A 121,896-nucleotide genomic window follows, 5' to 3' on the forward strand; every position below is an offset into this window, starting at 1 on the left:
CAACCTTCTCCAACTCTTACCCTATTGGTCAACTTGCCCTTACATGCAATGCCCCATGTTTCAATAATCAATTCTTCCAAAGTTGGTATTCTCATTTTCTCCCAATTGTAATAGATAGTCTCACTGTTTTATCCTCACAACAACCCTGTGAGGTAGGTTAGGCTGGGAGATGGTGATTGGCCGAAGGTGACCTTCACTGAGTGGCCTTCATAGATGAGTATGGTTTTTAATCTGGATCTCTCTCTCTCTCTCTCTAGTCTGAGTCCAACGCACTAGCTTGGCTACGTGATTTAAACAACAAAAAAAACCTTCTGACTATGTGTCTGTAAATTCAAGATGGCTATCAACTGATAAAATCAAGCATTATAAAGACTGAAAATAATCTGTAAGCACAAACCATAAATAACACAACTGTGAAATGCTCGGACCTTGATTAGCCTTCCATGTAGTGCTTTCACTGTGTTTCAAATCTACACAGGTATGCTGAACAGGGATTCTGCCAACAATAATAAAGAACACTGGGGCCACAGGAGAAAAGACCCTGCTCTGTTCTATAGCTCCTGCACAGGGAGAATTTACAACAGGGAGGTTCTCCCTAATTCTTGAGCTTAAGCATTGGCTAAGTTACCATTATACCTATTTTACAGATGGGCTATAGCGAAGCCATATCTACTCTATATGTGCTGATACATATCCTGGCCATGTTTCTGCTCTACTGATATACATGTCTAACAGTCATTGCATCACTCCAGGGAACTGCAGTTCTCCAAGGGTAGTTCTCAGCTGAAATTACACCATAAATATGTGTGCTATAGATATATATGGAGGGAGGGAAGATTGCTGAAGGTGGCATAGTGAATCCAATGCAGAAGTGGCACCTGCTGCATTTTGCCTCCCATCACATTGTACCACCTAGGGGCTTGTGTGGGCCCTACTTTTTCTTCCCACCAGTACCTTCTCTGCCACGCTCTGCCTCTGCTTGGCACAGCTGCTGTTGCCACTAGGTTGCCCTGGCACATCTCGCTTGCACTGCTTGCTGGGGCTTGCTGGCCCTGTTGCTCATCCACCTTGACATTCCGGTTCCCCCACGCCCTTGCCTCATGGGGGCACGCAACCACCTGTTCTGCTTGGCTCCGTTCACCTTGAAGGAGAGGAAAGCCCAGAAGCCAACAAAGGAGGCTGAGGCAGGGACAGGAGCTGCCTGAACCTGCTCTTGGTTGGGAGATGCCGTGGAACGGCCAGAGAAACAGTAACAGGGGGAGGAGAGCTGGCAAATGGAAGGGATTATCCAGCTCAAGCACATCTTTTCCCTTTGTCAGAGCAGAAAGGATCCCAAAGATGAGAAAGTGAGCTTTGTCAACAGTGGTGCCCCACAAAGTGGAGCTTCCTCACTGAGATGTTTGCTGTGCGCACTCCATTATGACCATTAAGAAACCCTTAAAGAGGTTTTTTTTAGTCTGCGAGGCTTTCTGAAAACTATGGTTGCTATTGCTGCTGCTAAGTGTTTGTGAATTTGAGTTCTCTTGTCTGAACCGTGTTCTGTGAATGGCTTTGGGAGCTCTGATGGCTAGGTAGTACTCAATAAATCTGACTCCGAAATACAGTACCAGTAAGATCATATTTGTGTGGGGCGAGCTGTTAGGGCAAACCGGCACATAATGCTCTAGAAAGTGATGACTCTCCAACCCATGTGGCTCTAAATTCCCCTGACAGTGGTTAATTTATGCAGGGAGTTGCAGGGGGGTGCGATGTCTAAAGCATACCTCAAACTCCTACCCTGTGAACTGGAAACCTTAACCCATAAATTCCTGATAAGGGTGGGGGAATGACCCTTAAAAGCTTATACCACCTAGAATGGGAGGGAAGGTGAATCAGGGTCAGCAGCTGTAAGCTCTTAAGGTCTCCGACCTCTTCAAACATAAGAGTTCAGAGGGGAATTAATTTAGGACCAGGGGGAAAGACCCTAATGCCACCCGCCTCCTCCAAGATACTGTAGGTTATTAGAGGTTCAGTCAGGCACACTTGACTTTGCTTTTGTTTGTTTTCCTTTTAAACTGAGGCTCTTACCTTTTTTTTTTTACTGCCTACCATGAGACGGTGAGCATCCTCAGTCTCCATAAGGATTCTTTAGAGTTTTTCTTTTCTTTTATTTAAATTATTCCACACCTGCATGTACTTGGGGAAACTCACAAGTAGGCTTCTTAGGTGCAGAACTACCAAGCAGCTAGGGGACCAGCACCACTGGGCACCTGGCAAGGCCTACTATACATTAAGATAATTTTGGTGACCTACACTCTGGGGGTATTTTGACCATCCAATCTGAAGAACCAGGCACTTCCATAAAGTTCACTATTGAATGTAGTGAGAATTATAATGGTGAGATGATGACGTCAACCAGGGATGGGGAACGCCTAGCCATCTGGACATTGTTGGACGCCAACTCCCATCAGGCCCAGCTACCCTGGGCAATGGGCGGGGAATGCTGGGAGCTGTAGTCCAAATATATCTGGATGGCCACAGATACAGATTAGCAGAATCATTCTTAAGTTGAACAGTGTGTGAGTTAAAATCAGTTCTTTTTTTCTGGAAGAAGGTGGGGGAACTCAACATGAAGTTTGTTTATTGCAGCCCCAGTTGCAGTGCCAGGCCGTGGCTAAATGGAAGGTGTGATTAATAAATCAAGCAGACAATAATCTGGATTCGAAATGGCCACAACTTTATTGATTACAGATATAGGTGGATTTTTTGGCTCAGGCATTGGGTGTATAGCTGTTCCAACTGCCCCCTCCTGACAAAAAGAATTTAATTATTTAATTTTTAAAAGGTAAGGGAACTCAGTTCCCGTGCATTACTGCTCAAAAAACCCTGCTTAAGATGACTCGTATGTTTGCAAGTATTCTTGTGGGGAGGTGTGCCTCTCTGTAAGCTACAGGATACAGCAGTCGGGTGCTATCCTGTGATGTGTAGGTTTTGCACTCCTTGCAGCATTCCTCCCAGGTTAACCTCTATACGAATGTATGTGAGTGCTAAAATTCTTCCCTATGGCTATTGACCATAGCCAATTTAGCTGCATAAACCCGCCATGGATGCTGATTCTTGGTCATGCTTGCTGGAGTGTGACAGAACGCTGGAAAAGGGGCCTTGGATGGCAGGATGGATGGACAGGCAGGCAGATGGATAAGTTCTTTGCCCAAGACTATATATGCTCTCAAGCAACCTTCCTCAACCTGGTGGCTTCCAAATGCCAATAGGGATTGGAGCCAGCACAGCCAATGGTCAGGGAAGATGGATGTTGTGTTGTTGTAAGCTGTGGATGGCACCAGGTTGCAGAAGGGTCTTTTGAAACAGTAGTTTCCACACTGTGGCACTGCTAGGACATGCTACTGCAGTAAAAGATGTCTTAGTATGACACTCAGGTGTGCATTGCACCCTGACTCTAGTTGTATCCTGTGGGTAAGACTGAGGAAGGTGCCATTCATGGTGCTTTTCAGACTACCTAAGGTTTATCATGAATTTCAAAACTGGGCGTGTGCACCCTGTTCTCTTTACAGGTATGGGCAAGTTGTAAAAACATGTCCTTTGTTAACATGTTCAAAAATCAGGAAGGATTTTAGGGGTGGATAAGTACATTTCCCCATCCCCTGTCTGTGTGTGTTTCTGTCTGTCTGTAGTTTTGGTGTGATTCAGATTTTAGGTTTCCTTTTTTTTAATGGATGCCATTTGGAAAATATTTAGCCTTACAGAAGCAAAAAGGGAAAAGCATCTCATGGTGTTGCTGACATTGCAAACAGTAATGGTCTTTTATTGTATTAATGAACACTGTGATCACGTTACACTGAGGCCACACATGCAACCCACCCAGAAGTTCTCTTGGGACAGCTACTTTGGAATACATAGGAGCTATGTGTTGCACAACCGTGCAGTAAATAATTTCAGCAAAGGTTGTGCAAGGATAACTTGCAGGAGGATTGCAGCACTGTATATTTTTAGGTATATATATCTAAAAGGTTTTAAGGGAAAGGCTAAAATTGCAACTTGTAAATGTGCTGAACAAGTGTGTGTGTGAACACATGCATTATACGATTGGAGGTGGTTTTCCTGGCTGAGTGTACATTTCATGGCATTTCTGGTGCATTGGCCCAACCAGGGTGTGTTTTTCATCAACATTATTAGTTTTCATCTTATTAATTCTTAATCTTGGTTGATTATCTTGGTTGATTCTCGGATTGCACCACACTGACGGAGGGTGTTGCTTCACAGTTGCGATGCCTGCAACCTAGACAGGGCCACCCCAGGTCTCCGTGAGTGAAAGTGTCTGGTGTAGGTTCAATGGGCTGTCCATAATGAATGCCCAATTCCTTGTGCAGAACAGACCTCCTGGTATCTGCAAGAGGCCCTCTCTTGCAGAGTACAGTGTTTGATTTGGTATATAATGAACAAGATGGTATTTTTAAATTATTATTTTTAGGTATCTTTGTCCCAAGCTATATAGGGCTATACCCTAGAAGCAGCACCTTGAACAGCTCAGTAGCTAATTTGATGGTGTGTGCTCATGATGGCACTGGGGCAGTTATATGTGATCCTGCTTCCAATAATGTTTGTGCCTCCAGAAGTTCCTGGGCAGACATACTGCTTTGTTTCCGGTCAGTGTGTGTGTCTTGTAACTTCCTGCTGAAATCCTCAAACTTTTTATATACCACAAAAGTGCCCAGCCCAAGATTGGTGGAGGTTTTTGTTGTTGTTGTTTTTTGCAGGTGTGTTCTGCAACATGGCATTGACACAGCAATAGTACATTAGTGGTGGATTTATACTGGACTGACTCCACATCATACGGCCTTATTAGTTGGTCCACGATGCTATCCCCAATCTTACCACATTATTGCCACCGGGGTGTGTGTGTGTGTGGAACTCTTGCATTACAGCACGACAAGCACCCCAGAACACAATCATGAGTGCAAATAATAATGATCGCATAATAAAAAGGACATGGGGGGGCACACATTCCTGTTCATTTTGGGGCCCACTTTTGTTGCTTTCCAGGATGCATTCCAGACATTTGGCTGCCCTCAGTCTGCCATCTTAGAATACTGTACTTCTTATCACCATTAGGCATGCCCTATCTCTCTTTAAATCACAATGCATTCATGGTTTTCCCCACATCCTGTTGCAGGCAGTTCCTCAGGTTCATCTGGCTGGTTATTTTGCTGCCACCCCTTTTAATTGAGTGCACTTTTATATTGCAAGGAAGGAAGGACCTACTCCTCAGAGATCACCAGCTTCTAATGTTTGATTTCTCCCAATCCCCACACCTCTTCTTTTCCTTTCTTTTTCTTTGGGAACCTAACCCGTGTGAGCAGCATAATGCAAAGAAATAGCTCCAGGCTTCTCAGACTGGTCCATGGTGATGTCTGTGGCCATTTAAGTATTGCTTCATAACAAAGGCAAACAGTAGAGAACTCACTGTACCCTTGGCTGTTGTTTGTCTGCTAGTGGCTCATGACCCACAACCAGGTCACGACCTCAGGACCATTTTTCTGAGCTTAGTGCAAAATTTGTACTCTCCTAACCCCTGAGGCCCTGGCTCTGTGTAAGCAACTGCTCTTGCTACGAGCTTTTGGAAGGAAAATGCAGTAAAAAGGAACTCAGAAAGCTGATTTATACAGTACTGAGTTGGACCTACTGGTTCACCTAGTTCAGTATTTTCCACACTGGCTGGCAGCAATTCCGAAGTAATTGAATTCAGTAGTGCTTCCTCATAGGTAAGAAGGGTTAGGAATGCAGCATTATTCACATATTTGTTAAATGTGTTAAAACCAATTTAACAAATTTGATGTGCAGATTCCTCTGTGGCTCCTGCTATATGAGGGCACAAACACTTTCCAGAAGGGAACATGTTCTAATTAAAAGGTTTTAATAGAATAATGATAAGCAGGGCTTTATCAAGGCTGCCCTAAGTAGGGCAGATAAAAATGTCAGGTATTATGCCTCCAATTGAAATACTAGTTTGAACATCTTAAGATGTATCTATGTCACTGAACAGTCCCCCCCCCCACAAATAGCATTTATTCATCATGCCCCTGAGTAGTCAGGTATGTTGAAAACAGGCACAGAAAATATCCAGTTAAAAATCAAACTATATTAGATAAAACAGTATCAGTAACAGTATGGGACGCGGGTGGCGCTGTGGGTTAAACCACAGAGCCTAGGGTTTGCCGAACAGAAGGTTGGTGGTTCGAATCCCCGTGACAGGGTGAGCCCCCGTTGCTCGGTCCCTGATCCTGCCAACCTAGCAGTTCGAAAGCACGTTAAAGTGCAAGTAGATAAATAGGTACCGCTCCAGTGGGAAGGTAAACGGCGTTTCCGTGCACTGCTCTGGTTTGCTAGAAGTGGCTTAGTCATGCTGGCCATATGACCCAGAAGTTGTACGCCGGCTCCCTCAGCCAATAAAGCGAGATGAGTGCCGCAACCCCAGAGTCGGTCACGACTGGACCTAATGGTCAGGGGTCCCTTTACCTTTACCTGACAGTATTAGCAATAAAAACAACAAAGAGTCTTGTGGCACCTTTAATACATTTATTAAGGCATAAACTCTCATAAACACTTTAATGCATGTGAAAATACTCTTTCTTGCCTTTTGCTGCCACAGAGTCACAGCAACCCTTCTGGAAGCTGTTATTCAGCCATGGCGGTGGGGCGCAGGGGACAGGACCGACCCATCCCTAGGAAGCAGCAGGTGAATTGGGTATGGATGCCAAAGGCACAGATCTCTTGCCAGTTTCATTTGTGAAGGTAACCTCACAGGTGTAAAGGAAAATAAATACTCATACTACACACACGCAAACATACCTTTTTTGCAATTTAAATTTGAATATATCTTGGTGAAAGCCTTTAGACTTTGATGAGTATCTCCTCTCCAAAAAAGCCCCACTCCACTGTGCCTTTCTGAAGTGGTGCCCCTCCTTTGGTGGTGGTCCCACAGTTGTGGACTGTTCTGCCTTGCAAAGCCCTCCGTGCAACACCATCCTAAGCTTTAGAAGACTGCTGAAAACATAGGCCTTCCATCAGGCTTTGAGGGATAATTACGCAACTTTCGTGCTCTGTTCACTGGTGTTTGTGCATGTACGTGTATAACCATCGTATTTATTCCATTTAAGAGGAAGCTGTTGGGAGCTGCCATCCAGGGTTTTGGAGCGCAGTGTCATCAGTATGTGGATGAAATTCAGATTTTTTACTCTGTTCCCTCTGCATCAGGAAAGCCTGCCTGTGTTTCCAGTGACGGATTGAGGCAGACTCCTGTTAAGACGATGGTGCTGTGGTGAGGCCTTTCTCATGCTCAGGAATTTAGAGAGACAACCTGTTCTGGATGGGGTTGCACTTCCCCTGAAGGAGCAGGTGTGTAGCTCAGGAGTGATCTAAAGCTCACCTGAGGCCCAGGTGGCTTCACTGGAGTCCTATGATGAGCTCTGGCTGGTTCATCAGCTATGGCCATTCGTGGACTGGGATAGCTTAGCTATGGTAGTCCATGCTCTAGTAACTGTAATATATTTTATATGGGGCTTCCCTTGAAGACTGTACGGAAGCTGCAGCTGATGCAGAATGGGTCTGTTAAGCAGAGCAGCAGGATGAAGCATGTCAGCAATCCTGAAAACACTGCACTGGTTGCCTGTGAGCTCCGGGCCCAATTCATGGTTCTGGTCCTGTTGTACAAAGGCCTGAGCAGCTCAGGGCCCCAGTACTTAAAGGAACACCTCCATCTAATATCTACTGGCCTGTGTTTTGAGATCTGGGGGATGGTGCTGATCGAGTATGGCCCGTGGGGCAGCAACTCATGGTGGGCTTTTCCCCATGGCATGGCCTCTTTCATGGCACTCCCTCCCCAGGAGTGCATCCATCCCCAACACTGATGGCCTTCAGGTGCCAATTGAAGAAGACATATCTGTTTGCTTGGGCTTTTGAAGCATGAATATTGATTGGCATTTCAGCAGCTGGTGTTCTTTTTTTTTTGCATACGTTTTGGTTTTAGAGGTGCGTTTTTCTATGTTGTAATTATTGTACAGTTTGCATTTCCTCCATTGTTCACTGCCCTCGGCTCCCACAGGGAGAAGGGCAGTCTAGAACTGAAATAACATACAATAAATAAATAATATCCTACCTTTTGGTCCCGCAGGGTCCTTACATTATTTCCAAAATAATATGCAGTTAAAATTGTAACATTCAAATCGGGGGTGGAAAAAACCTTCCATAAAGCAACCTGCAATTATTACCAATTAAAACCTTAAAAAAAGACACCAGAACCACTTTAACAGATTAGAACAGAATTCAACAGCATTGTTGTTATTTTATATGTGGAGCTTATTATTAATGTGGTTTTCTTTTTGCTTTGTGACAATATGACTTAACTTGTACTGCATGCTAAGCATTTGAAAGCAAATTACGTACTTTAGATGTATTCCACCCCAAAAACCCATACAAGATAACATCTATTAACAAACAAACTCAGGAGTCCAGTGTTGACATTTGGTGGGAGCACCAGTCCATGCTAAGCATTTTTTAAAGGAAAGGAGGGCTCCTTGTTGAGTCCACCTGTTTAGATATTATCCAGTGGCAGATCACACATTTTGTGCACACATTATCTCTGGTTCAGTTCTCAGCATCTTTCACTAAAAGGATTGCTGCTGGCAGCAGGGCTGTACAAGATCTGCACATGGTGCCTGACACCATGGAGAGATGATGTCAGTGCCAGAGAGTAGACAACACTGGGCTAGAATAGATAGACCAATGAGAAAGGGCACGTAGCTCAGTGCTAGAGCATCTGCTTTGCATGCAAAAGGTTCAATCCCCAGCATCTCCAGGGTAGAGCTACTGCCTGAAACCTTGGAGAGCCACTGCCAGCCAGTGTAGGCAGCAGAGAGCTAGGTGGACCAGTGGTGGGATTGCATGGCACCTTCCCGTATTCCTTCCTATAAGGCAGCTGAGCTTCATATGTGTATTCATTTGTGTATTGATGAATTTATATCTTGCCCTTCCTCCCTGAAGGGTGCCCTTTCTCTTACGTATTCAGAAAGGAGCCCTATAAATATAGACATAAATAAATTGAATAGGGTGTGTGTCTGTGTCCCGCAGGGGATGCCAGCTGTAGTAACATTCAGATGAGTATATACCCAAGTAGGAAAAAGGCGGACATTCAGGGTCACACACACTGTTGAATAAAGGTGATTTAGTACTCTTTAAAAAAGAAGAAGAAACCACTGCTGTGAAATTATTTAGTGTAACCAATATTTATCCACCAGGGCAAAGAAAAGAGTTTGAATGTATCAGAAATAACCAAGAGACTTGTGAGCCCTTAAAGCAGGCATAGGCAAACTCCGGCCCTCCAGATGTTTGGGACTACAATTCCCATCATCCGTGACCACTGGTCCTGTTAGCTAGGGATGATGGGAATTGTAGTCCCAAACATCTAGAGGACCAGAGTTTGCCTATGCCTGCCTTAAAGACTACATACATTTCTTGTGCCATGAGCCATTATGGTCGGCAAGGAGTGCCTGAAGTTTTCTTGAAGATATAAGATTTCCCTCTCCCACCCTTTAAAAAGCATCCCGGAATTCAAAAGTTTATACTTTGTTGGTGTCTGTGCGTGCAGTTTCCACTTGAACCCATTAAACACACACTCTAAGTAATATGAAATTGAGTGTGCAATAGAATAAAAATCTTTAACAATTCAGCCGGCGTCAACGACCCAAAATGAATCATCTGACTTTCACTCCAAGCAAGCTGAGGGCAATGTTTTGCATCAAGATGCAAATAAAGCCCCGATTAATCTTGCAACATTGCCCAACCAGCCTGATTTCTCACCATCACGCTTGTTGTTTTTAGTTGGGTTCCCCCACCCCCCAGTTATAGTCCAAGATTAAGGTGTGGATTTTTCGCTTCCTTGCCCCCGCGTAACAAGTGCAGGCAAAATTAGCGGGTGGGCGAGGAACCGGTGCAAAGGCGGGGGAGGGGCCGGAGGAGGCGGGGCGGGGCTGGGCTTGCTCCCCTCCGGAGGAGAGGCGGCGAGGGAAAGAGACTGGCTGGCTGCTGCTTTGCGAGAGAAGCCTGCCGACTGGCGACTCCGCCTGCTTCTTTCCAGGCCAGGAGGCACGAAGAAGGAGGAGGGGGGTTCCTGCAGGAGGGGGCGGGGGCGGTCAAGCAGAGAGCCTCCCCCATGCAAACTCCCCGCCAGGCAGGCAGGCTTCAGCCCCCGCTCCTGCTGCCAGTAGCTGCCTCCCCCGCTGTCATGAGCATCCATAAAGGAGGATCCCGCTTGCAGCGGCAGCAGCAGCCTGGCGAATAGGGCGCGCGCGCGCAGGGCGCACGGAGTGGCAAAGGCGAAGGAGACGAGGCAGAGGCTGCGGGCTGGCGGAGGAACAGGAGAGATTCAGATTGCAAGCAAGCCGGGACGCTTCGTCGGCTTCGGGAAAGCCCTGCGGCTCGCTTTGCTGGGCGCAGAGGTGGAGAGGGAAGAATCTCTCCCCCCCCCCCGCTCCAAAGGGGATTTACGCTCGCCACGTTTCTGGCGCAGCCGAAGAGAAGACGGCAATCCACCTGTCTGCCTCTCACCGCCTACCACTTCAGGAGGGCGTCAGGACGCGAAGCCACCGGAGGCGCCTCTGGTCACTCCCCCTGCAGGGAGAGTCGAGCAGGACCCCGCACACCCCGCCCCCTAAAGCCTTTCCACGCTCGGTAAGGTTGGCCAGAGCAGCGCCCACGCTCCCCACCCCCCAACGCCGGGCACGCTTCCCTTCTCCAAAGAGGCAGCTCCCTGCCACCTTCTTGGCCAGATCTTCGCCCGCCTCCAACATCTGGCATAGCCATGACTCTCTGATCGCACGTCTCTCCACCACCGCCGCAGGCACGCAGAGTGCGCCGCCCCTGATCCCCAATTTTGGCCTAAGCTGAAAAGGGCACATTGGATCACCCCTCGTCCTGGGGCCCAGCTGAGCCCCTGGGTGCCCCCACTGCCGTCGGCGGGATGAAGCCTTTGGAGAAATTTCTGAAGAAGCAGGGGTCTCACTTGGCTGCCCGGGCTGGCCCCGGGGCTGGTGGGCAGCTGCCTCGCAGGCAAAGCGTCTCCAAGATCCTGCTGCCCGGATTCCTCAAGGAGCCCCCCGAGGAGCCCCCCGAAGGAGGCACGGACACTGCTGGCGATGGGCGATGGCTGGAGCTGCGGCCCCCCGATTCCTCTCTGCGCTCCCCAACGTCCTTCTCCTCCGAGGAGCTGTCCCCAGGCGGTGGCGGAGGAGGCGAAACCCAGCTCAGCCCAGAGTCTGTACCCACCTGCTGCTGGGCACCGCTGGCAGAACCCGAGAGCCCCGATCGACTGCTGGGGAGGCTTCTGGAGAGGCTGGGAGGCGACCCGACAGCCCCCCATGGGCATGGCTGCGGTGCAGGTAGGGGACGAGTCTGGGACCCTGGAATGAGAGTGGGAGGTGCCAAGCTAAGGAAAGGAAAATTCACAGCTCTAATATCAGGGGCTGATAGTGCCAAAGGGAAAGGCAGCATCAGTAGCTGACATTTTTGCACAGAATACAGGTCGATGTAGGGACTGGCAAGGGTAGGGTCAGATGGACATGCCTTTACTTGGGCCCTGGAAGTTGGAACCAATTTATCTGGCCTGCATAGCTCAGTTGGTTAGAGCATGGTGCTGATAACGCCAAGGTTGTAGGTTCGATCCCTGTATTGGGACTGCTGCATATTCCTACATTACAGGGGGTTGGACTAGATGATCCTCAGGGTCCCTTCCAACTCTAAAATTCTATGATATTGTGAATCAGTCCCAGAACATGTGGCATAATACTGAAGTGTGTCTCTGAGCATGTGCAAAGTGCCCTTTCCTCAGTAACTGAATCCTGTCTCCCTCCCGCTTCTCCAGAATCCAAACTAAGCACCAAGCTTCCAGGTGCGAACATGTTACCCTGTGTTTGAGAGGGTCTGCAGGGCCTCATTTTTGGGGAACAGAATCAGGTAGCAGGATATGGTCTCGGAATGATCAGACTCTCTCACCTTTCCATCATAATCAGCTGGTATCATCTCCTTTTGGGATCTTTGATCTGGAGAAATAGGCCCAGCATGGAGGAAGAATTTTTATGGGGGGGGCAGTGAAGGAGCGGGGAGGGCAGTAACAAAGTTAATGGGAGGGGGCTTCCCTCTCCTTCAGCCTGGTGATTGCACCTGTCTAAGGGATGATGGCAAACATAGGAAGAGCAGACAGAGTGCTGAGTGCACTCTCTGCTGGCAGGAATGCTGCAGATGGAGCATTTGCGTTGGGGCAGAGGTGGAGAGCCTGTGGCCCTCAACATGTTGATGGACTACAACTCCCATCATCCCTGACCATGGACTGTGCCAGCTGGGGCTGATGGGAGGAGGAGTTCAACATTCCCTAAAGGGCTCCAGATCCCTGGTGTAAGGGGTACTTGTGACTGGGGTTATGATGTTGAAGGGTTGCCTGTTCCTGGGGTTGCCTAGAGGAGTTCAGTGGAGACATGTGGCAAGAGCAAACTTGGGGGGGGGGGCTTAAAGGTGAAAGTGGATGCAAAAGAGCTTCTGCCACAAGGTGAAGTTTCCAGTGAAAGTTATAACAACAACAACAACTTTATTATTTATACCCTGTCCATCTGGCTGGGTTTCCCCAGCCACTTTGGATGGCTCACAGCTAGTTTTATGGTAGGAGTTTTGGGGAGAAGGTCTGGGGTCAAAGAGAAAAGACATCTAGGAATGGGTAAAGAAGGTGGGTGGCTTCTCCAGAGCTTAGTACTGGAGCTAGTGGGGTTTTAAGAGGCTGAGCTCGCAGCTAGAAAGTGCCAGGTCTGTTCGATCCTGGAATCATTGACTCACATCAAGCAACTCTTAGCTTCAGCCCCCACTTCTATGGGAATAGGGACAATAATCTCTGGTCTCCTTTGCTGTGTTGTTGTAAAGTTAGTGAATGAGGATACAGTATGTAGGGTTTTGAACCCTTTGGCAAAAAGTGCTATATAACTTCTAAATATTTTGTAATGATTAATTTCTCTGTAATTAAGTTTTTGTGTTTTTTTTAAAGTACAAAATGTATTACAGTACAGTGATTATTCTCACATCTGTCCTGCCTCGTGAGAGAGGTTGACTTTTACTGCAGGCTTGTAAATAACTGCTTGACAAGTCACCTGTGGTGAGTAAGAAACAATTCTAAGTGATCAGAAAAGAATGTGTTTGTAGAGATGAGAGAGAGAAGCCTCCCCCCCCCTTTCAGACCACTGAATGACTAATAATAGAACTAATTTGAAATGTGGACTTGTAATCTTTGTGATCTTGAGTTGCAAGGCTGTTTTATCCTTGTTTTGCACATGAAGAAACAAGGTTGAGAGGAGTCGTCAATTTCTGAGCAGGCATTTGAACTCAGGCTTGTTCACACTTGCATGCACATCACCACTGGCAGCTGAACGTGTGAACTGGCTCCATTGCAAAGCATTGCGTTTGAGGTGATGCAAAGTAATAGCCAAGTTCTTTCCATTGCATTAGATCCATGATGGTTCATCCACACATGGACTGTAGTCATTGCTGGATGCTGCAGCCCTCAGGTGATGAATATGGGAGAGATAGATTTGAAGTGGCATTGGGACATTGGCACAGTTTGCACATAATGCTAAGGCAAACCATGTGAACTGTGAACAAGCAAGCATGTGGGTACTCAGAGAAAAATCATGGCCACTTTGCTTCTTCCTCAGCCTTATTTCTGCTGCACTATGCAGAGCTAAGCCGTGGTTTGGTTTAGCATTAAGTCTGAACATGGGTTCATGGTTAGTCTTCCCAGACTGGTGGAACGCTATGCTAAACCATGGCTTAAGTCTAGGTAGCATGGCAGCAGTCAGATTGAAGGAGGAGTAAAGCCGCCACATTTTTTACTTTGGGCGCCCATACATTTGTTTGTTCACGTCAAGCCATAGCCAGATACACACCACAAATTTTGATGAGGATGCATTAAAAAAGAAATAGCTATTTGTGTGTGTAGGGCTTATCTTCAGTGTTTGGGAAATAAAACCTAGAATTATATTCACTGATGTGAAACTCTGGTGATGAAAATTAAAGAGAAATAGTTTTAAAAAATTGATGTGTTCTGTTCAAAGCTCTTTTTATATATATATAAAAAGGGGCTGTACATGAGCCATGCATTAAAATGCTACCATCTTCCTTACTTGTCTGTAAGGTAACAAAAAGTTAAGTATTGTCAGTACATGTTTGTGTGTGTGTGTGTGTGTTGTGTAACAATTTTGACATTCAGCTGCAGAGTAAGCATTCTTGGTATCCAGCCATTATTTGTGTTTGCTACTTGTGGTCCCTTTGCCCCCAAAGTCTCTGGCACATGCACAGGACTTGGGAGATGGGAGGCCTCAAACTCCCACTTCATGCTTTTAGCATACTTAGCTTAAAGGCCCTTAGAAGTGTCTCCAAGGCAGTAGGAAATAAGGACTGCCTTTGGTAAACAGAAGCAGTTGGACTATAGCACACTACACCAGCTCCCTAATGAAAGTATCCTCCAGGATACTGGGAACAATTCTCCTTTTTTTGTTGAGGAGAGCCGGACTTTCTACTCACTGTTTTTTAAAAATTAGGAGTGTATTAATTTTAGCAGTGAGATAATTTTTCTGGCTGGATTTTTCATGCCTAGTTACTTAAGCTCAGAACAATTGTTGAAGGTAAGAAAATAATAAATATACAAATTCTTTCTGGACATGTGCAAAGTGTGTTTGGGTTGTGTGATTGACTATACATCTGAGACTAGAAGGAAGAGCTTCCAGGTCAGAAGGCACAAAATTTCCAGGCAAGGGTGGAAATGTAAAAAGGTAAAAGTATACAGTGGTACCTTGGTTCTCAAACTTAATCCGTTCCGGAAGTCCGTTCTAAAACAGCAATTTAACATGAATTTTACTATCTAACGAGACCATTGATCCATAAAATGAAAGCAATAATCAATGTACTGTGCTATAAAATAAATAAGACAGTATTGTAGATGATACAAAAAAATAAAATTCTTACCTGCACTGATGATAGTCATTGTTTGGATGGGGGCTTTTATCCATTTCTGCAGTCACACAATCAATCAATCAATCAATCAATCAATCAATTAATCAATCAATCAGTAGCTGAACTGGGTTCCACACAGTCATAAAAACAAATTAACCAAAAAAGCCTCAAAAACAAAAATGCAAAATAAATAACAAAAACAAAAGAGCCAAACTTAATCCATTCTGGAAGTCCGTTTGACTTCCAAAATGTTCAAAAACCAAAGCGCAGCTTCTGATAGGTGCAGGCGCCCCAGAAACAATAGCCGACAGCCGCATTGGATGTTCAGCTTACTTCCGGGTTTTCGGCGTTTGAGAACCAAGGTGTTTGAGTACCAAGGCATTTGATAACCAAGGTACCACTGTATTGGGAAATGATCTATAATGAATTGGAAAAAAAAATGCTTAAAATTACTTTCCCCCCCCAACGAGTCATTTTTATTGGGAATAACATAGACAGAAATTGCTAGGTGTCAGAAAAGGTTATTTATGTATGCAACCACTGCGGCCTGTGTTTTGTTAGCCCCAAAATTGAAAGTGAGCAAGGTCCCAACTAAAGAGGACTGGCAACTTAAGTTGACAGAATCTGCAGAACTTGCAGATTTAACACATAGAATAAGAGAGCAAGAAGAACATATATTAGAAGAAGAGTGGAAAACATTTATTGAATACATGGAAAATTACTGTATACAGCTGAAAACACTGGCAGCGTTAAGATAAATTCAGTGGCGTAAATAATATTTGATTGATGTAAAAGTGGAAAACTGATTTGAATGGTTATAGTAAAATGTGCAGGAATGTATGACATGTAAAATGAAGCATGGAAGGATAAGAAGGGAAGTCATTCGATATTTTAAAGTTTGTAAAAATATTTATTTTGAAAGGTACAATTGAAAACTTAATAAAAAATATTATATATAAAAAACAATAATTCCAGACAAGCTTGAGATTGGCCTCTGGGTGGTGAATATTTCAAATCTTAAGCGCAAATTTGCAGTAGGCAGCGATTTAAATGGACCGTTGGGGCAGAGGAAATCAAAGTTGCCTGGAGTGGGTGGCTACATGCATACTTCCTTCAGTTACTATTTGGGCACAATAAAAGATCAGGTGGGCACAAACTGTATCAAGCCAGATGACTTGGAGTGGACTTTGGTTTCAAGTCTTGTGTCGTATGTAACACAGATATCATAGGCCCCAAGTCCCTGAACCTCTCTGTTAATCTTTAACACCACTCCAATGCTAAGGTTAGCTAGTATGAGAAGGAAAAGGCAGAAACGGCCTATGCTCTGTCTGGGAAAGGATGCTCATTAAACAGAGGCCCCTTTCAGGTGTTCATTTTCTACCTGTTGGTGGATTATTATTTTTTAGGTTGCAGCAGCGCTTGGCTTATGTCCCTTCCCAGTGCTCATCGGAGAGCTTTGGAAGATGTATATTATTTCTTTCTTGACCTATGTGGTATTTTAAGCAGAGGACTGCAGGAATCTTGATGGTACAAAGGTTAAAACAAAAAGGACACACTCAGGAAGTGAAAGTGAGAGCTGTATTGTGTACTTCAGACTCCTCCTACATATGGAATAAAATGCTGCTGCAGACTTTGATCGTATTACATTATCTTCTGGGTGGAGTTAGGCACATCAGGTGGAGTGGAACGATATTGAAATAGTTTCCTATTCCCAACTTGTATCAGAGATGTGGGCAATTTCAGGAGAGCTTTTACATGGGGAGTTTCCTTGTGAGGTTACTAGAGAGAAGTTGAATGCTAGAGCAAGGGAGCGCCACTATATCCTACCCAACCACCTGCAAAAATCCAGGCTTCTGCTTTCTGCTGTGACTATGTAGACCAGCACCCAAATGCATTCTTTCTAGCCCTGTGCCAATTAAAAAAAAAAAGGGGGGGGGAGAAGGAACACTGTTCTCAGCTCATACACTCTTTTCGCTTTCTGGTGGCCACCAGTCTATTAAAGATGCATTGCTTCATGGCACATTGATGCTAGCTAAGCAAAAGTTACCTCAGTTTAAGGACGGGAGTGCTGTGGCGGATTTGTACTGCAAACCCACCCAGCCACCACGCAGTTCCACAGTACCCAGTGACTCAGCTGAATGTGTGAAGAGCATCCCTCAAAAAGTATTTCATTTCAGTTTGTCTTGAAAATTCTCTCTCTGGCTGTTAATCCATGCTGGCTCCTTCACACATGCCTGTCTTGATGCTGCCATTGACAAATTCAAAATGTGTATGTCTGTGAAATATACACCTTAGCAGGTGACAATGACCTTCCCCCTTTCTGGCCTTCTTTTGCTTATTCTCGCTCCTTTCTGCCACTTGCCTCGTTCCTCTTCCACCCAGACCTCGGATTGTCCTGTGAGTTAAAACCTCTACTCTGGCTTCCAACACCAGTAATGGTGCATTTTATTGCTCAGGTTGATCCAGCAACTGCCCTGAGCTGTAGACGCAGCTCTGCCTTAGACACTGCTCTCTCCTGGGTCGTTCGCAGCCCCAGCCTGACCTTGACATGACACATTCACAGCTTGAGAGAGTGGGCAGGCAGCATTGGTTTTTAAAGCAGTGTCAGTTCCCCTCAAATTCAAACAGCAGCCCCTAAGCTAGCAATAAAAGTGTGTGTGTGTGTGTGTGTGTGTGTGTGTGTGTTTTGCTGGCTGCGTTCCACCTCCTGCCTTGGTGGAGACAGGTAGAAATTAAAGAGGACTGAAGCTTGGGAGCTGAGAGGACTCTTTGGTTTACTATGCATATATCCACCTCCTTCCAAAACTAACACATGGATGCCCCTCGATTGTGCGTGTATGTAAAGCCAGGGATTAGAGTTCCACAAAAAGAGGCAGAATTATTTGAAGATGTCTCTCTGAGCATTCAAGGGATAGAGCTTGTTTTTAAAACATTTGCTCAGCCACAATGAGAGCTAGAAACTTGCTTTTAAAAATACTGTAGCAATAATTACAACAAAATCTGAGATTCTGCAATACTGTGTGATGGAAAGGAGGGTGGGAAGACAGCTTTTTTTTGCCTTGTGGGGAGGCTGTTAATTAACTAGAGCATTGATCTTCAGGGCTGAATACTGTGGAAAACAGCGCAAACCCTCCACCCTAGCCCAGGGCTCTCAAATTGTGGTAATTGTGGGTATAAAAAGCAACTTTATACATTGACTCAGACCAGTGGGTTGTCTAGCTCTTCAGTGGAACTGCTGGTAGCCTATCCAAAACCCAGTTTTGCAAGCCAATGGGCAGAATTTCTTTCCCAGTCCTAACCAGGGCCCTTTAACTAGAACTGCTGGGAGATGAAAATAGACCTCCAGTAAAGCAAACTTGGCTCCCATGAATAGCTGGATGAAAGGAATTAAGGGTTCCATGCTCAGTTTTAAAGCATTTGCAAGGCAGAGTACAAAATGCATAAATTCACCCTAAAATGGTAAACTCCTAAGGACAGGAGTCTGTACTGTTTGATATTCCTGCAAATCAGCAAGTTCTGACCAAAAAAGTTCAGCACATGTTCAGAGAAAAAATGGCGTGGTGAATAAGGGAGAAATGGATACACCCGGCAACAGTGATCATAATTGCAATGGGGGGGGGGAGCAGAATTTCTCTGAGCCTGTGCAGAGTTCTTTTCCAGTCTTTGCTGGCTAACCACAGTCTGCTCCTCCTATACATTTGGGATTAGGAAGAAGTGGGGGCTTCCAGGTCATGGTGGGTGGCTTTCAGAGAGGATTGTGCCCCAGAAGCGCTCCTTTCAGAAGCCTAGTTGCATCCTCCCCCCCCCGCCACCACAGAGATTCTCCCCTTTCTTCCCTTCCTCCCCCACCCATTGCTGTGGGCACCCCTTCTCCTCCTCTGGCAGAGGGTGTGGAGTGCAACCCAGAACTCTTGGCTCCAAGACCTCTTGTTGTTAATTTATTAGTCTCCAGTTGTCCCTGCTCCCAGCTTCCCACTCCAACCACTGGAGACACAACCTCCTTTTATGTTGTTCCCCCTTAGGATATAATTATATGCCCTTTCTCTCTCCCTCTCAAAAAGAAAGGCAAGGCCTGTAGGCTTCTGAGGGCTGGCTGAAATGTTTGCACAGGCCTGCCGCGCCTGGGAAAAGAAAGAAAAAAACACGAGGCTTGCTTTTTCCTTCCTTTATTGTTGCGCATCCTTGCTAATTGCAGGACCACCCCAGCCGCAGAGCATGGCTCCCCATTGTGCCAAGGATTTCCTTAATCCTCTCCTCACTGCACTGCCTCCGCCGCTGCCATCACTTGTCCAAGATTCCCTCCCCGCAAAGCAGCCCAGAATCGCTTTGATCTGAGCTTGACATCCAGGCCTGTGCCTCTCTGCTGGAGCCAGGAGGATTTCCCATGCCTCACCACTTCTTTCCCTCCCGGTGGCTCACAACCCACATCACCGGTGAAAGAAGGGTGGCAGTTTTGCCCATTTGAGCCAGAGAAGGCAAGCGACAATCTTTTTGCTGGATCAGGCCAGGGATGCATCTGGTCCAACTGCACCCTGGTCAGCTAATGTCCTTGGGATGCTCAGAAGCAGGGCATGATGGAGATAGTTGATTTACCCCCCTCCCCATGGTCTGATAGGAGACAATTGGCCTTGGGGCATCCATTCCTCACCACTTTCCTTCTAAGACTGCCCTGGCTTCCTGCCCTCTCTCGCTGTCTCCCTCTCCCTCTGTGGCATAAGCATCCATTTCTCATTCCCCAAGCTCTCCCCTCTCCGCGTCTTGCATGTACCTCTTCCTTCATCAGCATCAGAAACCACCTAGCCTTGCCTGTTAAGCCTGCCCAAGTGACTTGGTCCTAAAAATCTAGATTAGTTTGCCTGTCCAAACATGCCTGTCTGTCTGTGGACAAAAGCCCAGCTTTGGTAAAGTTTTTGGAGGCAATTCTCCGTTGTTAGGGGTCTCCCGGCAGGATGACTGTTAACATGCCTGCCATACAGTATTCCCCTTCCAGCTCTCCTACGAACTCATAATCCACCTCCTCTCTTTGCCCCCCCTTCCCCCCAGTCTATCTGTTCATTATACCCAGGATAGCCTTTCCATTAATTGACCTGTTTCCTTCTCTTCCTTTGGAGGTCTTTCCTTGAGATCCTTTTCTCCAGCAGAAGCTTTGCTGAACCACTTTATCCGCATCTTACCTACACAGTCACTTGACTCTCCCTGATCTCATGCTTGCTGCTTATTTGACCGTCAGTGACTGCTCCTCTCCCTACCCTGCAATCAGGCTCGCATATAGGCTGTGCACACATTAATGGTTTAAACTGCAGTGAGGTCGTTTCTTCCCTGTAGTTTTTCAAGTCACATTTGCATGTTGCTGTGCACACCAGAGAGGGGGCAGGGAATGTCTTCACCCCATGTGCGTTATTTGTTTGGTTTCCCCACGCCTGCAACCTCCACCCCCTGCGCTCTTATTCATGAAGTGGTCACCCGGGCATGAACTGTCATCTGCACACAAGCAGTGACTGTCTCAGATGTACACACCTCAGTTTAACAGCAAAGCGAACGTGGCTTGCATTTTCAAATCAGGCGGAAGCTGGTTTGAGGGGGAAATGCACCAAGCGGCAGTATTTCTCAAGAAACTACATGATAGGTATGGATTGTTGCTAATGTCATGGGTACATGGCTTCAAGCACCAGCAGTGGGAGCGCAGTGGAGTATAAGAGTAAATTGTAACGTGCACACAGCCATAGATTGCAAGCCCTTTGGCACTCTGTTGGGGCTATGCAACTATTCAGGAGTAACAAAAAGGGGGGTGTGCGTGTGATTGCTCTCTGACTGTTATCCAGTCTGTGGATGGGGGAGAAATTAATTCAGTTTGCGTTTTAATGCGAAACTACCCGATTCACAGCTCTCAAACCAATGCACAAACTGAAATTTGCACCTCCCTGAATTTTGTGATGCAGTTGTCCAGCCACCGCCAACACACACCCCTCCAGCAAAATGTATTTAAAAAAACAAGGATATATTGGGGGGAAATGTGCACAAAAATGTATCTGTTAATGAAAAAATGTGCAAAATGCAGAAAGGTGTATATTAGTTGAAGGACATACAGAAATGCATACAAATTTTCATGCAGACTTAAAAAAAAATATGTTTGCAACCTGAGGCAGAAATGGGCCAAGCTGAATTTAAAACTGGTAAAATGCAGAAATGCAAGAGAAACTGAAACTGACAGGTTCACCTATCCCTAATCCAGCCACTGCTGTCTGTCTTCATCTTTTCCTACTCCTTCTTGGACCCTGCCTAATGCTCAGCATTCGTCTCTAGGCTTCTGTGCCCTGGAGGCAGCTGGCAGCATGCTGTTCCTTGCAGTGAAGGGGGTGACTCTGTGACACTTATTCTTGCCTGCTAATCCCTCCCCTGTAGAGCAGTCTCGAGAGCTTGTTGGCTTGCTCTCCAATCTCTGAGTAGTTTCTCTGCCAGAGTTGGCTGGCCATTTCGGTGTCCTTTTGCTTATTAATCACACTGGGCTGGCATTGCTGAGCTAAGAAAGCCAATATCCAGGGCTGTCACCCCTTTCTATGATTTGCTGTCAGGCTTGCAGTTGCACTTGGCGAATCACTGTCCCAACCTCACGTCGCTCCTCCTGCTTCATCTGACCGGCCATCCTTCTTGCCTGGGATTTTACACATAAACCATCCCAGACCATCAGATTCTGCTGACCTGGAACCCTGAATTCTGTCACGGGGATAAATAGTTCCGAAATGCAGTAAAACATGGGGAAAACTCACCGCTGGATTGCACTGCTTTGTACAGCCCATGTGACACAGTAGCTAAGAGACTGAGCTGTAAGTTAGGAATACAGTGGTACCTCAGGTTAAGAACTTAATTCGTTCTGGAGGTCTGTTCTTAACCTGAAGCACCACTTTAGCTAATGGGGCCTCCTGCTGCCACTGTGCTGCCAGCGTGCGTTTTTTGCTCTCATCCTGAAGCAAAGTTCTTAACCCGAGGTAATATTTCTGGGTTAGCGGAGACTGCAACCTGAAGCGTATGTAACCTGAATCGTATGTAACCCGAGGTACCACTGTACCTTCCTTCTCTTGGCAGTTCACTTTCTTAGGCTCATCTCACCTATCTGCTGTCTAAGGATAACAATACTGGCCTGCTCTACGGGGCTGACCACTTTAAAGCACTTTTAAAAATGCTAAGTGTTATTAACAGTACTCCTTTGTCATATTGTGCCCATTTGCACAGACCGTTCCAGCAACAGGTTGTATGGTGGTATCTCTTGTTTTGCTCTGGTGGTTAAAATTTAAAGCTCCCAGCTGTGTCACAGGCTGAAGCCCAAAGGACCTCTGGACTTAGTCCAGTGTTTCCCAACCACTGTTCCGCGGCACACTAGTGTGCCGCGAGATGTTGCCTGGTGTGCCGCGGGAAAAATTAAAAAATTCGAAAGATAGCTTCATATCCGGAGAGGCGGCCTTCAGGCGAGTTTTAATTTTAATTTTCCTTCTCCCACTTAATGCCCCACGCTCGCCCGAGCAGCTTGCAGTCCTCGGTAACCACGGCGACCCGAGGGAGGGGAGGGAACAGGGAAGTCGAGGGTGGTGGCGAGCCGCTATGACGTCAGTGGGCCGCGCCGCCTCGCCCTGGCACGGTGTGAGAGCCCCGGCTAGTGGCGCGAGCTTCGGAATAAGTGGGATCCGCGTGCGCGAGACCGAGATCGCGGGTAAGGAGCTCAGCCCTGGGCAGGAGGAAGCGGGGCCGCGCGTGCGGGCCACATCCCCACAGAGAGCGAGCCTCCCCCGGCCCACCACTCCGGGCAGGTCCACTCGCATGAGGGGGCGGCGATGGCGACGGCCGTCAGCTTGCCTGCAATGCCATCCCTCGAGCAGGCGAGGAGCCCGGAGGCTACCAGATGCGAGTCCTCTTTCCCACCCTGCTCGGGAGTCCAGAGCACTTGGTCGCATTCAGGATCTAGAGTGGGGAAGCGGGGCTTGTGTCTGGGCTGGACACATTGGGCTGCCTGTGCCGCTCGACCTGCGGGGAGAAATCAGGGTGGGAGTCACGACCGTGAGGCAGGGCTGCCAAGTGTGGCAGAAGAGGACACGGCTGTCGTACCTGTCCTTAGGTAGGAGCTTCTTCCGTGTCGACCTGCTGCCCTAAAGTCTTGGCTTTTTTCTTGGCTTTTTGGCGGTTGGCACAGAAGGAAGGCAAGGGGGAGGGGGAAAAATTGAAACTTACACTTTCGTGCGTCCCTCCCGGCGTGACGCTGCGCGCTGACATCACGGGTCTGTAATGGTGGTGTGCCTCGAGATTTTTTTCATGAAACAAGTGTGCCTTTGCCCAAAAAAGGTTGGGAAACACTGACTTAGTCGCCAGTGGGGCCCGATCTATAAAACATTTGGGCTACAGATTGCAGGAGCATTTACACTAACATTCCCAGAATTATTTTGGGTGGGTGGTGGGAATTGTGCTTGAATGTATTTAGCTAGAGTCACCCAGTGAGCCCCAAGACTAAATGGGGATTTGAAATTGGTTGTCTCTTCTTCTCATCCAGTATTTAACAACCATACCACATTGGTTCTCGTGTTCAGAGCCCAGATTCCTCTAACTAACATATACTGGAGGCAGACACAGACAATGGCTTGCTCCCACCATGCTGTCATGCTTGTGAAGGTCCTCAGATGATTTGGGTATGCATTGATTGCTAGACATAGATGGCTCTTTCAGTCTGATTTACGGAATCAGATCAAATCACATGTCCTTGGGCGCAATATGAAAATAAAATGAAGACGCTGGGCGAACCTTTCGGGCGATAATTTCCTCCATCATTTCACAGATGGAAATCAGGACAAGTCTGCTTGCGTCATTCCTGACTCTCACACCGTGGCTCACTGTGTGAGTCTGCAGTCCTCATTCCTCACACTCCCCCTCACCTCACTTGCTTTGTTAATTTACAATAGCCTGTCCTGTGCTGATTTTAATGCAAAAATTATCCAGTATGCAGCCAGGAGCGTGGGGCAAACAGTGCCAGGTGCGTGACGAAGTGGCGCTTGCCCTGCGCATAGTCCCCCGTCCTCTCCCCCAAGGCCGGGAAGGGAAAAAGCAAGGAAGGGAGCGGCTTATATTTGGTTATTGTCTTTTTCTCTCCCCCCCATGACTTTTTAATGTGCGGCTTATATTTGGGCCAATACAGTAGTGGGAAAGTGACAACTGGTAACCACTAGAAAGATCCCATCTGGGTATGTTCATACAGGGGAAAGTGCATGTCCATTTGAGAGCACTGGCTGCCTCTTTCCGAAAGCGTATACCTAACACTAGGTGAGTTATTCCCAAACACTGTGCTGCAAGATAACAGTGACTGTATCATGAAAAGGCAAGAAAAATGAAAGGTTTGATCTCCATCTCTCTCTCTCTCTCTCTCTCTCTCTCTCTCTCTCTCTCTCTCTCTCTGTGTGTGTGTGTGTGTATGTCTCACCCTCACCCACACCTGCTGCTGTATCACTGCATGATTTGCTGCTCTGGTCTCAATTATTTCCAACCATCCTCTGCTGTAAGTTGTTAATATTCTGCCCCATCTCTGCATCATGTATGGGGCCGGCTCTGCTGTTGGCCGGATTGAGGCAACTTGTTTTGAGTGTCATGAAAGGACAGCAATGTACTTTACCAATAATAATGTCTTATTATTTTGTTTTTACTGCCAATGAGAGGGAGAGGCCCTTGTGGAATTTTCTGCCTCAGTTTCCAAAATAACTCGGCTGGCCTTCAGTATTATGTACCCTAACATGGAGGTGGGGACACAAACAGCATTTGCTCTCCCCTCCCCACCCTCAAACAGCAGGATTCTTGGGACTGTCAGGTATGGTCAGATCATTCAACCAATTCACACAGAAGACTTTTCTAAGGGCTGGTTGTTCTTACTACTTTCTCACCACCTGAAAGTAAGGGTACAGTAGAGAAGAGTGCCTCCAATTATAATTCAGAAATGAATTAAGCCTTAGTTTTCAGTTTGGGAGATGATACACTTGGCTATCTGCGAGTCTGACTTCTTCCTTCCCAGCAACTAGTAAGAATGAGCAAATGTGACAATATCGGTTTCTCCTAGTTTTTAATTTTTTCAAGTCAAGTTCAGTTCTCCACATTTCCACATCACTATGCAATATTTTTTAAGTCCTCATGAAATTTCATTAGCAGTGTGAATTTCTCCTGACATACTAATTTTTGTATGCAATTTGGCCTTACATGCACGTTTTTTTGCAAAGCAGTTTTCCCAATGCAATCCATTTCTCTATGCTATTTTCACTAATGCGTGCATCGTTGTGCATGCTACCTTTCTGGAGAAACACCCTGCAAAATTTGGAGAAGCAAGATTTTCAAAGAACCGCTGTGTTTTGGTTTGTGTATAGTTTTGGAAAGAGCAAACCGGGTGGATTTGCCTTTAAACGCAAAAACTGAATCAAATTCCTCTCCCAGCAACAAGTCAGTTTGGCTGCTACATTGGTGCTTAGCTGGAGCTGACTAGGCTGAAGTGGGCATCAGCGATGGGGCATTCCCTTCTCTGTTGCTAATCTGCACCCTGACCAGTTTGGCCTGGATTCTTGCCTCGCTCAGGCTTTTATCATCCTTTCTGGGATACTGTCTGGTGCAGTGGAGGCAGGGATCTCTTTCCCAGCATCACTCTCCATGGACTGTTTCTCCCTTTCCAATTAATTAAGGCTTAGCTCAGTAGCAGGCAGTGAGCCAGCTTGGCAAGCCCACTGTATTGCAGAGTTTGTGATCAGCTCTGCTGAATGAATGGTGTTTAGCCATGGCCAGCGCTTGCCTGAGACCTTCTGCCCTTCCTGGGGAAGATGCTAGACCCCTCTCCGCACTGGTGAGCTAAACTGAAAACACCTTTTAGTGGTGTGATGACTATTTCTCCAGCCAAAAGGCCCTTGTGTGCACTGTAGCAGTGGGGTGCTGGTTCACAATATCTCCTTTTTATTAAACTGCGGTAACTATGCATTGCCCCCAACCCCATGAAGAATCTCTATCCTTATGATCACTTACAGAATCAACTCTTTAGAAGATGTCCTCAAGCTCTCTTGGCAGGAGTTAATTAGCGGCAGCATGGGTGACATAATTGCCATAATTCGTTTTTGTAGTGTTTCTCAGCCTACTGAAAGTGTTATTTAATATATTCTATTTCTTAACGTGTGTGTATGTGCACGCGTGTGTGTGTGTGTGTGTGTGCATGTAACCTCTGACAACCTCTGCTGCAGAAGGAATATTAATAGCAGAAATCTAAATTATTAAGAATACCTTATATTATCTCCTGAGTTGCACACCAGGTGATTGCCACACACACAGTATAAACACATGTCAATGGCAAGTTCAGAAAGCAATTATATTGTGGCCAGGTGGACATAGACTTCTGTGTGCGCTGACAATGTGCATAGCTGCAGTGCTTGCAAAATCTTCCCTGAGCTAACTGGGTGCTGCATTTGATGCGCCCAATATTGGGTGTGTGTGTGCACGACATCATGCACATTGCGTGTGTGCATGATGACTGTTGCATCGGCTGACCAGGCTTCCTCCCTATACAACATTCACACGCCAGACTGTGCTGGTTGGCCTGGGACAACATCCCACCAGGCCTCCTCTGCCCCCTTCAAGATTGTGGTAGGTGGGTTAGCCCCATCCCAGTGGACATGGGGGAGTTGTAGAGGCCTCAGCCCCATAGAGTTGGTATGCCTGCTTCTAAATACCAGTTGCTAGAAATCACAAAAGGGCAGAGTACTCGCCTGCTTGATTCCTGCTTGTGGGCATCCCATAGCCATCTGGTGGGCCTCTGGCCTGATCCAGCAGGCCCTTATGTTCTCATGACTTTTCCCCACTGGTAATATAAAGATCATCTGAAAAATAAAGATCATCTGAAAAAAAAGGAAACGCACACCCGCTAGAACAGTACAATATTTTTCACTAATAGAAAACCTAGCAGTTCAAAAGCATGTCAAAGTGCAAGTAGATAAATAGCTACTGCTCCGGCGGGAAGGTAAACGGCGTTTCCATGCACTGCTCTGGTTCGCCAGAAGCGGCTTAGTCATGCTGGCCACATAACCCAGAAGCTGTACGCTGGCTCCCTTGGCCAATAAAGTGAGATGAGTGCCGCAACCCCAGAGTCAGCCACGACTGGACCTAATGGTCAGGGGGTCCCTTTACCTTTACTTATTGAAGAAGGGACATGGGTGGCTCTGTGGGTTAAACCACAGAGCCTAGGGCTTGCCGATCAGAAGGTTGGCGGTTCTAACCCCCGCAACGGGGTGAGCTTCTGTTGCTCGGTCCCTGCTCCTGTCAACCTAGCAATTTGAAAGCACGAAGTACGTGTAGATAAATAGGTACTGCTCTGGCGGGAAGGTAAATGGTGTTTCCGTGCACTGCTCTGGTTCGCTAGAAGCGGCTTAGTCATGCTGGCCACGTGACCCAGAAGCTGTACGCCGGCTCCCTCGGCCAATAAAGCGAGATGAGCGCTGCAACCCCAGAGTCGTCCGCAACTGGACCTAATGGTCAGGGGTACCTTTACCTTTACCTTTACTTGTTGAAGAGGAGCTGTCAGTTAAATTCTGGATGTCTGGACATTTTGAAGAGCCCCAAACGGGGCCAAAAGGTGAGTCAACTCCGTAGATAGATAGACCACAGTATGGCAGGGAAAATCCGTGGGGATTTTGTGTTATGATTTTCCCGCCATTTACACGGATCACAATATTTGGACGATAAAATTTGGGGCGATATCCTAGTGTACAGTTCTTTCCTGACATGGGTGAATCCTTGGGGAACAGAAGCACTCATGTGCATGAAGGGTGGTGAAATGCCCAGCGACGCCTGCTGCTATGTCATGCCTGGTTTGAGTGAAATTTAGTGTGACGTGGCAGTAGATAGATATATAAAAAGGCACAGTTCCATAATGCAACCGGTACCGCAGTGTAAATGCAGCGTTAGAAACTGTGACAGATTAGAAGCAGGCATGCTAGCACAATAACCTCCTAGTCTGAATACATCCTTACTTAGCACAGTGATTAATCCAGGCCACCCTGAGGCATTCTGCTCCTGATATAGAAGCTTGTGTACGTTTTAACGGTTTATTTAGGGGGTGTCAGCCTCGGATTAGAACCCTGTCGCTAGCAAAGGCACAGCACAAAGGTGGCTAATTAACTTCCTCTTCTTCTTCCTCTCCCTCTCCCTCTCTCCTAGTCAGACAGTTTTGATTGTCTGGGAGCCTAGCTCTGAAGATCCCGCTGTCTTTTGATGTCTGGCTGATGCAAGGGATTAACATGCTGGCCTCCTTTCTCTGTCTCTTCCCTGCCCCCAATATACTGAAGTGAATCCAATAGGATTTTCTTGCTCACGAGGGCTATGCTAAATTTGCCAGAAAGCAATAAGTTCACACTACTCCCTTTCCCCTTGTGTGTGTGTGTGTGGTGCTGTGCAGAGGAGGTAGAGATACGGTCAAATTAAAACACATGCTTAGCCCAAGCAGTAGCCACAATCAGGTGGTGTTGGGAGAAAGATGCACAAGAGCAAACATCCCAGGTGTCTCTGACTGGAACCTCTTCTTTCTATTTACGTAATTTCTTTAAGCAACCCATAGTTTAATAGTAGGGAATATGTTTTGCATATAACTTGACACCGCATGTACACACACACACACACACACACACACAAAATCTCCAGTAGGAGAGCTGAGAAACATCTCGGGGGACAACACAGAAGGGATAGAAAGGTTATGCACTGGTGTCTATTCCTCTTCTCTTCCCTGGGAATATATAGGGCAGTGGTGGGGAAACATTTTCAGCTTGAGGGCTGCGTTCCCTCATGGGTAACCCTCCACATGTGGCCTTGGCCAGAGGCAGAAAATGGGTGGAGCAACAGATGCAACTCTTACCTGTGTATTCTAGCAGCCAGGCACAAGCCAGAGGTGTCTGCACACCTACACCAGTCTCTCCATTGAGACAAGAAAGAGATAATATCATAGTGTGAAGTCACATTCCAGCCAAGCAGAAGCACTTAAGGGTGCAAAGCTGTGCCAGTGAGAAGGTGTGTCCTGAGGATCGGATAGAGAGGCTTAGAGTCTGCATTTGGTCCCCGGGCCTGAGGTTCTCCACCTCTGGTGTAGAGAAACAAAAAGCATACCCTCCAACATTTCTCCAATGAAAACTAGGACGCCTTACTTCATCGTCATCATAATTTTATTACTTATACCCCGCCCATCTGATTGGGTTGCCCCAGCCACTCTGGGCAGCTTCCAACATATATAAAAACATAATAAAACATAAAGCATTACAAAAGTCTTCCCTATACAGGGCTACCTTCAGATGTCTTCTAAACGTTGTACAGTGGTACCTCGGGTTACATACGCTTCAGGTTACAGACTCCGCTAATCCTGAAAGAGTGCTTCAGGTTAAGAACTTTGCTTCAGGGTGAGAACAGAAATCGTGCTCCGGCGACGTGGCAGCAGCAGGAGGCACCATTAGCTAAAGTGGTGCTTCAGGTTAAGAACAGTTTCAGGTTAAGAACGGACCTCCGGAATGAATTAAGTACTTAACCCGAGGTACCACTGTATAGTCACTTATCTCCTTGGCTTGTCCATCGCATAACACCATACCCTTCAACATTTCTCTGATGAAAATAGGGACGTCCTAAGGAAAAGAGGGACATTCCGGGATAAAATCAGAAACAAGGATGGCTTCTATAAATCCGGGACTGTCCCTGGAAAATAGGTACACTTTGGGGGGGGGGGCATGCAAAAGGTGTGATGTTACCTAAACCTCATCTAGGCTTTAGGAACTTTGTTCTCTGAGGGAACATTCTCTCCAGCCCCTGGTAAAACTATGTTTTTGGTTTTTTACCCTAAAAAGGACCTCGTTTGAATGTCTGTTACCTCCTACACTCCATCTTCAGTCTCTTAGGAGACGCAAACATGGATGGTTTGAACACAAGCAAAAAAAAACCTACCTTCCCACTTTCAGCTTCATCATGCATCTAGCTGGATTAAGAATTCTGGAGAGCTCACAAGCTTGCATACGGTTTTCTAACGTTTTGGTTATATGGACAGTGAGAGAAGACTCAGGACGGTTTCTGATAGAGGGGAGAGAAACAGACTGAGGAAAACATGAGGAATCAGACTCTTTTCAGGCTCAAGGGTTAGATGCTTTGGTTCTGATTAGCATCTTGCTGATACATTAGCCAAGCTGTAAGAGAATAGCTTTCAAAATTAGTGGAGCAAATGTTCTGGGAAGAAGCTGAACAATTGTTAAGAGAACTCTGCTGCTTAATTGTTATCAGATCTTTCCCCCTCAGGCATTTTAAAGAGGAGGCAGCTTAGGAGGCCTTATTAATTTTCTGTTTTACAACAAAAATCAGTTGGTTATAGGTGGAGGTGAGGGGTAGTTATTTTATTGGTGGAGGAGCTTTGATTTTTAGTCTCCTTGTGGGGCGGATATGTAGACTTAATATTAACAAAAGAATTTTAGGAATGGATGGTTAGGGAGGTCTTATGGTCTTTGGCGGATTGATCTGCAGACTTGTTCCTTGTCAAAGGTCCCTGGTTCACTTATTCCCTGGCATCTCTGGGCAGGGTTGGGAGAGACCAATGTCCGAAACCCTAGGAAGCCACTGCAAGGCAGTGTGGACATTACTAATCTTCATCAACACCTGGAGCCAAAAGGTTCCCCACACTTGCCCTAAAAGTTGCGCTCTTTGATACCCTCACGTGAAATACACAGGAGCTGATTCTGGTTTGTTCCACGCTGCCTTACATAGACACAATTTTGCCACGTGTTCAGAGACAACCTGTTCCAGGTGTGAGACGGGACATTAGGAATAGTTTCTAGGTCTGGGTCACACCACAGCGCACCACTTTTCCGATGGCGTGAAGAAAGAGCTAACAGGAAAGCGGGAAGAGATTCCATTTCCCTCCTCCGTATTTAAGATGAAGGTTTTGCAACGCGGCCTACCCTGAAAGCCTTCTCTGTCCCCAGTGCTGGGATACAGGAGGCGGGTCCTTTGTAACCAGTTGGATTGGGCCTCGTTATAAACTCCTTGTGACCATGCTTATCTGCCTACGTGCCCTATCCCTTTACACCACTGAAAAGGAAGGGTGGACTGAATTCCTTGTCAGTTCTGTCGCCTTGCACTCTCAGGGCGGGACAGCAGTATAATCCCTCTCTTTTCTTCCTTCCTTGTCTTTTCTCAGACCTGCTGCTAGACGACATCGTCCTCACCCACTCGCTGTTCCTGCCCACAGAGCAGTTCCTGCACCAGCTGCACCAGCAATATCCTTTCTGCGTGATGTTTTGGAACGTCCCATAATGGTCGAAGGGTTGGGGGAAGAAGTGGGGGTGGGGGAGGAATGCATGCCATTCTGACACATTTTCCTGCGGGAGAAACTCTGTTTGGGTCACCTCATATTTCTCGTTCTTGTTGCATAGAACCCTGTGGCTTCTGCAGTTCCACAGGTTTTATTTATTAGTTTTCTTATTTAAGAAAGGTTCATACCTTGCATTTCACTGCGTGGCTCAAAGCAGCTTGCAGAAGAAGAAACAAAACATGCACAGATTTTTACATCAAAAAATAGAAAACATTAGAGCAATGTTATATAGCGCAAAGGCCTTCTGAAATGAAACCATCTGCAATGTAACAATGATGGTGCCTGCCAGTTTTCTAATGGGAGGGAGTGGAAAGAATGTGCTAGTGCAGAAATTTGGCTTTGGAGAACAAATTTAACCTCTTGAGAGTGTGAATTCTTATTGTTGTTGTGCAAAGTCACCCTTTTGGGTCCAAGCAGCATGCTATAGCAAGACGTGGGGGGGGAACCACTAATCCACGTATTTTCCAGTGTGTTCTTGGTAATATGTAGTGGAAAGAAAATATAGGATGTCACAGCATCTGTTCACTTCCTGCTTCGCTTTATTGGCTGCTGCTTGAAGGAAGCAAGGAAATAATAGCACAACGACATTACGTGGGGAGACGTGCGTTGATGATGCCCACAAGTCCCCATTTCACTTGCGCTTTGGGTCTTACCCTAAGCAGTCTTAACAGTATTGCTTTGAGGATAACATTAGATGATACAGTCCTAGTTTATTTACCCATGTATGTGTCCTTGAACCTTTTGGAGTTTTGATGGTCATGGTGATGAGAACCATACACCTAATAATAACCTTATGAAGAAATCTTGTCAATCCCACATCATTTGCCAGGCAGATTAAATCTCAGCCTCTAGTGTGTTGCATTTTGGGGTCTGCTGATCAATCTTCCGCATGTTTACTCAGAACTAAGTTCCTCTTCCTTAGGGTGTATAGGATTGCAGCCTTAATCTCTCTCCTTTAGCCTCATCTGTCAACTTCTCTTGACACACAGGGCTCTCGAGAGAATAAGATAACATTACACAGCTCTGAAAAAATAAACAACCTGGGTGGACTTTGTTAATTTCAGCCAACAGGTAGCAATTAAGCTGCTCCTCCCTGTTAACAGCTCCCACCACCATCACAAATTCTGGTATTGATAGACTGAAGGGGGTGTGGGTGTGGGTGTGCGGAATGTGACCTCCTCTGGTTCTGTGAGTTTCTAGTGATGACATACACACAAACATATAACACTGCATTAAAAAATCAGCCCTGTTTTTCGCATTTCCTTAGGAGCGAATTGTACATGACATTTTGTCTACTCTTATCAGCCATCTCAGTTACCCCTATTTGTTTGTTTTCCATCTCATCTATGCAACCACAAAATCTCAAAACTTGCTTTCTTTTCCCCCCTCGTGGAGACAGTTGAACTTAAATAAACTGGGATTTTCAGGCTACGTAGCTTGCAGGGACAGCCATTGTTGCTTTCATTTGCATTTCTCTCTCTTTCTTCCAAAGAGCTCAGATAGTTTACATGGCGCTAGTTCCCATTTTTGTCTTTCCTCACAACAACCCTCTGAGGTAGGTTAGGCTAATGGAAAGTGACTGGGTCCAGGGTCAGGTGGTGAACTGGATGTCTTGGGTGGGGATCTGAACGCAGGTCTCCTGGTTCACGTTTGAAATGTGAACCACCACACCACTGACATAAATCGAGATTCTCCATATTCTGAATTCTGCACCAAAAGATACCAAAGTCCACAGCCGCCTGGATGGCTGAGGGATATGCAAACTATATCCATTAATGGAGAATGGGGTTGTTGGCCTGTTAGTGATCTTTGCAGTTTCTGTGATCTGTACTTGCCATCTTGCTATCTGGACCCAGAATCAACCCACCCCATTCCAAACCTCATCACTTCGGCTGTTTTCCTTTCTTCCAACCACTCCCTTCTGTGGCCGCAGCCCCGATATTTTCCCTTGACTTCCATGTGGTCACCTTCATGACAGTGTCGACAATCCCATCACCGCCATGTTGGAAGGAAGGCGAAGCCATGCACCGAAAGCGAGCAGTTTTGGTTATTTTGCTTCAGTTCCTCGAGACGTACAAGGGGATCTTGCAGGAGGAGGAGAAAGCAGGCAAAGTTATCAAGGTACACCATGACACCCCTAACCCTACTCTCATTACAATGAGAAACTTTTTAAGAAAAGAAGAATAGCAACAGATTGCAAAGTATTAGTCCAGCCGCAGTCCCCCGCCCCAATGTCCTTTTGCCTTACTTGGTGGCAAATAGCCGTAGATCCAGGGGGGCCAAAATAGAAGGTACCCCTTCCTTTTATATCAGAGCATGATGGATCAGGCCACTTTTTCTTTTCTCCTAGGACCTGTATCTGCTCATTATGAAGGACTCCTCCCTCTATCACAAACTGGAAGATGAAATTTTGAAGCTTCATCAGCTTGTGGAGACAGTTGAACTCAAGTAAGGGGAGAGGGGGAGTTGGAATATGGAATGCAGAATTTCTCCTGCATGGGGAAACCTCTCAGGCTGCTTTTCCTACGTGCATTATGTTGCCGGTACTGCATTCACAAGAACGGGTTTCATGTAACCTCCTCCACATCTAGGCAAAACAATTGTTGTGGAGGTTCGCCTGCACAAACTTTGCCGCTTTCCATGTTCCTCTGTCACCGCATCTTCCTGGGCAGACCACTGTTTTTCATTTGTGCATTTGCTGGGCAAAGTTTCAACAAGATAGCTCAGGTTAAATAAGCCCCAGGACTCCAGGAATTCAAACTTCTGTGTCAGTAGTCGTTCTCCTCATGCAGTCACAATCCCTCTCCATATGGAGGAGCTACATGCATACAGTGGCACCCAAGTAGAACGTTTGAACATGGTGTTTGGTGGTGTGCAGGGCCAGATCCCTCCTGTGCAGTCCTGCGACACACACACCTACACACTTTCTTTCTTTGCTTAGAGGGGATGATATGAACTTCCCCAAAGGTTGCAAACTAAGAGGTCATCTCCTTGGAACTAGAAATCAAGGAGGGCCATGCTCTTAACCACTATGCTATACCTAGTTCTGAATAGTGGAAGCTTTCATAAAGCTGAGGTCACCGCAATCCTTGTTACTTTGCAACCCAAACAACTTACGTATACTGTACATGGTACTGATGTATATAAGAACATAGAAAGCTTAGGGTTTTTCCATATTTACCTTTCGCCCTGTGCTTTCCAGGTCCAGGAGACAACTCTTGGGGTAAATGTTTAGACTCTTCTAATAGTGGCCAGCTGTCTAATGGTGGGTTGTTACAAGCAGCAGCCTACTCTCACAACAATCTCCCTGGCCAAACTGCCTCTGAAATCCCTAAATCATGATTGGGGAACCTGTGGCCCTTCAGATGTTGTGGGACTCCCAACTCCTATCAGCCTTAGCTAGCATGGCCCAGTGGTTGGGGATGATGGGAGTCAAGCCACATCTGCAGGACCCCTGGCTCCCTGCCTCTGCCCTGAATGCTCCTTAGAAACTGCATTCAGAAATTCAGACTCCTTAACCCCTCACAGAATGGCATGGATGCCCTGCTCCTCTGAAAATTTCCCACATTGTTGCCCATGTTGCTTGCCCCTTTTCTAGCTTCTAAATCTTGCCTTATTGGCTGCAGGGTGACTGAAGAAAGCCATCCCCCCAGCAAGCAAGTCAAACCTCTTTTCAGGCATTTCCGGCGCATAGATTCCTGCCTCCAGACACGGGTCGCTTTCCGTGGCTCAGATGAAAGTGAGTATTAAAGGAGATGAGGGCGTTGGTGACGGTCGTGTTGGGGTTCCCGCTTGGATTGTCTTTAAAAGGGCTGATGAGTGCAGCTGCAGACATAGTTCTGCAATTCCACCCATAAATCCTCCTCATCAAATTACAACCATAGAAAGCTTTGGCAGCACACAAATAATAGAACAAAATCACTTCAAAAGCTTGAGTGAAAAGGTAAACCTTTACCTGGTGCTTAAAGCACCAGGCGGACCTCACTGCGGAGAGCCTTCCACAGACTAGGAGCCGCAGCTGGGAATGCTCCCTCTGACATCACCCTCCAAGTGTCCCTCAGAGGAAGGGGCTGGAGAAGAGCCTCTGGGAAGCCCCTCAAGGTTGTGAGGATGAGTCGACAAAGGGGATTGAATCCCACAGCGACAGTAGGCCGAATCCCTTCCTTATTGCAGGATGATTGTTATTTTTAGTTTTTCCCAGACTGAGTGTATTTGTTCAGCATGGCTGTCCTTTGCTGGCTAAGGATTCCAACCTCCAGCCTCTCGGCTCTGTTTCTTTCTAGTCTTCTGCCGTGTTTACATGCCAGACCACTCATATGTCACCATCCGCAGCCGCCTCTCGGCCTCCGTGCAGGACATCCTCGCCTCGGTGACTGAGAAGCTCCAGTACTCGGATGAGCAGCCCACCCGGGAGGAGGCTCTCATCCTGGTGGCAGTAGCGTCCTCAGGAGGTAACTCCCCCGAGAGCTGGGGTGGGGGACAAGGCAACAATGGCAGAGTGACAATTCCCAGAGCGACTTAACAACCAGTCCCTCTTCCCAGGGAACTCTGGGAATTGTAGCTCTGGGAAGGGAATACGGGTCTCCTAACAACCCTCCACATTCTTAACAACCTATAGCTTCCCAAATTTTTTAGGAGGAGCTGTGGTTGTTTAAAGCGGTATCATAATGCTTTTAAACGTATATGTGAATGTGGCTATAGTCCAATAATATCTGAAGGGGCCATGGGTTTCTGAGCCTCTGCCCTAATAGAATCCTGGCCACATTGCACTGTGATCAAGTGCCCTATTTCCATATGCCTCAAAGAAGTGATCTACATACAGAAGGGGTGTTTCGGGGTGTGGGGGAGCAAGAGTCCCTGTCCAGTTTGAACTTGAGGAAAAACCCTACCAGACCCTGAACATAAACAGGGCCTGAACATAAACAGGACCCTGAACAATATATATATATATATTTGAGATATGTTCCTGCTGTTGCTCCAGATTGTTCAGGAACTCTTTCTTTCCTTGCTTTTTGCCAGAGAAATCTGTGCTACAGCCCAATGAAGAGTGTGTTTTCACTACCCTGGGGATAAACAGCCATCTCTTTGCCTGCACTAAGGAGAGTTTCCCATCGCTGGTGAGTGAGTTCCTTTCTTCCGCTCTGCTCCTCCCTCGGCTGGCAGGGACTTTTTGTCATGCGGGCGCTGTGATACGTTTCTTGGTGTAAGCAGTAGTGTAGAGGTAAATTTTGATGTGCAGGAACTCTTCATGACAGCTGCTATAGCAGTATATTGTGTAATACCCAATTTATCAGGCTCAGCTGACAGTCATAGAGCATGTTAGGTATGCAGGTGGCTCTTTGGTCAAAACCACTGAGCCTCTTGGGCTTGCCAGTCAGAAGGTCGGTGGTTCGAATCCTCACGACGGGGTGAGCTCTGTTGCTCTGTCCCAGCTCCTGCCAACCTAGCAGTTTGAAAGCACATCAGTGCAAGTAGATAAATAGGTACCGCTTTGCGGGAAGGTGAACGGCATTTCCATGCACTCTGGTTTCTGTCACAGTGTTCCATTTAATGCCGGCTCCGTTGGCCTGAAAGTGAGATGAGCACCGCAACCCCATAGTCGCCTTTGACTGGACTTAACTGTCCAGGGGTCTTTTACCTTATGTTAGCTAGCAAAGGGTGGTGTATTGATAGTATGTTGGAATTTGGCCGAGGAGACCTGGGTTGACATCCCTGATCAGCCAGTTGGCATGACTACGTCCTATGCATAATTACCCTGAGAGTAAGCACCATTGAACTCAGGGCCGTGTACTTCTAATTGCATAGATTCGGCTTGTAGAACACATTGAGCTTTAATGAAAGGCCTTCAGCCAGCTGAAATGCAGCCTTTAGATTCTAATTAGCAGTGCAAACAACCCAGCAAAGAAGTGTTACCATTAAATTGCCAGTGTGAAGTAGGAACCCTATCAAGGAAAAGGGGGGAAAGTGTTCAATCTCTGCTTGATTATTTATCTGCACTTCCTCTGTCCTAAACCTTCACTAGTAAAACCAGAAAGCCCATGTTATCACCTCATTCACTTTCCAGAACAAGGAGGTCCCCTCAATCACCCTGGTGGGGTCTGGTAGATGACATCGTCTCTCTTGCACTGAAAAAGGTTCCCAGCCCCTGCCCCACTGTGAGCTTCTGTGCCTCTGTGGGATCAGGGAGCTGCAGTTGCCAGAAAGACTTTCCCCCTCTTGTGCTCTAAAAACACCCAGGTTTTCTTCTTGGTTCTGACACACACATTGGAATCTCTCTCCCTGCTCTCCACAAACTTGGCCTTTCCTCCAGGTCCCTCTCCCTGAGGAAATCCAGGTGTCGCCAGGTGACACGGAGATCCACCGGGTTGAAGCTGAGGACGTGGCGAATCACCTCACAGCCTTCCACTGGGAATTGTTCCGCTGTGTCCATGAGGTAACAAAAACAAATGTGCCCCCATAGCTGGTGAGCACGGAGGAAACTGGGTGAGGGAGTTGGATTGGAAGTCTGAAAATGTTCCAACTTAAGAAGGATGTGCATGGCCTTCAGAAGTGATTGGCAGCTAGGTTAGGTGCCAATATTACAGGCTGGATGCCCTAATTCAGGGGGTGAAGAGTTTGTTTCAGCGTGAGGACCACATTCCTTCATGGGCAACCTTTGAGCGGTGGGGATGGGCAGTCACATGACAATGGTGGGCAGGGCAATGGCCAAAATGGGTGGAGCAACAATTGTGAGCCTTACTTTGGTTCAGCAAAAGAGCCACGCACAAGGCAAAGGCACTTGAGGAAAGTGCAGAGCAGGGCTGGTGATGGGTGTGGCTTGGGGAAGAGTCCTAGGGGCTAGATAGAGAGGCCTTCAGCCCCTGGGTTCCCTATCTCTGCCCTAATAGGGTGGTGCCTTCACATTCAGAGCAGCCACAGATGAAGGATCAAACTGCATGGGATGTTAATCGCATGGTTTGCCCTCAAGTGCATGATTCAGGAGACAATTAGCATGTCAGAGAAAGGGATAGGTGTCTCCTTGGCAGCTAGCTTTCTTTGTGGAGGGAAATCCACCATTGCCCCATCCCAAGGAGCATTCAGTCATGGGAGCCCCTCTCCCCTCTGAAGTGGTACAGCCCAGAGACATGGTTTGATCATCTCAATGAGAACTAGGTCCTCAATTCTATTATTCTTATGTTCCCTCTGTGTAGTCTCTCCTCTGCCCCTTCTCCATCCTTGATCTATATAAAAAGGACTGAAGGATGAAGCCACTCCTTTTAACCGGATAGCTGGTGTTGTGGTTGTAAGGCAGGGACACTCAATGTGTCCCCCCGCCCAGTGGGGCTGAACTACAATTCCTGCGACCTTTGACTACTGGCAGTGCTGGCTGAAACTGATGCAAATTGTAGCCCAGTAATATATATATATATATTTTGGGGGGGTAACCACATTGGCTACGCCACTGTGTGGAGTGAGGCGTCCTTTCCCTTCACTACAGGCCAGGGGAGGGCTACAGGCACGCAGGCTATTAACTTCTGCTCTGGCATCCTTGTTTGTAGCTGGAATTCGTGGACTACGTGTTCCATGGGGAACGTGGTCGGCGGGAGACAGCCAACCTAGAGCTGCTGCTGCAGCGCTGCAGTGAAGTTCAGCACTGGGTGGCCACGGAGGTGCTCCTGTGCGAGTCGCTCGGAAAGCGGGCCCACCTGCTCAAGAAGTTCATCAAGGTGGCAGCTGTGTGAGTGCCGCATCTTAATCCTTTTCTGTCTGGGGCCAGGGTAGAGACATGCAAAGATCAAGCCTTTGGCGATTGTTTGAAGACTTTGCACAACCTGAACAGCTTCTCTGTCCAACAGAGTTCCTGCAGCTACTCCAATATCTGAGAAAACAGGGTTGCAATGGTTTTGGTGAAATTTGCTTTGTCGCCGCTTGGACATGTAAGTGGCTCTCCATGCACTGAGAGACACAATTTGAGAAGTCTCTTAAGTGGCCGCTACATAGCATGTATTAATTTGAATCCCCTCTCTGAGATTGTGTTCCTTACTTGCATGGGGTGCCAGTTTCAGTTCTGTCCAAAGTGGAGGCTGTTCTGATAGGGCAAAAGGGGCACTGTGTCATCAACCTCAGTCTGCTTTAAACCAGTCCCTGCCTTCCCTACCTTCTTCCTTAGAACCAGTCCAGTGTGTGACACTGCTTGGCCGCTTCTTCCTTAGTCCCAGTGTTGCCCTTGTAGAACTCAGCAGGGCGGAGGGTGGGGACAACGCCAGAATTAGTTGGCTCTGCCTGCCTACTGTCAGTCTGCCTACTGTCTTCCTCCTCACCAATCCCAATGGGTGCCACTGCCTGTGCAGTAATTTGGGCTAAATGTAGTTGGGTTTACCAGCTTAAATCTTTCCCCTAAGAATGGATGATCATGTTTTATTGAGCAAAAGTGCCCCACACACCAGTAGAGTAAGTTACCTTCCAAGTAGCCTTCAAATTCTGTTTGCCACCTCTTTTTCTTTCTGAGGCTCCTGTATCCTTAAGGGCTGCATGATAGGCAGAGAGCCATCACAGAGGGAATTTCCAAACACAGAGAGGCAACAGTGGGGGGAAATTCACTTGACGAATTCCTGCCTATTCCACTGCTGCTCAAAGCATTGGAGCCCTACCAAGAAAAAGGTGTCAAATCCTACTCAGAAGAATCGGAGCTATCTGAACCCACAATCATCTACCCACTGCTTCCAAGTCATCACCGTAGTTTTGTTAGTGGCAGCGGCATCGAATGACTGAGGTGGTTTTGGCAGCAGCAGTGAGTAAGCAAGCGGCCAACATTGAGAGCAGGTTGGAGTGCTCTGGGAATGCGGAGAGGCACTCCAATCTTCTCCAGTGTTTCCCAAGGGCTGCTGAAACACTGGAGAGGATCAGAGTGGTCCTTCCTGCTTTCAGGGTGTTCCCACCAGCCAGCCATGGTGGTGGCTTTTCTCAGCTTTGCTGCAGAACTTGCCACCCAACCCACCATGATTGCAGTAGTGGCGGCTTGCTCAGGGCCACTGTGTCTGTGTGGTGAGTGTGGATGTGTCTATATGGGGAGGATGTGTTATGCATGTACTTCATTTGTGGCGCATGTGTCTGTATGTGTGGTAGCCATGCCCACCACTTGGACATGGCCCTCAGAAAGTTAGGGAGCTGTCAGTGCAATCTTTGGGTTGAAAAGGTTAGCTACCCCTGCTTTGATTAGCACCTGGACGCAATAGCTTCCTTTGCCTCACTACTTCCTGCTTAGCACACTGGTGAATTGCCCCTTCATTTCCCCACAGTCAGTCCTGTTCCTCATGTGGGTGGTTTAATTCCTGAGTTTCTCTTATCTTTTGTAACAAAGCAAATGATGGCCATGAAAATATGACTGTAATTAACCTATTTATCAGCAGATATGCATAGGAACAGATTGATAAAGGGGAATTAATCAGTAATAGCTTGGCTGCACTCAAGAGAAAGCAAACTGGAAGCAGAAACTGCACAAAGGAAGCTTCTAATTAAAGCTGTAGGGTGTTTTTGCTGAACAGGATTTAACTTCTGAGTAAATGGTATAGAAATAGATTGATCTGGGGGTCTGGCTTTGTCCTGTTATATTAAGCAGCCTATTGAACCTCCATTTTTATTCTGTTTCCAGGCGATTGCAGAAAAGTAATGCCTCAGCATTACTCAAGTCCCTTGTCTGTCAAACTGCTTATAACTAGGGCTGGGCAAAATTTGTGTTTGGAATTGATAATGAAGCATAAAGTTCATTTGCATAGTTGTAATCTGAAACCTTTGAGGAAAATAAATCCATGGAGAAGGAAATGTTTTATTAAGATGTGCAATTGTTTGCAAAGAGGCTATAAGGAGCTTCCTTATTCTGAGTCAGACTACCAGAGTGCAGTGCCAGAATTCCGTGGGAGACAGGGCTGAACAAGAATTTCACTGGATGAAGATTGGGGTGGGGCTTCAGTGCCCTGCAAAATAGAGGGGAATTGCAGAATAAGTTGTGCAAATGTACTTAATTTATGTAATTTTTACATGTTGTAGAATTCAGAATTTTAATTTTTGTTTGTTTGCTCTGCACAAAGTGCACATGGCCCCAGCCATGCTAAAAGTGTACCGTACTTCCTCAGGGTAAAGGTAAAGGGACCCCTGACCATTAAGTCCAGTTGCAAACGACTCTGGGGTTGCAGCGCTCATCTCGCTTTAGTGGCCAAGGGAGCCGGCGTACAGCGTCCGGGTCATGTGGCCAGCATGACTCAGCCACTTCTGGCGAACCAGAGCAGCACACAGAAATGCCATTTACCTTCCCACCAGAGTGGTACCTATTTATCTACTTGCACTTTGATGTGCTTTCAAACTGCTAGGTTGGCAGGAGTTGGGACCGAACAACGGGAGCTCACCCCGTCGCAGGGATTCAAACCACCAACCTTCTGATCTGCAAGCCCTAGGCTCTGTGATTTAGATCACAGTGCCACCTGCATCCCAAAGTGCACCCGCACCTCCTCAGAGTGGTGCCTGTCAAAACAGAGATCTGAGCATGGTAGCATTTGGCGATTAATAAATAAATCAATCTCAAGACTCTTCTTCTAACTGTATTCCAGTGCAGGATGCTCTGTCCCAAGTGTTTTGAAAACACTTTGGCTGCACTAGCACAGAACACTAATCTATGGTTTGCTTCCCCATGACTTGTTCAACAAACCACAGATTTCACAGATAAGCTAACAAGCCATGCCTTGCTTCTCTAAAGCTTGGCTTGCTTCCCAGTTGCTTTTGCCTTGTGCCTTTGTAGTTTGGTGAGTGTATTGGGTGGGTGGGTGGAATAGCCAAACAAACCATAGTTAAGCATAGTTTGTTAGGGGTCAGGCATGCCAAACCATGGTAATGACATCATGGTTTGTAAGCCAACCACAAACCATGGCTTGTAGCCAGAAACACAAGCCATAGTTAGGCTGCTGGATTGACTTCAAACATTTGGACAAGCCATACTTCAGCTAAGCACACTGTGGCTTTTTGTTATGTATGAACCCTTATGGGTAGCCGTTTCCTAGTCACTCTTTCCCACCGAAAGGAAGGAAAGGAAGACGAAAGAGAGAGGGAGACTGAAAGAAGATGTTGGAGAAAGGGGGTGGGTTAAGAGTTTAGTATGGGGGAGAAAAGATGAGGCGGTGAAGCCAATGGTCTGCAGATGCAGGGAAGAGATAGTGCCTTTGCACAACAAAATTGCTGCTGCTTTCCCCTGCCTTCCCATCTTTGCTCTGGTCTTGTTGTGTTCAGCTGCTGCTGGGAATCCCTGTCTGCCTTTCCCCCGCATGTTCAGGCTGCCTCCTGCCTCCCTGGGCGCTAGTGGCTGGTGAAGTCACAACCTTGACACCATCACCCAGAGTGACTCTAACAGCCCACGACAGCTGTATTATAGCTTCGGCTTCCTTCTCAGCTTGCTTTCTGCATTGAGGAGTGGGGAAAGGAGGCCAGAAAGGCTGGAGGCTGGAGTGAGGAGCTGAGCAGAGCCATGTACTTGGAAGTGGGTTTGGTTAGGCTTTCTGGTCTTGAATACTATGAATCATAGGTGCTTGGATTGTAGAGAGGGCCTGTGGCCTCCTGGTTTTTATTTTTTTGCAGTGGCCCCCATTTGCTACAAGTGGTGGGAGCTATGGGTTGGGGCTTGTGGGTTTCCTTAAGGGGAACCACTCCGGCCCCTACATAATTCAGTTACTATTGATTTGCATTTGCTTTCTGTCCAGAGGATGCTAGGTGATGGATACTGAATGTAGGAGCAAAGTGGCTGCTGTTCTAGAGAGCTTACAATGGTTATCCCAGCAGAGGCTTTTGCAAGCTTGAGCTTTATCAGTGTCTGACTTCTTACCTGCCCCCTTTTCCCCCCTCCCCACAGATGTAAACAGAACCAGGACATGTTGACGTTCTATGCCGTGGTTATAGGGCTCAACAACGCACCTGTCAGCCGTTTGCGTCTCACCTGGGAGGTAAGAAGAACCAGGGAGCCTGATTTGTTCACATATGTATGTGGGGGTGGGGTGGGGGTGGCACGGCTATGTGTAATCCCGCCCAACCCCATCCAGATTCTGCAACTAAGCAGTTCCTCTTCTACAGTCAAAACCCCAAAATCTACACATTGGTTCGTTGGCTATTTAAAACAGCAGCAGCTGGTTTGGTGGGGCGGAGCTGTCCTCTTGACACGGCTGTCATTGTAGCTTACCTAGGCAGAGTTGGGGTGAGGCCGGGCCCTGGTAAGGTCAGGGCAGTACCTACTCTGTCCTGCCCCACCCCAGCGTCGTTTGCCCTCTCCCCACTGGCCGCTGCTGGGGCGGGGTGGTTGTAGCCTTATATCCTAAAAGTTCAGCCAAGAGTAGGCCCTTGTGGCAATGAACAAACGTAAAACACGTGTAATATAAAAAGCAGCTTAGAAACAATGCAGAAATGCTGGAAAACCAAAAGCACTTCTGCAGAACCAGGGAACTTGAGATGAACCAGCAAGAAAACCAAGGCTTCAGAGACTAATTGTGGATCTAATTGTGGAAGCAGCTATGCTCTTGTGTATACTTTAGAAAAAATAATTAAAAGTGAATAAATGCAACACTTTATGTTAACACCCAAAAGAAGAACAGATTCTCAGAAGCCAAGGTGGATCATAACAAGGCAACACTCACAGCTCTCAGTTTGGTATGTGTGGGTTTCGTTCAGTTTTCCAGAACCCCTTCTCTCTCTCTCTCTCTCTCTCTCTCTCTCTCTCTCTCTCTCTCTCTCTCACACACACACACACACACACACACACACACTTACTTTCTCTTTAATATCCACCCACACTCCTTCCTCCTCTCTGTATTTCCAGCCCTTTTGCAATTGCAGTCTTTCCTGTTTGCCAGGAGTTGTGGGTGCACGTACTTTTATGAAAGGGTTTCTCCCTCCTTTCCTTTCTTGTGCTCCTCCCTAAGAATTCACACATAATCTTTGCTATCAAACTGGGTCATCATCCCGGAGGAGGGAGATAAACAGGGAGCCATAAGGCTTCTGGAAGCAACAGGATCCTCCCCTGTGGGAAATGGTCCTGATCCCGGCTAAACATAGCTGGGCATTCAAGAAGCATTGCTGCCTCCAGCTGTGGAGGCAGGTCATAGCCTTCAAGGCTAGTAGCCATTGATAGTGTTATCTTCCATGAATTTGTCTAATCCTCTTTCAAAGCTATCCAAATTGGTGGCCACCGCTGCTTCTCTGAGTGAATTATATAACACAAAGTATTATATTGCCTCAAATGTGGACAAGCCCGTGGAAGTAAGATTCAGCGGCTGCTCCAATCAACTTCTGTGTATGGAATGGGGAAGGGACAATTTTCTCCTTCACCTCAGGCGGGAAAATGTGTTGAATTGGCCCCGTCACCATATTATATGCTTTCTAAGCTTGGGTGTCAAGTGAATATATTCTTGTTTGGCTAAGTCTTTAGCTGTTGCACCGCCAAAGCCAGCGCTTAAGATGGCTTGTGGGATAATATCTGTATTTACCGTACCACTTTGAGGGCGCAACCCCAGACAAATCTAAGAACATTTTAAGTCTCGTTGATTTCTGTCGGAGAGAGTTAGGCAACTGCTTTCTGATGAAAATCAGTGAGACTCAAAACAGCTTAAGCGTTCACTCGGAGGCTGATAGCTGTGACAAATGAATGTCACACGAGCTCCGTGTATAGGGGCAGAATGTTTCGGAATACTAGGTGATTCTGGAACGTCGTTTGCAGAGCTCCAAGAGGCATCAGGCTAGCAGGCTGCTGTTAGAAGCACAACACTGGACTCAGTGGGAGAGGATGGATTACCATATTTTAGCATAATAAGTTGAGGTATGAATGAGCTTATGGCTCAGGGCCGGCCCTGTCATTAGGCAGAATGAGCTGGCTGCATCTGGTGGCAACTGCTGGGGGTAGAGGGTAGGCAGGAGCAGTGAGGTGTGCCACACAGCCTGCCTTGCGCCCTGTAAAAGTGAGCCTTCTGCCCTGTGCTGGAGGACTCTGCCCCGTCACCAGTGTTGCAATATAATCCAGCTATCAGTCTGGTTGGCGTCTGCACACAGAACTGGGGCAGGATGCTATTTTCTCCCTCAGGCAAGTGCTTTTGCCTATACATGCATCCCCTTTTGCTCTCTTTCCTTTTACACGAGCCAGCAAACAAATCAATAATTTCCCCACTGATTTTAGCTTCCCGTTTTGCCCAAACTCTGTGAGCCACCCAGTGAACTTCCATTAACAGGTGAAACATAAATATTGCAAATAAACAAATAGCAGCAGCAGCAGCAGCAGCTTTGGAGTATCCTAAACCATGGCTTGAAGTAGACTTAATATCTTGGATTGTTCCAAAGCTGTTTTCAGGCTTCATTGAAATGTGAAACTGTAGTTAATGGAAGTTTGTGGTGTCTTTGCTCACTTGCAGGGAGGGGAGGGATGTGGAAAGGGGCTATATAGGCTAAAGACCCATTCATAAGGGCGCTGTCATATATTGGCATATTAAACCCAAGGTATCATCAAACGTCATCAAAACCATCCGATTCACAAAGGCGGTTCTTTGGTTTTTCTGGATTATGTTCATGTTTGCTTGTTGCTTACTTAATCGTATTTATGTATAAAAGCATTTCCGTACCTCAGTATCATAAAGTATTATCATTATATACAATGTTAAAACATATGGAACTATTCAAAACAATACAGATAATCATTAAAGTGACTGGCTAATAAGAAGAAAGAGAAGTTAGCTGCAAAGGTCTGTTGACATAAGAAAAGTCTACAAGAGATGCTTGGAAGTCAAAAGCGAGGGTGCCTGTCGCATCTCTGCTGGAAGTGTGTTCCATAACATGGGACCAGTGTCGCTAAATGCCTGGCTTCTGGCTGAGGTCTCTATAACATGGGGGACAGTGCCTCTACAGATGATTATGTTGCTTAAAAATGTATGTATGTATGTATGTATGTATGTATGTATGTATACCCTTGGATGGCTTTTTAAAGTGGAAGTACAGTATGGAAAATGTTAAAAGGTTTGGGGGAAAAATATTTCACAATAGTTCAAAACATGTTTTGGTGCTGGGGAGTCTTGGGTTTCCTTTCTCCTAAACTGAGACTGCCACACCCTTGAGGGCTGAGGGCAGTGCCTTGTGTCGGGCAAGTCGCTGCACATTGCATGTGCACATTGCATGTGCACTCCCAGACATGCTGCCCATCAGGGTTAGTTCAGCACCAACACCTAGGCTGACTCATTGCATGAGACAAATCATGTTTGGCACATTTCCCCGGGTTGGTTCATCCACTCCCCAAAATATGCAACGAGGTTACCGTGAGACAAACGGGAGACGGGTCTTCCATAAGAACCTAAGATGAGCCTTGCAGGATCAGACCAAAAGCCTATCTGGTCCTGCATCCTGCTTTCACAGTGGCCAGTGACGTGCAAATTAGCCCTCTGCTGCTAGTGTGCCTTGACTAATACTGAAGGCAGTATATAGCCACAATGACTACAGTGGGCATTGATAAGCCGTACCCTCTGTGTAAATCCATCACATACATGTCTGACTGCTCTTAATACCAGGTCTATTCATATAGCCTTGGAGGTATGCATTATAACTGTGCACCATTGAGGCCACAGACTTGTTATTTACCCCAAATCCAGATCCATGGAATGCAGGTTTTCCAGTCCCATTCTGGAACTGGCATTTTGGACATGAGCCCAGACCCAGAGTTGAAGCCCGCGCTGCAGCTAGCCCAGCTCAGGACCTTCATACGGCCTGCCGCGATGTTGCGCTCCCCTGTTAGCTCATTGGAGGAAAAGATAGTATTATCAATGTGATAAATAAATAAGACCTATCGAGTCACTGTTTTGAACTGAGTTTTTTTCATTTGCTTTTTTCCAGAAGCTTCCAGGGAAATTTAAAAACCTGTTCCGGAAATTTGAGAACCTAACGGTGAGCCCTTTTGCACTTCCTCTGTTTAGAGCTAGAGTAGAGGCCCGCACTCTATTCTCTGCTTTAACTATCTTCTGTCTAGCCTTAAGCAAACCCTTATCACTCCTCTTATGGTGCCTCCTGACTGTCACTGTTTTGAGTCATGCGTGGACCAGAACTTTAGGTTTGTGCAGTTGAAGTGGATTAAAGTTCGCTGTTCCAAAAGCCCCACAAATCCAATTTTAAAAAAATAACAACAGACTTTTGCTGTTAGGAAAGTGATGCAGAAATGCATTGAAAAGTGTGAGATGAACCAATAATTTGAGGGAGACCTATAAATATCCCACAACCAATTGAGCATGGATGCAGGATGAATGATCACTGTCATGTAACTTAGGGTTTCCATATTTCAAAAAGTGAAAATCCAGACACAAAAGTTGTGCCAAATTGAAATTTTGGGCTATTTTTATGGAAATTCACCAAAATATACACTTCCGACATGGGTTGCCACATGTCCAGATTTTCCCAGACACTGTTTCTGATGGCTGAATCCCAGCTATGTCCAGGAAATTCCAGACGGAGGGCAACCCTATTTAACTACCCTATAAACAAATCAGAAAGAATGTTGAATCAAGATTAGACATAGTCTAACCACCTTGTAAGCTTTGTGCAAGCAAATGCTAAATAAAGATGCCTAATTTAAATAATATTTAAATTTCAGGGTTGTGATAACGATCACTGAGCTATCTCTAGCATTTTTGATCCAGTTAGGAAATATACTATGTAAATACAAAGTTGTATAGCTATTCCATCCCCAACAATCAGGATATGGCATGGGTCTTTTGCCCTTCGATGATCTCAGATCTGTAGTGTGAAATACCCCTACTGCTGTCCTCTAGCAGAATATAACTTTTTTACTTCCTTAATGCAACAGTTTCCAGACTGTGCCGCAGAGAACCCTGGGGCTCTTTGGAAGCTCATTGGAACTCCTTATGGAGAAGTTTGGGGACAGTAGAGAGATTCCCTGAAAGATAGGCCCACTACTTCTGATCTCCTGCACAACATGCAGCTGTGGAAGATTTGTAGGTTTTGTTCTAGGTTACACTCTCAGTACAGATGCAACAAGAGCAGGGAACCTGTGGCTCTTCAGATGTTGTTGAACTAAAACTCCCATCAGCTTCAGCCATCATGGCCAGTGGAGAGTTGCCTAGTGTGAGTCCAGCTTCCTCATCTCTGAGGTAGGGCAGTGAGTGAAGCCCAAGAGGCCTAGCGCAACTGAAGTGAGTGTCCCCCAAACATGACCTTGCATGCTCTGCAACCATGTATTGGCTCCACATCATGCAAGTTAGTGGGAAAGGAATTCTCTGCTGGTAGGGAGATTGGAAATCACTACCTTGATAAATGAATTAGTCAAGGAGATGGGTTTTCATCGTCAGGAGGTCACAGATAAAAGAAAGATGGTGACCATTCCCTTCTCTTTCCCCCCTCAGTTTCCTTTTCTCACCTTCCTTTTTTTTTAAAGCCCTTTGTTTCTAGTCCAGACTTTCTTCATATTTTAAAAATAATATTTTAAGAAGTCCCATCTCCAGATGCACCTGCGTGCTCAGCTATCTGCACTTAACAGTGTTAACTTTTTGGTATTATGGCCCCAGCTGTACTTTGGCAGCAGTTGTTTTTCTGCATCTTCCTCCAGCCGAGAAACAACAGCGTCTTTTTCTCTCTCTTTTGCCTTGCAGGACCCCTGCAGGAATCATAAAAGCTACAGAGAAGTCCTCTCGAGAATGAAGCCCCCCATTATCCCCTTCGTGCCCCTCATCCTAAAAGGTGAGTCACACCTGCTGGAGCGGGGATTGCTGTTTTTGAACTGGGGTGTGTAGAAAGCTTTGTCTTGGCTATCCTGGTTGGGGCTTAATTTGAACTAGGGGCACCTGAAAAAATAACGTACCTCTGTAGGAAAAGCTCGCTTGCAGTGTCCTGTCACACTGAAGTGTGACCAAGAAAGAGAACCCTGAACCAGAAAGGGCGGGGCTATGCAAAATAGGGCCAGGCTCGATTCCCAATGAAAGGGGTGACCATGTCTGACTCACATTGCAGAGGTGACTGTGAGTACATGCTGTCTTTCCTCCCTATACATGAATGTTTTCTGTTCACTCCTATGGGAAAGATAGACTTGGGGTCTGTGTTTTGATGTTTTTAACCAGCCATCACTGGATGGGATCGTGAGTGTGTGCAAGTGCACACACAGTGTGTTTCAAACACTTCACCTCCCCTGTCACCTGAGTCCTTGCAGTTTATAAGCCCTCCCTACACTGTATACAGCCGCTGTCATCGTAAGAGCATGTGCAGAGTTCCCCTTTCTCTCATCATTTAATTGCCACAAACCATCCTGGGCGCCTGGGCTTGGAGGGAAGCATTTCCAGGCCATAGTTACAACCAGGCACCTTTAAAAAAAATAGAATTTAACTGTTGCCAGGCTACCACTCCTCCTCTCTCCTCTCATAAACTTTTCCTCTTCTTTTTTCCCCTTCTAACACTCAGATCTGACATTTTTGCATGAGGCTAGCAAAACCTTGGTGGACGGACTAGTCAATGTAGAGAAGCTGGTAAGAACATCCCTCCCTTCCAAGTCTTTTGCCCCTGCATGTTCTTCTGTCTTCAGTGCCGAGCACAATTACTTAAACTCCACAATGGGAATAATAACCAGAGAACTGGGAGGAATCCAAAAGCTATCTATTCCAACCTGTTGCATGAGACAAATCTGTACCCCAAAGTGGGAGGCTGTGAAGTTAAATAAAAGCAGTTATCCGTGTGATAAAGGATCGGGCAGTTTTTAAAAGCACTGCAACGATTGCAAAAAATTTGGGCGGAAATAAGCAGGAACAGGGCTGACCACCTGTTGCAGAAATGAGACGTTCATCCACAGAGACACTCCTGAGGGCAGCTGCAGATGTTTATTTTCAGATATGGGGGGGATACAGAAACTGAAGGCAATCGAAGATAGGAGGTGCTGTAAAGAATTGTCTGTCTGTCTTCCAGAGACCCTTTCATCTCCCTGGTGATAGTGTCGAATAATACTGCCAATAATACTGCCTGGGCCTCAGGCTCAGGGGTCAGATTTGAGCCCCCACCTAGCCTTTTTTACCTTACCTCTGGGGTTTTCCCTTAGCCTCCCTTCTCTCCCCCAAGGCCACACCCCTCCCTTTTCCTGCCTCATGTCCTCCTGATATGAGTCCTTGAGCTGTGATAATGTTGTTGGCTTGGCAAGACGAAGGTGTGTGTGTGTCTGCGTAGAAACCAGAAACCTCTGGCTTTTGCACAGCTGGAATGTTGCCGACTCTACAAAGCTAAGAGTTCCGTCTGTGGCTCCACCCCCTTTAGCCCTGGAGCCCCACCCACCATGACTGGCATGGTTGCCCATGGAGGAATGTGGCCTTTAGACTGGAAAGCTTTCCCCACCCTTGTTTTAATGGTAGCAGGGAGAGATGGCCTCTCCGTAGCAGAACACCTTGCCTTGCATACAGAGAGAGGTTCCAGGTTCAATACCCAGCAAATTCAGGAAGGGCTGGGAGATAACCCCACCTGAGATTCTGAAGGGCCGCTGGCAGTCAGTGCAGATGGACCAATATAAGTCATCTTCCTAGGTTCTAGTAAGTTGCATTTATATGCTACCTCCTTTAGTTCTGAGTTGGTGCCAGATTTCCTGCTGGGCTCTGGCGTATGTGTTTGGCTCCGCTTTTGCCACGCTTATAGTGCAGAGGCGCCCCTCTGTGTGACGGCATTGGAGAAGCAATGCAGAGCTGCTTGTGAAATGGAGCAATTTGCAGGCAGCCCAGGATGAATGCACCCCTCATGCACTGTGCTTGCACCAATGACATGTTGCAGAAATTTTAAAAAGAAACCCCAAATCAATCTGGAGGAGACTTTTGTGTTTTAGCTGTGTGTCCGGAGGCCTTCCTCTCCCTCCCCATCCTTCAGGGGAAACTGATGTGATTTGTAGGAGACTGTGGCCCTCCTCCTCCTCCTCCTGTTGCCCCTTTTGCCCATTCGCCTCCCCTTTCCTTCTCAAACTGCTCACCCAGAGTGGCTTTAGAGAGAGGCAGCAAAGGATCTTTGGCATGAATTTTGTCCCTGCTGCATATCTGGGGAAGAGGAGAGATGGTCTGGCAGGCTTGAGCATTGAGCTCTGCTCAGCAAATGCAGCATGACCTTGCAAGGATCTACAAGCGCTCAGGTGGTCTCTCTCACCCCACCCCCACTGCCATCTCCCTCCCGCTGCGGTGGTGGTTGTGGGGATTAACTAGCGGTTGGTTGGTCCTCTGTATGGTTTCTAGCCCAGTGGGACAGTCGGGTTGCCATGGCGATGGCTTCACAGAAGCTCCTCCAGCTCTCCTTGTCAAGAGACGAGTGTGTGTCTGTGTGTGTGTGTGCGCATATGTGAGATCAATGCTGGAGTTGGCCCAGATTTTCCTGGCCTCTAGGGAGGAGGGGATGGTGGGGGGGGAAGAGGGATGAAGCTACGTCACTGTCAGCTGAGCTCTAATTTCCTTCCCAACCCCACACTGTGCAGAACACAGAATTATTCCTGCGCTGAACATTCATATCCTCCAATTATAAAAAAGTCGTATAATTATTAATGTATTCCAAACAAGGGTATTTCTACAAAAGTGCTTATTTTACAAAATGTGACGATTTGTCTACTTCTTCTTTGAACCTGGTTTTTTGTGTGTGTGTGTGTGTGTTTTTAAATAGGAGGGGTTTCTCTGGTAGGGGGAAGAAACTGGATAGTGAATAGCAGCAAGGAATTATTTAGGAAGAAAGAGCAGAGAGGCTATGTGGGAGGATAAGGGATTAAAAAAAAGAAATAAGGGAGTCATGCAAGGCAATGGCTCTCCGTCCTTAGAGTGCTAGAGGCGCTTTGCTGATAGCTTGAGCAATGAGAACTAGAAACCTGATGTGTAAATCATAAAATTGTAGGTCCTCGGTAGTTCAAAATATGTGTTGGAGAGCTTCCAGGAATTCTTTTTGCTGGGGAATCGTTAAGAACATAATTACAATTACTTTGGCTGTGGCACCCCAGTAATTCCCCTAAGCACAGCATTCTGCCTTCAAACAACTAACTGAGCCAAACTTGTGCCTTTAGACTGTTAACAGACCATACCTACTCCCAGTTAATCCGCAGCATTTGATAGCCAGAAGTGGGGCTTTATTTAAATCTGGGTTTCACTGGAGTTTAGTTGGGAACCTGATTTTCTGTACCAACGCTCAACCTGTAAAATATGTGATGCAGAAATATAGAAGGCTGACTTTGTGTGTATGCAAACACCTTATGCTCTTTTCAGTACTGGAGGGATCACAGCCAAACCTACCCTCCTCAGTATATCTTAGCAGCTGAAACATGGAAGCATGGCCAGTTAATCCCAGCAATATATATGCGTGTGCACTGAGGAAGGCATCTCTCAGGAGAAAAACAATATTTTACCAGCCATAAATAGTCATATTTGTTGCAGGGGAAATGCAGTCCTCATTTCCCTCTCCTAACTTCTCTTACAGTTGTAATAAGTAGATATGCATCATTAATGATACTTTCCAGCAGTTTTCCTGGAGCAGACATTAGGCTGGCAGGCCTGTAACTTCCCAGATTCCTGCTCAATGTGTTTTTCAAAAGGATTGGCCAGTTTTCCAGTCCCTGTGTAGCGAGGCTGATCTTTGGGACGAGTTACATATTTCTATAAGGAGATCAGCTATGACAACATTAGCTGTCCTCCGTGAATAATGCTCTCAGCTACCGGGAGCAGAAACTTGCTGGTTGCAAAGTTCTACACAAAGCAGCCATTCGTACAGGTCAGAAGCAACGCACAACAGCACTATCTTTTTACAGCAAGCCAGGTGCTGACTCTCACCTGGCAGGAGAAGCAGCAGAGGGAGAAGAGGCCGGGATCAGGTGGGGTTTAGATGATGCCTGTTTACATAGGCATTTTTTTGATCTCTTTACCTAAGCCTCCTGCTTTAATTAATGTGTTGTTTTAATGGGATTGTTTTATTGTGTGTTTTAATTATGCACGTCTAACTGGTTTTTGTACTTCGTAAATAGCTTAGAAGCCCATTTTGGCATTAATTGGTTTTCTTTATTTGGTGGTGAGGCATCTCCACGCCCGCCTCCCTCAAGAACTCTGAGGTCACCATCCAATTCTCTTCTGCACATTGTAGAGATTGCTTGGGGTAGGTGAGTGAGTCAGTCTTTCAGCGAAGCTTGTCCACTGATCTCCCCATTGAGGAACCCCTTGACCAGCTTCTGAGGACCCCGTTGCAAGAGAGGTTTTTAAAAAACCACAAATCACTGCTTTAACCACTGGGTGTTGTAGAAAATAACGGCAACTAAGTGAATCGGCTTCAGAATTCAAAAGTAAAATGTGGTTCACGCCCCCCCCCCATTTACCGTATTTTTCGCTCTATAGGACACACTTTTTCCCCTTCAAAAATGAAGGGGAAATGTGTGTGCGTCCTATGGAGCGAAGACGCCATAGCCCGGCGACCCTCTCCCGGCTGGAGAGGTAACGCGGGGCTATGGCAGGAGCCTCTATAGCCGTGTGTCACCTCTCCAGCCGGGAGCGCGTGCACGGGGCTAAAGCAGCCCCCCGCGACCCTCTCCTGGCTGGAGAGGTGACGCGCGCCTATGGCAGGAGCCTCCATAGGCGCGCGTCACCTCTCCAGCCAGGAGCGCGTGCACGGGGCTAAAGCAGCCCCCCGCGACCCTCTCCTGGCTGGAGAGGTGACGCGCGCCTATGGCAGGAGCCTCCATAGGCGCGCGTCACCTCTCCAGCTGGGAGAGCCCGCGCAGGGCGAAAGAAGCCCCCCCGCGACCCTCTCCCAGGTGACGCACGCCTATGGCAGGAGCCTCCATAGCCGAGCGTCACCTCTCCAGCCGGGAGAGCGAGCACGGGGCTAAAGCAGCCCCCCCCCCGACCCTCTCCCGGCTGGAGAGGTGATGCACGCCTATGGCAGGAGCCTCCATAGGCACGCGTCACCTCTCCAGCCGGTAGAGCGCGCGCGGGGCTAAAGAAGCCATAGCCCCGCGACTCTCTCCCAGCTGGAGAAGTGATGTGTGACTATGGCAGCAGCCTCTCTGCTGCGCCTTTCCGCTGCTCTCTGACCTGCTTTTTGGGGCTGGTGGTGGGCTTCCCCCCGCCAGCCCCAAAGAGCAGGTCGAAAGGAACCTGAAGCCTGGAGAGCGAGAGGGGTCGGTGCGCACCGACCCCTCTCACTCTCCAGGCTTCCAAGGTTGCCGCCTGAACGCACCTTAAAGGGCACCTTGTTTTAGAGCGGGAAAACAAGAGGGGGAAAATTCTCCCACTCTCTGCGCAGTGCCTCCTGCCGCTTCACTGAAGGGGCGCTGGGCAGAGAGCGGAAGAATTTTTTTCCCTTGTTCTCCCCCCTCTAAAACAAGGTGCGTCCTATTGTCCGGTGCGTCCTATGGTGCGAAAAATATGGTAAAATGTTTTTGGTTTTCTTCACACACACTGGAGTGGGGTGGGGAACCTGTGGCCCTGCAGATGTTGTTGAACTACAACTCCCATCAGCCCCAGGTAGCATGGCCAGTAGTCATGGGTGTTGTAGTCTGGAAACACCTGGAGGGCTACATCTTCTGTACCCCTGAAGTGGTGCAATGAGTGAGGCCTAAGAGAGTGTCTTGGTTTTTCTCACCTTCCCCCACCTTTTAAAAGGTTTGAAAGGTTTCTCCCCGTCTTCCCCCACTCTTAACAACAAGTTAGGAGTGTCTTCTTTTTTTAAAAAAGTGTAAAAGTCAGACTTATTAAATTTACTCCTTGGAATCTGGTGGCAAAGGGAGCAATATGTCCAGCAGGCACAATTTCAAATAGCTGGATGGAAAATAATATCGGCATAAAAGCTTTGCCAGTGGAGAGTGTTTTTCCTAACCATTTAAATGGGGTGGTGTTAGGCTCCCTCTACTGGTACAGAACTATAAAGGCATTTTATTTAGTCTGCTGAAAAGCCTTCGTCTCTCAAGGCCCTTATGCATGTAACAATAACTGTGCAGATATCCAAGTTTTCTGGTCAGCAACTAATTTTACAACAGCTGTGCTTTGAGGAAAGCATAGTCCATCCTCAAAAGTAGACTGCCAACAGGTTCTTTTTTCCAGAACCACCTCTTTCTCCTCTCTTTGATTCTGGGTTGGCAGCAGTTCTGCTGCTACTATTCAGGGGGGCAGATCTGCTCTTCGGGCCTCTAATTGCTGACCTCTAGCACAGTATAATTTTGAGGCAGTTAACGATATTAATAATAAAGTGTGATTTATTTCATTCACTGAAATCCCTGTCCTATTCACACTGGAAACTACAGGCCAATTAATGCAAACGAATAATTGAAATTATATATCCTTCAGTATATTTTTAAAAAGCAATTTCCTTATTATATTAACTCTCCCCTGCTGAGAGTTAATCCTGTGTACTCCATGAATATTATGTTTTACATTTCATCCAGGAAAGCGAAACTCTGTGACCTGTATAAATTCTGCAAATCAGAGCAAAAGATGTGCATTTTCTTAATTTGTAGAATCTAGTCAGCTTTCCCACCTTTATTATTCTGCATAACTCTGGTTTTGCTAGCCATGCAAAGTGGCCCAGAGCTATCTATTCCCCTAAATCCCAACTTTCGTCAAGTAGAAGTTTTAATCAGCCTCCTCAGCAGGCTCTTCTTACATTTTTATAACGGACCATTCGGACACATCCATTTTTGTCACCTGTCCAACTCACATACTAGGTGTTTCTGTGGCTGTGAAATCTAGCATTTTCTCTGTGGTGTTACTGAACCGTTGGTAAATATTGATGGAAGATGTAAAGCAGTGCCAGATCATTTGTTCATTTATGACATTTATGTTTAGCTCAAGGTGGTGTGGGAACATGGTTCTTCCCCTTCAATCCTCACAACCACCCTGCGAGGTAGGTTAGTAGATTAGGCTGAGATAAAATGACTGGCCCAAGGTCACCCAGTGAACAGGGAACTGAACTCTGGTCTCCCAGCTCCTAGTCCAACGCTCTAGCCACTGCACAACACTGCTGCTCTCTGTTTTAGATCTTAGCTACAGTAACACCAAGGTTCTTGCAGAATGGGATTCCCAGCTGCAGATTTGAAGGTCTGGTGCCCTGGGACAATGAAGCATCTCTTTCTCCTCCTCTTTTATGCAGCACTCAGTAGCAGAGAAAGTTCGGACAATCAGGAAGTGCCGGAGCCGGCCCCTCTGTGAGTATCCATGCCCCCACCAAGGATGCAAAGGGAAGCCAATGCAATTACTTCATTGCTACTCTTTTTTGACAGGTGCTCAGTACCAGCAGCATGCTAAGTGCTGCAGAGCGGTGCTTGCCTGCCTTTTTGGTATGGGAACCCACAAGTCCAAATTCACTTGGTATGGTGACCCATTGTTTTATTGTCACATGAACAGGTCTCCAGCAGCTGTCAGTTTTCTGCATCATAACTGCGAGTTTGCCTGTTTCATAACCCTTACTTGAGGCATCTAAGCAAAAAAATTAATCAATGTGGAAACTGTTGAAATATGTGCAGTACTTAAAAAGTTATTCTCAGTTATGTTTATGGGAATAAGAACACCAGCCATCAGATTGCAGGATCATGCTTTGTAAGCTATAAAAATTTATTCTAAGAACATACAGTTGCACGAGCCGTATTAGATATAACCAACTATGGATATTTGTGATAGTTTTCTTCATGATAAAACCCATTTTAGCAACTGTTGTGGGGGTGGAGTGCTGAGCTTGCTTTTTGCCACTGAGTAGTTCTGTTGGTTCTCAGACATCATCCCAGATCATTAGGGACACATAGGGTAAAGGTGTTACAGTCGTACCTTGGAAGTCGAATGGAATCCGTTCCGGAAGTCCGTTTGACTTCCAAAACGTTCGGAAACCAAAGCACAGCTTCTGATTGGCTGCAGGAAGCTCCTGCAGCCAATTGGAAGCCACGGAAGCCCCATCGGACATTTGGCTTCTAAAAATTGTTTGCAAACTGGAACAGTCACTTCTGGGTTTGCAGCATTCGGGAGCCAAAACGTTCAAGAAGTAAGCTGCTCAAAAACCAAGGTACGACTGTATTTCTTATTTTTGCTAACCAAATCTCAAATCACACTTGGCTTGACTATTAACTAAGCTTGGCAGCAGATCTGTGGATAGCTCACCATAAAGTCCTCATAGAGGGAGTTGCTTTGAGTAGTTATTATTACTCAAATGGCATCAAAGGTGAGTTGTAATAGTCACTCAAAACAGCTCCCTGTAAACTGTCATTGGCTCTGCCACCAGCTGCCAGTGAGGAGTTCCCAAGTGTTAAGGTGTAAAATTTAAGCCTTTCTGATGTTCAGTTACAAGCATCAACACAGTATTGTAATAAGGCAACGAAACAAAAAATTGCACAAGGTATTCATCATACCTGTTAAAAATAAAAAACAATAATTACTTAGGGTTTACTTATGAAGCTCCCACTCACACAGGCTTTGTGACCCATTTGCGGGTCACAAGCCACAAGTTGGAAAATGCTGCTGTAGAGAACATAGAAGAAGCATGGTCTTTTCTCCAGAGAGCTTACAGTCTACATAAAACAGAGTTGCAGAATCACAGAATTGTAGAGTTGGAAGGGACCCATGAGGATCATCTAGTCCAACCCCCTGCAGTGCAGGAATCTTTTAGCCCAATTTGGGACTCGAACCCACAACCCTGAGATTAAGACTCTCATGTTCTACCAACTGAACTATCCCAGGTGCTTACAAACAGCAACAGAGATGAGGAGATTCTGGGGGTTGGCCAAGTTGTCATGAGATTTCATTCGGCATTGATGCCCATATATCACATTTTAAGTCTATCTTTGCAACTTTGAAGAAACTTGCTTTCACTTTAAATATGAGTTGTAGATTTCCTTAAGATTCTGCACCTCACACTCATTTCCATACTTCAGCAATGCTGTAGATTTGCAAAATACACACCATCCTGGGTTTGTCTGGCCAGCCATATTTGAGTGTCAAAATCCTCAGGATACGAGCGTCAAACAAATGTGCAGAAGTCCATATCTGAGGTATCTATTGTTGGGTGGTACTGTTTTATTCTTCAGGCATGGGAATCGTGTGCAAATGCTCTCACCCATCATATTCTCATTTCATCTTACAAAACTATCATGTCAGAGAGAGTCAGACATGAGTCTTTGGATCCACAGGTCTTGGGTGTGGAGGGGAATTTTACGTGGGGCACACATTCATTCCCCTGCCTTCAATATGAAACAATTCAGGACAGCAAGATCTTATCAGGTGGGGCTAATCCTGGACTCCTTAAGGAACAGATGGGGAATCTGTGGCCCTCTGTATATTGGACTGCAGCTCTTAAGGTCCCTGGCTGTTGACCATATTGTGTGAGAATGATGGGAAATTGAATGCAATAATATCTGGCGGACTATCAGTTCCCCATTCCTGCTTTAGAGTATCTGCTTATGCTAGGCATGATTGTTGTGTTTAGCTTTAGAATGGTGTCTCTTCCCAAATGACTGTCTTCTCCTTCTTCCCCCAGGCCTGGAAATGGAGTCATCTCCCCAACAGCTGCAGACAAAAGCTTACGTCCGGCAGTTCCAAGTTATTGACAATCAGAACCTGCTCTTTGAGCTCTCTCACAAGCTGGAGTCAAACAGCCAATGAGGCAGCTGCCCACAGGGCAGGTGTCACTAGCAAAGAATGTTTACTCTGCGCAATACTCGAGCACTTTTTGGATGTACAGGGGTTCCTCCTTAGGGTCTGACCCTGTTGGGAGAGGAGAGCACGGAGTCGCCAAATGGCAGGGATGGCCAAGCTTGGTCGGGGTGTCCCGTCCAAGAAATCCTGGTGACTGAGGTGCAACATCAAAACGGCACCTCGCCTTCCTACGGTTTGAGCTTGGGACACAATTCACCACAGAGTTCTCCTGCCAGGGCTGGCCCCGAGATAATCTTGATGCCAGAGATTGAAAATCTAACTAGCACCTTCCTGTCCCCTCGTCCCTCCCCCAGCAGTAAAAAAGCAAACAACTATTTAAGTAACCGAAAATTGTGCTGCTCTTTTAACCGTGCCCCCCAAATCTACTGCCTTTGCCCATTGGCAGAGCTCTCTTGGTCTCCTGTGTGAGCTTCATTTAAGGGAAGGGAGACTCCGCCAGAGCATCCCGTGAGTGGGACTTGCGCAGAAGAATCTCCCAGGGAGTATTGGGGCCCCTTATCCTCCATCTGTCAGTTTCCCTCTCCGCCACCTGGAACGGCGCTCCAAATCGGTTGCCTGAGGTGACTATCTCACTTTGCTTCACGGCAGAGTGTAGAGAAGTTTGGAGGACTGAACCCAAAATGGCCCGAGCGGATGGAACAGTGTTTTGTGGAGGAGGTCAAGACAAAGCAGGACATCTTGACTTGCTTGTGGGACAACTCACACTAGCGGCCAATGCCCTTTCTGGCAGTTTCCCTCCCCACTATAACCATAATCGAACAAGTCCTTGAAAACAAACAGTTTCTGAATCAGAAAAATAAGCTTCCGGTCTCATGAGTCGGACATAGTACAGTTGCCAGAGGCAGTGTGTGCAGAAACGTCAAGAAATGTCAGTTTGCTACCTTTCATTTCTCCTATTACACTACTCTTTATCAGTGGGCATTTTTATTTATGTATTAGAAAGGTTTGATGTGGAAACATTATTATTATTATTATTATTAAGAATAATTCACAGGAGACTCTCAAAAGTATTTTTTTGGTTCTGTTCTCACAGAACGTTGCTTTGTTTTTAAAAAGCTGGTCCAGGTAAACTGAAGTGGGAAAATGTTTTCCCCTGGTGTTCTTAAAATTCAGTTTTGATTGGCTGTGACGGATAAGACAGTATTCAACGATTTCCATTCTTTGGGATCTAAGCTACAGGAACTTAAAACACCAAAATTATAAGGCTGTCGTAGTTCCTTATTGGGGCAGAGCCAGTGCGGTACAGTGGTTAGAGTGTGGGAGGCCAGGGTTTGAATTTCCACTCAGGCTCACTCAGTGACTTTGGGTCAGTTACTGTCTCTCAGCCTAACCTTCCTCCCAGGGCTGTTTGTTGTGAGGATAAAATGGGGAGGGGAGAACCACCACCTTGAGCTCGCTACAAACTTAACTGGCCTAAAAGTCATTTCAGGCCCCCACAGTACTGCAGTTCTCTGACGGGGACTTAGGGCTAAAGATTTGCCTTAACAAAGAACCCTCGTCACTTTCACCAAACTACAATTCCCAGGATTCTTTGTGGGAAGCCATGACAGTTTTAATCGTAGTCTAGATATACAGAGTTTCTGGTTTTGGCTGCTGTCCAAATGTTTTTTACATCTCTTTGTGTTGAATAAATTTATTTTTAGGTAGGTTATTTTTGGGGAGGGGTGTTGGCAAGAAACCAATTGTCTCTTCCTCTTGAACTGGGCTCTAGATATAGGTCACTCTTGAGTCCTGGGATGTGTCCTTCAGCAACTTCGAAGAGCCTTGGAGGGGCAGGGAGATTTCCATCTCAGGATCGGATAGTGGGGTTTCCCCTCTCTATATTATCACAGGGACATTCACAATAACACTTAACTATATTGTCCCTTGTTATTCACACAGTTTTGATGGTTACACAGTGATAAAACAATTTTTGTTCTCACTTCTCCAAAGTGCCTTTAAAGGATGCAATGTGTTGATTTCAATCTATCTTCACGTTAATCTGGAATAAACTATTGAGATTGATACAAGACTGGGGAAGATTTCCATAAACTTTTATGGAAACAGCATGTTGGAAGAGGGATGATCTTTTTCTGTACTTCCCCTCCAATTGTGTGAACAAAAAGTTGATTTGAAGTGTACTGTACGAATAAGGTCAAGTGACCTCAAAGAAAGACTTCAGTTCTCAAAAGTGTTGAATTTAATCCATGCTGGTAATTGTGAGATCAGAACCAGAGATACTATTTATTTTGGATTATTTAATCTGGGACAACTGGATAGAATTTAGTGGACCCTCCCAATAGGTTTTAACCAACTTTCTGTGACACAGATTGCCAAACACACATATAGCCCAGCCCTTCCCCCACAGAGAATTTGTAATCCACCCTACAGTTAATTATGAGGGTCAGCAGTGGGTTGCAGTGGGATAGTCCTGCTATCTTGCAAAAGTACTGAACCTCCTAGCATCTTTCAAGAAACACAGGTGAATTATTTATCTTCGTTATACTTGGAGCAAAGCAACTAAAAAGTTGCTTTGAACTTAGGGAACCCCTGTGATGCCAAGTAAAAACTCTGGGTCTTGCCCTATAACTTCTGCATGGAAGAATCATATCTCAGGGCTACGTCCCAAAAGCTGTGTGTTCCCCCTGGAATTTGTTTCCAGTGCCATGATCTAATCCTGGAAATGTGAAGTAATAATAAGAATGCCTCTGAGCCAGTCCAGAGTGCATTGTCCACACTACTGAATAACCACAGCCCATTCCCACACATTTCTTGATTAGGGGGCAGGGATTTCAGGTCAAGAGAGAAAGGTGCCTGCTTCTCTTTTTAGAAATGAACTGCTTTCCCTACCATGTTTCTAACAGCTTTAATATTATTCAAAAATTGATATCAAAGCGCAGGTGTTGTAAAGAATTTCTCTCGTTTTTTTTAAAAAATGGCTTTTCTCTTTGCTGACCTCCTCCCTTTCTCTTTGATAAGGGTTGTTTTTATTTGTGTGTCTTTGGGGGGGGGGTTGCCTCTTTTGCAGGGGTGAGGAACCTGTGGCAATCCGGATGTTTCTGAGCTTCATCTCCTATATATCATTGTTGCTGGCCATGTTGGCTGGGGCTGATGGGGTTCCAGCAACATCAGGAAAACACCAGGTTCCCCATACCTGATCTAGTGGCTTTCTGTTCAGGGACTTTTCGTTTCAGGGTCTCTCGCTTTTGTCTATATTTCTTTTTCTCTCTCCCGGTGAGAGTTTCAGGTCCTTATGCGAGGATGTGTATATATTTATATATATTTTTAACAAGACACTCTTGAATTGTACATTTATTTTTTAAAGAAGAGCCTTGTATCATTGGGCAATTGTACAGTGAATTTTCTACTGTTGGAATGAGGGGATCGCTTGCCTACACATATAACCCTACAAGCTTCCGCGAGGTGGAATGTAAGATGTATTGTGTTGTTCTGGGGAAGCTTAGGGGTTTTTTGGGGGAGGTCTGGCTGTTGTTGATATTATTATTATTAATAATTATTGTTGTTATTGTTTTGGTACTGCAGCACTTGGGTAAGAAGCCAATGGTGGAAATAAATAATTGTGAAAAATAAAATCAGTGGTCGGCTTTTATACAGATTATTAGGTAAAATTCTTTTATACAGTGCCATCAATGTATGTGGCTCTGCACACAAGGCATACAATCTAAAAAAACAGATACAATAAAAATGAGTAGTTTAAAATGCAAAATTCAGTGGAATGCAGTGAGCTGGCAGCAATATTGTGACTTCTTCATATGAAATGTGAGTGAACGATGGCAATTTCAGACAGGTAAACTTCTAACGTGGAAGCAACCCGTGTTGATAATAGAGCATCTTTCGTATAAATAAATCTGTCTGAATTTGAGAGTGAAACTAGCTTCTGGTTTTAACCCAGAAAAGGAACTATACCTAGGTATCACCGCTGTGCTTCTAAGAGCACAAAGCCCCTCAGTGTGAGAACAACCCCAGCACAACAGGAAATCCTCCTGCTTGCAACTATGGGCTTTTAACCAAGGCCTCTGTCCTCCAGCATTTCACAGATGCAAACGGGGCATGCTAGCAACACTCCTATTCTCATACCAAGACCAGTCTGCTGCATTCATTCATTCAACAGCCCGTCTTTCATTGTTTCAGTAATCATGATGATGCTTATTCTACAATCTGTTATCAACAGATTGCATAGACAAATGCATAGAATTGTGGAGTTGGTAGGGGGCTTGAGGGTCATTTAGTCCAGCCCCCAGCAATGCAGGAATCTTTTGCCCAACCCACAAGCCTTGAGATCAAGAGTTTCATGTTCCGCCGACTGAGCCAGCCCAGCTGCTACTAAGTGGGGAAAAAAGAGGCTTCATTCAGCAGATATGCACTGGAGGGCGGCAAAACACACACACACATCCCATATGCAGTCGAAATTTACTGTAATTTACAGGCTACAGATGAAGACTTCAGAAAGTCTCTGGGCACAAAGTAATGGGCAGTATAACACCCGCTGTATTATACAAAATATAAGGCACCTTTTAGGGGCTGCATAGCCGCTTTTCGGGGACGTTATCGGGCGATCTTTGAGATCCCTATGATTTCATAATTCTTGTTGTACATCGGCGTGGCTACTTCGATGTGGTGAGATGCTTCTAATTTACACAACGCCTCCGGACTACATTGCAGGGTTGTCGTGAGCCACCTTCCCTGCCTAATCCTGCAAGGGCTTTCAACCTGCAAAGTGGAAAACAATCCAGAATTGCCGCAAAGCCCCGTCCAACATCCATCCCCCTACAGTTTAAAACGGTGGGCTGCGTCGTGCATTGCACAGCTCTTGCAAACTCACAAGTTATCAGCCTAAACCTGCCGCTATCCTCCTTTGCTGGGCCTGACGAGATATTGGGGTGGGGGAGAGAAATCCCCTTCACGGGCGCTGGAATTACGAGTCTGAAAGTTGCGAGTCTTGTGGTTTCGTGTTTCCAGTGTCCTTCCCAACATGGCCGAGCTCGGCACCGATTCTGCTCAGGCCTCTTGGACCTTCTTAATATGGCGACCCACGCACCCACCCAGCCTCACTTCCTCCCACCTACTCCAAACGGGAAAAGGCGGAGCCACGTTGCGCGTGCGCGTTGGCCCCGGGGAGTGCTCTTCGACGCCATTTTGCGTGGCCGCCGGGCGGGCACACGGCTGTTTCCGGGTTGCAGGCCCCGGAGCAGAGAGAGAAAGAGAGAGAGAAGACCAGAGAGGCAGAAGAGCTTGTGGGTAAGCGAAGAGGGCTGCGAAATCCACAACGAGGGGCGGCTGGTTGGGTGTGGGATACGTGGCCTCCTTGAGAACCCCTTGGCTGAGTGGTTGGGTGGGTGGGCGGGCTGCGCTTTGACATTTGACCCGTGTTCCTGCGGAGGTCACGGGGCTGGGGAGTGGGCGAGCCGGGGCGGGGTGGAGAGAGAGGGCTCGGCGGTGAGGGGCCAAAGGGATGGCGGGAGGAGGGAGCACAGCAGGAGGGACTGGGAACAGGGGGGAGAAGAGGGGTGGGCCCCATTGGCCTGTTGTTGAAGGGGGTGGGCGATTTGGTAGGAGCCCCTGGGCGCTGGGGGAGGTGAGGGGGAAGAAGAGGGGTTTCTGGGGTGAGCAAAGGTGAGAGGATACTTTGATTCGTTGACCAGGAGAAATTTAGTATAAAGAAAGGGGCCTGGAAAGAGGAGGAGGAGAGATTGGAAAATTGTATTTAGATTTTATTTTCCCCTAGTGTCGCCGCTTGTTTAGGTACTGGGGTTATTTCAAGCCAGCGGTTGGGAAAGAGGAGTTGGGGGGGGGGAGAGACCCTTGGTGTGTGTACAGGCTGGGGATATTGGGAGGGTTACGCCTGCGAGAATTTATGGGGAGAGGTGGGTCAAGAGCATTGCGGGGCTTGGTTAGCCCGGTTTGAAATACTGTAGTTGGTATTGAGCAGGTGCTTTCCGGGGAAGGGGTGTGTTGCAGCGCCAGAGGTTTTTGTCTGCGGGTGGTTGAGGATTTAGACATAAGCTGAACAGGTGAAGCTGATAAACATGTGGTGGCTTATGTATCTGGGTGATACATTGAGGGTGAATAAAATGGGAGCAGGTGACAAACTGTCAGGAGGGAGGGAGGTTTACATAAGCTGCTGTGAATTTTGTGAGGGCTATATACATTATATACTTCGCTGCTGAAATGGTGGCATGGTGAAGTATCTGTGGAAGGGGGCTAGGTTATTTATAGGGTGAGTGAGGGTGTGGCATTGAGGAAACTGCCCTTTTTCTTCCTTATTCTTCTAAGTTGCTGGAAGTTGAGGGTCAGACACAACAAGAACAAGTGGCGAGGATATGGGTTTCTTTGGGGTGTCACCCATAATATTTTGTTCTTAAGCTCCAAATGAGGTACTCAAAACTTAGATGTGCACAAAGATTGAGGGAGTTTTAGTACGTCCTCTGAATATGAGCTGAATGCGCTTGGGATCTGACATGCTTACAGGTAAACTGCATCTGCTTAATTCCCAAAGTCCTCTATTCCTTTTTGCTCTCTTCCAAACCAGGGCCTCTTCCGGATTATATGTTGTCTTTCCCTTTGCTGTAAATGGCCTTTTGGGCATATGCTGGGTGTGGTCACCTTTTCGTTCCTCCTTCAGAGGTATGTGTTGTCAGTCAGTGAATAACTTTAGTTCAAGGAACTGTGCACTCACCTTTCTGCAGGTGGAGTTGCCTTCCTCAGTCGCTTTTCTTAGAATGTTATCAGCGCTTGTCTAACTGTAGTATTTGTTCACTAAATGTGTGGTTCTCAAAACTCTCAACATACTTGGAAGTGGAGAGTGCAGAAATACCTGCAAGTTAGGTGGGGTGGGATTATGTATTAAGACAGCGTGCTGGCATACAGCTTTCTTTCTGAACAGTTGTTTGCATATACCTTTTCCCCATAGAGCTTTCTCTTTCCATTAGATTCCTCCTTCATTGCAGTCTTTGCTCATGTTCTGCTTCGGTTCTATGATGGCCTGCTGGAGTAAAATGATGGATTTGGACAATTTATAATTTTTCAGCTTCCCTATATTCTAAATTGGATATGGTCCTTGGCTTTGCAAAGCATTGTGCATTTTAAGACTGCAGTGTAACTTGTTCCTGCTGCGGTCAACATTGCATGGCACTCCTGGTTTGCATGTCTTGCCCTCTTAAATGTGTTGCTATTTGCATGCCTGTGATGGGTAACTGTCATTCCAAAATGTGTGGAACCTTCTTTGAAGTTTTATAAAACAAGACAGATTGCACAGTTATCTGTCAGGGATTACTTTTGGTACAGGATACCCTGTAAACATGAGAAGGCTCTACTGCAGAGATGGGGAATCCAGTGCTTTCTAGACGTTGTTGGACTCTCTAATTCCCATTAGCCCCAGTCAAATTGGTCTGTAGTTGGGGAGGATGGGAGCTGTAGTCATGAAAAGCATCAGGAAGGCTCTATGTTCCCTGTTCTGCCCACCTGGATAATCTAGTTTGGTCCCAATTCTGGGTTTGATTCTAGTACCCGCCTGACAGAGTATTGCTGTTTGTTCTTGTGCTGGCCTGACCAGTGACAGGGCCTTTTCAGACCCTGGAATGCCCTCCTTAGTGAGGTGTGTTCTCTCTCATTATTGATGTTCACGAGAAATTTAAAAAAAATTCTGTTTACCAAAGCATTTGATGACAGAAGGAAACTGTTGCTGACAACCCTGATCACTGATTTGTGAATGTTTTTAACTTTTAAAGAATGTTTTTAAACTGCTTTTAGATTTTAAAAATATGTTTTGCCATTACTGTGTCAGCTGTCCTGGGATGTAAATCCAATAAATAAAATAAATATTGGTGCCAGTTCTGGAATGATGCATGTGTTTCTTTTCTGAGCAGTAACTACAATATCTTCTTTCTACATGCTGCTTTCTCTGCCTGTAGTCTTGGCCTTTCCATTTCCCATCTTCCAAAATCTGTTGTTATATAGAGATGCTAGTCCTCCTTGTTTCTGATTATAGTAGGCGGAAGAGTGGAGCAAGAGACAGGCCTCAAGGTGATTAAACTTGATTGTGGGGTTCTGGCCAGTGTAATTGGTACAAGACTGAGAAGGGAGGCCAATTATTCCAACAGGTCTTTAGGAACTGACTGGAAAAAGGGCTCATGCTGTGATGTTTTGTTTTCTTCCTCCTCTTCTTGTTAGCTATATTTCCAAATATATCTTTTTGTAGTGTTTCAATTCTGTAAGTGTTTAATTACTTTCAATGCCCCTATTTTCTATGTTTTATCCTGTTTTATATGTAAGGCATCTGGGGAAGAGGCAGGATAATAATAAGAAGAAATACTGTGGGAAGGATCAATTGGATAGGGTCATTTCAACATTACTTCATTGATACATTACTTTATTTATGGAAAGGTAGATTGGCTCCAGTAATTTTTAAAGTAGGGGTCAATAAATTTGTGGCCTTCTATATGCTGTTCACCTTATAGTATGGCCAGCGACCAGGGATGATGGGATTTGTAGTGCAGCAACATCTGGAAGGCCACAGGTTCCCCCACCCCGGTTTTAAGGACCCCTGACTTGATTACGTTTGCCATGCCACTCACAGTCTCTGTTTCCCCTATGATAAGGTAAAGGTAAAGGACACCTGGATGGTTAAGTCCAGTCAAAGGTGACTATGGGGTTGCAGTGCTCATCTTGCTTTCAGGCTGAGGGAACCGGCATTTGTCCACAGACAGTTTTCTGGGTCATCTGGCCAGCATGACGCTTCTGGTGCAACGGAACACTGTGACAGAAACCAGAGCACACGGAAACACTGTTTACCTTCCTGCCACAGCAGTACCTGTTTATCTACTTGCACTGTTGTGCTTTCAAACTGCTAGGTAGGTTGGCAAAAGCTGGGACAGAGCAATGGGAGCTCACTCTGTTGTGTGGATTCGAACTGCCAACCTTCTGATCAGCAAGCCCAAGAGGCTCAGTGGTTTAGACCACAGCGCCATCCGTGTCCCCTGTATAAGTCTGCTTCCCCTATATGCAATATGGGAATATTGATGATGTTTTTGGAGATAGCTAAATTATATAGGCATATAATACATAAAAATGTGCTTCCTGGAGAAAAAGTTTATTAAATACCATTTTGGCTGGTATTGGATGATATTCAGTGCTCGTGCTACTCAGAGTAGACCCATTGAAGTTAATGTATGTGACTGGTTCATTAATTTTAACGGGGCTAATCTCACCCAGAACTTAGTTGAATACAACTCATTTTATCCATTCAATATGTTGCTAATTGGATTTATAAAATAGTTCATTTTTAGAAGAAGAAAAAATCTGTGGAAAAATATAGCTGTTTCCGTGGAATTATCCACCCCAAAGTAGTGCATTAAATAAGCTTGGGTTGTTTGCTGTATTAAGTGTGCATACAGCAGAATTGTAACTTATGAATGCCTGAGGGATGTTAGCTTTGCATGAGGTACCTGTAAAATATTACACCAATCTACCTCTTCAAATTGTACAGCTTGCTGTACACCTTCCCCCTTGTAATGGCTCGGGGCGGATAACGGTACTTGACACGAAATCAGGTGAAACCAACAAAACAATATTCTCACTAAACCAGTGGCTTTCATATTATGTTCTGGGGAGCCCTGGGTTTCCTTGGAAGCTTATAGCAGAGATTCCTCAAAGAGTAAATCAAGACTAGCAGACAGGCTTCCCCGAAAGGCAGCTTACCAACCACTGCTGATTGTCCGTCCCTTAATACACATCTGCAGGTGAGTGTTGGGTGTGTTCCAGGCGCTCTCCTACAATGAAGTCCGACAAGCCTGGGAAGTGCTTTCGTGGACTGAGGATCTGCCTTGATCATCTTCCAATCCTCTGCAATGTGCAAGGTTTCTTGGGGGAATGGTGGGAGACAGGGCAGTGTGGAAGTGATTTACAGAGAGGTAGAAAGCTTGCTAACTACTACATTGAGCCAGAACTAGCATTGATTATACCAACAAAAAACTAGCCCTCAAATAAGACTCCTGTAGTACTTTCCATCTCTTACTACATAATGTTTCATGCGCTAGAGCCTACATCATTGGATACAGAAGAGGCTTTCTGCATTGTGGATAATAGTCATTTATGTAAAGGTATGCATAGGGAACAGTCGGCTTACAGTATAAGGTGATTTCTAGGTGGCTTTCTTTTAAAATAGCTGTGGTGCCTAGAAAATAATATGTTGCTCTTAGGTAAAGCTCAAGTAAACGGTGGAGCTGGAGAAGGTGAAAATCCTGATGAAACCTCTGGAGCAGCTCCTTACCATGAATCTAAATTAGAAATAAGTCATTATTGAGGTGTATTAGGTGAGGCGGATGGTAACTTTTCAGGAAGCACTGTTGTATGTCAACCGTAACAAGTTTGCATGGTGTAGTGATGTTTGTGCTCATTTATCCACGAATGTACCAGTAACGGTAGCTGTGCATGAGGATTAAGCACAACAGTTCCGTGGTGGTATGAGCTGTTCTGTGTGGAATGATCATGATTGCCTGAAATCCATCCACATGGCCATCTAGGCATGTCATGATTCAGTATGTATGAAGGTCGTTATGGTTCTTCTTAGGAATTTCCGAATGTTACCCTCCTTTATAGCACTGATTTTCGCAACCCCTGGCCTATGAATTTTTGGTACCAGACAAAAAGTGTCAAAGGGTTTTTTGTGGAGTTGTAATCATAGTGCTGCCTCGTATTGGTAGACAAAATCCTTAAGAGCGATGGTAATTTTGGGCTCATGCCTGAGACTGAGGGCAGTCTATGTAACAGTCTAGTCTGGGATTATGTTGATGGGTTTGGATCACTGAGTAGCTGTGTGCGAGGGAAATGAATTCACAGGTTGTGATAGAGTGACTCAAGGTCACCACACACCTATGATATGTCAGGTTTAGGGTGGAAGGATGGGCCACAAAGCCATATAAGTGCTCTTCTCGAGTAAATTGTGTGGCTTGATAGGTTAATGTTATTTAGAGCATTTTGATTCCTTTGGCGCTTTCTCAAGTTTTAATCAATCTCCTTCTTGAGGAATATGAAGTGGATGTTGCATTTTCCCCTGTGTTTGAATATATAATGATGACATCAGAATAAATTGAGTAAATTGATCCACTGAAGTGTGTACATCTGGCTAGCATCCTTTATTGTAAGGATAGATTTAGTTCTTATAATAACAAGTATGAACAGCACTGACTGGTTGCATTTCTTCCCTGTTCTGTAATTGTGGGAGAAGGCGTCATTATTTGAATTATTTCAGTTTAACAACTGCTAGTGTAGTTTAATTCCTGTTCATTTCAGGGGAAAACCCACTATATACTTATCCTAGGACTTGGGAATGCTGCCAGGGACTGCATTTTTATTCTCTGATATCAAAAAGTATGTGCCTTCACACTTAAGGTTGGACACCTTCTCCGTGTGCTGGCTTTTCACAGGTGTGGAGCTTTTATGACCGAGTATTCAACCTTTTCTCCTCTCCTTACGTTCTGAAATATACAGTCTGCAAAGTGCGCTTTCTGAGATTGGGTCAACAAATGTGGCAGAATAAGGTGAACTTTTCCACTTCAGAATGCTGGTGGGGATAACATTTTTTTTAATGCTTCCCCCTGTGTGAAACAACACCCACTCCCTGGAAATAGAAAACAAGCAAATTTTTTAGCCTAGCTCTTTGCTTGCTATTCTGTTTTTATATTTTCAGGGATCTTTTCCCTTAGGAGAGCATAAAAAATGTGACACATGCCCATACACCGCACACAAGATACCTGCTGTCCATTCTACTGAATGAATAAAGGAGGGAAGCGGGAGCATGGATTTCTGTTTGAAGAACATGTCCTTGTACCTTGGAACAGTTATTTAAATGTTATCAGAGTATAAAAAGATAAGTCTGCTCTGCCCCTTTTCAGGGTCCACCATAGAGAGGAAGCGATAGCATCATCTTCTTCAGAAAACCAAATGGAGGAAGGCCTTGCTTGACTGAACACAAGCAGCCTTGTGAGGAATACATTCCTGCGTATAAAGAATGCTTAAGCAGAAATTCTGTGCACATCGTAATCCATGCAGAAGTATCTAGCACCGTTTATATTCCTGCCAAAGGTAGTGTGGGAAATGAACGTGTATAACTAATGTTTGAAAAATCTGTCCTATTCTGTAGATTCCTTGTAGATCTTGGAAAGAGTCTTAAGGTAAAATACGGAAACGGTGTGAAGGAGCAAAAATATTAGAAGTGAGCGAGCCAGCTTGTTTGCTCCGTTTTGTTGCTGCCCTAACATTTTGTGTAAAAGGAGACTAGGCAACAAATAGCACTAAAATTGGAGTGGGTGGAGGCAGCAGGTGCTACTTCCTTGAAGTGTTCCCCCTTTCCCCTCAGTATTTGGTTTAGGGTGTTCCTTGCAAGATGCTGTGGGTTTTGGCACCTGCATCCCAAAGTCCCCATTTGACCTTTCTCAGGCCATGCTTGAGAAGCCGTGTCTGTTCATGCGGCGCCTCTCCCAGCCCGTGGCAATGTTGCCAATCCAATCATCCCTTTGTGTCGCAAGCTGATTCAATTTAAGCCACGGCGGTGCCCTACTTGGCGTGTTCAGATCAATGTGAGAGCTTTCTCTTGGGCCCTGCTACCTTAGCTTGTCTCCTACAGCACTTCCATCATGGGCTGGTTTTGTCTTCCGGCTTGGAAGGCCCATATCCCACATGTTTCTAGCATTTCAGGTCTGTAGGTCAGCCTTCCAAAAAATAAAGTAAAATGGTGTGTTTTTAAGAAATGCCAGATGGCCCCCACACTTGTCCCTAGATGTTACAAGGCAGTTTCAGGTAAGGATCCAGTCAGTTACTCGCCCTGGGCAGGAGGTTAATAGGAAGACTGCTATGACCTATTCATGTCTTCTAAGTGTTTTTGTGGCTCTTATTATGCAGTTGTAAGAAATTTGCCTCAACTGTCCATTCAGATAGCATTCTTAACACTCTCCATACCACAGGCTTTGGGGGAGAAGGTCAGTGATATGTTAAAGTACTATAATGTGTGTTGATTTTGATAATTGTACTTCACCTTATTAATGCTGCTCCTTTTACTGGTTTGCATATGTACTAATTACATTACCACCACTGTTTCCTGGCCTTGTTGTAGCTGCAGTGTTCTTAAAAGAATTGTTAGCATGTGCCTGGACTACAGGATTGGTACCTGGGGAGGAGGGATGTGTACCCTGTTCAAATATTTGAGATACGGCAGGAGCAGATATGGCAGTGGGGGGCAGACAAGCCATTCCAGGGAAGGGGAGATCAGAGACATAAAAGTTGCCCGCTTTCCACTACCTCCCCCACCCCCTTGAGTTACCCTATCAACAGATGTTGCTGTTAAATCCCATCATTACAGTCGTACCTTGGAAGTTGAACGGAATCTGTTCCGGAAGTCCGTTTGACTTCCAAAAAGTTCGGAAACTAAAGCGCGGCTTCTGATTGGCTGCAGGAAGTTCCTGCAGCCAATCAGAAACCACCGAGGCCCTGTCAGACGTTCAGCTTCCAAAAGAACGTTCGCAAAGCAGAACTGTCACTTCCGGGTTTTGATCGTTTGGGAGCCAAAACGTTTGACAACTAGGCTGTTCGACTTCCAAGATACGACTGTAATATTATTATTATTATTATTATTATTATTATTATTATTATTATTATTTATTATTATGAGCAGCAGCTAATAAAGAACATAACATTTTCTAAGCAATGTACAGATGACAAAAAGATAAGACCCAGGCCAAAGCTTCTCAACGTTAAAGGAAAAAGGAACAGAAGAGAAAAAGAAAGCAATGGAGTTTATATATGGGATCAGCTTGGTCCAGGAGATGGGGGCATATGAAATCTCCAGTGGCTCCTGTTCCCTGACCAGGAGCAGAGCCCAGGGCATGCCTGCTTCTATCTAGCACTTGATCCTGGCATGAATTACCAAGGCATGGATAGACAAGCTGGACAGACTGGAGGGCTCAGGAGGGGCGTGTGATTCATAAGGATGTAGTCTTCCTCTCTAGGGTACCTGTGTTTGTACCTGGTGTGGAGCAGCAGTTTGGTAAATTCCCCTGAGGACATTCTCACCAAAGGTAGAAATACATTCCATTATGCTGACCACATTGCCAACATTTTGCAGAAGATGTTTTTACTATATGAGGTAATCTTACGGTGGTATAATGCCCCCCAATACTATTTTGAGCATAGCTCTTTCAGCCCTTACAGTATTATTGCAAATTCCCCCTGCAATCAGAGTCATTTGCGGCATCTCCTAGGTCACTTTCCCAACACTCTTTTAGGTCATGAGACACAAATGTTCTGTATCATTTAAATGTCCATCCTCTCATGTTAACAAACAACACTTGAAAGTACAAGCTGTTCAAAATCTTTTGAGAGTGAGGGCAGCTTGAGCCTTCATTTCTTGTTGTGATATAAAAGAGGTGGTTTGTTTCAACACCAGCCAATTACATCCCAGGGTTCCAAGTTTCTCCTGCAACACCCTTCCTCCAAGTGGCTCAGCGTTTCAAGTAAAATTCATTTAAATGATATAAACCTTTCCCCTACCCCAGCCATAACAATACTGAAGCCTGTTCTTATTAAAAAAGGGGGGGGGGGACATTTTCATCCTGTATTTGCATGCCCATTGAAAGAATAGCATCTATTGAAATTTCCATATTGTGCTTTTCTTCCATTTGAACCCATGCCTTTCATGTATCGCTAGTTATTAGGGATGTAGCCTGCCTTAACTCATTGGCTTCATAATACAGGTTAATTTTTGGTGTTCCCCAACCACCTGTTTTGCCTGTTGCATACAGATTAGATTTATTCACCCAAGTCTCTTTAGATCCAAATATTTCAATGGCCAAAATTTGGGCTGAAAAATTGAAAAGAGATAATAACTTAGGCAGACAAGACATATTTTTTTATGGAAGCAGTTTTTCCCAGTATGGCAAGATTAAAGGAGGTCCACCTTCTAAAATCACTTTTAATTTTTTTCTACCATCAGGGTGAAGTTGGCCAGAAATAGTTTCTTTAGGTTCTTGGTTACCCAAACTTCTGAATATTGTAAGTTTCATGACTGGTGCTTCCGTCAAAGCTATTGTCTCTTTGTGGAATACAGAGATGAGTTTCACAAATGACACAGTACAATATATTTGTAACTGTTCCATGCTAATACCTGGATTTTTTATAAGTCACTTCAAATATAGGCTGCGAGAGGGTATGCAGCTGGGATTAAAGCAAAATTTCTGTTGCCGTTGCCGTTTTGCTGCCTGGTGACTGAGGCAGAGAGAAAGGACTTGATGAGCTCATGGTAGATGTAGAATTTTGTTTGGGGACATCATGGCACATAGTTTAGTCCCTTAGTCCCCATGCAACACCAGCTCCTGAGGGGGGAAGTTCTGTCATTGAGGACTGTCAGTGGGATAGCTCTTGGCATGTCATCGATGTCCAAATGTGTTGTTTTAAGTGACATTCAGAGGATGCTCTTGGCTGATCTTGGTAAGGTATAGGAAAGGCATAATCTGCTGGCCCAGTCCCTTAGCTGAGTGCCTTTATGGGTAGTCTCACCCTGTGCTTTCAGACCACAGTTAGCATTGTTAAGAGGTGTTAGCAGTTTGGGGAATTGGGAGTGCTTGGGCGAATAGCGAGCACTAGGAAGAGGTTAAAGCAGGGGTAGGCAACCTAAGGCCCATGGGCAAACAAGCGGCCCACGGGGGTCATTTAACCAGCTCCTGAGCCGCCCCTGAACCGAGCCATCCACTCGGCAAGTCCCCACACGCTGCACTAAACTAGCGCAGCACGGGGACTCGCTTCCGCAGTGCTGGAAATTGCGTCTGTGCATGCTCAGATGCTGAAAATCGCGTCTGCACAGACGCAGATGCCAGAAATTGTGTCTGCACAGATGCAAACGCTGGAAATCGTGGCTGCGCGTGATCCGGCCTAGGCGAGGTTAACCTTCCTGACCCCTGGGTTAAAGCCTGCTCCCCATGTCTGAGAGATCACTTTTGCCATTTTGCTACTAGCTATTAAATAGCTGTTGATAGCTAAAAGAGAGAGGAGGCGTTTCACCAATACTGTACAGTTCTGCTGCGTTTATCACTCTCTCGCTGCTGCCATTCACAGAAAGTTGCATTGTGGGAGTAAACATGTTTGCTTGGTTCCGTTTAGGGCATATGAGGCACGCAAAAGGCGACCATCGTTAGGAAAGGAATTGTCAATATCGTAAATGCTGGGCAGAGAGAAAACAGCATCTTGTTTTTGCAATAATGAGGGCGATTATATCTGGCTCGCTGTGTTTCTGGGAAGTTAATGAGCCAGGGCATCTGTTATGGTTAAATCACTTCTATTCCCACAGTAGCAGTACTACAGCAAAATAAAAATAAAAAATAAAAATTCCAACACAAGTCACTAGTAAGCTTCAAAATGGTGGCATAGTATCTTGGGGGTCATCTTTGGCACCTTCAAGGCTGACCAGCACATTGTGATACAGGCATTTACGCATGTTCATTATGTGCGCAATTGCGCACATGCGCATCACACCAAACCCAGAAGTGACATGAAAATGTCACAAAAGGGGCAGAATGGAGTGTTTGTATACCTTTTCAATGGTGTTTCAAATATACACAACTTCACTCAGTGCTTTTTGTAAATTCTAAAGCCTTCCCCTCTAAATTCAGATCCTTCCCCTCCACCCCAGTAATCATGTGCACAATTTAATCCCCAAATTTTCACGAGCCAAAAGCAGAGGAGACTCAGGCAAGTTGCTCCACAGTTGCTTGATTCAGTGTTTTGCTTAGAAAAAAGTCAGTGTTCTACTACATACAGCAACTGAACCAATGGGACAAACTCCATCAGTCAATCAAGGGTTTTTCATGCTAGGCATAGCTTCGGCTATCTTTGCCAGCTTACATGTCTTGCAGCACATGCATTCCCAGAGACTGCGTGATTAATTGAGTGCTTGCTGCCTTTGGACCAGTCACTTCCCATCCTCCTCAGGTGACCATGCTTTGAAACTATCACACCGCCCCCATAACATTGTAGTCACATCATGGGCGTTGCGTCTTTGCATGCTTGTAAACCCAAGTGTGTGACTGCACACTGGGATGAGAGTCGGAACAGGAATGGAATCGGAGAGGCAGAGCTTCAGTAGATGAAACAAACTAAATTGTGTTCTCTGACTTCTTGATTGAAAGCTCCTATCTTGGGTATGTTTTATTTTCCCTCCAATTTTATTCCCTTTCAAGTAGTTGTGAAGATCTTTTAGTACTTCCATTGTACAATGCTATGAACTTTTTTTTAAAAAAAGGCATGACTGAGTGGTGGCAAATATCTAGCCTTGGCTGTACATTTCTCTGATTTGATTGCTTTCATACTGAATATGTTAGTATCTAGCATTTTTATTCCTAAATTGGAGAGCTGAGTAAATAAGGGGACCTGATATTCCAGGCAGAGAAAAGAAGCTCTGCAGGTTAGGTTAGACTGCCTGTCCTTTGGGCACCAGTAAGCTTGTAGACGTTGACCACAAGTAACGAGGCAGAGGATGCATAGATCCTGGTAGCATGAAATACTTTCAACAACAGCTGGTTGGGGCAAAGACGTCTGACAATGAATTGCCATTTGTTTAATCGGGATGCAGTTCTAATATCTAGCCTGTTCTAAACAATAAAAGGTAGAGGCGCCCGATTTGCAAACAAGTAGGGACGGGAAGAAGGAAAATAAGCAGTGGAATAGAAGCGTGTATATTCTTGTTGAGTATCGTCCAGCCAGCTTTAAGGGAGACCGACTTATAGGTCAAACAAAATATCACTGGTCCAAAGAAAAAAGGAAAAAAGGATTTACCTGACAATAGGGAGAGTGTTTCCATTTCATTAATGGTGTGAAACGTGGTGGCAGCACTTCTCCAGGTTGATATCTTCGAAGGCTGTCACTTTGCCAGAGTTTTTGGATGCTTGGCTGTGCCATCTCTTGTCAACTGCTGCTGTCTTACCAGGCAGAGCTGAGATTTCCAGTGATGACTTCTAGGCAGCCTGTCGCAGTTTAAGGAAGGTTGGCAAGTAACCACTAGACAAATTGTCTGTAGCAAGCAGGAGTCTTCCTTAGAAGACCAAGTAGGAAAACTTGAATGAAACACTTCTTCCTCCCCCTCCTTCTTTTTTTTTGGGGGGGGGACCACAAGTGACTAGCCCAGGGTGTGTGGAGGCAAACAGGCTGGCAAAACATCCAATGGGCTGGTGATTTTAATGACTTTACTTGCAAGTGCTGTTTAAGGGTAGCTTGTGAAACCGTCTTTGCAAACTTGGATTGTTTGCTGCGAGGTGCTATGTTGCATTGTGCTCCCCCCCCCCCGTGCATTTAATTGTCTGATCCTCTACAGTCCTTTGTTTGTCATTGCAGTACTTAGGGAAAGGACAGCAAAATGATTACAGTCATACCTCGGGTTGAATATGCTTCAGGTTGAGCGCTTTCGGGTTGTGCTCCGTGGCGACCCGGAAGTAACGAAACACGTTACTTCCGGGTTTCATCACTCGCGCATGTATAGGCGGTCAAAATGACGTCACGTGCATGCACAGGTGAATTGCGACCCGCGCAGACACACAGTCGTGGGTTGCATTAGCTTCAGGATACAAACAGGGCTCCAGAAAGGATCCCGTTCGCATCCTGAGGTACCACTGTATTTGAGAGGAAATGCTCCTGCCTGCCACATAGCCTCTTTCGTGAAAGTTGAAATTGGCGGTACCTAATATTTTCTGTTCCCTGGATATTTGAGGCCAGAGATAGGCAAGGTGGGTCCCTCCAGATGTGATAGTGGACTGTAGCTCCTATCAACCTCTGCCAGCGTGGCTGAGAGTTGTCGTCCAGCAACACCTGGAGGGCACCGCTTTGCTAATCTATGTTTTAGGGGAAATAGCTGATGCAAGCATCCTCTTTCACATCTCTGTATCCACGAAGGTTAGAAGCATTTCTTTAAAAACAAAGTTTTTTTCCAGGTTTGGAAACTGCAGGTGCCCTAGAGCATATCCAGAATAGATGTGTGTTCTTGCAGCTTCTGTTAATTTCACGTATGGGAAACGTTCTTGGTGGATCGTGCCTTTCGGCTGGGAAATGCCTACTTTCGCCTGCTCTTAGGGTGGTGGTGGAGATGCCTGGAGTTGCGGACTCACAAGCTTTTTTCATTCAGTATCGGACTTGCCTTTTAGCCAGTATTTTAAAAAGCTTCACACCTCCTCTGGCAGAGCTGGGGTTTGGCAAAGGTATCCGGTCTCTTAAGTACTATTATGGGTTGCCTTGCATGAGGGTTTCTGGGGAGCCAGCTTTCTTGGCAGCTCCTCTTTGGTTGGAGTTCATCAGAACTCCATTCCTCTGCTTTGCCTCGAGCTGCTGCAACTCCCTTCCTTGGACAGGCAGGTGCTGAAACCGGGTGCATTCCACTAGCATTAGACTGGCTTGTCTGTAATAGTTCTGACTGGTAATTTGATGTCATTGGGCTTGTGCTTCTGACAGGTATCAGCATTGTGTATCTAGGGTGAATCACACCACTTCTTCCTGTATCTGCTTCATCTGAAGTACTTCTGTGGTGACGTGGTGGCGGATGTTTCTGCCTGTCAGTCAGGTTATGCAGAGCCTGCTATAGCACTACCAGCTAACGCAGTGCTGTATTAAAACTGAACTCTTGTTCACTTTTCCAGGGTATAGGTTGGCCTGCACTTAGAAGTGTCAGAAGCATCCTTGCACATTCTTATTCCCAGTTATGGGATATGAACATGTCAAATTCTTTGAACCCCCCCCCCCCCGACTTCAAGTGCTTTCGATCCTGGGAATTTTCCAGGCTCACTTATTATAGTTGTGTTCACGAAATATATTCACCGGGGGGCGGTTTTCATTATGAGTCAATCTGCTCTACAAATCGAAACTAGTTTTATATCACTTAAATTGTCACGGCTTCCTTCGGAGAACTGTTGGAACGGTCGATTTGGGAGAGTGTTGAGTATGTTGTTAAGAGATCTTCAGTCTCTTCACAAGACTATAGTTGTCTGGGTGGTTCCTTGGTTGGGAACCGTGGCAGTTAAATGAGTTTCTTTCAGACCTGATTAAATTTGTGGTATACCTATGTTCAGAGTGTCACTTGTTAGGATGCTGTTTACTGTACTTTTCCGTCTATAAGATGCCCCCATGGATAAGACGCCCCATATTTTTGGGGACTCAATTTTCAGAAAATGGGGGGAGATTACACAGGGTTGTAGAGCTTTTTTGGGGGGGGGATTGCCATAAATTGCTCACCCGCATGTGTCACAGAATCCGCCTCCCGTCTGTCCCCTCGCCAGCAGAAGCTGCTGATTGCCCGCCCAGTTGCCACAGTGTCAGCCAATCAACACCACCCATTGATGCAGCAACCAATCACACACACAATAGCCACTAATAGATGCAGCAGCAACCAATCAAATGTCCACCCTATTCACTATCCATGTATAGGACGTCCCCAATTTTTTAGCATGATTTTTCAAGAAAAAAATATAGAAAAGTACGGTACCTTTGTATGAGAAAGGGTTTTAAAATAAATTAAGGAGAAAACTAGAAATCGGGGTACCATAGCTAAAATGCTGTATATCGTACAGAGGTGTGAGCACACTTGACTTCTACCTGCCACTCTTTTCCTTTATCCTTCCATTTTGTTGGCTAGTTCCATGGCTCATGCAAAAGATGATAGAGAGCATCTCAGAATGCCAGCAATGTTAAATGATCGCACAATATAAAAAGGTCCTTCCTTAATCTTATTTTGTGAACTGCCCTGAGACCTCTGGGTATAGGGCGTAGTGATGTTAAGTTCTCAAGAATATTCTCGATTAATGAGAATATTAGAGAATTTTCATTTAAAATAGGAGAACATTCATTTTAATGCATTGAAAATGATATAATTAGTTAATATGCATGTTTATTCATGGGTAAACTTGTTTAGATGGCAACCAAAAACTGTACAGATACTTTTATACAGTGGGGCAATGCATTGAATTCACATTCTTTGATTTTTTGCACCAAACTTGAAATTGAAAATTCAACATGAATGACTCACGTTAATCACTAAGCCTGCCACTAACTTACACTACTTACACTGGCAATATCACAGCTTGACTTATTATTTACTAGATTTTTAAAATGTGGGTTGTAAAACCAGTTCTTACATTAGAATTTACAGTTTGTGGAGAATATTCTCTGGAGAATTTTCTAGCAGAGAATATTCTCACCTCGCATCACTAACAGGGCAGTATATAAATTCAATTAATAATAATAATAATAATCTCTGTTGATAATCCAGTAAAAAGTGGGGTGGCTTTTTTGCGGCGGGGGTGTGTGGAATACTTGAGTTGCCATTTTTATTTTTAAACTGCATTTCACTTTTTCAGTTTAAGGCAGATAATTTTGATTTACCTGTTGTCCTCCATGTGTCTTGAATATGGTCTATATTGCACATGTGTCTCCTGGGTCTGCAGCTTCAAAGCTTGCTTGCAGTGACCTTCGTTTCCCCTCGCCTTTAAAGCATTTTAGTTCTTATCCTGGTGTGTTGTTTATTATGTGGTGGTGCTCCTGCTTCTTCTATTGTGTTTATTTTCTTAACTGCCTTGCAGTCACCTTGTATGAAATACTCTTTTTTAATCAGCTGAATAAAATACTTACCTCAATGGCATTCTCTCTTGGCAGCTGGTGAAGTGGGTATGAAACTGCAGCAATGCCCACCAGGTTCCGTCACTGCCTCCTGCTATTTCATTTGCTGTTCTTTCTCCTTTGTAACAGTTTTCTGTTTCACCCCTGTCATTGCAGGTTTATGAGTGACCAAAAGTTCTTTTTACGCTGAGTCGGCAGGGAGTGGGGCAAAGATGCCAATACCTCCTCCCCCTCCCCCTGGACCACCCCCACCCCCAACTTTCAATCAGGTAGGTGATCCTCCTGTCCCTGCTGTCCACATCCAAAGAGCCCTGCTGAGAAGCATTCACAGGGGCACCCAAGAACTACTCCTGTGCTTACCTTTCTCCACTTAACCTGGTTGCCGATCTTCTCCTTTCAGGCTAACACAGACCCTCCAAAACTGAGCAGGGATGAGCAGCGAGGGAGGGGAGCCTTGCTGCAAGACATCTGTAAAGGGGCCAAGTTGAAAAAGGTGACCCAAGTCAATGACCGGAGTGCACCCGTCATTGAGAGTAAGCATGGGGTCTGGGGCAGTTGCAATATGATATTTGCTATCTAACTGGGAAAGCTCACGGTGGCCCCCCCCCCCATTTCCAGATGGTGCTCAGCCCTTCTGTTGAGCATTCACTCTTAAAAGAATTCAGCAGCAGGTATGGGAGCAAATGGCTTAGAATCTCTATGAACAGAGGCGGCAGGTGGGGAGGGAGAGGCTGTGGCCCATAAAATTGCCCTGGGGTGAGGCTTTTGCTTACATTTGTCTGTTTGATACGCTGTGTGCTTGATCTGGCTTTGTGCCATATGAGGAGTTGGGGAAAGACAGAAGGGCCTGAAGGGGAGGACTCTTCTCCCCCGTGCACTGCAGCATGTGGCTGGGCTCACTCGCTTGAGTTACCTGGAGTCATTTGCTGGCATACGCCACGAGTCATTCTCAACCTGCCACCCCATTCCCCCACTTTACTCCTGAGCAGAACCTTGCAGGAGTAGCAGTTACTGACTGCACTGCTCGGGTCACTTCTCAGAGGGCACCTTCTGTGTTGAACTCACTCATAGCTTGTGGAACTTGGTGGTCTGGATTGAATCCCTTCGTGGAATCATAGAATTGGAAATGATGACGAGAGTCATCTAGTCCAACCCCCTGCAATGCAGGACTCTTTTGCCCCATGTGGGACTCAAACCCACAACCCTAAGATGAAGGGTCTCAGGCTCTATGGACTGAGCTGTCAGTAGCTCTCTCCCTTGATCTGTTGGGGGGAAGGCTCTGCAGTCGGTCCCTTTGTTTTGTGACTGAGGCCATCATTCCCTCTGACAGCATAAAGCATAGAAGCCTCCTTGTTTGGCAGCGTGAGTTCTTGCACAGTCCCCCTCTGTATGCCAGCGTAAGAGCCTTGCTGGATCAGACCAAAGGTCTAGCTCAGGGGTCTGCAACCTTTAAGACAAAAAGAGCCACTTGGACCCGTTTCCGAAGAAAAAAAAACTGGGAGCCACAAAACTCGTCATTATAAAAATAACTTTTTTGTCACTTTTTAAATTATTTCTTTGTTTGACCCCTCAGAATTACTCCTCCTCATAGAAATAAACGTTACATTAACAAGTTACCTTTTTGTGTGTGTGTGTTCTTCACTCCCCTTCAAAACAGTGACCAGCGTACATGCCCCCTTTCAATGCAGTGACCAGCATACATGCCCCTTACAATGTAGCAGGCGGACGGGAAGGTGACGTCGGGACGGTGCGTGACTAACGCACGCACCGCCCCATGCGACGTCACAGCCAGTACAGCGCCCGCCACAGTGGGGAGTGTTGGGGCGCACAATGCGCCTCCTCCCCTCACTAGTATCCGCCCCGGAGCCGCGGCAAAGGTGTAAAAGAGCCACATGCGGCTCCAGAGCCACGGGTTGCAGACCCCTGGTCTAGCTAAACCAACATTCCCACCATGGTCAGTCAGATGCCTCTGGGAAGCTCACAAACAGCACTCTCCTGTCTGCGTTTGTAGTTGCAAAAAAATGTTCTCTTTGTTCTCTGAAGGAAGGCAGAAAACTACCTCCTAAACTGCACAGGTCCCAGTGGTGCAAACGCTTGAAATAAAGTTTTGCAGTTAGCAGTAAAATAGAACTGCCTATGTAAAGCCCAGAAGAGAAGAACCATAGCTCAGTGTAGAGTAGAGCAGAGCGTCTCTTTAGAGCTTCTCTCGTGTATAGTAGAACCTCTACTTACAACTACCTCTACTTGGGCCCGATCCAAGTCGCGACCATGGCAAACCCAGAAGTAAATACCGGGTTTGCCGCAATTCGCGCACACACAGAAATGGCTTCCGCTGTTTGCACAGGCACAGAAGCGGCTGCTACCATCTGCACATGCACACAACGGTACCAGCGACCCGTTTCGCCTAAAAGACGGGCTGCCAGAACGAATTATGGTGGTAAGTAGAGGTTCCACTGTAATTAGAAAGCCTCAGGGTCAATCCCTGGCACCTCCAGTTAGAGCTGGGGGAAATTCCTGCCTGAAACCCTGGAGAAAAGCATAGACAGAACTGAGCAGCTTGGATCTACGTTCTGTCTCAGATTAAGGTAGTTCCCTATGTTCCTGAGGTGGTATTTAAAAAATTGTGTTTAGAAACTAAATAAATAACCCAGGGGCCTTTTTCTTCCAGAATCTAAGGGCAGTGGCGGCTACAACTCCGGCGCATCCCCTCTGCCACCAAAGGGCGGCCTCTTCCAGGGTGGTGTCCCCAAGCTTCGACCTGTGGGAGTAAAGGACAGTTCAGGTGAGGACCACAGAATGTGGACTGGACTAGACTGAATAAAAGTGGTTTAAATCATGATTTGTGAAATACCAGACATTGAACCTTGTGTTTGAGTGATCCTAGCTCTTGAAGAAGAGTGATTGCAACTTGGTTTTGAGAGCAAGTCCATGCCTTATTGAAACAATCAGGAAAATTTATGTTGGCTTGTAGTGGCACTTAATGCCTGTGGAGCTGAGACTAGTCAGGCTTAATATCAACCATAATAACCATGTCTCCTCCCCCACCTGTCTGCCTGTGTATTACTGGTGTATTACAACACTGCTTGCTTCTACGTGAACTTACTTGGACCTCTAGATCTTCTTCTGAGATCCCCCTTTGGATACTCTGGCCATCTAAGGTGAAGCTGGTGGTGGCCAAGAGAGGGTTTTTGATGGTAGGGGTGAAGCGCACCCTGTCTATGGAATGCCTTCCCCAAAGAGACATGTGTGTTTACATTACCTCTGATAAGTTTCTGTTCTGAATTTTAATATCGATCATTGTTTGACTTGATTATTTAACTTGTTGGCTGCTGTGAAAATCCCTTGGGGTTGAACACTATCATTCAGCTGCTGTATATGTCTATGTCTGTGTGTGTGTGTGTGTGTGCGCGCGCGCACACACACACACACACACATATTGTTGACCTACCCTTCATATGACTACATTAAGGCAGTTTACAACAAAATGCATTAAGTACAGTACAATATAAAATAGTATTTTAAAAATGGAAACTAATTTTTAAAAACTGACTTGATGGAGAAAAGTATAAGCAAGTGAATAGGGTCTGGGAGAGATGATAGCAAATTACCAGCAAGGAGTCCTGCCGAATCTCTGCTGGAAGAGCATTCCACAGCAAGGGACCATCAACACTTAATACCTGACTTGTTGAAGCCAGTCGGGCTTCTGAAACATGGGGGAGAAGAGAGAAGTTAAGGGGCAACAAGGAGCTTGAAAGCTGAGAATCCAGTGAGGAAAAGTTGCACTGGAAAGTAGGAGGCAGTGGGCTCAGAAGGAGCTGCACATGGACGTAGGGTTGGCCAAGGATAAAGTGCTGGAAGTGAGGACTTTCTCAGTGCTTGGAGATGAGAGGTGGTGTGCTGTTAATGCCAGGAAGGCCAAGTGGGTTGAACAGGCAAGGGAATCAGAGGACCCTTGTTCAGGAAGCTGTAGCTATAGGAAGTTAATGGACGGAATAACAGAATTTTGCACCCCTAAGTGAGTGAATTGTCCAAAGCTTTAGCTGCCTGCCAGGATTACATTGGCAATCAAGAAGTCGCCCTTTTCTTTCCCCTAATGTCCCTTCTATGTGCAGCAATTAAAATTTGACTTGAATCGTTCATCCCTTCTGCTGTGTGGGAAACATTTGTGTCCAGACATCTGAAAACCTCCCAGTCATTTAGAATATAGGCTCTGCATGAACAGTATATCACTGGCTGTGGTCTCAGTACAAGGACAAACGTTGTCAGTTTCCACTTAATTGGATGGTGGTTTTTGCCAAAAGGAGTTGCTTTATATTGGAAGGAGATGTTTCGCTTCTCTAATAAGCAACTCTGTGCTGGCTTTCCTTGGTTTCAGAAAGTCCCTCTGGGAAGCAGTGCCTCCAGGTCCCTGGGTCCAGATCAGCAGCTCCGCGGCCCCCAGTGTCTGCAACCAGCAACCGGCCGCAAGATGACGCTGACAACAGCCGGGCTTCCCCTCCGGAACTTCCGCGCATGCAGAGACCTTCCTTGCCAGATCTCTCGCGGCCAAATACCGCCAGCGGCACCGGCATGAAACACAGCTCATCGGCTCCGCCGCCTCCGCCCCCTGGACGCCGAGCCAACGCACCCCCTGCCCCTCCTCCCATGCACAGCAGCAAAGCACCTTCCTACAACCGCGAAAAGCCCTTGCCACCAACGCCAGGACAGCGGCTCCCAGGGACTCGGGATGGACCGCCGGCTCCTCCCCCTATCAAGCCGCCCCCTTCCCCAGTGAATATCCGAACGGGACCAAGCAGTCAGGGCCAGTCTCTGGCACCCCCTCCTCCACCTTACCGCCAACCCCCCGGTGTACCCAACGGCCCCGCCAGCCCCACCAACGAGTCCGCTCCCGAGCTTCCGCAGAGACACAATTCCTTGCACCGAAAGACACCAGGGCCTGTGAGGGGTATGGCTCCTCCCCCGCCCCCTTCAGCCTCCCCTTCTTTACAGAGCAGTCGGCCCCCACCTCCTGCCCGTGACCCTCCAAGCCGGGGCGCAGGTAAGAGCATCTCCTAGCCCTTGTTTGTGAAAAACTGGAAGTGGTCTTGGCGTTGACAGCCTCTTGTTAATCTCTCAAGGGAAAAAATGCCTTCTTGTCCCGTAGTCTCCAATCTTGGTGCCAGGATGTGTATGCGGTGGTTTTAAGAAGGTTAGGAATGGCCTGGCTTCATGCTCTGTAGCATAGCAACTACGAGTGAGCTGTGAATTAGGAAGTTTTTAGTTGGACCATACCTCTGCCACAAACTTGCTAGGTATCACCTGGCCAAGCCACAAATTCACAGTCTCAGATGTTCCCAAAGGCACACCCTTCTTCCATTGTCTCCCAAGGCAGGTGGATGCCAGCGGAGAGTTGTCACTCCTAAATCTGCAGGTGAAACATTTGAAGGCTTGAAAGAGCTGTGCAAAGACAAGGATAATGGTGTGGATGTGCAGTTTCCGTCGTTTTAAGTTGTGGCCAATTTTGACCGTAGGCCATGCTGGCTGCGGCTTGTGGGAGTTTTGAGTCCAACTCAGCACCCGAAGGGCCAGCTTCCCCATCCCAGGCATTGTGCACAAAGGGTACTGCCACCATAGCATGTTAGTGATGCTTGGAAGACTGGAATATAAATTCACGTTGCATGGGGAGAGTCTTTGCAACCAAGACATGTGGGATCGAATTTAGTTTTCTATGTTGTGCAGAAGGGTATGCCTTGCCCTCCTAAGGACCCCACAACTTCATAGTTATTAAAAAGCTGGTCATTAATTAGTAGACCCTCGTGCTTTTCGGAACAACAACAACAACAAAAAGCAGGTATTACATTCTTGCCCTACAAATAAGCCAACCTGTTTAGTGTGGGGTGTTTGTTACTGTGGAGCACGATCATCTGATCAGCCTATTTTGTGCTCAGATCGTGACTCCCCATGCAGCTGCAAACCCTCCAAAAAGAAGCAGAGAGGACAGTTGGTGCAGGTACGTCGCGATCAGTCACTTCAGCCTGCGCACAATGCTCGCCAAGGGCTTGGTAGCCTACAACTCGTCATGCTAAGGGTCACATAGGTGAATTAGCCTCTTCAATAAGTAAGAAAATTCCTTAACGGAGTTGGGAGGTCAGGGAAAGAAACCTGGAACCCTATATAGCAGGTGCAAGGAAAAGACAAGGCTGTCAAGGACCTGCAGAGCCAATGATGTTGATGGAAGGCCTAGGGCTGTTTCAGTTGTTTGGCTACCTAGGGAACTCTGCTTATCCCTTTCATTTTGCCTACTAAGCTAGCTCATGAAATCCTGACCTGGCAAATTTCCATTGCAGCCCCTCCACCGCCACCACCCATGATCCGAAATGGCGGTAGAGATGCACCTCCGCCTCCCCCACCCTACAGAATGCACGGGACGTCAGACCCTACGAGCCGTGGGAAACCTCCACCCCCACCCACCAGGACGCCAGTTGGACCTCCTCCCCCTCCCCCACCCATGAGAAATGGACACCGGGACTCTATTTCCACTGTCAGGTCTTTCTTAGGAGGTGAGTAGAAAGAACCTGCTGTTACCTTAAATTATAGGTGTCAGGTGCATTTAAGTTGGCTTTGAGGAAATGCGCTGGATTCAAAGGAAAACCAGCTGGCCCAGAATTACGATACTTCTGCTGGTTTGGCTGGTATCGGTGGCTATAAAAAAATGCTGTGATCGGCCAGGAAGAAGTGTGTGTGTTGGGGATGAAACTTCATTCATACAAGCTTAGGAAGCAGCTCTAAAACGAAAGACACTGGCATAGACGTGTTAGCGTGAACATGACATGAATGAGTGCCCCTGTGGGTTCCCAGAGAGGAGATTGCTGCAGTTTTGCTCCTCCTTTCATCCTGCTGATGCTGCACTGCTGTGAACTAAGCCATGGTTTCCCCTAACGCTATGTCCAAATTCGGGTTCATGGCTTTTCTTGCTCCGGACAAACTCAGTGTGTCCAGCCGCAGAACAAACATTGCCAACATCTCATGGTTGGTCTGAAGCAAAATAGACCAAATGTCGGAAGCTAAGCCAAACTGTGGCTTCACTTCTAGCAACCCTGAAAAGGAGGTGCAAAGTTCTCTGGGAACTTATCCTTCGTTGGGTTTGGCTTAGCATGTGTACAGATGGAACCGCTATCTCCCTTTTGGTGTTGACATCTTGTTAAGCATCTGATGCTTTGAATTATATATTCGCTGGATGTTTTTATTTATAGTCTGTACCAGTTTATTTTAGGTACATTTCATTTTGTACAGAATGCCCAAACAGCTACTTGGAGAAGCAGTGACACAAACTATATATATAGATAGGTATATCTATAGGAATGTTGAAATGCTGACTCATGCCCATTCTGACACTCTGCACAAAGCTCTTATTACCAGGCGACTCGTGATTTCCTGGTGGATTCTGCCCCCAGTCTGGCATCTGCATTTAATGGTGACCAAAATTTGGCACGTGGAGAGAGCGGCCCCATGTCTTACTTTCAGGATGGGGCTGCTTCAAGTTTTGCCATTTTAGCCACCATTCCAGACTCAGGGTTTTATGGATGTGAAAAGTAGGGCAGTGGGAATCCTTCAGACCAGAAATGGTTTTCAGGCCTTATTTTCCTCCTTTTCTGCAGATGACTTTGAATCTAAATACTCCTTTCATCCAGTGGAAGATTTCCCAGCACCAGAAGAATTCAAGCACTTCCAGAAGATTTATCCCAGCAAAACGAATAGAGGTGAGCACTGATTTGGCTCACATCTGCTTATTGTTCTCCCAGGTATCTGGCTGATAGTTCGTAAAGCAAACTATTTTCAGCTCCATGCTTGAAAATTTGGCAAGTTGTGATAAGCAATTTAATTCTGTGGGACTGAGAATATGGCTTGCCAGCATTACGAATGAGATGATTTTATTTAAAATCATCAACAATTCCTTCATTCTATTTCCGGGCCTTTTCAAATTATGCAAACTGTGCAGTCTTGCATAAATTTAATGCTGGTTCTGATTTAGACTTGTCCAAGTTCATTGTGCCTTTGTGAGGAAGAGGGAATGCAGGAGTTACAGGAGCAGCTGCAGAAGCAGACTGACTGGGGAGCCCCGGGGGTGGGAACGTGATGACTCACTGCTCTTCATGGCAAAGGATGTGCTGGAATGGGCTGAACAAGATGCAGAAGCTGGAAAACATGAGAACGATGTGCAAGTTTGAAGTGGCACAGTGGGTTAGCGTGTCTGGCTGTTAATCAGAAGGTTGGTGGTTTGAGCCCACCCAGGGATGGCTATGGGCAGGATTCCTTCACTGCAGGGGGTTGGACTAGATGTCCTTTGGGGTCCCTTCCAACTCTACAATTCTATGATTCAATATGATTCAGTTTTATTTTATTTTAATTTTTTTGTGTAACTCAAATCTGCATCGTGCAATGGTGGGGAACTGAATTTGGCTAGTGCGGCAAATTATTATCTTCCCCCATCCCACATGGACCAAGTTTTATAGGTAGACAGATCCACCCACCTGTAAGTCACCTGATGTCACAGTGGTGCAAGGTCATCCCTTTTTCACCCAACAGGTCTTGCATAGCACTTTACAAGGGATTTAAAAACACTTTGCTGTCAGCTGATAGCCTGGCCTTGCTGAGCACTTGGTACAGGGCTTTGCAGTCCCAGCTGAGCAGCAGTGCCTGCAAAGCCCCCTTCAGCTGAGCTAGGTTATTACGTGCCCTGCACCTGATGTCAGGTGTAGGGCAGGTGGATGTAGCTTGGCAAAAATAGTCTCCTGGGCCAAACAGGGAGGCCTGGTGGGCCTAATGAGATCTGCACCTCATTAGCCCTGGCAAAATGACTACCTAGGGATAGTGGTAGCAATGTATTGATTATTGGGAGGTTATTGATTTTGTTTTGTTTTGTATTTTGTATCTGATTTTCTATTGTGAACTATCCTTGTTCTTATTTTATGCTGTAAACTATCCTGGGATCTTTGGATGAAGGGTGGTATACTTACTACTACTACTACTACTACTACTACTACTACTACTAATATTACTATTATCTCTTTTGCTTTGTGATCAGCATCTTTGTAGATCCTAACTTCCTATGGTGATGCATCTGTGGCATTAACAATCTATTTCTTTTTCAGCTACTCGTGGGGCCCCTCCTCTGCCTCCCATCCCAAGGTGAAAAACAGCAGCTGGGCATGGTTCCACAGCACCAAAACAAATGGACCTGTGTTCTCAGATTTCCCCCTCCCTTCCCATCCCTCAGAAACCTGCATGAAAAATACATTCCTGCTGTTGATTCCCCCAACCCCCAAACTGTTTCAAGAACCCGGACAAACTTACCATTACTCACTTCCATCTATGCATTTCACACCTGGACTTAAAAGGACGTCTCTTGGCACAGCTGGGTGAGAACCCTTTTCTGCAGATCTGTGTGGGTTTCTCATTTCCCTTGCCATTCGTGTCATGGAGGGAAGAGCCACCCCAGTTCATAAACAACTACTGTTCAAGATCAAGGGTCCAGTGAATATTTTCCAGAAACGCAAGCCAAACAGGACTGTTTTGGATCTCTGGGCCAGGTTGAAGCAACTGATCTTTGCCTAGCGTAGGGCAGAGAAATGCCTGCGAAGTGGGGAATTCTGGTTTTTTTCTTTTTAAGAGGTGAGCATTAGAAGGACTGAAATAGCTATTCTGTTTTTGAATGCAGACACTACATACTAACACGTTAAAATTGTGGTTAACTTGAAGGGAGGAGGGGAGAAAATTAATATAAACAGCATCGCTTGCAGCGAATTCTAAATGGAGAAAGCTATACAAATGTAGCAGCATCCATGGTAGCACAAGTGAAATTCAGGGTGCACATTTACACTCCATCGCTGCAGCGCTCCTTGTCCTGCAGATCTGAAGCTGTCATCTTTCCCTTGAGTGTCGGCTGCTAGCATTCCAGTACAAATCCCTGTGACTCCTAATCATGCCGATTATAATCTTGTCAGTCGCTACTGCCACATGTGTGGCATTGCCATGGGCGCAAATGTCGCGGCCATGCAGGGCAGAGTGCACTTTAGGCCCCAAGTTGTAGTTGTTGTTCAGACTGTGACATTGGCTGTCTTGCCTCTTCAGAAAGATCACTTCCTACTGTTTCCACGAATGAAGTCACGGCCCCATCTTGTCTCCTCCAGCCGTGGGTAGCTTTGAGAAGGAGTTGTCCTATGTATTAATGCCCTCTGGCAGCAGGCGTGTTTTGGGGGCTTACCATTGTGCTGAGGGTTGAGTGGGTCCCGGCTGCCTGCCCACCCTGAGGCACCGGAAGGAAGTCAGATAGGGAAGCATTCAGCTCTGGTTATGAGTGGTGTCCTATTCCAAGCAGCGGCCCCCAGCCGGTGTGTGCAAATGCAAACGGTTAAACGGTAAATTGATCACTCCTAACTCGGAGTTGATCGTTGTGACGGTTAATATCCCACTCCAGCAAAGTAGCTGCTAAGGTTGGGGGTGACTAGAGAGCCCCCTTCATGCAATATATTTTGTACACAGATGATCATGTTCTCGGTGCTTCTTGCACACGAGGAGGAGGAGGAGAGTTGCCATCTGTGCACGTGAGCGTTGGGGTGCTTGTTGCTCCCCCTGTGGAAGTGTCGCCTGTGCAATCTAGGTGTCTTGGTTGTAGCACAGAAAACCTGGCCGGCCTCTCAGAGGGAGATCTCATAGTGCTTGTTTTGGGGCTTGAGGTCAGAGCAGTGGCATTCTCATTTGCCTTTTTACCAGTAAGCAAGAAATACACTCCAGTTGTAGATTGCACATGTTCTTCTTGGTGTGGCTTTGTCTCCATGCGTGTTGGCCTGCTCAGAAATCACTACTACACTGCTTCCCAGAAGTAGATGCATCCCGTTCTGCACTGAACACTATTGATCCTGAAACAGAAGCAGAATTGCTGTCATCTTCTTGGTCCCTGCACTTGTTTATACTTGATGCAGATGGTTATAACATCAGACCTAGCTAGCTGGTTGGTTGATTTTTTATTTTTTTTTGCCTTACACAGTACTTCTGTCATGTGATTGGTACCAGATTTGTTATAATTATTGTGTATATTTACTCTTGAATAACTTGCGGGTTGGGAAATACGTGTTATAATCATAAATATTGATCTATTTTGTATGTTGTAAAAAGTTTGTAATATAGGATCAAGGTAGGCTTGCTGGCCATACACTACAAAAGCTCCCTCACCTTCTACTTAATCTTTTTTTTTTTAATGATGATGGAAATTCATCCACTTTTATGTTAATGACCAGGCAGTCCCTCATGTTGAGGGCTAATGCTTGGTTGGAGGAATTCCTTTTTTCTTCTGGAGGAAAATTAAGTCTTACCCAGCATAGCTTGCTGGGAAGAGAAGTTAAATGCACTGTGCATTTTTGATGTGTGTGTTTAATTTTTATTAAAGATTATGTTCCCTATAATGTTAGCTTCCCGTAGATAAACCCTTTGTGAAGCAACTGTGAAGGGGGTTCCTAAGTTCAAAATGGCAGTGGAATTAAAACTTCTTAAATGAGGCACCTGTGTTATACTTGCACGTTCTGGGCCAAAGCACTGCTTTCTTCCTCCTTCCTTTTTCCCCATGTTAGGTCTGTTCTTATTGCCTGGGGGGGGGGCGGGATGGGTTGGGGTGGCTTTGCATTTCCTTATTGACCAGGTGTGTTTGTACAAGGGGAAACTGGCACACAGAGAGACATTTTCCTATTTCTTCCTGTCCTAAGACCTCAGACCAGGTTTATATAGCATTTTAAAAACCACAAATGTGAAACTCGCATCACCCACTACCAAGATGAAAACCTCAAATTTGCTCTCCCAACTCATTGACTCTGCCAAAAGGTATTTGAGTTTTGCTGAAGGTGGCAGACATACTTTATGCCTGGAGACTCTTAGCAGTTAGTTTTGTTTTTAGCAAAATCAAGCAATGAAGTTCCTTTCCCCTGGGCTGTACCATTTCAGGCTGCAGATGAAGGAATCACATATTTGAATACAATTCCTTCTAGAAAAAGTTTATGTATATTAAAAATCATGCTCAGCCTGGTCATCTTCTGGCATGGGTTTTTTGTTTGTTTGTTTTTGTTTTCAGATAGAGGACTGAAGCATGTGTCTTTCTGTATACATCTTGAAGAACAGTCCAGGATAAGTTTTTTTGTTTCATATATTTCCTTCTCTGAACAAAGATTCAGGAATGGTGATCAAGATACCAGTTTTTATTTCATTTCCACAGCTGTCCCTATTGATATGTGGTTTTTTCCAGGATTAGCTGCAAGAAAATGCATAGTGGCCTGATTCGCACATCATATTAAACCATAGTTAAAATAAACTGGTTTAATGTGAACATGCAGTGTGCTACTAGGCGCTGCTGAAGTTGCGGGTGGTTTGCTCCTGCACTCCTGGTGTTGCTATGGCTTACCATTATGTTAAAACCCACAACCTTGATTTATTTTACTCCAAACCACCAATGATTGGTAATCAAGGTTTGTTCCTGGCTTACCGCTTGCAGGGTAGGTTCAGACAGAACACTAAGCCATCATTTTAAACCGTAATTTTAACTATGGCTTAATATGGAAAATATGGACAAGACCAATCTTAAGAGTGTAATGCAGGTTGCAGCTTTTGGGCCTCATCTGCCTGGTTTCCTGAAACGGTTGCCTTACAGATTTGGATGCTGGGTTGATAGAACATAGCAGCACCATGCAGGAGCCTCTATGTTGTGAAGCTGTGAAAGACGCACATGCTGCCAAGAAAAACTGCACGATATTGGAGATGCAGATTCAGAGGACTGGCAGCCTACAGCTCTGAATCAGTAGTACTGTGTATGCCATTATTCCATGGAAGTGCAGGAGATGCTCACATGTCCTGGTGCAGAACTCTGTTTTCTGAGAATGGACCTGGACCATTTTTGGGGAGTCAAAAATGGTTCTAGTCCTTTGTAGCCAACAAGAGGTGCTTGAAAACGTGTGGGCAGTGCCTGGTGGAGTATTAACCAGTGGAACAGCTGGGTAAGCTTACTGGTGGTCAAGGGAAAGAGATGCCTTCATTGTTCTGTGTGGTTCATTGACACTAACGCATGGCTAGCAGCATTAGAAATAGAAAATGGGGCAGAAACAGAATCATGCAGATTAGCTAAATTTGTATAATAGGTTGTAGAATTCCACATTTCTTGGTATAGGATTTGAGTTATCTTGGCTCAGTTCTTGTGTGCGCACCCAGCCCTTCTCTTACTAGTCTTCCATTGTAACTGAAGTGTGAAACTGCATGAGTGTGCCAGGGCAGAGGCTGTTGTGGAGGGTGCAACACGCCCATTGTTGAATGGCAAGTTTTCAGAGTTTCACTCACTGTGCCTTATCCTCAGGTGGCTCCCATTAGGGGTTTGTGTGTGTGGGATATTGGTCAATCTTTCGTCTCTTGCAAGCTGATATGCACTCTGTATCCTATGTTAAGCTTTGGTTTAACAGTATCATTACTGTTAAGTGAAGAAACACTACTGAGAGCCACTTCTTGTGGTTTCAAGAACTAGAATTTTGGTCTCTTGCACTGTTACTTTGTTTCAAGTCTACCCTTTGCCTTTAAGATAAAGCTGTCCCTTCGTTTGCCCCATCACCTTTGCTTTGCTTTTGTAAAGGTTTCGAAAAGCTTCCTCTAGACTGCCTGCAAGTGAAGAATCCCAGGATTCTTGAGTCGTTTGCTGTGAGCAGAATCATGTGAGGCATCTTTCTCCGTGAGGGTTATAACATTCTTACACAATTTGCTTGTCCCATTACAAGATAAGCAACTGTGAGAACTCTTAAGATGTTCTTGATGTGGCATTTGGAGAAACCCTTGGTGTTTTTTAAAACCTTCGGTTTGGTGTTTGTTTTTTTGCCGTTAAAATGGTCAGAATGCTTTGAGAGAGTCTTAAATTCCATGAACTGTGAGCTATCATAATAAGCACAGACGGTTTGGGTATTCCCGTATGAATGGACTATGTGATCAGTTTTTATACTAAGCATCCCTCTTCCTGAATTTATTTCCTAATGGGAGCTCCAAAGAGCAATTCCTGCCAGTTTCCTCTAAGGCTTATGTGCAGAGGGCAGTAGTTTAAGATTTGAGTTAGCAGCAGCAGCAGCAACAGCTGTGTATGCCCCTGTTTCACAAAACTGCTGGCTTGTGAGAAGGGTTAGTGAATAACTGTGCTACAAGACATACCCCAAGACTTCCAGTACAGCACAGTATCCTGCCCACTCTGCAGAGCATGTTTGTTTTCGAGGCCAGCTCCTCTCCCTCCTAAATCCATATCATTCATCATACAGTAATCCTATCTTTGTTTTTAATGGGGAAATGACTAGTCTTCGTCATTTCCATAGAGATGAGGGTTTAACACATGAAGGTAGTATCTGCTGAAGCCTCTTGAGAGGCTGGTTGAAGAGAGGGTGGAGGGATTTTACTCTTGCTCCCAACCTACTATGTTTGATAGTGCCTCCTTCTCTTTTACTATTTCAATACTTTGCAAGACACTGTACCTGACCCACAGTAAGTGGTGCTGTCTTTACTAAAATTGTAACTGCGTCTGCTGATGCAGAATTGAGTCTGTGTCCATGATCTAATAAATTAATCAAATACAAACAGTGGTTTGCATAATTTGTTCTCTGCCTTCAAGATGAATATTGCTAATTGAATGTGTAGAGCATGGGTAAGCACAATGAAGCTTTATTTTTTATATTGATATCTTTCTCTGTTGTGTGGACTCAAGGCTACTTGAAATTTCACAAATATCTGACTAAAACCCTTCAGAATTTCCAGGCACTATGTTAGATATGGGTGCCTTGAAAGAAGCAAATGAAGGGTAACAAAAATACTTGCTTCCCATTCACTCCCACCTAGCCCTTTTCTCCCACAGGCCCAGGGTTCTGATTCCCACTCAGTGACCTAGTCTCTCAGGCTATCCTACCTCACAGGGTTGCTGTGAGGATAAAATAGAGAGGGATGAGAACCTCATACACCACCTTGAGCTCCCTGGAGTAAAGGCAGATATAAATAACAAAAATACACATATTTCTTACACGGTACACCTCATTCTAGTTCCATTCTCTCTCTCTCTCTCTCTCTCTCTCACACACACACACACACACACACATGAAATGTGAGACTCTGAACAGAAATACCCCAAGGCCTCAAAAGCATACCTAGGAGTTGGTGAAACCGGCCATGCTGAGGGCGTAAAAAGGATCTATCAGACTCTGGAATTTATTATGTATACGTGTGTGGCAACAACGGCTCTATCATGACTGAGATCAAACACGGGAGACACTTCCCATCCTCACACCGTGGCCCAAAGTTGTGCAAACTTTTCACCCTTCTCGACCTCCAGAAGCTTTGAGTACTTGGGTCACGTAAAATGTAGTAAATTCTAATGTGGCTATAGTGGTAATTTTGTGGGGTGGGTTGCCGATACAACTCCTTGCTAAGGGCACAAGGGATCCCAGGTATGCCTCTGCAAGACCTGGACTGCACCCTTTCTTTCTATAAAAGTTATTTAAGAGGAAAGGAGTAAGTCCAGATTGAAGCTGCGGCGCAAGATTGTTTAGGGCTCATTCACTAAGCTGTTTTCCTGACTGTTCAGTTGGTTTTAAAGGGCTACTATGAGAAGGGATTCGAAGCATCTCAGTACGGAGATGGAACCAGGGTGACGGTGGCTGTCTTAATTCCTTCTGCTCCGCTTCTTAGGTGGCCCTCAATTATGCTACTGCAATTGAAATACAAAGCAACTGTTACTCCACCTTTAGTGTATTCTAGTCAGTGCTATGCAGCACACAGAAATGTATTCCTATCTCTCATTTGAGGAAAGCCTTTCATGTGCCTCACCGGCCACACAAGAGGGCTTAGTAGTCTATCTTTAAAAGTGTATTAGTTCCTTTGTTCTTCCATAAGCCGTGGAATTCAAGAAAGTCGCAGCCACGGAAAGCCTCGGAAGTGTGCGTCTGCTTTCCCAGTTGGGGGGGGGGGAGAAACCGCATTTCCGGACTACATATTCCAGCGTGCTCCTCCCAACATCTCGCATCTATTTTGCAGCAATGCTTTCTGGGGATTGTAGTCCACTGATGGGAGGGGAGAGAGAAAAGGCGTTATCAGAAGAAGCCGCCTGAGTCTTATCTGTGGAACTTCGCGGCTTTCGAAGCCCCGCCCAGAGCGCGGGATGAACGTTCCAAAATCAAACCGGAAGTTGGGTCCCCTGTGCGCTGCTTCGCCCCTCGGAAAGAGGAAGGGAGGGGAAAAACAACACCAGGTCCTTATAGGAGGAGCCCGAGCGATACGGGAAAGAAGCCGATTGGCTGGAACGCCCAGCGCGGTTGCGGCGGGATGTAGTTGGGCAGACGGAAGGTTTCAGGTTTGGCGCGGAGAGCGGCGATTGGCTGGGCGGGTCCGGCGCGCGCGTTCCGGGGAACCAATGGGCGGACCGGGGCCAGTTGGCCACGCGCGGGCAGGCGGAGTCGCTTCATTTAGTCAAGCGGGTTGGTTGCGGGAAGAAGCTTCGCGCCCCTTGGGCTCCGCAGGTTCGGGTTGACGGTAGGTGCGCATGTTGGCGCGCGAAAGAGGCTCTGGCTGTAAGGAGGCGCTTGGAGCAGAGAGGGGGTTCGTGGGTTGCGCGGGGGGCTGAGGGGAGGCGAAGTGGTTATTGCTGCTGTTATCAATGAATTAAGAAATTTTGAAAAAAGGGAAAGGGCATGAAAAAAGGGGGGGGTTCGTCTGTGAGACGTCTCGCTGCAAAGGCTTTTTGGGCGCTTTGGCCCTAAGGACACGCTCGCCAAGGAGCAAGATCCGCTCAATGTGCTTCTGAGGGGCGTGAGACCCAACTGGCTCACTTTTCGCTTTGGGGAAGAGTCATTTAGAGCGGTAAAGTGCGAGTGGGGATATTAAAACATCTCCCCTGAATCCACTCCCATTCAAACTCAAAGCCCTCTGCCCCCCCCCCCGCCGTAATAAAAAGTTGGGAGATCTGATCACATATCTCATGGGCCACCTCGTCCTTCAGTGTGGCTTTTGGAGACTGGCCTAAAGTTACTGAAGAGGTTTTTTTTTAATGGCTGGGGGGCGGGAATTTGAAATTGCATTTCTTTTCTTCCAGTTTTAATACTGTGTGTGTGTGTGTGTGTGTGTGTATATATATATATTTCCAGCAGTCTTATCTTTGAAATCAGCAAGTGGAAACCTCCCCCCCCCCCCTATGTAATTCTGGAAGGAAGGCAGGAGAGTGTAGAGAAAAACAGGCAACTCTGGCATCAGAATTTACTGCCAGGCCCTTTTAAGGAATGGATACTAAGGGCTTTTCTTAGATAACAGGGCAACTGACTTTCGGGTTTGGTGACTGTGCGTCAGTAAACGAGGGGGATTAAGACTAAGAGAGCTGAGTGGGGGGTGCTCGTGTAATCTCACTGTATACAAATTGTACAAGTGACAATAAAGTATTTCAATAATTAATAATCATTTAAAAACATTGGCTACTGTACTTAAAACAGATAAAGCAAAATAAGTCTTAGGGTTGTTGTTTTTAATTATCACTATAAAAAGAAAAGAGAACAACAGTGATGCCACAAAATGAGCAAAATGAGGCAGGTTGGGGTGAGTATTTTTAACGCAGTATGCCTCTGCTCCTGGAACAGAGAGTGATGATCCAGCAGGAATTTGGGTTTCGAACTATTTCAGCCAACAATTTTTATGTTAGGTGGTGGGTAGGTTTATCACCTTGACAGTCGTCAATGTTTAACCTTGAGCTTACCTTCAAGGTATAGGAATGGGTGAGAGGGGCATGTTGTGAACAAAGGATGGGAAATAAAGAGCTTGTGCTGGGGTGAGCATGATTAATCATTAGGGGCAAGGACGTCTGGGGATAGTGAATAACTTGCTAAAAAGAGAGGTGTGGGTTCATAGACCTGTATGGGAGCCTAGCCCCTTAAGCCCAAATGTAAGACTTCAGCTGTTTTTGGTGAATAAGGAGGGGAAAATACTCTGTTCCAATCAGGTCTTTATTTTGTTGTTCACCTAGCGGGAGGAAAGGCATCGCTGGGGGACAGGATAGTTGTAACTGTTAGAGACTATTTGTGAAATTTAAAAGTGTGTGCACGCGCACACATGCACACTTAACTTAAATGTCTTTCATTTGCTCTCTTTGGGCTCCAGTGTCCATCATGCCTTGTACCAGATCTCAGTCTGAAAGCCAGAGCACCATCAAATTCCCAAAGCGGAAATCGATTAGGAGATGTCACAAACCTCTAGAGAATGAGGAGGCTTCAAAACTGGACACAAGGCCACTGTCAGTTTCACCCCAGAAGCAGGTCTTGCCTCTCAGCCCCCGTAAACGGCTTGGTGAGTTGCCTTTCTCTTCATCCAACAAAAATATCCTAACACGTTCTTATATAGAAAGCCTGCTCAGCCATTCTGCTTGGCACTAAACCAGCTGTATTTTAATTAACTGTTTTTGTTTTCCTATTATGTTTTACCAAAATCTATATTTGGTGTTAGCTGCCCTGAGCCCGGCCCTGGCCAGGGAGGGCGGGGTATAAACGAAAATTTATTATTATTATTATTATTATTATTATTATTATTATTAGTGAATGGGACTTTGCTAAGTGATGCCAAGATTTTCTCAGATTGAACACCAGAGTTAAGAACACAGGAAAAGCTGCCTTATATGGCAGATGAAGCTGATTGATTGTATGGGACTGGCAGAATCCGTGACCAGGGAGAAGAAGACTGGAAAAAATTCAAGGACTATTTACAAAAATATTGTAAAATTAAGGAATGTTGAATGATGTTGGATTGAAATTAAGTGGTTTCAAGCTGTAATTATGATAAAATGACTTTATTTTTGTAAGTAAAAATTTAAAGTTATAATAATTTAAGAGGTTGGAGAGAAAATAAGGTGTTTCTTTTTTCTTTGGTTTTTTTCCTTTTTTTAAGCTGTAATGCTTTGAGATAAGGATTTGCTATATAAATAATTTAAACTGGATATACAAGAAGGGGAGGTATGGGGAGGTCGGGAAAATAAGTTATGAGAAAATAAGTTGTGAAATTTATGTGTTTTTAATATTCTTATGTTTGTTTTTTCTTTTTGTTTGTAAAAAATTGGAAACTCTAATAAATATCTTTTTTTTAAAAAAAAAGGAAAAGCTGCCTTATGCAGCTTCAGGCCATGCATCTCAGTATTGTCAGCACTGACTGGTAGTGGCTGCAGGGTTTTGGACGGGTCCTACCTGGAGTTAGTGAGTGGAATTGGGACAATTTTTTTCTTGCAAAGCATCTGGTCTATTTCCCATGAAGGCTAACTCGAAAGATAAAAAGTAATTCATAGGTAGGCCTATTTGTGTACTGCTGAAGAGTCTGTGCTTGAAATAATTGCTCTGCTCAACAGTATTCCTACAGACAGGCTTATCTACAAAGATTGAAGTGGTTATTTGTGTTCTAAACCCAGCATTTGGAGTTTTTGCAGTAGCAAGTCAGAACAAGTAGGGTTGATGCAGTAAGTGTACATTGCAAAGGGCCCAGAGGGAAGGAGCAGGCAGAGCACAGCAACACTTCTCTGAATAAGGGGGCATTTGACAGGCCCTGTGCTTGTGCTTTTCCTAAATGATGCCTATGATAATAAGAGCTCTGAAACTTTAAATGAAATAACAAAAGGCATCTTAAAGACATCATGTTGTATGGCAGACATGAACTCTGGTAAAATAGAGGGCAGACAAACTTGTCTTTTATATCTGGGTTCTTGTCTGTATTTCATATTCATTTTCTTCTGCTGCTGCTTTCTTCTAAACTTGGCATGTGTTTGTGTGTTTCCCACAGGAGATGACAATCTTTGCAATGTCACCCAGTTGCTGCCTTGCTCCCCGAGTAAGCAGGGTAAAAAAGAGAATAGCTTTCCACCCACTTCTCCCAAGGGCCGGGCTTTACTCTTCAGCGAGCGTTCAACCCCCAAATCTCCAACTAAGGGCAGCAATTTGGTTCCCTCTCCCTTTCGTGGTGGTCAAGAAACCCCTAACGCTTCACCGCAGCATCGCCACCCAAGGAAAGAACTGGTGTGTACTCGTCTCTTTAAGCAAGAAGGTATGTAATAGCATTGTGTATGGTGGAAGAACTGGGTACTACATCTTCTGCGGTTGCTTGGATTTTTAAAAATGGGTTTATAAAGAATTCAGTCTCTTAAGTCCTCAGAATCCAAGGCTAGTTCACTGTTATTCCCACAAAATGAGAAAACTTAAGGCATGGCTGTGTCATGAATTCAAATTTTCAGACTTTTTCAATTGTTACATTACCCGCAGGCAAGACCTGCTGTGGTTCCATGGAAGGGGTTGGAATATTTCTCACCATTCTCAGCAACCTCATAAAATTAGAGTTCCTAGGATGCTTTGAGGGAAGCCAAGGAATAAAAACCATTGAAATTTGTGGTTTAGCTGTGATCACAGAGGGGCTTGACATACTGCCTTTCATCTTTAGTCATTTATTGCTGGTCAAAATATTGCAAGTAAGTTTTATTAGCAACGTTCATGTTAGAATGGCGTCCCTTCTTGAACATTCTTATTTGATTCTTATGTCGGCAATCTTAACAACTACAGGCAGTGTTCAAAAAAGCAAGGCAATACATCAGTAGTATTAAACAGAGCAGTACAAGACGCATTTGAATAGGCAAGGGTCTATTTAGTCTAGCAATCTGCTTTCAGCTGCTGCTAGCTTCAACGATAGAACTTTTAAAAAGAGACAGCAAAAGTAATCTTTCATTTATTGTAATAGATCTCTTCCTAACTCCAGTGGGTTTTTTGTTTTTGTTTTGGTTTTGGTTTGTTTTTTGTCTACTGTTGTCTCTGTTAGAAGAGAGTTGTACAATTACTATTTGTATAGTTTTTTGTTAGGTATATTGAGGTGTTTAATTTGTTCTAAACCTGTCTTCATTTTGTTTATACAGGCACTTGTTACCAGCAGGCAAAGAGTCTCCTACACACGGCTGTTCCGGACCAGCTGCATGCAAGGGAGAAAGAGACAGGTGTTCTTCATAGATTCCTGAGAGAGCATGTCTCTAGGGAGATCCCAGGAAGCCTTTATATCTCTGGAGCTCCAGGCACTGGGAAAACTGCCTGCCTCAACAGGGCCCTGATGGACTTAAAGGTAAAACTGCTGGATTTGAATTTGGACGCTGGTCCTCTTTCAGACTTTTGCTATGAAACATACCGTATTTTTCGCTCTATAGGACGCACCGGACCATAGGAGGGGGAGAACAGGGGAATTTTTCCCCCCTTGTTCTCCCCCTCTAAAACTAGGTGCGTTCAAGGTGCATTCACCCAAAGCCTCCGGAGCACAGCGAGAGTTCTCACTACACTCTGGAGGCTTAAGGCGGCTACCTTGGAAGCCTGGAGAGCGAGAGGAGTCAGTGCGCACTGACCCCTCTCGCTCTTCAGGCTTCAGTGAAGGCAACCCGAAGCCTCTGCGAGTGCGGCGGGAGTTCCCTCTGGGCTCTAGAGGCTTCAGGTTATTTTCAACCAGCTCTTTTGGGCTGGCGGGGGGGAAGCGCTGCTTTCCCCCACTGCCAGCCTCAAAGGTCCCTGAAGCCTTTGCAGCGCCTTTCAGGCTTCGGGGACAGCCTTTGGAGCCTCTGCAGGCACCCCGCTGCCCTGTGGAGGCTTTGCGCAGCCATCCCCAAGCTAGAACAGAACAGTTCTGGCTTCGGGGACAGCCTTTCTAGCCTCTGCAGGGCAGCGGGGTGAAGGCACCCCGCTCCCCTCAGAGGCGTTGCACAGCTAACCCCAAGCTAGAAGAGTGAGACAGAGCGCTGTTTTGGCTTTGGGCTTAGCCGCGCGGCCTGTATTTGCTCTATAGGATGCACATACATTTCCCCTTAATTTTTGGAGGGGGAAAAATGCGTCCTATAGAGCGAAAAAGACGGTAATGCCGGAAGAACCATTGCCCAGCTCTGACAAATGGCATTTAACATTATATGATACAGCTTTGGGTCTACTCTTCTTTCAGAATTCTCCCATATGCCATTAAGTGTGGGAGAACTATGTGAATTCAGAGCCCAGTGAGAACCTTTTCCTGCAATCACTCCAATGCCCATAAAATACTTTTTGCCTGTATATCTTACACTTTTAATATTCCAAAACAAGGTTAAGGAAGCTTTACTGTGTTTTGTATTTGGCCAGCAAATCATATCTCTGATTAAAGATGGGTATAGGAACCTTGGTTTTGTGCTAACTAAAGTTTGGTGTGGTATCCGAATTGACAAACCATAGGGACAACCACTGCTTTGTTTCCAAAAGTAGGAGTGAACTTAGGAAGTGCTGAAGAAGTGGGGAAATGAAAGCAGACAAACAACTCTAAAGCATAGCTTAGCTGAACATTTGGATGCTCAAACTGATAGGAGTTTTGAGCTATGGTTGACACAAACCATGCTTTGGTGTGCTGCCTGAATTGAAAATATGTTGCCCCTACAAGATATATGTGAACACATGGCTATTCTATGGATTTCAAGGACCTGCCTTTCCAGGGCGGTATGCTTATAATTTGTGCCTGATGGGGGCAGCTTGGCAGTTTTGCCTAAGAGAGTATATTTGACCATCCCTCATGCTGGATTATTGGCCCCCCAGGCACAAGAAAGTGGCCTCCCGTAATTTCCTGTCCTCCACAGTTTCCTTGCAGGTACTTCTGCTCAGTGATGGTCTGTGGAATTTCTGTCTCTTTATTGCACTACTTGTACTCTATTGCAAAGTTTGATCTACTCTCAAACACTCCTTTGTCTCCCTGCCAGGCGGAGCTCGCTGGGTGCCAGACCATAGTCCTGAACTGCATGGCTCTGAGAAGCTCCCAGGCTGTGTTCCCAGCAATGGCTGGACAACTGGGCCAGGCTGGAGCAGACAAAGCAGCCAGGGGTGACGTGATCAGAAGGCTGGTGAAACGGTTGACATCAGAAAGTGCACCCATGGTGTAAGCACAAGCCCTTTGTGGTAGGAGGGGGGCATTCTTAAAACTAGCCAGTTTTGAGCAGCTCTGTCACAGGGTAGCCATGACCTCTATTGGACAGGCATCCTCACGTCACTGTTGTGTTTTGAGTGGCAAGGCACATTTTGTGCTATAAACCTTTCATAAAAGTCTCTTAATGAGGTTTAGAGAAATATGGGTTTAGTCTGAAAGGTCTTCAACAGCTGTAATATCTAAAGCCTATTATACTGGGCACTTTCTCTTTGCTGTGCGTTTGGTGCAGTATATGTGGCTGAGCTGTAAACATTGCTGTCAGAGAGAGTTTAGCAGTGTCAATCTAAATGCCCATACTTTGATAACAGACTGGGGGCAGGGTGTGGACACTTAGTCTTTTGGATAATGGTAAATTTGATTCTGGACCTAAGAATTTGAGAGATCAATTCAGTCTTCTGCAGGGCTAGAAACATTTACTACTTTTTCTTTTTTTAAAAAGAAGCTAGTGATTATAATTTGAAATATTTTATTCTACCCTGCCTAAATAGCATAGGGTACCTGGCAGGACAGGTGCAGTTTCAGTCCTGTGCCAAGGATGCCATGGGGCTACTTGCATTTGATGGGTGTTTGGATGCTGTGACAGTGGCAGAAAGGATGTTCTTACCGTAGCACATTGCTGTGGTGGTGTTCACGTGCTCTTGTCTTTCATCTTCACAGTTTGGTTGTGTTAGACGAGATGGATCAGCTGGACAGCAAAGGGCAGGATGTGCTGTACACAATGTTTGAGTGGCCTTCCCTCCCCAACTCCCGGCTCGTTCTCATCGGTGAGTGTCGAGAGTTAATGACGCCCAATCCTATGTTTCAGGAGAGAGGAGAGCATGACTTCAGGACTGGCATTGTGGGGTGGGTGGCACAGTTGGAAATCTTCAAGCACCCACACACTGCCAGCCACAGGGCCCTCGCTCCTGCCACTGTCCCTCCCGTTCACTGCTTGTACGCCTGTCCCCTCTCTGTGGCCCAGAAGACACAAGTGTCTGGAAAGCAGGAGCAAGCCACCACCTTCCTAGTCACCTGTCTGAACCTACTAGTTGGAGGCAAGGATATTATGCAGACTGGGCCCAATTTTGCTACATGAATATGGCATGGCGAAGGCAACAAGGCCAGTGAAGGCAGAGGGAGGAGGAACAACAGGAGGCAGGGAGGAGTGTGTGGACCTGCCGAGGACATTTGGCTTTAAGGCCTCCCCAAACCAGATCAGGCACTTGTTCCAGTAGGATTGTATGCCACTGCCCACCTCACTCCCTTTGGTGGAGGAATGAGTTATTCGTAAATCGGTTCAGTGCATCCTTTGACAGAAATAGAACATCTGAAGGGAGACGGGAAAGCCACCTGGGCGAGTTCCCTGTACAAACTGCAGGACCACCCACCCACCAGCCTTCCACTGACCAGCCTATGGGATACAGACCAAAGGCTGAGCAATTGCCTGAAACCCTGGAGCTCCAGGTGGGTTAATGGAACATGCAAGTTTATCGCAGCATGCCACAAGAAAGTTGCTAATTCTTAAGCTTCTATATGAGGTCTACACTTCTCCGTCATATTCATTGGCTAGGCGTTGATGGAATATAAGGTCTTTTCGTGAACTTATTTTGTGGGTCTGTGTGGTCCCTCAAATGCAGAGTGAAGGTATGTGGAGCTGTATTTCAGACAGCAGGTGCAAGGTCAGCATTCTAGGTGAACACTTCAGGCTGTATGTGAATTCTTGTTTTTGTTATGTGGTCTATTTTAAGAATGCGGTCCCTTCATTTCTGAGGCAAGCTATATGAGTGGGAAGCTATGGGGTAAGAAGGATAGAAAGGTATAGAAGGATAGAAATTGGGTGTCTCCAAGGCCTCTAAGTATCTCTTCTCATTGGTAGGGATAGCCAATGCTCTGGACCTCACAGATCGCATCCTGCCCCGCCTGCAAGCCCGTCCCAAGTGCAGGCCACAGCTGCTAAACTTTCCCCCGTACAACAAAGACCAGCTTGCCTCCATCCTCCAGGAACGCCTTAAGCAGGTAAGATCTCAGAAGCCGAGTTCCAAAATTCCTGTCCTGTTGTTATTGTTGTAAAATTTGTATTCTGCCTTTCATCCAAAGATCCCAGGGCGGTTTGCAACAGAAAAATACAAAATGAGAATACAGAATACACCTAAATGACCTGCAGAAGGCACAATCACTTCTGCTCTGGAACCCTGCTAAATTTGTTAATATCTTAACATGCAAAATATATACCTCTCTTGTGCCTTGGCACTAGGGGTGCTTTCCAGGTTCCCTGTGTTTGAGAACCAGCCCACTTTCCCCCTCTTGCGAGAGCAGTGGCTACTTTGTAAAGTGAAGGAAGGCACAGAACGCTAGTAATCTGGGGGAAATGAGATGCTGCTATGCCATAAACAGAGTTACAGCATATAAAAGAGTGAAACAGTGGTGTGTTTTTGTTTTTTTTTTAAAGATAAAAATGGCAATTCAGTAATAAGAGGGTCCAAACCTGTGGATCAGGGAAAGCTTGGGCAAAAAGGGACAATGTATTTACAAGACATCTGAAACCAACTGATGGATGATGACCTTGAACGTGGCCTGGTAGCAGATCACCAGTCAATTAAATTCCCTCCGTTTTGGTGCAGTACATACACATCCAGGAGCTCCACGCAGCCCCCTTGGCCACAGCATGCTGACATTGTATTTACTGATAAATCAGTCCTAGCCTGTCTTGTTCCTTGCTAAGCCCTTTGCTCTCCATGTCTCTATGCCACTTCCTGGTGGCAACAAATAAGGTCGGGGGGTGGGGATTAAAGACTGTAAGTTGGACAAAACAAAGAGTTCTTGGGCTGTTACAAAGGCGCTGCCTTTACACATGCCCCCAAAACCCTTTTGGTTTGTTTTTTTTACTGAATCCAGGAAAATGTCGCGCAGCAGAGCTTCCAAGATTTCTCTTGCAGCTCCTGTTTTCTTCTCCCTGTCCCTTAGGTGTCAGGGGAGCAGGTGCTGGACCACGCCGCCATCCAGTTCTGTGCTCGGAAAGTCTCTGCTGTCTCTGGGGATGCGCGCAAAGCTCTGGACATCTGCAGGTGAAGAATATATAGCACTCTTAAAAACCCGAGCTAATTACAGCGCATGTGGGATGTGATTTAAAGCTTCATTATGCTGTTTGGTCCCCCTGCCTGGGAGGTGGAGGGAGAGAGAGAGAGAGCGGGGGAGAGCCCTCATTCCTTTGTGGTGAGAGGGGAGGGTGCTTCCTGTTCCTGACTGTGTTAATGTCTGGAAACGTTCACAGCCCATTACCTATGAAGGGTGAGAGGAATTGGTCCTCCCTGCTGCGATTATAGATTGGTTAATTACATTTGGATTGCAAAAGGCTCTCATTAACAGTTCTCAAGCAGACATCTTTATGGTGCTTAGAAGTACTTCCTTTTCCCTTGCAAGTTGGCTTTCTGCCTTCCTTGACCTTGCCCAGGCATTTGCTTGGGGGCTGCCTCTTCCTCTGTTTGACTCAACAATTTTTTGGGGGGTATAAACATGTACTTCAGCACAGGCTGATGATAGACATGACCCCTTGGCAGAAGGAAGGGCACGGCTGTTACTTTTCAGGGATGTTGGCACAGATCTTTCTCGTGTGTGTGTGTGTGAAATAGGGTTTAGCTGCTCATAGGTTTGGAAAGGAAATGAGACCGTGGTAGGAACCTCCCTGCCAGACCTCAGAGGTTGGCTCATCAGCCCATTTGGGAGGAAACAGCGGCCGTCTTTCTTGGGCCCAATGTATATGATGTCCAGTGCAGGAAACATCAAGTTTGCAACTTGAAACTTACAAGCAGTGGTTAAGAGATAGAAGAATTGGGAGTGGACTCCCAATTCTTGGATTGTAGCCCTCCTCCCCAAGTGCCAAATTCTCTTGGAAGAAAAGGGTCGGGGACCACATACCATCGTGGCCAGGACCGCGATAGGCAGCCATTACATACCACTTGCTCTTGCTGTCTCTGTCATATCAAAATGGACCTGTCAATTTTGCAAGCAGCAGTTTCCTTAGCATCTACAGCAGAGCAAACGTGTGTGTGTGTGTGTGTGAGAGAGAGAGAGAGAGAGAGAGAGAAATATACCAACCAAGGAACATAAGGGGAAGCCACTGCTTGCCTGAACCGTGCTCAGAAGATAGAATATTTCTATCTTCTGAGCACGGTTGAGGCTTTGTGGCTGCCTGTGTGTGTGCGTTTCACTTTATGGTGCTCCCCTTTTTTTCCATTTGTTGACAACTACCAACTAATCCAGAATGCGGCTGGCAGACCAGCGACTGGGAGCGGCTGCCAGGACCATATAACACCAGTCCTAAAATAAGTACATGACTCCCAGTACATTTCCAAGCACAATTCAAAGTGCTGGTGCTGACCTTTAAAGCCCTAAATGGCCTCGGTCCTGTATACCTGAGGGGAGTGTCTGTACCCCCATCGTTCTGCCCAGTCACTGAGGTCCAGCTCCCAGGGCCGTCCAGCGGTTCCCGCCCTGCAAGAAATAAAGTTACAGGGAACCAGGCTGAGGGTCTTTTCGATAGTGGCACCCTCCCTGTGGAATGTCCTCCTATCAGATGTCAAGGAGATAAACAATTATACAACTTTCTTAAGACATCTGAAGGTAGCCCTGTATCGGGAAGTTTTTAATGTCTGATGTTTCCTTACGTTTTTTATATTCTGTTGGAAGCCACCCAGAGTGGCTGGGGCAACCCAGTCAGATGGACAAGGTATAAGTTGTTGTTGTTCATTATGCTCTTCTCCCAACACCCTCCAGCTTGGCCTGTTAGAGCCCCACCTTTGCATTCTTGTAAGACGCAGATTATTCTTCCACACATTTATAATTTGGTCTGTTGGTATGTTGTTTCTATTGATGGGGTTCTCATAAAAGCTTTGTCTCTGGCAGATTTTAATTTCATTTTGACTTGGCCATAGGTCATAACTATCAACACAAAGTAGTTTGTATGTACAAACTTCCTAAAACAAATTACATTTCTTTTTTTAAAAATCAAAATAAAATTTGCCCCTGATTAATCTCGTAAAATACTGAAAACCAGTAGGAGAAATACATGAATTCATTAAAGTTGATACAAAACCTATCAAACAACAGATTCCAGGGGAGCATTTAGCCAATGTTAAGAGCCCATTGAATTTAATGGGAGCATTAAGTATATTCTCTTTCCCTAAAATAAATGAAAACTAGAAGAGTTTAATTTGCCCCCCTTCCCTTTGACGTATGGCAAAGCGGGTACACTAAAAAAAAATCAACAAAAAGATGTCCCAAAAAAGTTCAAGTTTGACCTTAAAAAAAATGTTGGGAATATGGCAACCCTAGTTAGGGTATATGTCCAAACATCTTTAGTTCTGGCTTAGTTTTGTTTTAGCTTAGTCTGATTGGAGTATTTGTCAACTTAAACAGAGATTTAGCCGTGCTCCGCACCCCCCGTGGGGTGCCCAAATTAGACAGTGGTTGGCACTGGGGCTTTGGGTTGAGAACTGCCTCCAGCATCGCTTCCACTACAACAAATAGAGCGTTAGTCTCATTAAGAGGCAAGATTGTAATGAGCTCCCATTAATGGGCCATGCATGTGCCACTCCAGGTCTCCTATGGGTGGGGTGGGGGGTTTTGCTTGCATAGTTTTCCCTCTTGTGACTTTTCAACACTGCTTTGAGAGCAGGATTGGGGTGAGAAAGACAGAACAGCCACATGGTATGATAAAATTACGGGCTGGTTAGGTACCTTATTATGACAACAGACAAAAGTCTAGAAACACAGTCCTTCTGGACTGCTGATTTTCGTTGATGGGTCAGGACCCATAACCGGTTACATCCAGGCACAGTCTCCTCCCTTCTTCTCTCTCTCAATCTTTTTGGGCGACTGCTTATGAAGATAAGCTTAATCAAACCATTTGCTCCCTACCTCCATAGCCGTAAAGGGATGGGGAAGCGGGACAAAATAAGGAAACTCAAGCGCCAGTCCTTAAAATGCTAGTTGCTTACAAATGAGCCGCCAAAATGGAAATGGGAGGAGCCTAACGGAGCTGCTGGAATGGGCCAGGGGAGGTTGGTTTGGCATATGCTGCACCTGTCATGGAACTCCAACTCCCAGAAACCCTTGCCAGCATGGCCCAGTGGTCAGGGATGATGGGTGGTATAGTGTTCAGCAACCTCTGGGGGACTACAGGTTAAGCTGCTCCTGGAAAGGACCCTGCTTTCCATGTCACCCACTGTTGCAGCCTGCTGTAATATCTGTTGCCAGATGGGAGATGATGATGACTTGCTATCATTACTCTTACTATTATTAATAATATTTAAAAGTGTTTTCCCCCCCAGTTGTACAAAATAAAGTGGGGAAAAGTGCAATATATGTATTCAATACTGTACCAACTATATTCTGTATAACCTCATTCCAAATATCAATATATTTGTCCAAACAAACCTGTGTCTTATTAGCAGTCCGTTCCTATGTTGCGAGTTACCCTGTCTTCCATCCATCGATTCAAGGGGACTAGATGAGAATTGAAGGATGGATAGCCCAATGGAACTGGTCTTTCAGTGGACAACTTAATGAGAAAATCTGGAGTAGCCCTGTGTTTGATAAAAAGCATTAGCAGGGAACTAACGCCTTTGTCTGAAATGTTACTCTTGTCCTTAGGAGGGCCATTGAAATTGTGGAGTCAGATGTGAAGAGTCAAACTGTGCTTAAACTGCTGCCTGCCTGTAAGTAGCTTTCCTCCCTGCTCTTCCCCCTGAGCAGGTCCTAGGCTGCTGTGCAGTGCTGTCATGTTTCATTAAATGCTTTCCTGACCCTAGTTGGTAGCGTTCCTTCCCAGGGACTTGTTCAGGCCTTGCTGAGGGATGTGGGGGGCAGTGGTGAAGGGAGACAGAGAGGAACGTGCAGCTGGCTGGTACGGGGAAAATGTTCTCCCTTCCAGCAGTCAGCCCTGCAGAGGGAGGCGAACACCTGCTCCTTGTCTTTCCTGCACTGGCTTTAAGTGTAACTTGAGCAGTGCAAATGCAGGTGTGAAGCTACTACTACGTCCAGGGAGCATGAAAACAAGCGATTTCGGTTTTCAAAGCATCTCCCAAAATGAACTGAAAATCTGTGCATCTTAGGGACATTGTACTCTGAATGTGTAGTGTTGCAATAGCTTTGGGTCCACCTTGCCTCATCTTTTTCTCATTTGCTGTAATGTATAAATGGTGCGGACATCTGTTACTTCTGCTTCAGAATGGGCAGGATGGAGAGCAGATACACCGTTTTAAGTCTGTGTTAGGCAAGTTGGTCTGGGTCTGGTCATTGCCTGAATATGAGACTGCCTGGGAACTCTAGCTATGCCACTTTGAGCTCTTTGGCCCAAAGGCAGCATATAAACACAAGAAGAGTGTATACATTACAGTGGTACCTCGGGCTAAGTACTTAATTCGTTCCGGAGGTCCGATCTTAACCTGAAACTGTTCTTAACCCGAAGCACCACTTTAGCTAATGGGGCCTCCTGCTGCTGCCACGTTGCCGGAGCACGATTTCTGTTCTCATCCTGAAGCAAAGTTCTTAACCCAAGGTAATATTTCTGGGTTAGTGGAGTCTGTAACCTGAAGCGTATGTAACCCAAGGTACCACTGTGCAACAATCATATGGGAATGAAGCTTTGCCTTTTGAAGATACAACCCATGCCAGGACCTTCTTATTGAGCTCTACCTGCACTGCCTTACTCTCCATTCAGCTGCTCACTGTCTTCTTTCTGACTTCTCCCGTCCTCAGGCAAATCCTCTTCTAAGCCAGCCACAGACTCAGCAGTACCCCAGCGGGTGGGACTGGCCCACGTATCCCGGGTGATCTCTGATGTGTACGGTGACCGTTTGGCCTCAGGTGCAGGCCGTGACGATGCCAATACCTTTCCCTTGCAGCAGAAAATCTTGGTCTGTTCTTTGCTGCTCTTAACCAGGCAACAGAAAACCAAAGAGGTGACGCTGGGAAAGGTGAGTGTGCAGAGTCTCTCTGCCCCCCAACCTCTTCAAATTGCCACTGCTAGTGTATTATGCCACTCTTACTTGGCAAGGAGCTTTGCTTTGCAGCACAAGGGTTCGTCTCTTAAAACCAGAGTCCTCGGGAGCACAAAGGAAGAAGTGCACAAGGAGTTTCTCTGAGTCCTACCATGGACCCACTTAAAAATGTTTGGCTGTTTATGCGGGACGTGCAGTACACAAAGAACTAGAGTCCCCCAAAAAACCTTCAAGGGAATTGGCTCCATCTGCCTCTCTCTTCCTCTCCTCTTACGTCTCCCGTCCTTGGTTTTTTTTTTTGTTTTTTTTTAAAGGCCATGGGAGTTAATGAAAACTGTTTGCTTACAGAAGTAAGTTTTTATGTAGGAACGGAGTGGAAGATGACTGCTTGGAATGTCTTTTAGTAGTGTTTGGTGCAGCATAGGCTACATGCATTGCACCCTAAAAACCTCTGTCTTCTCTTTGAGTATTATTCTACCCATCCTAAACTACTGTGGAGTGGAAGGGTTTTGTGTCTCTCCACCATCAAGTCAGCCTGGATAGCTCACTTGGTTAAAGCATGGTGCTGATAACACCATGGTTGCAGGTTTGATACCTGTACGGGACAGCTGCATATTCCTGCATTTCAGGGGGGTTGGACTAGTAGCAGTGCTCATATGCCAGAGGTGTGGAGCAGCACTTGTGTGTTGCTTTGCCAGCAGCTTTGGCTGGGCTGTGCGGGACATGGGCAGGAGACCTATTATTCAGTTAGAAGCCACAAAGAGGGAACTAGCTAGCCTGGGACACTTGGAGGAAGCCATAGAGAGCAAGTTGCATTATGCACACTTTTCTGTTTCCTCTACTCAAAAACGCTGTGTTTTTTCAATGGCATTTCCTCCTAGCTGCATGAGGCCTACAGCAAGGTTTGCCGCAAGCAGAAAGTAGGAGCTGTTGGCCAATCAGAATGCCTGTCGCTTTCGGCTCTCCTGGAATCCAGAGGCATTGTGGGCTTGAAGAAGACTAAAGAAGCGCGTCTGACTAAGGTACTGCTGCAGACCTACTTTTGCTATGGCCTGGACTCCAGCAGGGGTGGGGAGGGCAGTATCCAGGGTCCCCTTCACCTCTCAGAAAGGGCCATGATCTGGTGGTGGGACACGTGCTCTGCATGCTGAAGGACCCATGTTCACTCTCAGCATCTCTAACTAAAAGAATCCCAATGCAAGGAGAGAGCCGCCACCACTCAGAAAGGATTGTGCTGTGGTAGATGAACCCAATAGTCCCACTCTATATGGGGCTGCTGAATATATTTGATGGGGCAGTTTGCTAGTAAACATCAGAACTAAATTGTGTGCTGAGATGCGAAAAATTTTGTGTCCCTCAGCAAATTACAATAAACCTTTGAGAAAGGGGTGTGTGCTTTGCCGTGGAAATGCATGGCATTGGAATTAGCCCCATGCCTTTTAAAATGGTTTTACATTTATTTAGATCTGTGTTTCCCAAACCTGGGTCCCCAGCTTGTTTTTGGACTACAATTCCCACCATCCCTATCTAGCAGGACCAGTGGTCGGGGATGATAGGAACTGTAGTCCAAAAACAGCTGGAGACCCAAGTTTGGGAAACACAGATTTAGATTAAGAATATACTCTCCCCCTAAGGACTCAGTGTGCAGCGTTTCCTTATTTCACTGGTCCTCAGCACGAGTCACTGGAAACATGTTGATTCCACCACTCCAGTATAGTGGAAGAAATAACACTGAGCAGTGGTGATTTGCCCCAGTGGTTCATGGTCCCAGCCTCCTCTGGAAAACTTTGGGTGCCAGGCTGCTTTGATGCCTGAAAATCCCCTGCTGGCTTCCTTAAATGTATCTGTCTCCCTCCTCAGCCTGCCTTAGCTGTGCTGGTGGGAGAACTGCTGCATCTTTCTTGTTCTCCTTTGTTTTAGCTCTGTGGGAGAGCCACAGTGCACAGCCCCTCCTGTCAGTCTGATGAAAGAGGCTGCACCCTTCTATAGGAGGGAGAAGTGTAGAAATAATGGAGAATTAAATGTCAGCATTCTTGCACATAGGTGTGCCCAAAAGGGAGCAGAAGTGTAAAACCCAGAGGTTCCTTGCCAGGTCAGTTGACAGGAGCAAGCCAGCAGAAATTCGCACCGAGTAAGCTGGAGATAACTTTATTAGCAAGACAGAATCTGCACAGGAGTGTCAGGCCTAATGATCACAACAACTGCCCCCATGAAGCAGATGCCAAGACTAAAGGTCCCTGCCTCCCCACAGCCAGCAGTGTCTCCTCTTCTCCAGAGTTTTTTTTCCAAGCAATCAGAGACTCCCCACTTCATGCCTCTCCTGGTTCTGGAAGGCCAATGGGGAGGGGTGCTTGTTGCAGCAGGGACTGAAGACACCCATGCCTCTTCACAAGCCTGACCCACCTCTACCTCTTGGCCTCCCTCCTCTCCTGCTTCAGCTTCTGCCTTTGATTCTGGACTGCTCTCTGCCACCAACTCTCATAGCTCACTAAGACCTGTTACCTCTTCACCTTCTGAAACCTTCTCTTCCCTTGGGGGTTCCCCAGATGGGTTCCTCCCACTACTCCTCTGCGTCCAACCAGTCCCTGACATCAGTTGATCTGCCTGTGTAAGATCTGCCACCGCCAGTGCAGCTGTGAAAAGTCTCAGGAGCATCACAGGGCACTTTTGGGCCGCCATGGCGCCATTGGCTCTGCTGCACAGAGATAATGGAGGTCCCCCTGCTATCCTGTCCCCCCAAAACCTTAGCCCTGAGCTAAGTAAGTTTTGAAAAGGTGGAGAATGCCTGCCGCAGGATGGCATTTTATCTATGCAAACAATGGGAATCCTTCTGTGGAGCGAGGAGCTGTCAAGAGAAGAAGCCGTGATAGTTGAATTTTGTTTGATGGCCAAAATTGGTTTTGTTCTGCAGCTTGAGGAAGAAAGCAAGTGCTGGATGAAGGAAGTATAAAGATACAAGACACCCATTGTACCTGATGGTTTTGGGCCTCCTCCCTCTGCCCACAAATGTTCCACCTTCCATCTAGTAGCGCAGCAATAAAACTGCTAGCACATTTGCAAAGCTATGCAGGGCCTGGTATGCTTTCAGATTGGATGGCAGACTCTGTGTTGAGATTCTTGTCTTGCAGGGGTTTGGACCAGGTGGACCCTCAGGTGTCCCAAATCCTATGATTCTACAACCTTGGGAATTGGCAGTGGGGGAATCCCATGACAGGTTGTGAAATTCTGCAAGAGTCACCATACGATTTAGCTACCGTTGCAATGCGGGCTTTGGGCACTGGGTGGAAGCGGAGCTGTTTGGATGGCATTGTGTATAGCAGGTGTGCCTGTATTCTCTCTCCCCATCTTCCCATTACGGAGGCCTAGTGATTTCCAGCGTCCTACCAGGAGTGGCCTCCTGTAGAGACCGTGCTTTTTGGCAATGATGGATGCTGACTACCAGTTTCCAGCCTGACAAATCCTTTTCTTCCCAGGTCTTCCTGAAGATAGAAGAGAAGGACGTGGAACATGCCCTCAAGGATGGAGTTTTGGTTGGAAGCATCTTGGCCGAGGGGATTTAAGAGTTCGTGCTCTCACCTCCCTTCTTGCACAGAATGTTCCTAACTAATGGACCGTAACTTCTCGCCGGAAACATTTCATGAGGCATATCAGTGGGTGGACGATTATGATTATCCCTACTCCTCCCCCTACCCCCGCTGGCCCCAGCAGCATCAGTGTTATACAGATGCCCTGTCTATTTTTCCAATGGGTGTTTTTTAAACTGCAAGGTATCCTAAGCAATGGGTGGAATGGAGCTGACTCAGTTAATTTTTAGGAGCTGGACTTCCACCCTTCGCCTAGGTATCTCCCCTTTCCTACACTTCCCGTTTTCTTTTTATGAATCCCAGAGGGAGAAACACACGCCAACGGTGTTAACATCTCTCCCCCCCTGCCCGCCCTCCACCTGCACACATACTGGGGCTGCTTGTGTCACTCCTGGGGCGTCTGCCTGTCTTAAGCACCCAAGATGAAAGAGGATGAAGGCTGTCAGCAAGAGAGCCCATTTGCCAGAAACAAAAACCATTAACGTCACAGGAGGAAATAAGGAGGCAGCAGCTTCTCTCGCAGGCTCCTTTGAAGTCAAGGCTGTTTCCGCGAAGCAGATGTCAGTCATGCTGAGGCTTAGCATCTCAGGAGCTGCAGTGGGGCTTAGCGAGAGAGAGAGAGAGGCACAGAAACCTGAAGTCTCCAAGCGTCTTAACGTTTATGAACTGTGGATGCAGCCTTGGAGCTGGAACTGGTTGCGGCCTGGGGCAAAGAGCTGGCCTGTTTCGTTTCTGAGCCACTTCTGCGAACTGCCGGCTGCTTAGTCTGATGCCTTTGTGTGGAACTCAAAATTCTTATAGTTACCATGAAATGCTGCCTTGGGTTTCCACACTGCGCCCCTCCCTCTTTGAGTGGCTTGCAGCCCTGGTGAGGGAAATTTCAGAACATCTTTTTCCCACCCCACCCCATGAGTTTATAGTATTTGAGATGTACTGAAATGCGTATTTACAGCCAGATGTTTGTTTTTTAAAAAAACAACAGATGGAGTATATTTGCATTGCTTTTTAAAAATTTTTATAGATTAAAACAGTCCTGATTATGGTTTTGGTGTGTGGCGTGTGCGTTTTGTTTAGTTGGGGCTCAGATTCACAACTTTGTGTGTTGGTTCCTTTAAGGCAACGAGGTGGCACAGATTCCCTTGCATAGGATTCCTAAGCTTCATCCTTCGTGTCGTGTGGTGCGTTGCTTTCCCCAGTGGCAGCTTCGTAAGTGAGGGAGCACCCAGTGTTAATCTCTTGTCCGTTAGAGCAGGGCTGCAATCGTGTTTCAAGTATCTTCAAGCAGCAACTGCTCAGGATTTCCTATACACAAGGGTGCACGTTTGGGGGTGTTAATTCTACATTGGCATTCATCTAGAAATGCAACAAGCCCTGCGGATTGTGGTTTAGTGCTCACTAGACTCTTTGTCATGTGTCGCCTTGAATGTCACGTCACAATGTACTTGCAAATAGTGCTTTTACGCATTCCGTATGCTGCCCTTGTCTTCTTCCAGATTTGTGCTTGCATTCAGCATCTGTTGCAGTTGGTTCTGTCTGACTTTTGTGTGTGACAAAATATTAGGAGCATTCACCCCTTTGCAAATATTCTAGTTAGCCCAGGTATGATTGAACTGCCAAGGACCTTCAATTTTATCCATATTGTCCCCTAAGTTTCCATGCTGCCCAGTACCGTAGTTTGTGGAACTTTGTTTACAGCTGAGTGGCAGAAGCCGGGAGACGTACTACATCCATTTTTTGTATTTTTTTGGCAAGTCAGAGTGGCTTTGGCAACTTGCTTGTTCAAACACAGCAGAGTGGGTTGACTTGACCCATCTGCAGCCCTGATGGCTGGCTCCTGTAAACCACAATGGCATCGGGTGTTAAAAATCCGTGACAGTGTTAAGAGAAACCAGCCCAGTAATAAAAGGGGGGGGGGCGAGTGGGATTTTGCGGCTCTGTCTCCTAGTCGAACCCTTAGGTGGTTAACCCTTTGCAATACCCTCTGGAATAAATTGCTCAGGCCCATCACCACCAAAGTTCAGTATTGCTAACCTGCAAGATCCCCAATTTTCTTCCCCCTCCAGTTTTAATAGCTGTGCTGTCCTCCATAGGGCCTAGAGAACCACACCGAGACTTTGGGCTCCTAACATTGTTAGTAAAGCAAGGCCGTGCACCACGGCGAGCCAGCTTTCAAAGAGTTAAAGGCCTAGAGCATTCACGGCTAATAGAAAGCAGGCTTTGGGAAGGATTGAGAGCAGATGGGCAGCTGCATTTTAAATCATATTTTGCTAGCTACCAGGACCTTGAAAGCGAGACAGCGCTTCGTACAGCATGGGCATCTATTCTCCACCCCAGGGCTGTATGTATTTTGAGTGAAAAGAGAGCGGGGTGGGGAGAGTCGGCAGATAAACAACGTGATGTTTTCTCCATCTGGAATTCATGTTTTCAGTCTATGGGGTTGGGAGTGGATAGGGAAAAGATAGATGAAAAGTGCCCCCACAGACTTGAATAAATGTTAGCAGGGAGTGTTAGCTAGGGGAGAGGAGCACATAGGTACAGTGAAGGCCCACTTTCTGGGAGTGACTTAATTTTCTAGTGACTTCTCAGGACATGTTCAAATGTTTATGCTGGGGGGTGGGGGAGTGTTTTTCTGCAATATACTTTAACACATGGCCAGTGTTTGAAATTAGCCAGGCTCATTTTGCAACTGGTGCGGGTCCAACTGCGACCGCCTCTGGTTGCCAGGCTGGCGACTGACATCTCCATCTGGCTAGCCTCTTCAGCATTTTTAAGAAGGTAAGCAGGGGAGCTTCTTCATTGCATTTATATCCCACCTTTTTCTCCAAAGAATGCATGGTTCACACACACATACCCTCCTCAGTTAATCCTACAACGACCCTTTGAGGTTAAGCTAAGAGGCAGTGATTGGCCCAAGGTCAACCAGTGAGCTTCATGACTTGAGTGGGGATTTGAACCCTGATCTCCCAGGTCCTAGTCTGACACTCACCACTATACCGCACTGGCTTCCTAAGTTCTTCTGCTATGGAGCAGCTATATCAATTACTTAGGCAAATAAATATGGGGAAAGAAAAATGTCACTTAGAGGAGAATCTGAAATTCTTTTGTGCTTGGCTTTTTACTCTCAAGGCATTTGCATAAATTCACCATACGTTTGATTAACTTTTCATGGAAAACATTGAAACTCCCAACTCTGTTGCAGCGTGTCTGCCCACATCAAGGGACAGAAATCTCCCTGGAAAATTAATTGCAGTAGAAACCTAAGCAGGTCTTCCCCACAAACCCTGGACGGGGTGGTTTTGCTTCTGTCCACTTTCTGCTTGTTTTCTGGGAACAAGGTAGCAAGTGGGATCTTCATCTCTCTCTCTCTCTCTCTCTCTCTCTCCTCCCCCCCCCACTCCCCGCATCCAAAGCCCTTAATTGGGTTCTGAATCACATCAGCTTGCTTTGATCTCTCAGCCGGTTCCCACACAGCCTCAAGAACAGCCTCATCAGCAGTTTCTAATGAGCGGGCCGTTGGTCTTCTCAGACCCGTCTTCCCCGGTAATGAAGCAGCGAAAAAGAAATCCGGGGCTCAGACATGCCTCTGGCCGTAGCCTCGGCAATCCAAGTGTAAAGTTTGGAGCGACTCTGTGTCCCCCTTGTCGGAAGGTAGCAGACAGAAATGAGGTTGCTCTGAATTCCTCCTACCTTGGTTTACAGCTGCTGCTGGTGTGCGCTGCGTTGTTCATGTGAGGTCAAGCCCTCCTGCTCTGCCTTAATCCAGAATAAATGCCCATCGCCCAATTATTTGCTCCCAACTCAATAATTTACATGAGATTCTGCAGCCTACTCAAAAGGCATGCGTGGAGATTTGGAAGAAGGGAGAGGTGCTGCCTTATCATTTATTACCCTTCCTGTGAGTAGGACAAGGAGGTTAAAGGGCAGCTAATCAGTGCTTTAGGTGTTCACCATTACGGGATATATTGGAGTCGCTGATGAATTGTACCTGCTGGATACAGCCCTGCTTGGGTGATCCATACTGTGGTCACTTGACTGCAATGTGTTACTTGTCAGGCTGCCTTTGAAAGCTGCTGTTTGTCCAGAATAGCAAGACTGTTTAATGGGCTCTGGGTGATTTGATCATATTAGGCCATTAGCATCTGCGTTGGCTTCCACTACTGATTCAAAGTGTTGGTCTCGGTCTCCAGTGTACTAGAGAGTTTGAAAACAGGTTACCTGAAGCATCACTTCCCTCTTGTATATACTTGGACCCTGAAATCAGTGGCCCTTCCATCTCCACCATGTGAGGTCTCCCGAGGAAAGGTCCTTCTCAGTGGTGGCACCCTGGTTATGCTTAGCCAGCCTTCCCCAGCCTGGTGCCTTCCCAATATTGCACTGCAACTCCCTTCAGCCCAGGCTATGGGCTAGACTAGCTAGACTGATGGGAGTTGTAGGTCAAAACAGCTGGTGGAGCCAAGGTTTGACAAGTCTGTGGTGCATGCTCCCCAAAGAGAGACGTGCTAGGCATTACAGTTGTAGTCTTTTTAGCACCCAGTGAATACCTTTCCCCCTTCCTCCACCTGCCCATGACTTACAAATTTTGCACAGGCAACCTTCCCACTTAAGCGAGAGTTACATTCCTAGGTACCATGCACGTCAGTGAAATTGTGTATATTCGAAAAACACTATTGGAAAAGCCTGCAAACACCTGGTTCTGCCCTGTTCCATGATGTTTTGGGGTCACTTCCGTGTTTGGTGCGATGCACGTGTGTGCAATCACGCACATATTGAGCACTCGTAAATGGGGGAGGGTGTTGCCTGTAATTTTGAATCCACTGATTTTTTTGGGGGGGTGTTCTGTATCTTAAGGCTTGCTTTATATCATCTGTGTATCTGTGATGGCCAACTTGGTGCCTTCCTGTTGTAGTTGGGACTGCAACTCCCATGTTGGTCAGGGGCTGATGGGAATTGGAGTTCAGGAACATCTGGAGGACAGTGTATTGGTTACCCCTGCACTATAGAGTCTTACACTCTGCTGCTGGCAAAAGGCATGTGCTGTTTTTATTCTGGGATTTGTAAGCCGCCTATTTATAAGAGGGTGAGAGTAATGGCTCCAGGGTAAGTGACGAGCAGGAAAGGAAATCTAGGGTATTTTTAATCTTTGTTGGAAGCCGCCCAGAGTAGCTGGGGAAACCCAGCCAGGTGGGCGGGGTACAAATAATAAATTATTATTATAGGGTGAGAGACTGATCAGCCTTGTTTCTCACCTGGGTGTGGCACCGGAGGTATCATTTGAGGAAACCTGGGATGAGAGTCTGGGCAAGTGAGTATGGCGTATTGGTCACTGTGCCTGATGGGAGCAGGGGTTGCGGAGTAATGTGTGCCTATTTTAAGAGCTGCTGCTCCCATGCATTTTATTTGTCTCCAGATCATTGCACTCCTAGTTGGACACAGAACGTCCCTTGACTACTGTCTCTTTCTCTTTTATCACTATGTGCCCTGGTGGGAGAAGGAAGAGGATTTAGGGATGCCTTAATTCCAGCTGTTACAGGCAGGAGAAGAGCTGAGGTGGGCAGGCAAAGAGAAGCGGTAGAAATTGGATGGGATGATGTCAGCTTCACCCATCCTTCCGCCTCCTGCCAAGGTCCAGGTTGCTCTGACACCTAGCCTTTCTCTCACTGCGGTGCCCAGAGCTCTCCTCACACACCTGGGATTCAGAAGGTGGCTTCTGCACAAATTGGGGGCCCTACCACTCTCTCCTTTATTATTATTATTGTTGTTGCTAATTAAAACTTGCCAGTTGAAATCCCGCATGATGAATTTAATCCAGAAGTTAATTCTGAGCCAACGTAAGGGAGATGTCGGGAATACCTTGGGGGGGGGGGTGCGTTAAGGGAGAGGAGCAATGTGATCTTTTCCTCCCAGAGATACCAAACTTAAACTCTCTCACCTCATTTCAAGTCAGAGTTCAAACGCGAAAAAAACAACAACCTTTTTTAGAAAAAATAATCCTTCCATCTGCCAGACATTAAAAAAAGAAAGGAGCTGAATCTGATTACTAAAAGCCCAGAGGGGGAGAACGGGCTGAATCCTTCCTTTAACAAGAAGTGCCGAGGGTGTGGTTGCACGGGGCTCTTGGTGGTTGTTTTTTCTTGCATCTGTGTCCAATTGCTGCAAGACCTTCAGTCCCTGAACTGGATCCACGCTGGACCTTCAGCGCAATCGTGCGGAGATCGGAGCGTGATACACGAGGCCCCCCCCCCGACGGCTTGACCAGAGGTACGTTGATGTGAAGTTCTGACCCTGAAGGAACTTTTCTCGTCTTGGCATTCTTTTCTATAACGTTGCCAACATGGTTGCATGCGTTGCTTTGCACAATAAACGAAAGGGGGAAATGAAAATGGTCCCGTTTCATGGAGCTTGCACTCCAGTTTGGGCTGGGAGAGAGATGAAAGGAAGGAGAAAGAATGGAGGAAAGGAAGAGAAAATGGATATAGAGAGGACTCTTCCACAACTGGAATATTTTCATATCAACCCACTGTACCAAACTAGTTGAAGGGATATTCATAGACATAGAATTATATCCTGTGGCAGTAAATTCCAAAAGTTAATTCCTGAACTTGCTACCA

General features: G+C 46.1%; 3 protein-coding genes and 1 long non-coding RNA gene across 9 annotated transcripts; 3 read left to right on the top strand and 1 right to left on the bottom strand.

Moving 5' to 3' along the window:
* The first annotated feature begins 10,033 nt into the window (after window positions 1-10,033).
* On the top strand, window positions 10,034-62,654 carry RAPGEFL1 (Rap guanine nucleotide exchange factor like 1). The gene is made up of 15 exons (XM_083469808.1): window positions 10,034-11,429; window positions 31,250-31,328; window positions 33,391-33,544; window positions 33,774-33,871; window positions 35,050-35,162; window positions 35,707-35,874; window positions 36,443-36,540; window positions 37,734-37,856; window positions 38,962-39,140; window positions 43,296-43,386; window positions 47,300-47,350; window positions 49,066-49,153; window positions 49,868-49,932; window positions 56,534-56,588; window positions 58,904-62,654. The coding sequence occupies exons 1-15, from the start codon at window positions 11,012-11,014 to the stop codon at window positions 59,026-59,028; spliced, it is 1,905 nt and encodes a 634-aa protein (XP_083325934.1). The 5' UTR covers window positions 10,034-11,011; the 3' UTR covers window positions 59,029-62,654.
* Window positions 60,286-64,091, bottom strand: LOC310690845. The gene is made up of 2 exons (XR_014518199.1): window positions 60,466-64,091; window positions 60,286-60,417 (listed from the first exon to the last, which is right to left on the bottom strand). It is a non-coding gene; the product is annotated as an uncharacterized lncRNA (long non-coding RNA).
* A 98-nt stretch (window positions 64,092-64,189) lies between these two features.
* Window positions 64,190-95,337, top strand: WIPF2 (WAS/WASL interacting protein family member 2). 4 transcript variants are annotated; one of them, XM_083470037.1, is made up of 9 exons: window positions 64,210-64,320; window positions 70,974-71,163; window positions 80,875-80,987; window positions 81,119-81,251; window positions 83,387-83,500; window positions 85,094-85,756; window positions 87,045-87,257; window positions 88,356-88,457; window positions 89,850-95,337. In XM_083470037.1, the coding sequence occupies exons 3-9, from the start codon at window positions 80,931-80,933 to the stop codon at window positions 89,888-89,890; spliced, it is 1,323 nt and encodes a 440-aa protein (XP_083326163.1). In that variant the 5' UTR covers window positions 64,210-64,320; window positions 70,974-71,163; window positions 80,875-80,930; the 3' UTR covers window positions 89,891-95,337. The 4 variants fall into 4 exon arrangements, with proteins under 4 accessions (XP_083326161.1, XP_083326163.1, XP_083326164.1 ...); XM_083470035.1 differs by lacking the exon at window positions 70,974-71,163 and having other exon boundaries at window positions 64,190-64,320; XM_083470038.1 differs by lacking the exons at window positions 64,210-64,320; window positions 70,974-71,163 and adding an exon at window positions 71,241-72,056.
* A 1,816-nt stretch (window positions 95,338-97,153) lies between these two features.
* Window positions 97,154-116,329, top strand: CDC6 (cell division cycle 6). 3 transcript variants are annotated; one of them, XM_083469879.1, is made up of 12 exons: window positions 97,154-97,278; window positions 98,890-99,075; window positions 100,549-100,809; window positions 101,666-101,865; window positions 103,502-103,677; window positions 104,383-104,489; window positions 105,581-105,720; window positions 106,669-106,769; window positions 110,356-110,420; window positions 111,463-111,680; window positions 112,586-112,726; window positions 115,178-116,329. In XM_083469879.1, exons 2-12 carry the CDS (start codon window positions 98,898-98,900, stop codon window positions 115,262-115,264), a joined length of 1,674 nt encoding a protein of 557 aa, XP_083326005.1. In that variant the 5' UTR covers window positions 97,154-97,278; window positions 98,890-98,897; the 3' UTR covers window positions 115,265-116,329. The 3 variants fall into 3 exon arrangements, with proteins under 3 accessions (XP_083326005.1, XP_083326003.1, XP_083326004.1); XM_083469877.1 differs by having other exon boundaries at window positions 97,223-97,316; XM_083469878.1 differs by lacking the exon at window positions 97,154-97,278 and adding an exon at window positions 98,054-98,073.
* Window positions 116,330-121,896: the final 5,567 nt, after the last annotated feature.

Source organism: Podarcis liolepis (genome assembly GCF_965112155.1).
Source record: "Podarcis liolepis genome assembly, chromosome: 13".
NCBI lineage: Eukaryota > Metazoa > Chordata > Lepidosauria > Squamata > Lacertidae > Podarcis > Podarcis liolepis.

Excerpts from the sequence above, each read along its gene's own strand:
- RAPGEFL1 (XM_083469808.1), top strand. The coding sequence starts at position 11,012 with ATGAAGCCTTTGGAGAAATTTCTGAAGAAGCAGGGGTCTCACTTGGCT. Across the intron at positions 36,541-37,733 it reads AGGAGAGTTTCCCATCGCTG|GTCCCTCTCCCTGAGGAAAT; the intron begins GTGAGTGAGTTC and ends CCTTTCCTCCAG. Across the intron at positions 47,351-49,065 it reads GGAAATTTGAGAACCTAACG|GACCCCTGCAGGAATCATAA; the intron begins GTGAGCCCTTTT and ends TTTGCCTTGCAG.
- WIPF2 (XM_083470035.1), top strand. The coding sequence starts at position 80,931 with ATGCCAATACCTCCTCCCCCTCCCCCTGGACCACCCCCACCCCCAACT. Across the intron at positions 80,988-81,118 it reads CACCCCCAACTTTCAATCAG|GCTAACACAGACCCTCCAAA; the intron begins GTAGGTGATCCT and ends TTCTCCTTTCAG. Across the intron at positions 81,252-83,386 it reads GAGTGCACCCGTCATTGAGA|AATCTAAGGGCAGTGGCGGC; the intron begins GTAAGCATGGGG and ends TTTTTCTTCCAG.
- CDC6 (XM_083469877.1), top strand. The coding sequence starts at position 97,289 with ATGTTGGCGCGCGAAAGAGGCTCTGGCT. Across the intron at positions 99,076-100,548 it reads CAGCCCCCGTAAACGGCTTG|GAGATGACAATCTTTGCAAT; the intron begins GTGAGTTGCCTT and ends TGTTTCCCACAG. Across the intron at positions 104,490-105,580 it reads CTCCCGGCTCGTTCTCATCG|GGATAGCCAATGCTCTGGAC; the intron begins GTGAGTGTCGAG and ends TCTCATTGGTAG.